The 144,179-nt window shown below is 39.8% G+C and overlaps 4 protein-coding genes across 7 annotated transcripts in view; all 4 read left to right on the top strand.

Annotated features, from left to right (window-relative positions):
• LOC116407999 (protein-glutamine gamma-glutamyltransferase E-like) overlaps positions 1–8,440 on the top strand; it is a 14,027-nt gene extending 5,587 nt beyond the window's left edge. Inside the window, exons 4-11 of the mRNA XM_031894612.1 lie at positions 1,104–1,210; positions 1,841–1,969; positions 2,058–2,229; positions 3,842–3,974; positions 4,999–5,102; positions 5,262–5,504; positions 6,729–7,049; positions 8,265–8,440. Of these exons, the coding sequence (XP_031750472.1) occupies positions 1,104–1,210; positions 1,841–1,969; positions 2,058–2,229; positions 3,842–3,974; positions 4,999–5,102; positions 5,262–5,504; positions 6,729–7,049; positions 8,265–8,440 (1,385 nt within the window). The remainder of the gene's footprint in view (positions 1–1,103; positions 1,211–1,840; positions 1,970–2,057; positions 2,230–3,841; positions 3,975–4,998; positions 5,103–5,261; positions 5,505–6,728; positions 7,050–8,264) is intronic.
• Positions 8,441–41,114: 32,674 nt separating this feature from the next.
• Positions 41,115–63,483, top strand: tgm3l.7 (transglutaminase 3 like, gene 7). Its single transcript, XM_031894849.1, has 13 exons — positions 41,115–41,214; positions 46,803–46,976; positions 47,869–48,111; positions 48,893–49,011; positions 50,918–51,046; positions 51,278–51,449; positions 53,437–53,569; positions 54,410–54,513; positions 55,090–55,332; positions 55,923–56,267; positions 60,614–60,771; positions 62,297–62,430; positions 63,054–63,483. Exons 1-13 carry the CDS (start codon positions 41,208–41,210, stop codon positions 63,202–63,204), a joined length of 2,112 nt encoding a protein of 703 aa, XP_031750709.1. The 5' UTR covers positions 41,115–41,207; the 3' UTR covers positions 63,205–63,483.
• Positions 63,484–75,445: 11,962 nt separating this feature from the next.
• tgm3l.8 (transglutaminase 3 like, gene 8) lies at positions 75,446–93,934 on the top strand. The gene is made up of 13 exons (XM_002935532.2): positions 75,446–75,521; positions 78,359–78,532; positions 79,944–80,189; positions 80,493–80,611; positions 81,367–81,495; positions 81,594–81,765; positions 83,968–84,100; positions 86,953–87,056; positions 88,373–88,618; positions 89,598–89,909; positions 90,216–90,373; positions 91,826–91,959; positions 93,645–93,934. The coding sequence occupies exons 1-13, from the start codon at positions 75,515–75,517 to the stop codon at positions 93,793–93,795; spliced, it is 2,085 nt and encodes a 694-aa protein (XP_002935578.1). The 5' UTR covers positions 75,446–75,514; the 3' UTR covers positions 93,796–93,934.
• Positions 93,935–113,219: 19,285 nt separating this feature from the next.
• tgm7 (transglutaminase 7) lies at positions 113,220–138,133 on the top strand. 4 transcript variants are annotated; one of them, XM_031894854.1, is made up of 6 exons: positions 113,235–113,323; positions 119,200–119,377; positions 120,547–120,793; positions 121,805–121,965; positions 125,333–125,466; positions 135,962–138,133. In XM_031894854.1, exons 2-6 carry the CDS (start codon positions 119,348–119,350, stop codon positions 136,110–136,112), a joined length of 723 nt encoding a protein of 240 aa, XP_031750714.1. In that variant the 5' UTR covers positions 113,235–113,323; positions 119,200–119,347; the 3' UTR covers positions 136,113–138,133. The 4 variants fall into 4 exon arrangements, with proteins under 4 accessions (XP_017944834.1, XP_031750714.1, XP_031750715.1 ...); XM_031894855.1 differs by having other exon boundaries at positions 119,200–119,399; XM_031894856.1 differs by lacking the exon at positions 119,200–119,377 and adding an exon at positions 114,449–114,472 and having other exon boundaries at positions 113,238–113,323.
• Positions 138,134–144,179: the final 6,046 nt, after the last annotated feature.

The following is a 144,179-nucleotide window of genomic DNA, read 5'->3' as shown; positions in this document are numbered from 1 at the left end:
TATTATTTAAGGACAAGGAAAGGCAAAGTCACTTGGGGGGTGCCAAAATGTTAGGCACCCCCAAGTGACTTAAATCGCCTACCTTGTACCCCGGGCTGGTGCCCCTGTTAGGAGAGAACAGCACCAGCTCGGGGTACCTGTAGCGCTTCCTCCTTCCTGAGTGAAAAAGCCAAACTTTAACAGAGAAGTCGGCTTTTCACTCTACTGCGCATGTGCCGGTCGTGGGGTCCCGGCCAAACGAAGCAGGAAGGAGGAAGCACTTGCTGCTACCCCGGGCTGGTGCTGTTTTCTCCTAACAAGGGCACCAGCCTGGGGTACGAGGTAAGCGATTAAAGTCACTTGGGGGTGCCTAACATTTTGGCACCACCAAGTGACTTTGCCTTTCCCTCTTCTTTAAGTGCTAACAGCTCCTTTAGGTCTCCTAGCCCCATTCTATTATTCAGGTAATTATTAGAAAAAATACTGGAAAATTATTATTATTATGTATTTTCTCATAATGAAATATAGTAACGTGATAGTTTCCTTGGTATGTCAACAAAAACCCCACAATGCTGTTTAGGTGGTATATCTTTACAAAGTATAAGGTTTTCCTTGTGTGTATAGTAATTTCTCTATATGTATTGTGTCTGTATTGATGTGAATACATGAAAAATGCTGATTACATACCATTATACTGGCTAAGCATTAAATTATATGGACTTATTTCCTAATGAATTGCAGTCAGTACACTGATTCCTGTACTGAAATATGAGATATTGAACCTGATGACAATTATTACTTTTGAACCATCTGCAGTGTAAATTTTTAGGCCCTCTCTCAAAAAAGTAACACATAGCAACAGATAAAATGTTTGCTTTTTAATAGTAAATGCTTCCTGATTGGCTGCTAAAGGTGACTAGCATTTGTGGAGGCTGCATCTTCCAGCAGAGCCACAATGATGCTGGAATTCTGGGGAAGAAATGGAGATTTGCATCCAAACATGTGCACATAAATTCCCATTCTTGCCAATATACAGAAAAGAGCAATGGAAATATGAAGATTTATCATTTATGTTTTCTGCTCTCCCTGTACTGTCTTTCTAATGAGCTTCTGGGCTTTTTCAGGGGATGAGGTGTACATGAGTAATGACGAAGAAAGGAGAGAATATGTCCTCAATGAAACTGGATTTATATTCCTTTCTTCTGGGAGAATAACATGGGATTATGGACAGGTATAGTGCAGTTTTGGATAAATAGATGACATAAAGATATTTTAGTGACAGCACTTTACTGGCACTATAATATCAAGGTTTAATATAAGGCATCAAATCACATGTTTGATGAAATACTGTGTCTATACCTTATTTGTAACCAATAAAATGTTTGCTTTTAAACAAAGGACCAGTAAAAGATACCTATTGATTGGTTGCTAAAGGTGACTGTCTTACTTTAGCCATGGGAAAACAGTCTGGTTTCCACCATGGCTAAAGTTAGATATGGCTGCAAATTTGACTGGCGGTTTCTTAATTGGTTTTAAGGAAAACCTGTGTTGGGTTCAGAGCCTTGGTTTCTAACTGAAATTATTGAAGGCAATATAATTAATTAGCTACATGTCTAGTACCTCATAGCAATCAGCAGAAAGTATTTACTGGTTAACTGATTGAAAACAAAAATACATTTGGTTACAATGGGATACTAGATATGGGCAAACAAGTCCTTTTTATATTACTCTGATGGTATCTGCATCTAGAGCATGAAAGAATTTAAAAACATGACAATGACAGGCATGGACCACATCATAGAAAAAACGGATGTTAAAAAATGTGTGTATTTACCCTTTTGCTCTATATTTTTTATTTAAGTTTGAGGAGGATATTCTGGACATTTGCCTTCTTTTGCTGGACAGGAGTACAGAATACAGAAGAAACCCAGTTTCAGCTGTAGCTAAAAGATATAACCCTATTTATGTGGGAAGAGTTTTGAGCGCTATGGTGAGGATTTGCTTGTTAATTCATTTTTGCAAGAATATCCAGATATGTTGGTTTCAAACATAGAATGAAACTGGGCATTTTATTTTAGGTCAACAGTAATGATGACAACGGAGTTCTAGTTGGAAACTGGACTGCAGATATGTCAGGAGGAGAAGCTCCTAGCTCCTGGAGTGGAAGTGGCACAATTCTTCGTAGATGGAGTCAAAATGGACCTGTCAAATTTGGACAGTGCTGGGTGTTTGCTGGAGTACTCTGTACAGGTCAGTGCAGTGGTTTCCAACTTCCCGCTTTTATGCACGTCTATGTGGTTCTCTATTGGCCAGGCCTTGAAATCTGTAGAAATTATTTGTGAAAGAAAAAGTAACCAAAATTTAATTGGTTCAGTGGCTCTGCGCATTCATGATTTCAAAACCTAAACTGGTTACATTAGGAAAGACATTGGCCAGGGAGGGGCATAACCCACACAAGTAAGATTTCATCAGGCATGTTAACTCAGCTACATTATTTTGGAGTCACTCTTATTTAACCTACAGCAACTGGTCACCAGCAGTAGCAGCCCAGTAACCCACTATCAGCAATTTGCACATGAATTTTAACTTAACACCAGGATTGTGAAGTGGTGTATGGTACCCTCCTTGTTGGGATATTAGGCCAAGCACTCACTCACTATGTGGTTTTACCATAGATATGAATAAACTGGAGGTCCATGCTTGCTGCTGTTATACTCCCAGCACAATCTCCACTCAATTCTTCCCACACAATTTGAAAGCCAGAATTGCATGGCTGCTGGCCCCCAACCTGATATCCCTTGTCTTTCTCCAACAGTTTAGGGACACCATAAGTCTTTGCAAGCTTTTATTATAGATTATTATATTATATTATATTATACAGTATATATTATTATATATAGAGGCAGCCTGTCATACAGATAGACTGGGCTCTGTGTACTCCCATCCCTGTCTCTCTGGGTCCCTAACTGGGTGAGTACCATCAGGACACTGACCTGGCCCTCACTCTCTCCTCGTTGGAGCCTCAACTGCTCAACTCACTACCCTAGCGCTAACTCTCACTGACTGCAGTGAGTTCAGAAGATCTTACTATCACTATCTTTTTTATTCGTTCCTACCAGACAACTACTGAATTGGTCAACCGCAGGCTCCTTGTCCTATCCCCTTTCTCATCAGCCAAAGAGGAATGCACACTAATGCACTGCTCTATATAGACTTTCAGGCTCACTTGATAACACCTGCTGGCTGGTCCTACACCTAGGTTTAACTATTCAGGGTCGGCCTAGACCTGATTCCCGCAGGGTGCTCCTCCGTGCTGCTGGTCTTCTACCATCCGACCCCCTCCCCCGAGAGCGCGTAAATTAAACTTACCTTTAGCACACGGAGGGGGTCGGACAGTGGTGGGGGCCCCTGCAGGGTAAGAAGGCTGTGGCTGGGGGCCCCTTGGTGGGTGCAGGGGTCCCCGAGGCAGTAGCCCTAGTGGGACCCCAGTCTGACCCTGTATACATTAGCAAACCAAATTCTCAAATTCAAACCAAAGTGCATAATCCATGTAAGGTCAAAATAATAATTTACTCATAAGTAATGATTTAAATATGTGAAAAAAAGTTGATATTAAGTACAGTTAGGAACACAGTTTAGCTTGAAGGTTCCCTTAACAAATGCATAGGCTAAGCTAAATGACTCCACATGGTTGACATCTACTTTAATAAAATAAATAAAATGTCTTTATCATGTACATGCTGTTTTGTCATTTTACACAGATCCTGAATAAACATTATGTGAAATGTAATTTCTTATCAAATGGAAAGTACCTTGAGGGTTGATTTATTTTCTGTATTCCTTTCTTGTTCTTACAATAAAGTACTGCGGTGCCTGGGGTTACCTGCCCGTGTGATCACTAACATTGAGTCGGCTCATGACACAAACAGAAACCTGGTGATTGAAGAGTATTATAATGAAGATGGAACGAACATCCCATCCCCTGATAGTGTGTGGTAAGAGGACTTCATAGTTAGTTAAAGAGAAAATAAAAACTTTCCTTAGCGAATGACTGATAAAATACATTAAGACTGAAAACAAGACAATTGTTAACACTGTATTTTTTGCAACTTTATACAAAGATTTCATTTTAGTAATCTTGTATTTTCTGTGTAGTTGTTAAAAAGTTATTCAAACTCCAGTACTGGTGATAGAACATCATAAAGTTTATTGGATGATCCCCTTATATATTTATAAATAGCATTCATATATTGCTTATACTACCACCCCAAAGTGGAACCCTGCATCACCCCACTTAGAATCCTGCTCCAAGTAGAAAATGTACCATTGACAGCCATCTTCTGTAAACAATTTTTCAGCCAGTTCCCTATCCATGTACAAACTGAATTACCATGGCCAACGAAGCTAAGATTAGTAGGCAAAGGTTTAGGTGGTGCTGCATCTATTGATTTGGCAAAATCCAAGTAGATTGCCTCTACAGCACTGCCAGTGACCCTGAAAGTGAAATCAAATAAAAATGCATTGCCATATGAGGCCATCTTTCTCAGGTAGGTTCTTGTAGAAATTGTGGATCTTGTAGCTGAAATATAGCTCAGAGTTTTAGATTAAACTCTTGATGCCAGTGGTTCTACACTCCTAGAAAATGCTATAACATGACCTAGGCAGTTAACTACAACTCATCATACATGAGGTCCCTTTCCCCACATTCCAAAAGATGTTCAGCTCACCTTACATTTCCAAGCTTTTTCTCCATTATTGAGGTCTTCTGCCTGAAGCATTTTTGCACATTCATTTCCCTCTTGCTTATGGTGGAATCCTTCCTTTCTTAGACTAAGATATATGCAAAGCTGGGCCAAGTACTATTTGCACCCAAGGCAAGCAAAGTCTCTTATATTATCTGCTAATATTATATTATCTGCTCTTATATTATCTACTGATATCTGCTGGTTTTGTGGAAGAAACAGCAAGTCCCATTAGAATGTTGCAATTAATTACAATATTTAATGATTCTTGTTGTAGGAATTTCCATGCTTGGAATGAAGTTTGGTTTGTTAGAAAAGATCTTGGTTCAACCTATGATGGGTGGCAGATTCTAGATGCAACCCCACAAGAATTAAGTGAAGGTAAGAAGCTGACTGCCCTGGACTCAGCACATTGAGCCCTCGTAGGTAGGAATAGTAGGGAATAGAAAGTAAATCAGAGCAAGATGCCAAAAGTATGGCAAAATAATAACCCAGGGCTGCTTCTTGTAACTTGTAAAATTTTGTTTCTTATTTTATTAGGCATCTATTGCCTTGGACCCACTTCACAAAGAGCTGTCAAACTGGGAGATGTGAACTTAAACTTTGATGGAGTATTTGTATTTTCTGAAGTAAATGCTGATAAAAAAACTTATGTCAAGTACAAAGATGGAAGGACCGTCCTTGTTCACACTGATACTACATCTGTGGGCCAAACCATTAGCACCAAAGCAGTAGGTTCTTCTTCTCGTGTGGATGTAACAAATGATTACAAACATACTGAAGGTACCGTGTTATTTAGCAAAATAATCATCTTATTTAACAAAGGCATAATCTGTTATGGAAAATATTAGTTGAACTGTTAGATATTAGGCTAATGCCCGATGAGGCGTAGGACGGATATTTTCGGCAAGTGGAAAATCGCTTGCAGAAAATTCCGCCCTACGCCTCCTACATGTGCCTGCACCTGAATTAATGAGATACGCTCGGGTGCAGGCACATGTAGCCGATATACGCATGAAAACGCAAGACTTTATTATTGCATTATTTCGCATTTTCATGCGTATTTAGGCTACATGTGCCTGCACCCGAGCGTATTCTATTCATTGGCTCTTTTCCGCTTGCCGAAAATATCTGCCCTAAGCCTCGTCTGGCATTAGCCTTAAGTTACTACATTTGTGCAGATACAGCCCCCAATATAATCAACCAGACAATTTTGAACATCTCAGGAAACAACTCCCGTAAAATCACTAGTTTTTTAAATCTTGCATCCATTTTATTAGTATACTTGTTTTTTCAGCTGTTTATAGCAGAACAAATACACATTCCCTCAAACCTTACAAAATTGCCCTCAGCCATCCCCTCTAGCTGAATAGTTTGTGAACCATTGCCATAGAGATTCTTTAAAGTAGTGACAACAATTTCCACTAGGGTGCAATATGACACTGGTTTTATTAACAGAAAAAGTAATAAATGCTTGGTTTTACTTTTAGTTCTTATCTGCTTCAGATTTTTTAAATTAATCATTTTTTCGGAACACATCCCAAGGGAAGATGTGCATCAATGATTCAAGCATTCTAATGTGATAATATTTTTAAATGTGTCTCTAATCTGTTTTTCGGTTACCTTGTTGTATTTTATTAAATAATGAGATCGGTGACCAACTTTTTTAGGACATGGTGTTAAAAGAGATCCATATACTATCCTTACATTTTAGAATTATGTATGCAATAGGGCTCATTTATGAACATTGGCCAAATTTGCACCTGGGCAGTAACCCGTAGCAACCTATAAGTCTAATCAGTGAAAAATGCTGCAAAAATGCCATGGAAAATTAGAAAAATTGGTTGCTTTTAAATATGTAGCAGATTTATTTGCTCATAGTTAAAGTATACCTTTACACTTGTCACCACAAATATTATAAATATACACATAAATATGTAAATAATGATTGCAAGAAAAGTCTAGAGAGCAACATCAATAGCTAATTCTTTTCTGTTTAACCACAAGGTTCCAGTGAGGAAAGAGAAGTATATTTTAAAGCGCAGAGACAGGTAGCAGAATCAAGCACCGGAATTACGGCTTTAAGTGCAGCATCATCAGTCAAAAAGGTAGCATATGCACCAAAATCCCAAATCATTGTCACTTTAAAGATGAGTGCACAGCCACAAGTTGGTCAAGATGTCACAGCCATGCTGAATCTGAAAAATGCCTCCTCTGGCCACAGAAAAGTCAAGGTGAATTGGACTGCTACTGTGATTGTATATAACAGAACTCCAGTGAAAGAAATACTGAAGGAATCCCAGGCTGTCTCCTTGACTGTTAATGAAGGTAAACAAATAAGTTACAGTTGAAGTATTTGGGTCTTGAAATCTTTGGAAACCATTGAAGAATCCATTTGTTTATCAGGTTGCTTTCCAGGCTTGATTTGGTTACCCATATAGGGCTCAAGAGCACTGATGCAGAAGTTCAGTCCTATAGCTAATGAAACTAAGGGCCTGTGTGCCTGGCTGGCAATCAAGGTTGGACTGTCCCATTAGTATACCAGGAAAAAGCCCAGTGGGCCTGGTCCTTTTGGTCCTGGCCCCCACTAGTGTAGCTACCTGCTGCCTATCCACCATACTTGTAGGCAGTTAGTGGAGTGGAAGTTGGTGCAGTGTGCTGCAAGGGGGATAGATCTGTGGCAGTCAGAAAGGGACCCTAGAAGTTGCCATATATGTTGCCATATATGTGCCAATGGACCACATATATGCCATGATTTGGTCCTTCATTGACTATATGTCATACTTGGTTTAATCTATATTTTAGTGAGTCATGATCAACTACCAGTAGTAAAGGGGGACGGAGTTAGTTCCAGCCATGGGCCAATCAACTGCCTTAAGAAAGTTTTCACAGATTTCAGGTATAGGATTTCTTATCCATAAACCTGATATCCATTTTAAGAAATGAAATCGAATTTTTTAAAAAAAAAATGCTTTCCTTTTTTTAACTAATAATAAACCAGTGCCTTGTACTTGATCGTAACTAAGCTGCATGACTCCATATTTGTGGCAAAACAATCCTTTTGGGTTTATTTAATGTTTAAATGTTTTTTTAAATAACCTTATGATATGGTGATACAAATGATGGATCACCTGTATTACAAATATTTTCAACCAATGTCTGAGTTTGATTTATTTCACAATTTGAGTTTTTTCTTGCGCTAAACCAACTTGAATTCAAATTATAGGTAAAGAAACTCAAATGTCTGGTATTTTTTAAGTGCAAAAAACCCAAAAACTCAAAAGTAAAAATTCGACATCTAAAAGCTTGTGAATTTTTCTAAAAGTGAATGGGAGTTGTCCTAGGCAAATTTTTAATTCGAGTTTTACTCCAACACTTTTTAGTGCTAAAACCTTCTGTATCTAGTGACCAATCAAATCCCCTAGAAATATATAGGTCTCAGACTTTGGAGTACCCCTGTTTTACTCAATATGCCATACTTATTCTTTAATAAACAATAAATGGTCATCATGCTGTCCCTGTGATAACACATTTTTATTTCAGAAAAAGCTATACCTTTGAAAATACTGTATTCACAGTATAAAGACACCATAACTACTAACAATATGATCCATATTGTGGCTGTGTGTCATGAGGAAAAAGGAGGATGTCTTTTGGTTAATAAGATTATCATCTTGAAACACCCGCCACTGGAATTAAAGGTACCGTTCATACTATAGTCAGGAAACTGTCAGTGGGGCGATTGATATGCATAATGGTAGTCTGTAAAAAGTTGCCAGTATCGCTGTAACCCTTGACTGTTAGGAAAACTTACGAAGGTAACTATGTTTTTTAAATATTTCCCAACACACACTCCTCCTTCATAGTCCCAAAAAAATCTTCTAAAAGGAGCAGGATACCTTTTTTATGAGAAAAAAGTCACAACAAAGAGGAGAGGAAGGGAATCTACCTCACGAGGAGGTAGCCCTGTTTGGCTCTTGGTTAACACGGTAAGCAAAATTTATGTTCAACATAAAGTCCTATTTAATGCACTTGTGTTGAACAAGAGGATATACTACCCCTTTAACATGCCAAACAAGATATATTGAGCAACAAAAGCTTTCTAAAACTTTGCATTGTGGGATAGTTACATAGTTTCATAGTTAAGTTGGGTTGAAAAAGGACCAACAAAGGTCAACCCTTCCAAGTGAACCCCAGCACACACACATAGACCCATACCAACCTATATAAGCTATATATACCAACATCAATATTAACTGTAGATCAGGGGTCTCAAACTCGCGGCCCACGGGCCATTTGCGGCCCTCGGTACAATATTTTGTGGCCCGCACCAACGCCTTCTCAAAAGCAATGAATGGATCGCGATTTTTATTGCGATTCAAGGGATAATGCAAGGCATGGCGGGCGGGAGCTGCTGATTGCGGCAATGACGTTATGCCATCATAACAGTTATTATGGGAAGTTATTATGCTAAGGAGCTAATTGTGCACACAGAACGTCTTCCCATAATAACTGTTATGATGGCATAACGTCATTTCCGCAATCAGCAGCTCCCGCCCGCCGTGCCTTGCATTATCCCTTGAAAGCCAATTTTTTGTGAAATCCCTTATGCGGCCCAGCCTCATCCTGACTTTGCCTCCTGCGGCCCCCAGGTAAATTGAGTTTGAGCCCCCTGCTGTAGATATTAGTATAACAATAGCCTTGGATATTATGCTTGTTCAAGAATTCATCCAAGGCATTCTTAAAGGCATTAAAGAGAAACTATACCCCCAAACAATGTTGGTCTCTATAAAAATATACTGCATAAACAAGTAAAACCCTGCTTCATCTAAATAAACCATTTTCATAAAAATATACTTTTTTAGTAGTATGTGCTATTAGGTACTCCTAAATAGAGAATTGTCATTTTAAGAATTAAGGGCCGCCTCCTGGGATCATAGGATTCACAAACAAGCCAAGGCACACACACATGCTAGGTCACATCAGCCAATTAATGTACAATGAGTTCTCCCTTTTGATTGCACACTACTTCCTGTTACAGTTAGAGCTGCATTATTTCTGGTCATGTGATCTCTGATGGAGCACGCAGCCCACCGCTAAATGGTGGATCAAGGGAAAGGATGCAAAAGGGCTATATTTACTGATATATATATTCCAGATTGGCAAGATACTTTAATAGTTTATACTATGTTAAGTGACCTTTCTGTTGGTAAAGTATTCATTCTAGGGTATAGTTTTCCTTTCTGCCATCACCACATCACTCGAAAGGGCATGCCACAAACTCACTGCCCTTACCATAAAAAAAACACCTACACTGCTTCAAATAAATGTTCCCTTCCTTTAATCTATGGGGGGGGGGGGGGGCTCTGGTGCGCTGATCGTTTTTATGGGAAAAAAGAACATGCCCTATCTGCCTATAATCCCCTCTAATGTACTTGTACAGAGTAATCATGTCCCCTCGCAAGCACCTTTTTTCCAGAAAAAAACAACCCTAACCTTGACAGTCTAACCTCATAGTTTAAATCTTCCAACCAGCTCTTCCTCCAGCTCATTAATATCCTTCTTAAGGACTGGAGCCCAAAACTGCACTGCATACTCAAGGTGAGGCCTTACCAGAGACCTGTAAAGAGGCAAGATCATGTTTTCTTCCCTTGAGTTGATGCCCTTTTTTATGCAAAGCTTTATTTTACTTTATTTGCTTTAGTAGCCACAGAATGACACTGCCTGGAATTAGACAACTTGTTATCTACTAAAACCCCTAGATCCTTCTCAGTTAAGGATCCCTCCTACCATTTAGTGTATAATTTGCATTTATGTTATTTCTACCAAAGGGCATAACTTTGCATTTTTCAACATTAAACCTCATTTTCCATTTTTCTGCCCACTTTTCCAATTTTGTCAAATTGTTTCCCTGCGATACTCCACTAACCACACTGGTTCAATTAGAAAATGTTCCATTTACCACCACTCTTTGTAATCTGTCCTTCAGCCAGTTCTCTGTCCAAGTACAAATATTATGTTCTAGGCCAATATTCCTCAATTTTATCATTAACCTTCTGTGAGGTACTGTATCAAACGCTTTAGCAAAGTCCAAGTAGATGATATGCACTGCCATCCCAGAGTTGATGGCTTACTGTTCTAAGTGTGTCCATTGGTCGCCTCACCATGTTTATCTACCATGATATTTATGTATAACTGGCCTATATTTTAGCCAGTTTATATCTGGAACTTGTGTAACTTTAGATTGTAAGATCATTCGTGCAGGGCCCTCTTTAGCTCAGCAGACTAGGGGGCATATTTATTATTACTAGAGCAATCATAACGGAAACCCTGATTGAATTAAGGAGCTTATGCTAGGTTTCCGGCAAAAATACCTCATCAGTTGAGAGTATTACCCAAGTAGGCTTTCGTAAATAATAAAAAGTTCTGCAGCTTTTAGGTGCCACACTTTTTGTTATTTATGAAAGCCTGCTTGTAACGTGGTTTTCCTTTGTGATTGCTAAAGGCTCAAGCAATCAGAAATCTGGCCCTTAGTATTAAATCACAATTGTTCTTTAAGTTAGCAGTCTTTATAAGAGGAATTCCACCCAAATACAACTTAAGCTTTTTGAAAAGTAAACATAATTTCAAGTGATTTACCCACAGACCCACTGACTCGAATGGATTCTGTTTTCAAGCTAGTGTTCTGCTGATCTGGCTGACTACTTTGAGATTCAAAGAAACATAACAGTAGTTGACTGTCCTTAGCCTGCCTTCAGCCTGCATCTTCCAAATCCCACAAATCCCTGCACACGTGATGTCAGTAAGGAAAAAAAGATCACAGTGCAATGCATTGTGGGCTATGCAGTTCCTGCATACTGTCTGTAAGCTGTGGAGAAGTTGTTACAATTTGTAACATCAATGTTTTAGTCCCTTCTCCCCTGCCAAGATTTCAAATGATGCAGAAAGATAACAACTGTTTTGCAGCTGTGTTTTAGCATATAAAATGGTATTTATTCACACTTTAAGGAGAAACAGACAACAGGGATAGGCTTTTAGGGGTTTTTGTGTTGTGTTATGTTCTTCAAGTTAGCAATCTTTATTTTTCCAGTTATATCTATTCAAGTGTATTTTTCCTAAGTTGTAAGTCACCGGTGATGATACAGTTTTGCTTTCTTTATATATGTTTAGGCCTCAGAACAAGCAACCCTAAACAAAACAGTCACTGTAGATGTTGTCCTTGACAATCCACTCCCAGAAAGTGTTACAAACTGTTTTATGGTTATAGAGGGAAGTGGCCTTCTGAAGCATCAACGGAAGATTACGTAAGTATAAAATAATTTGAACAGTAAGAATTACAGTGTTGAAATAAAGACATTTATATATAAAGCTTTCCCATCATCAGGCAGTAAAATAACTGGATAAACCAGATGGAATTACAGATGGATCCAGTAACCCATCTACAATTACAGCACATTTTATTTAGGTGTTTGGCGCACTTTGCCACATGATTTTTTTTTAAATGAATACTCTGATGTGTTTTGTGTGAACTGGAGAGAAAATTACTTGGCTACATCTGTAAATGTCTGCCTGCCAACCAGGTGCCCACGTCGGCCAGGGGGGGGATCCACTGGGGGTTTTCCCGGTATCTTAGTGGCCCAGTCTGACCCTGCTGCCAACTGAACTTACCAACCCATTTAGCTTCTCCAAAGCTACAGTAACACATAGGGAGGTTAAATATGAAAATGTGTTTTCAAATCCAGTATCATTTTTTATGCATCAAAAATTTGCAGAGTGAGGAAAAAGTTGCATCAAAAAAGGTCGCAGTCACACCAACAAAAAGCATGGTCGTGGCAAAAAATTGATTTTTTTTTGCAGTTTCAAGAATTTTGTGGCAAAAAAAAAAGGGACAGATTCACTCATCACTATAAACGAATCATTAATAGAGATGAAAAGTCATTTGAACAAGTTCTTTTTGAATATGGCAATATACATTTGTATTCAGGGAATTACCCTCATTTGAATTTTATTTGTTTTCCTATTTTTTAGATTACCAGATCTGAAAGCACATGAACAAATAAGAACCCAAGTTGAGTTGATTCCATACCGAACTGGTCCAAGAAGAATCATAATTAACTGCTCCTCTGACAAATTTTTTGATGCAAAGGCGTGCCTGCCAATTAACGTGGTTAACGCTTAGCAATAACCCATTCAGTTAAACTAATAATGTATATATTAGGTTAAATGTTCCGTTGGCATCTTCTTCCTGAGAAAATATAAAGCAGCAGTTGGAAAGACTAAAGCTGGGCCTCCAAATTTAAGTAGTAAGGGCATTAGGTTCAAAATCTTTTATTATCATATACTTTACTAATAAACTTAGAAAACTATACCCCCAGAATGAATACTTAACCAAGAGATAGTCTATTATGTGACCTATAAAAGAAGCTTGTCAAACAATATATTAAATATTTTTTAGTAAATATTGTCCTTTTATGTTTTTTCCTTTGAGCCACAATTTTGTCATGGTTGATGTGACCTAGCATGTATGTGTGCCCTTGGTTTGTTTGTGTGCACAGTGAATCATATGAGCCCAGGGGGCGGCCCATAGCACTTAAAATGCCAGTTTTATATTTAGGATTACCCAAAAGCGCATACCACTAAAAAAGTACATTTTTATGATAATGGTTTATTTAGACAAAGCAACGTTTTATATATGAGCTTGTTTATGCAATATATTTTTATAGAGACTAACATTGTTCAGGGGTATAGTTTTCCTTTAAAATTGTTCCATTTCGCTTCGCCGAAAAATTAGCGAATCTTTCAAAAGATCAGCGAAACAACAAAAAAAAAAAGATCAGCGAAACAACAAAAAAAATGTCGCCCAGGGCTATTCTTTTGTCGCCTGCGGGTATTATTTTGTCGCACGGCTATTATTTTGTCGCACGGCTATTATTTTGTCGCACGGCTAGTATTTTGTCGCCCGCGGCTATTATTTAGTTGTGCGGCTATTCTTTTGACACCCGCGACTATTCTGTTCTGACGCCGGCGACAATTTTTGGACGTACGGCAAATTTTTCTGCGGCCAATGGCGAAATGCGGAAATTCGCCGCAAATCCATGCCTGGCGAAACATTTCGCCCATCACGAATCTACAGCTAATGTAATGCATACCTGATTCACGGTCTGAGACTAGAGGAATAGTACTGGGATTTGTTTAACTCTATTCAGTAAATCTATAATTAAAGTGCAAATATTTTATATTGGCACAGACCTGTTCACAAACAATATAATATTTAGGACGTAACCACTAAGCTATGTTAATTTCACGAATCAGTATAATAGGGGGGGTTAATTAGTTCAGGATTTATGTCATGATTTCTGCAAATATGTTCATTTTTAGAATAGTTATTTAGCTAAGGGATATAACTTACAGAGGAGTTCCTTGACCATATAATGGCACAAAGGCAGAGGAGTTTTATACAGGTCATGAACTCAGAGGTAACTTCTAATAACCTTATATTTTTCAATGGGGGTACTTAATATTTTTATATTACACAAGTTTCAGTGAGTCATGTGACTCAATTATGTCACTAAGCAACGATTATAACTGATGACACTAAGCACTGTTTATAAGGGTAGAATTTACAGGATATTCATGGCTCCTGTGTATAATAAAGCATTGTCTACAGTGCAAGAAGTGTTATAAAATTATAAAAGTACTGTTTCTCAAGCTGTGTTTTTCTGCTTATTCATGATTTAACTCCATCCAACGGTGGGCAGAATCTGTTCTAAATTGGTGGTATGTATGAAGGTGCATATTTTGATTTACTCCAGAAATATATATTGTTACTTAACACCATCTCAGAGCTGACGTGCCTATTAAAAATTGGGCTGAGACAAAATTCTTGAGTGAAAGGCAGTATGAAAATCATTGTAATTTATGAAGAGGTGTGTGTTTTGACTTACTGTTCAAAACAGTTCACTTCAGTTCAGTTCACTTCTGATTAGAATCAGCGGAACAGGTTCAGACAGAGAAGACATTCTTGAGAAAAATGTTCAGCTTTACTTTTGGCTTGTTTATATTTCTAGCATTTATAGTTTTCTTTGTAACGTTTACCTTTATTCATTTCCTTACACCTGTATTATGCATTGTTGGGGGCTATATTAAAAAGGCCTTAGTACAGCATTAAATAACAGCATGTTTGGTCTGTTTTTTGTTGCCTGTGAGTAAATCCAATATGTCTTGGGGCATTGTGCATGTATGGGTAACAATCTAAATTAAGCCCTATTTCACCTTTCACTGTAGTCTGAACTTTTGTGAATCAACATTAGTAAAACAAACAGAACAGAAAGCCAGTTATGCAGGAAATCAAAAATATTGTTGTCACATTACTGTTACATTGCCAATTGTCTGTTTTAGGGTGCCATACTAAGGGGCACATCTACTAATCCACGAATCCGAATCCCAAATGGGAAAAAATCGGATTGGAAACGACTTTTTCGTCGCATTTTATTCGTATTTTGCGTGATTTTTTCATCGCCGTCACTACTTTATCGTATTTTGCGAGATTTTTTCGTATTGAGAAATTGTAAACGGAAAACGGAAAAACCAATAAGTTTTTTTTGCAACGGCGATGAAAAAGTCGCAGAAAATATACAATAAAGTCGTAACGGCGACAAAAAAATCGCTGGACATACAACAAAAGTCGCAACGAAAAAGCCGCAAAAATACCGATCATTACGAAAAAACGCGTTCAGATGCTTTCGGTCCGTTCGTGGATTAGTAGTGCCGTGGCCCCCACACACTCCACACCCAGGCACCCACCCAACCCTCCCAACCTTCCCAACCTTCACAACTCTCCCAACCTTCCCAACCCTCCCAACCTTCCCAACCTTTCCAACCCTCCCAACCTTCCCAACCTTCCCAAGCATGCATGGATTGTTTTTTTCCCGGTGCCCTGCTTGGGCCTGCAGGAGGCTCTGCTTGAAGTGAAACTGTGTCTCTGTGCTTCCAAAATTTGCCTTCAAGCCAGAGATTTAAAAATGCACCTACTTTGAGGCCACTGGGAGCAACCTCAAAGGGGGTGGTGAGCAACATGTTGCTCTTGAGTCTCTGGTTGGGGATCACTGCGCTAGACTGACTAGTTAGGAACAATGAACGAAAAAAGCAAAGAATACAAGAATGAGTAATACTGAATAGAGGAAAAAGAACGCAGTTCAGAAGGGGAAATGGAAGAGAAGTGCAGAAGAGAAGCTTGACCAAGGTAGAGAACAAAAGGAAGTGTTGAGCAGAATGGTAAAAGAGAAAAAATAGGAAAAAAAAATGTATCTGTTCTTCCTGTTTAACAAATGTGTCAGTATTGCTAATTTAAGGAAATGAAGCTTTATTGCCAGTTGTGCATAAACTAGGCGTTATACCTAAGGTTAATTGCAAGGTGAAACTGCACGACACACTACTCATGTTTTACAGTGAGGTTACAATTAGTATTTGCCTTCTGGCGCCTGAATGATGAGTTAGTCATTTGATTTGCTGCTGAATCTGAAAGTCTGGGAAAGGTAAAGGCAAAGGCTTGTCAACACAGAACCTTATATCAGATCAACAAAGAATGGCAAATCAGCAAGAGACTGGCATTTTACCTTCTGTAAAAGTTCAAACATGTTTTATGGCACCAAACATTATTTTCAATCCTCCCTATTGCTGGCACTCCTTGATGAGCACTGAAAGTCAAATCATTCACATTTCTCTCTCAAATCTCTCTTCCACCCATTCTCTTTTAGCCTTGCTTTTTCATCTATAAACTCATTTACAGTTGGTTCATAAAAAAACTTTGTCCACAATGCACCTTGCCATTCTAACTGCTTGTCAGGTGCAGCCACAGGTGGGTGGCTGGCAGGTAGGAGCCTATGTGCAGATAACTCAGAACTCCCTTAAAGGGCCAGACAGCCAAGTGAAGATGAATGAAAGAGCTTTAATGAAAAACAAAACAGAAATAAAAGTACTGTACCAGCCTGTGATAAGATATAGAGTTCGGTAACAGGCGAATCCGAAGGCAGGCAGGGGTCAGTCCAGGCAGAGTTCTAGCAAGTCCGATAATCAGGCAGGGGTCAATCCAGGCAGAGTTCTAGCAGATCCGTTAGTCAGGCAGGGGTCAGTCCAGGCAGAGTTCAAGCAATCCAGAAAGTCAGGCAGAAGTCAATATCGCAAAAACCAAACAGGAACAAGGAATCAGGAATCAGAGGTGGCAAGACCAGGCTCAGCGGGAACGATGATCGAGCACTGGGTGTAGTCTGGAGAGGGTTTATATAGTCTGGTAATTACTAAAGCAGCCACACATGTGATGACCAATATAGACAGAGAAACTAGTAGAAAGGCAGAGGGGACATTAGGGCAACCGATCCCATGTAGCTCAAAAAGTCCCCTTTGGCTCAGCAAGCATGTGCACCTAGAGTTCTGCATACAGTCCAGGATTCGAATCCCTATAGTTCCTGATACTGCTGTCCCTAGGTGCAATTCATTACACTTTCTTAATGGAAAGTTGCACTTTCTCTAGAGTAGAGAGGGATACTATTGTGGGGAGGCCATGCTGTCCCTTGTACACTTTCCCTAGAGTAGAGAGGGACACTATTGTGGGTCAGCCATTACTGCCCCTTGTACATTTTTCCTAGAGCAGAGAGGGATACTATTGTGGGGCTGCCATACTGTCCCTTGTACATTTTCCTTGGAGTAGATAGGGATACTATTGTGAGGCAACCATTACTGTCCCTTGTATACTTTCCCTATGGTAGAGAGGGATACTATTGTGGGTCAGACATTACTGTCCCTTGTACACTTTCCCCAGAATAGAGAGGGATACTATTGTGGGTCAGCGATTATTGTCCTTTGTACACTTTCTTTGTAGTAGAGAGGGATACTATTATGGTGCTGCCATTACTATCCTTTGTATACTTTTTGTAGAGTAGAGAATGATACTGTTGTGGGTCAGCCATTACTGTCCCTTGTACACTTTCTCTATAGTAGAGAGGAATACTATTGTGGTGCTGCCATTACTGTCCCTTGTATACGTTCTGTAGAGTAGAGAATGATACTGTTGTGGGTCAATCATTACTGTCCCTTGTACACTTTCCCTAGAGTAGAGAGGAATACTATTGTGGTGCTGCCATTACTGTCCCTTGTATACGTTCTGTAGAGTAGAGAATGATACTGTTGTGGGTCAGTCATTACTGTCCCTTGTACACTTTCCCTAGAGTAGAGAGGAATACTATTGTGGTGCTGCCATTACTGTCCCTTGTATACTTGTATACGTTCTGTAGAGTAGAGAATGATACTGTTGTGGGTCAGCCATTACTGTCCCTTGTACATTTTCCCTAGAGTAGAGAGGAATACTATTGTGGGTCAGCCATTACTGTCCCTTGTACACTTTCTCTATAGTAGAGAGGTATACTATTGTTGGTCAGCCATTACTGTCCCTTGTACACTTTCCCTAGAGTAGAGAGGTATACTATTGTGGGTCAGCCATTACTGTCCCTTGTACACTTTCTCTATAGTAGAGAGGAATACCATTGCAGTGCAACAAATGTGAAACTTACTGTTTGTAGGTTGATATTGGCTGTGTGTGCCCAGGCAGTTTCACTGCTTTCAGGTGCACGCACAACTAGGAGAATTTCTAAGCATATGGGGCCTTGCCCTTAGGATTCAAATCAGTTTTGGTGATGCATGTGAAGGGGCTACTGGAAGCCACTTCACCGGTGATGGATATCCCAGTCAACAGGTGGTTACAATAAGGGGCATAAGGAGAGGAGATTTCACCATCTAGTATGAGGTGCTGTGCGTTTTCGAGAAAAACTTGATCTGCATCCGACCATAACCCACAATGCTTCCAACCCAAACCCTACCCAACCAGGCTTCTACCCTCTGTTTATAGACCCACTACAAATTTGGAAGCCGCATGCCAGCAGTATAAGCATACAATTTCACAGAATGTCATACCGTATTTTTCGCCGTATAAGACGCACATTTTCTTCCCCAAAACTGGGGGGAAAATTGGTGCGTCTTATACGACAAACTAGACACACTCAAACTAGATGCAATGCACTTGTTGCGCGCACCCAGCCCCCCCCGTGGACGACCTTACGCTGCATGTAGACGCGTTGTGCGCATGACATAATGCGTGGACGTCCGTACCATGCATCCTCTTCCCCTTGCAGTGCCGATCGGAAGATGCGCTGTTAGCGGTTGTGTCTGTGTGGCGGTTCGCAGTACCGAGTGAGTGTCCCCTTGTCTGTGTGCGCAATGTGATCTGAGCCGCACTAGCTAAAAATAATCAGCAGCCTTCAGCCCATGCAAATCCCAGAGCCTCCTCCTGCTGCTGCTGCTGGGGCAGCCAGGCAATAATCACTTGCCTCATTATGTGCGAGCCCAGAGACAATTAACTTTATACAGTTGATATAAAATATTTTACTACAGTATTTGGTTCAGAATCTTTTTATTCTAGATGTTCCTCCTTTAAAATTGGGTGCGTCTTATATTCCAGAGCGTCTTATAGGGTGAAAAATACAGTAAATGCCATTGCTGAGTAGAGAGTTATAGAGAGAGAGTGGCACAACTTAGTCATCATGAAAATTCTGAATTACGAGAAAGCCTTCTCCCATAGACTCCATTATAAACAAATAATTCTAATTTTTAAAATTGATTTCCTCCATAATAATAAAACAGTACTGTACCTTGTACTTGATCCCATTTAAGATATAATGAATCCTTATTGGAGACAAAAAAATTCTGTTGGGTTTATTTAATGTTTAAATTATTTTTTCAAGTACTTAAGACTAGATTAGACCTCCATTACTTTAGATCAGTGATCCCCACCCAGTGGTTTAGGAGCAACGAGTTGCTCACCAACCCCTTGAATGTTGCTCCCAGTGGCCTCAAAGAAGGTGCTTATTTTTACATTTCTGGCTAGGAGGGAACTTTTGGTTGTAAAAAATCCAGGTGTACTGCCAAACATAGCCTCCTGTGGGCTGCCAAACAGAATAGGGATTATCAAATAACCAATCACAGCCCTTATTTGTCCACAATCTATTTCCTTCGTGTGCATGTATACACCATGAATTTTTAATCTGACAAAGACACTGTATTACCTGACAATAAAGAATGTTAGCAGTACCTTTTTTACATGGTTTCTCAAAGGCAGTAAGCCCAGTAAGAATTTTACAAAAATGTGTGTATGTGTGTAGAAGCACTGGGGCTCATTTATAAACACCAAATTGGCCAAAATTGCACCTGGGCAGCAACTCATAGCAGCCAATCAGTAATTAGCTTTTCTTCACAAGGTGCACGTAGAACAAAGAAAACAAAGATCTGATTGGTTGCCATGGCTACCTGGTGCACGTTTGCCCGGGGATTTTAAATAACCTCCACTGTCTTATGCTGCAAATTTTGTGCCTCACCTGTGTGTGTCAGTCAGCACATTGCGCCCCTGTCCAGTGCAATGCATAATAAAAACCACAGCATGGGAGCTCATAAATAAATAGTCATATTAAATTTAGACTTATTTGACTGCGATTTCATGGGCCAGGGCCCACTGGGTTTTTTCCCAATTCCCTGCTGGCCCAGTCCAACCCTGACAATGGCCTCTATTGTACATTATTATAGTATATGAACTTGGACACATACTTCCTTAATACTTTGCATAAAGTGAGGCATACAAATAGTTAGGAGGCAGAAGAAGCCAAGAAAGAAGCGGGCGGGGAGATATCAGATAGTATAGCAATTACAATGAGCAGCCTATTATTCAAGAGTATTGACACTAATGTGTTGTTCATAGAGAAACAATAATGCCTCATAAGACCAGATTCTTTTTCTGGGGTAAGTAGGCAAGATATACTCAACAGTATAAGGCAAACATTGCTTATAATGGGTCACAGAGTGGTAACCAGCTCTTGCAAAGCACTGAAACAAAAAAAAAAAAAGAGCAGCTTCTTGTGGCATATTAACAATATTTGATTTAAAATTTTTGAAAACTGTTAGATGTGGTTGTCAACCTGTTTAGGATCTTCCACTTTCTTGGATCATTGTAGTTTATTTTTATCTATGTTAATGTCTTGCTTCAACTACAATGTGCTGTCATAAATATGGCAACCAAGTGGCCAAGGTTTTAAAAAATACACATCCACCAGGTTCAACCTTTTGCTTAGATAGTTCCTTCATATCTTGTAGTTGTTCCTGAGGAATGTTAAAAAAAATCCAAGTCTGCGTTCTTCCTGATACTCTCTAAAATATATATTGTAGTATATATACCTTGTGTATATATACACAAGGTATATAGGGGGTGGGAGTGAAAAACAGAACTCTGACCATTAATTGGTTGATACGACCTAATTGGTTTGTTTGTATGCCCTTGGTTTGCTTGTGTGCGCCGTGAATTGTATGATCCCAGAGGCAGCTAGGGTCAGTTTTACAGTGGCCTCTGTTTCTTATATTCTCAGACATACTTTCATCTGGTATGGTACCTATGGATTGGAAGAAGGTTAAAGTCCTTCCTATATTTTAAAAGGGAGTAAGATCTCAGCTGTATTAAAAGGGGTATAGATTCATGGGAGGAGGGGGTTATTCTTCCCCTTTACAGAGCGCTGGTAAGGCCCCATCTAGAATATGCTGTTCAGTTTTGGTCTCCAGTGCTCAAACGGGACATTATTGAGTTAGAGAGGGTCCAGAGAAGGGCAACTAAGCTGGTAAAGGGTATGGAAAGCCTCAGTTATGAAGAAAGACTGGCCAAGTTGGGTCTGTTTACACTAGAGAAGAGGCGCTTAAGAGGTGACATGATAACTATGTATAAATATATAAAGGGATCATATAATAACCTCTCTAATGTTATATTTACCAGTAGGTCCTTCCTACTGACACAAGGGCACCCACTTCGTTTAGAAGAAGGGAGGTTCCATTTAATATTTGGAAAGGATTTTTTACTGTGAGAGCTGTGAAGTTCTGGAATTCCCCCCCCCGAATCAGTCGTACTGGCTGATACATTATATAACTTTAAGAAGGGGCTGCATGGACTCTTAACAAGTGAGGGAATACAGGGTTATGGGATATAGCTCTCAGTACAAGTGAGTGAATACAGGGGTATGGGAGATAGCTCTCAGTACAAGTGAGTGAATACAGGGGTATGGGAGATAGCTCTCAGTACAAGTGAGGGAATACAGGGGTAGGGGAGATAGCTCTCAGTACAAGTGAGGGAATACAGGGATAGGGGAGATAGCTCTCAGTACAAGTGAGGGAATACAGGGGTAGGGGAGATAGCTCTCAGTACAAGTGAGGGAATACAGGGGTAGGGGAGATAGCTCTCAGTACAAGTGAGGGAATACAGGGGTAGGGGAGATAGCTCTCAGTACAAGTGAGGGAATACAGGGATAGGGGAGATAGCTCTCAGTACAAGTGAGGGAATACAGGGGTAGGGGAGATAGCTCTCAGTACAAGTGAGGGAATACAGGGGTAGGGGAGATAGCTCTCAGTACAAGTGAGGGAATACAGGGGTATGGGAGATAGCTCTCAGTACAAGTGAGGGAATACAGGGGTATGGGAGATAACTCTTAGTACTAGTTGATCCAGGGACTGGTCCGATTGCCATCTTGGGGTCAGGAAGGAATTTTTTCCCCTCTGCGGCAAATTAGAGAGGCTTCAGATGGGGTTTTTTTGCCTTCCTCCGGATCAACTAGCAGTTAGGCAGGTTATATATAGGCATTATGGTTGAACTTGATGGACATATGTCTTTTTTCGGCCTAACTTACTACAGTATGTCACTATGTATAAAATGACCAATTCTAAGCAACTTTTCAACTATTGCTCTGTTAGGCTACAATTTTATTGTTATAGTTATTTTTTATTACTTATCTTTCAGACCCTCTCCTATTCATATTCCAGTCTCTTATTCAAACCACTCCCTCGTTGCTAAGGTAATTGGGTTATAGCTACCAGATAGCTGTTGAAATTCCAAACTGGAGAGTTGCTGAACAAAAAGTGCAGTAATTAAAAAAAAACACAAGTAAAAAAAAAATAAAGACCAAATGCAAATTGTCTCAGAATATTACTTTCTACATCATACAAAAAGTTAACTCAAATGTGAACAACCCCTTTAATTTGTGAATAGTTTTTGACTCATGAGGTGAATGGCATTCCGAAACTGGCATCTATGGGCCTTTGATGGAAAACATGCATTATTAATATTTATTTCCTTGATTCTTTGGCACAAAAGTGAACCCTTCTACTTATTTAAGGAATGTTGTAAATACTTCTAGTGCAGGTCTAACACACCCATAAGAACCTTGTGTAAATTTACAGTACAGGTGGAATTAAAGTTGTAATTAATCCCATAAGGTTCAGGGAAAACAAATAAAAAATAACTTAGGTATTCTGTCTGGCTACAGGCCTTGAACCTACATACAGTTTATCTTTTTACAATTTTCAGAGTTTCTAAATTATGAGAGTCAACTGGTGAGACAATTTGAATTAAACAGTAAAGAAGGCCCGGAAACCGGGCGCAGCGTAGGGGGTAGGGCCACATGACTGGGCAGACAGGGTGAGCGCCGATTGGGCAGCTCGGGGCACTGGATTAGCAGGGGTTAAAAGGGGGGAGCAGAAGGAGGCGCAAGCACTTGCGCGGGAAGGCAGGGAAGAAGTAGTTGGGCAGCAGCCATACAAATCCCCACCCACCCTCCCCATTTGCCAATTTGGTAAGGGGATGCGGGCACCCTGTGGGCTAGGGGTAGGCCCAGGAGGGAGTGTAATGCACCTAGCAAAGAAAACGAGACAGGCCACCCATGGTGGCGTACTAGTCACAGCTCTGGCGGGTCCCTTGCCAGTCTGCCGGGCATGTGCGTGTGGTTTGGACAATACTGGACCGTCGGGGCAACCCCTAAGGTGGGTACCCACGGTGATGTTTAATATGTGCAGTTAATTTCCCCCAGGGCTTGGTCCCTGGTGGATTGTTTCCGTTTAACAACTATGGTGTGGATATCACAACGCCACGCACACTCACTGAGCTAGGGGCAAGCGGCTAGTGAGCATTGCTGGCATTTGGAAGGGCAGACTGGCAGAGGGCTTTACCAAGGGTTACCGATTGTTACCAATTGTTGTTACCAATTGTTGTCAATTGCTGTCAATTACTATTACCAATCGTTACATTTTTGTGCCATGTTTATTAAGGATGTTTTTTCCGTTATGTAAACAATAAAGTATTGCTACATGATTGTTGTACAAATAAAAGCTGTGGCCATATCATCCAACAGAGGTGATGTCACGCGTGTTTATTTGGTACGGTTGGAGAAAGGAGCGAGCAGTGGGTCGTGCCCTTAGTCATGTATAAAAGGCTAAGGAAGAGAGAGAAAGGTATATATATATAATATCTTTTATTAAACAAGTGACTAACGTTTCGGCTGGTTATGCAGCCTTTTTCAAAGTGCAAATGTGTCAAACAAACCCCCCTGATAAACCCGTCTGTGGCGCCAAATACAGAGTGACGTCATGTGGTGGGAGTGTGAATACAAATGAGACAGTAAAATGTATTAAAAAAATAAACAAAACAAAAAAGACAACAAAAAAAGGAGTTATAAAAAATAAGTGCTGAGAAGCCAAAGAAAAACACCACGTGTGTGTGAAAGTAAGTATCCAAAAACAGAAATATGAAGAAAGTGCAGATACCACTGCAAAGCTGAACTGCAACTCCCAATGGCCGCTTAAGAGCTATGGGCGCATAATGGAGAAACTAATCGAAGTGGCAACACCTTATGAGAGGCTCGACCAGATAAAGGACGCCTTAGGAAAAAGTCACGTTCACACGAACGATGGAGAAATCAGCAAACGGGACCTATTATGCGTGTCCCCATATGGAGTGACAGTCCCCATATGGCTGCTCCTTACAGTGCTGGCTCAGACAGCTCAGACGGCTAGTTACGCGTATGGCTAAGGAATCAAGACCCGCAGCAGGGAGACCCGAACGTCAGTACAGCGTAACAAACTGTACCGTCTAGCATCGTAATTCCCTAGTACAAGCAGGTGCTGATATGCAAGGGAAAAGTATTGCAAAGAGTATAATAAACATTTTAAAAGGCAGGTGGTTATTTATTTACGAGGAGAGATACCGTGTTGTGTTAGTGTCAGTGCCCACCATTGGGGAGAACACTTAAGGCAGTACACCAACATTCAAGGCGCCCATACATCCTTCTGTGTAGAAATATAGTTTCAAATAAGCGCTTATGGGTGTGCCAATAAATCGAATTACAAGGTGGCCAATTAAAAAAACCTCAAAGGAGGTACAAAAAACCAAGCTGGTCAGTCCAGGGGAGTAACTGCCTACAGATACAGGGTATAACTGATGAACATCTTAAAAATATATTTCCCATATTTGGGAAAAATATAAGTGTTCTCATAATGAGACATGTATAGATTTGCAAACGAGGGAGTAACATTGGACCCCATACTTTTACCACTAGTTTGTAAGAAACTAGTGAACTCAAACTTGAAATAATTAAGTGTCAAGCAGTGGGTCAGTAAAGTCAGCGAAAATTTAGTAGGTGGACGGTCCTTGTCTGGGAAATCCAGCAAATATATTTTGACAACCTCAATCCCCTCAGTAGTCGGGATGTCAGTGTACAAGGAGGATATGTCCATAGTAGCCAATTGGAGACCACCAGGTAAGGGATAAAGGGCATGTAGTTAACTAACAGATCGCCCGTGTCCCTAATATAAGTGTCTGACTTCTGTACTATGGGTTGTAAAAAGTAGTCAACAAAAATAGAGAGAGGTCGCAAGAGGGAGTCACACGCACTTACAATGGTGGTGGTGTAGTTAAACTTTTGTGTATCTTACCTTTACTCCTGACAAAAAAAAACGGATTTGATCCTGTACCATTGGACGGTGTTGGAGAAAGATCGGACACTCCCCTTGATTTTCAGAACTCCTCCATGCATAGCTTACCGAAGGGGTAGGAGCTTACAAGACTTGTTAGTCAAGACTGATCCTATCCATTGCTATCAATCTGAAACACCAAATACCTGGCTTCCCTCGGCTAGACCAGGCAGCTACAGATGCCCCAACTGTACAACTTGCAGTTCACTCATCACTGGTTCCACATTCAACCACCCGCATACCGGCCGTAGAATACAGATCCAACATAGACTCACTTGCACTTCAAAATATATTGTATATTGTATAAGTGCCCCTGTGGACTTTTATTCATTGGTAAAACAATTACCACATTTAGAGACAGGATGGCAAACCACAGGTCTGCAATACGGTCGGCATTGACAACTGGTAAAGCGGATACTCCCGTGGCTGCTCATTTTTTGTCCCATAAACACTCACTGGCAAGCCTACGGTGTATGGTCATTGATTTCATCCCCTCTCCCAGTAGGGGTGGGGACCATGATAAACTTCTTCTACGCTGCGAACTTAAGTGGATGCATAAACTCAATACCATAAACCCGTATGGTTTGAATGAACTGGTCTCATACTCTCCATTTTATTTGAAATGAGGCACTGGACTTATGTGTTAGCCTTTGCTAACCGTTGCTTTGTTAGCCAGTACTTTTGTCTACTTTGTTGCCTATTTGATTCAGTTTCCCCTGATATAATGGTTTTGTTACTAAATATTTCTCATTTACATGATTTTCTTTCTTTACCTCACACTGTGCTTTGAGTCCCTGGAACATATTCTTCTTACTTCTCCCTTTGTAATCTACCCTTCTCTCTCATCTATGGAATTGGGTGCCTCATCAAACAGTTATACCCCTTGGACTACTTGTCCCAACTTTTTTGGGATTTGTTGACACCATGAAATTCTGAATCAACATATTTTTCCCTTAAAATGGTACATTTTCTCAGTTTAAAATGTTCCGTGATTTATGTTCTATTCTGAATAAAATATTAGAAGTTGGCACCTCCACATCATTGCGTTCAGTTTTTATTCACAATTTGTGTCCCAACTTTTGGAATCCGGTTTGTAAAACAGTACCTTGTACTTGATCCCAATTAAGATATAATTAATCCTTATTGGAGGCAAAACAGCCCTATTGGGTTTAAATAATTTTTTAGCAGACTTAAGGTATGGAGATCCAAACTATGGAAAGACCTCTTATCCAGAAAACCCCAGGTCCTGAGCCTTCTGGATAACAGGTCCAATCCCTGTACCCTGTACTTGATCCTAACATATAATGAATCCTTATATAGGGCAAAACAATCCAATTGGGTTTATTTAATATTTAAATGATATTAGTAGACTTATGGTATGGAGATCCAAATTCCAGAAAGACCGCTCTGGAAAACCCCAGGTCCCAAGCATTCTAGATAACAGGTTCCATACCTGTATAATAAAGTGGAAAAAAGAAAGTTGACCTTCAAGATGTACAGGATATAATTTACTAAGAGGATGCTTTAGAGGTGCCAACAGGGTCGGACTGGGCCGCCGGGACACCGGGAAAATCCTGGTGGGCCCCGGCGGCCCAGTCCGACCTTTGCCGGTGTTCCCCCTACTAACTGTTCCTCCCCTGACGAGTTCAATTTATACGCGCTCGGGCGGCCCCTGGGGGGGTTAGGGGACGCAGCTGGCTGGAGCCCCGGTGGGCCCTGCACCCCCCAGTCCGACCCTGGGTGCAAAAAAAAGTCGAAGAATGGTGAAAAATTTGCAGTGCATGCGAAAATTATCGCCCATGTCAAAAGAATTTTTGCTCGTCAAAACAATTGTCTTGCGCTAAAAAGAATTGACTCTCTCATCAAAGGTATTGCTTCTCACGTCAAAAAGAATTGACTGTCATAAAAAGAATTGTCTCGCGCCAAAAAGAATTGTCTCTGTCATCAAAATAATTGTAGCGCATCAAACATATTGTCAAATGTATTGTCTCGCAACATTTTCCCCATTTCGCAAATGTTTCGCTGTTTCGCTAATCTTTTGAAAGATTCGCAAACTTTTCAGCGAAACGGGACAGATTCGCTTATCACTATACAACACTGTTCCTGGGCAAAAGTTTGCTCATTCTTAGTGCAAAGCAATGTACCTACATGATGTGCATAGTTGGATAGCTATTAAATCCTTTGCTGAGACATGATATATAAGACTGTGAGCCTCATTTTCTGGTTTTCGGACGTAAGCTTATGAATTTCAATGGTTAAAAATATGTAGGCTACTTATACCATTAATGGGGCAAAGCTAGAAAAACTGATGGATAAATACATATTTATATGGTATATAAACCATTCTTAGCTATGACAAGCAGTAAATGACAACAAGATTTATTGTCTTAAAGAGGCAGAAGCCTGAGAAAGTGATTTGCTGTCCTTGGATGCTCTGTTTTGTAAGGGCAGCATGAGAAAATATGAATCTTGTTTTACTCCAGGTTTTCTGGCACTATGATAAAAAAACTGTCTTGGTATTCAGAGCCTACAGCAAGAAGACAGGTTCATTTTTTTCATATGAACCCTTCAGAATCATTACGTGTATCTCTTGCGGGTTGCCTGCTATGATCCTTAGCTTCACAATGACTGACTGACTCAGGGGTTTGTCTGATGTCCAAAAAAAAATATTGCAGCACCGCAGCAAGAGGAGTGATTTCATGATAATGGTGGCATTGTCATCAAGACTCAGCTACAACTAGTCTTTATAAACAGTATATACTGTATATGTATGTACGTATATTTTTATTTCAATTGCGCTATTTATGTACACAGCGCTGTACAGCAGAACAATAAACTAATAAACAAACAGGGGGTCATTACAATAATAGATCAATAAATACAAAGTACAAATAAATAAATAAATGAAAGTACAGTTGCATTAAAGCAGAGATCCCCAAGCTTTCTTATTCGTGAGCAACAGTCAAATGTAAAAAGAGAGCAACACAAGCATCATGAAAGTTAATGGAGGTGCCAAATAAGGGCTGTGATTGGCTATTAGGCAGCTTCTATGCACACTATCAGCTTATAGGAGGCTTTATTTGGTGGTAAATCTTGTTTTTATTCAACAAAAACTTGCCACCAAGTCAGGAATTAAAAAATAACTACCTGGTTTGGGGCACTGAGAGCAATATCAAAGGGGTTGGTGAGCAACATGTTGATTACGAGCCACTGGTTGGGGATTACTGCATTAAAGATTACACAGAACTAAGTAACATAGTAACATAGTAACATAGTAAGTTGGGTTGAAAAAAGACATACGTCCATCAAGTTCAACCATAATGCCTATATATAACCTGCCTAACTACTAGTTGATCCAGAGGAAGGCAAAAAAACCCATCTGAAGCCTCTCTAATTTGCCACAGAGGGGAAAAAATTCCTTCCTGACTAGAGACAAGAGGATGAAGGTCCCTGCCTCACAGAGTTTACAATCTAGATTATAAGGTCTGCAGGGCAGGGACCTCCATCTTCTTGTTTCTTTGTTACTTAGTTCTGAAGGTGACAGTGGGTGATTCTACAGTATAAGTGCCAGTTCCCAGTTCAGGTGCTATGCGAGTGCCCCAAAAGTTTGAGTTTAGTTCTGAAGAGACTGAGGGAGGATTCTCCCCAGAGGAATTTAGGGATGGTATTTTAAATGTAAGGAGCAGCAAGGCAGAAGGGTTTAGGAAACAGTTGTAGTAGTGGGGGCTCACCAAGTAGTTGTTTTGAGAGGAGTGTAGGAGTCAGCCAGGAACGGAGTGGAGGGGTCAGCCAGGAACGTACCAAGACAGAAGAAAAGAAAAAATGGCTTTGAATGTTGTGAGAAGGAGTTTGTAGGTTACTCTTTGTTTAATAGGAAGCCATGAAAAGGACTTTAGCAGGGGAAGGGCCTGAACTCTCTTGGATGAGAGGAGGAGAAATCTGGCAGCAGTATGTAATACATACTGTGGGGGGAGAGATGGGAGTTAGGGAGCCTAGTTAGTAACAGTGGCATTAATTCAGCTCAGGTAGGTCCCACCAATGCTCAGGTGCCACAAGGCTGCTGTTTTGATGTCTCCTACCATTTCCTTCTTGGAAAATCTTGAGGATTTATCCTATTCAATGCTCTAGTTAAGCAGCCCAAAATGACCACGGCTTATGTATTGCCCAGAAGGTGTAAATTAATTTTACACTGCATGGGCAGATGAACTTTCCACATTTCTCAACATTGGCTTGAGTGTCAACATTCAGCAGGATACTGAATCAAGTGGTGAAGACAATGCTGCCTTAATTTCCTTCCCATCAACTCTGGAGTTTCCAAACCTCAAGATAAATTTGTACAGCACTGCAGGATTTCCTTATTGCCTGTCGGCCATCGATGGCACTCATGTTCAGCTCACCGGACTTAAAAATTGGCAGAAACAATACCCAATAGCAAAAGGACTTACACAATGTCCAAATATGCCAGGGAGTGTGTAATTCCCTCCACTTCTTGTGAGCTCGATGCATTGCCTTTATCATAAAGTAGGACAAAAGTTGGGCACTGCCCAGTGAAGCAAAACACTAATCTCGTGACTAGGCAGTTCCATGTCTTTGCACTGGCCGGGGGTACTTTAAGCAAGAATGTTTGATCAATTCCAAATATCTCCTGCGCCACCCTGGTAATCGCATGTGTAATATAGTAGCTTCAGCAAACATACTGGCAGAGGAAATACATGGGAAAGGGCTATTTGTTTTGAAGGATATAAATGTATGTCCTAATGATGTACAATTCTCTTTGTATGGCTGCTACACATAATTGTGTGTCATAAATCTTCTATGGTATATTTTTATGAGTGCCTTAAGGAAGTTTTACACTGTTAAGTAAGGCAATTTTTGTTTTTATTATTACAAAATAATCTGCTATAATAGGGACTCAGCCTATATGGTTATAAGTGGCATGCTTGACCTGTTTTTTGTGGTTATTTTTAAGATATTTTACAGAACAGATCTGGATAATGGATCTATCATGTACTGATGTGTGCGTGTTTACAACATCAGCGTGTTAACCTAATTAAATGTATTTTAATGAATTAAATAATATATAACATAAAGACTACGTGCATATTTACTTTAAGAGTGTTTATTATGGAGGTGTCTTCAGAGCTAGTGAGGCTTTATTAGTCAGCTTGGGCTGCTAGCAAACTCCCTTCAGAATAAATATAGACCTAACACTGGAAGTCCTAAGTATCGGCAGTAATCTTCTTAGCTAGGCAGCAAGCCTATATTGTAATAAACCTGTAATGGAGGTTATGGATATTTGGTAAACCCAGGCCTGGATTTGTGGCGAGGCCAGAATGGGGGCGGCCCCCAGTAGAAATCCAGCGCTGGGTAAACCTCCACAAAAAATACACACAAATGCTATGTTGAAATGTATTTGTATTAAAATACAGTGAATTAGATATAAACATTATATTAAAGGTGAACTCCACCGAAACAAAACTTTCTGAAAAATAAATATAGATTCAAGCAACTTTGCAATATGCATCAATTAAAAAATATGCAGCCTTTTCATGATTTTTAATGTAATATGGTTTGGAACAGTTACTTAAGCCTGGCCCCCTGTTCTCCTGCTGACTACTTTGAGATGCAAATAAAATGTAGTCGGGCATAGGCACAAATCGGTTTGGGGACCACATCAATGGTCCCTGATCCGTAATAATCTAACCAGCCCAATCGAGATCTGGCTGAATTCAGGCCACATGTCCGTCTGGGTGGCCCGTCGTTGGTGCTCAAACACTGGCAGATAAGCTGCTGAATCGGTCTAAAGGACCAATATAGGCAGCTACAAATGGTCCGTGTATGGCCACCATTATGGTTGCCACCTTCCAATTTTAGGAAACCCGGGGCAGTGGCATCATGGGGGTGTGGACGATGATGTCAGGGTCAAATTTACGACTTGCAATTCGCCAATCGCCACTATCAATCTAAGAGAGCCCTGTCCGGTTTCCCTAATTTGTAAATTCGGGCAGGGAGTTTTGACCCGGACATCCCTCCTAAAAACCGAGCTGTCCGGGTCAAAACCAGGCAGGTGGAACCCTGATCACAGCCGTTTAGCGGTGATGATCAGTGCCTTTAAAATGCTCCCAGTAAATCCTGTTTTTCTCTTCTGTTGATTTATAGCACAAGCTGTGGGCTGCTGTCAGTCATCTGAGCAAAGGAATCAACTTACAATATAGATATGTTGATTTGCATTTAAGTCAGATGTACTGTATATCACGTGGCAGCCCAGAAAGCAGTGCATTGCGTAAGAGGATTAACTGATAATTAGCCCAGTAGCATCAGCCTCTTTGACAAATGTAACCTCACTTTCTGCTAATGTGCTATTGATTTCTGAGAAGCAACCCAGAGGGCACTGAGCATGAGCAGAGTCACTGACACTCAAAAGATGGATTTTTGAAGGCATGAATCATTACTAATATATTATACTTTGGGGCTGATTTACTAACCCACGAATCCGACCCGAATTGGAAAAGTTCCGACTTGAAAACGAACATTTTGCGACTTTTTCGTATATGTTTTGTGATTTTTCATTACCAATACGATTTTTGCGTAAAAACGCGAGTTTTTCGTATCCATTACGAAAGTTGCGTAAAAAGTTGCGCATTTTTCGTAGCGTTAAAACTTACGAGAAAAATGCGCAACTTTTCGCGTAAGTTTTAACGCTACGCAAAATGCACAACTTTTTACGCAACTTTCGTAATGGATAGGAAAACTCGCGTTTTTACGCAAAAATCGTATTGGTAACGAAAAATTCGTAAAGAATCCGAAAAAATCGCAAAACATACGAAAAAATCGCAAAATACCGATCATTACGAAAAAAACGCAATCGGACTCCATTCGACCCGTTCGTGGGTAAGTAAATCAGCCCATAAGTCTACAGTACAGTAGATTCAGTATATAAAATATACCAGTTCTAGCTATATTCATTAAAAGGCTTAAGTACTACTCTAACTGCTTTTGAACTGTGCAGGAAATGCATCGTTTCTGTACTGTGCATCTCACATATAATTACTGTCTTTATATTTTCCAGAAACTTGAGTTCCTAAACACCTACTTCCTCTTTGATGCTCTTGTGGTAAAACTTGTAGAGAATAGTGAGTGTGTAAGCCACAGAATTTACTGTAAGCGGCTACAGTTTCAATTGTGGTTAAGCAAAAAAGTTACATAATAATATACAGGCATGGGATGTTTAATCTGGAATGCATGGCGCCTTGGGTTTTCCAGGTAATGTTTTTTTTTTGCATAGTTTGGATTTACATATCTACTATAAAAACATTTATTTGGTTATGTAATAAAAGGCAGGAGCAGTAACCCATAGCAACAAGCATGTTGAATTCTTTGGTCACCTGTCTAAAAGCCAACATCTTATTGGTCGCTTTGAGTTACTGCTCCTGGTCTTAGTGCCTTTTATTACATGTGGGGGTTTAACCTTTTTACTATCAGCCATTTTGGTCAAAGCGGAACTTGTATTGCCAGACAGTTTTTGAACATTTTGCACTGTTTCACTTTAGGGGCTTTTCCTCAGGGGGACTTTTAGTTTACCCAGGAAAACAATATATCGTTTTTTTTCTGGACAATTTATGCTTTCAAAATATGGTAGAATTTTTGTGTAATTCCAATTCTGTAACAAGATATAGGCTTCTAAATGTCTAAAAATAAAAAAATAAAAATTCCATAATATAATCACACATACTAGAAACAAAACTTATTTTATGCACGAATATACAACTGATTTTGAAAGTACCATGTCTCCTGAATGTGCCAATACCAAATATATATAGTTTTATGGAGATTTCTCACTTGTATAGGTCACAAACTCCAAGCAGTACACTACCAAATTTCCAAAGCACTGCTTCAGAAAGCTGCATACTTTAGATTTCAAGATTCCGCTAACAGATCAGAATCCAGAATAGGCACAACTGTCTGTCTACTCCAAGCTATCAAGTCGCAATGCTTTCCTAAAGTTATTGGTTTTTATCAAAATTTGTGAAATTTTTAAAAAATTGATTCAAAGCTTTCAGTCTATAGTATCTAATCTCCTACAGGTCGTAAAGTAACCAAATAAAACACCCTAAATATGAACGCCAGGGGTCCACTGAACAGTTTGATGCCCAATATGTATAGGTTTACCCAAGTACGTGACATGTAGGGGCCCCAATGTACAACATACGACCAATGTAAGAACATACAATCTATCATATGATCTATCATTTCTGTAATTTCAACTCCAGCAAATTCAACACATTTACATCATTATATGTGGGATAAAGCTAGTAAAAAGTATGCTCACCCCAGAAAGTCATATATTTTTGGAAAGTACACATTCCCCCAAATCTAAAATGGGTACCCATGTATTTCTACTCCAAAGTATCAAGCCTCAAAAGCTTTTCTAAAGTTGCCAATTTTGATGACATTCCCAAAAATCCCCTCAAAGCTTCCATTTTGCAGCATCTTATCTCCCACATAGTGTTAGGTACCAAGATAAAACACCCTAAATGTGAACGCCAGGGGTCCACTGAACAGTTTAATGCCTAATATGTATAGGTTTACCTAAGTATGTGGCATGTAGGGGCCCCAATGGAAACCTACCCCCATATGATCTATCATTTCCTTTCATATCCTTTATGTGGGATAATGCTACAAAAAAGTACACTCACCCCAGAAGCCATATATTCCCCCAAAACTATAATGGGTACAACATTTCTTTTTACATATTAGCCATAAAGCTTTCCTAAGTTTGCCGATTTTTATGACATTTCAGAAAATCGCATAAAAATGTTGCAGCTTGCTGCATTTAACTCTCACAATTTCTTGCATGCAAAGGCAAATCACCCCAAATAGGAACACCTAAGGTCTGCTTAACAGTTTGATGCCCAATATGCATAGATATACCAAAGTCTGCGGTATGTACTGACCCCAAAATGAAAATAGCACATACGAATTTCTCGCCTGCCAACTTTTGCACACAGAGCCCCCTGACACTGTATTATGTTCCGTAATACCCCCTAACTATACAGAGACCCCCAGAAAACCATATCGTTTTGGAAAGTACACATTCTGACAAATCCAACAAGGGTAAAGAGTCCTTTCTACACCAAAGTACTAATCTGCAAAGCTTTCCTAAAGTTAGTGGTTTTTATGACATTTCAGAAAATCACCTAAAATTGTTGGAATTTGCCGCATTTATCTCACACAATTTCTTGCGTACAAAGGCAAGTCACCCCAAATAGGAACATTGAGGTCTACTGAACAGTTTGATGCCCAATATGCATAGATATACCAAAGTCTGTGGTATGTACTGACCCAAAATGAAAATAGCGCAGAAGGATTTCTCGCCTGCCAACTCAGCTTTTGCACACAGAGCCCCTGACAGCGTATTTTGTGCAGTAACCCCCCCCCCCCCAACTATACACAGACCCCCAGAAAACCATATATTTTTGGAAAGTACACATTCTGGTGAATTCAAAATAGGTAAAGTTATTTTTCTACACCAAAGTTACACATGGCAAAGCTATGCTAAAAACAGATCAGGAACACTTATACAGGGATAAAAATTCGCTGAAAATTGTGCAAATCGGCGAAACAAGAAAATAAGTCACACAACAGTGTAATTAGTGGTCAGAATATCTGATCCAATAGTCACATTGTCAAAATAAACAGTTTTTAGGGGAAATAAACTAAAAATGAGTGGTAAAATGGAAAAAAAAATACAAAAAAAAGTGTGTATACACGTGTGTAAAAGTATGTAAAAGTAGTGTGACAGTGTGTATATGAGTGTATATAAGTGTATATGAGTGTGCAAAATGAAAAAAAAAAACCCAAAAAACAAAAAAAGTGCTAAATTGTGTGCTGTATGTAGGTATAAATGTATGTATGTGTGTAAATCCAAAAAATAAAACACACTTACCTGTCCAGAAGCAGGGATCACATGGCAGTCCGTCCTGCTGTGGTCCTGGTGAGTGGGGGGGGGGGGGTGGAGGGGAAACAGGAATTGAGGAGCAAGCAGCAGACACGTTGCAATCGCGTCTGCTACTTGGGGGGTGTCACAGGGCACACATGACAGCCCCCCTGGCTTGTTGCCCAGGGGGCGTACGTCGTTGGCAGATACAGCCTTTTCCTGCAACGCCGTACGTCATTGGCAGTTAAAGGGTTAATACCCTGGGATGAATCCCATCCGGTCCTGGACCTTTGTTTACCTTTACATGTTCAAGTCTCTCTTGAATTTCCTCCTGAGTGACCCATGCGTCAGTAGCTAAATTACTAGAACTGGGCATATTACAAGGGAAGCCTTCATTATCTGGCTCCTCAGATGTATAGACAGATGAAAAATAAGAGTTCAAAACTTCTGCTTTTTCCCCGTTCTCATCAACCAACTTACCCCCCCCCCCCGTGATAATAAGGTTCCCACCCCTTCTTGCTTCATTTTTTCACTATTCACATAATTAAAAAATAATTTTGGATTCTTTTTACTCCTAGCTGCAATATCCCTTTCCATCTCTATTTTAGCTTGCCTGATAGCTTTTTTGCATGCTTTATTTGCTTCCTTGTACCTGATGAAAGTTTCCGCTGTCCCAGCTAACTTGAATGCTTTAAAAGCACATTTTTTATTACCAACCTCGACACTAACACTTTTATTCAGCCATAAAGGTTTTGCTTTGCGATGCCTCTCCTTGCTTACAAGGGGAATATACTGTTGTGTATAACTGCAAAGCAATGTTTTAAAGATGTTCCATTTTCCTTCTGTGTCTTACCCTATGAAAAGCCTTTCCCAGTTGACACATTGCAGAGATGCCCTTATACTGGCAAAGTCTGCACGTCTAAAATCAAGCCTTTTAGTTAATCCCTTATAGAGCTGTCTCTGCAGCATTATCTCAAAGGAGACCATGTTGTGATCGCGGTTCCCCAAATGCTCACCCACACAAATGTTAGAGATAAGTTCGGTATTATTAGAGATTACCAGATCCAAAATGGAGCCATTCCTAGTAGGTTCTTGAACCACCTGAAATAATAAGTTGTCATTTAGCATATTTACAAACCTACTAGCTTTTACTGACTTAGCCACCCCATTACTCCAGTCAATGTCCGGATAATTAATGTCCCCCATAATAACAACTTGACCCAGTTGTGAAGCCTCCTCCATTTGCAACAGTAGCTGGGTCTCATCCCCCTCATCTATACAGGGTGGTTTATAGCATACACCAATGATCATTTTCTTTGTGACCTTCAGCCCTACTGAAATTTCTACCTATAGAGATTCAACATTTTCATTGGTAATGTCTTTATTACATGGCTTTAAATCTGACTTTACATAAAGACATACCTCTCCACCCTTTTTAATCTCTCTGTCCCTCTTAAAAAGTGTATAACCATTTAACCTTTTTACTGCCAACAACGTATGGGATGGATTGATAGATAGATGAATAAATAGATAGATAGATGATAGATAGATAGATAGATAGATAATAGAGAGATGATAGATGATAGATAGATAGATAGATAGATAGATAGATGATAGATAGATAGATAGATAGATAGATAGACAGATTCATAATGATAAATAGATAGATAGATAGATATAGATGTATAAATAGCTAGATAGGTGATTGATAGATAGATGAATAAATAGATAGATAGATGATAGATAATAAATAGATGATAAATAGACAGACAGACAGACAGACATGTGATTGGTTGATAGATGATAGATAGATAGATAGATAGATAGATAGATGGATAGATAGACAGGTGATTGATAGATGGATAGATAGATAGATAGATAGATGGATAGATAGCTAGATAGACAGGCGATTGATTGATTGATTAATAGAAAGATAGATAATAAATAGATAATAGATGGATAAATAGCTAGAGAGACAGGTGATTGATAGATGAATAGATAGATAGATAGATAGATAGATAGATCGATTATAGATGGATAGATAGATAGATAGATGATAGATAGATAATAGATAGATGATAGACAGACAGGTGATTGGTAGATAGATAGATAGATAGATAGATAGATAAATAGATAATAGATGATAGATAGATGATAGATAGACAGACAGACATGTGATTGATTGATTGATTGACTGATAGATAGATAATAGATAGACAGTTAGATAGATCGACAGATAGGTGATTGATAGATAGAAAGACAGATAGATAGATGGATAGATGGTTAGATAGACAAGTGATTGATTGATTGATAGAAAGATAGATGATAGATAGGTAGATATATAGATAGATTCATAATGATAGATGATAAATAGATAGATAGATAGATAGATAGATAGATAGATAGATAGATGATAGATTGGTAGATAGATAGATACATACAGTGGCTTGCAAAAGTATTCAGCCCCCTTGAACTTTTCCACATTTTGTCACATTACAGCCACAAACATGAATCAATTTTATTGGAATTCCACGTGAAAGACCAATACAACGGGGTGTACACGTGAGAAGTGGAACGAAAATCATACATGATTCCAAACAGTTTTTTACAAATAAATAACTGCAAAGTGGGGTGTGCGTAATTATTCAGCCCCCTGAGTCAATACTTTGTAGAACCACCTTTTGCTGCAATTACAGCTGCCAGTCTTTTATGTCTCTACCAGCTTTGCCCATCTACAGACTGAAATCCTTGCCCATTCTTCTTTGCAAAACAGCTCCAGCTCAGTCAGATTAGATAGACAGCGTTTGTGAACAGCAGTTTTCAGATCTTGCCACAGATTCTCGATTGGATTTAGATCTGGACTTTGACTGGGCCATTCTAACACATGGATATGTTTTGTTTTAACCCATTCCATTGTTGCCCTGGCTTTATGTTTAGGGTCGTTGTCCTGCTGGAAGGTGAACCTCCGCCCCAGTCTCAAGTCTTTTGCAGACTCCAAGAGGTTTTCTTCCAAGATTGCCCTGTATTTGGCTCCATCCATCTTCCCATCAACTCTGACCAGCTTCCCTGTCCCTGCTGAAGAGAAGCACCCCCAGAGCATGATGCTGCCACCACCATATTTGACAGTGGGGATGGTGTGTTCAGAGTGATGTGCAGTGTTAGTTTTCCGCCACACATAGCGTTTTGCATTTTGGCCAAAAAGTTCCATTTTGGTCTCATCTGACCAGAGCACCTTCTTCCACATGTTTGCTGTGTCCCCCACATGGCTTGTGGCAAACTGCAAATGGAACTTCTAATGGTTTTCTGTTAACAATGGCTTTCTTCTTGCCACTCTTCCATAAAGGCCAACTTTGTGCAGTGCACGACTAATAGTTGTCCTATGGACAGATTCCCCCACCTGAGCTGTAGATCTCTGCAGCTCGTCCAGAGTCACCATGGGCCTCTTGGCTGCATTTCTGATCAGCGCTCTCCTTGTTCGGCCTGTGAGTTTAGGGGGACGGCATTGTCTTGGTAGGTTTACAGTTGTGCCATACTCCTTCCATTTCTGAATGATCGCTTGAACAGTGCTCCGTGGGATGTTCAAGGCTTTGGAAACCTTTTTGTAGCCTAAGCCTGCTTTAAATTTCTCAATAACTTTATCCCTGACCTGTCTGGTGTGTTCTTTGGACTTTGTGGTGTTGTTGCTCCCAATATTCTCTTAGACAACCTCTGAGGCCGTCACAGAGCAGCTGTATTTGTACTGACATTAGATTACACACAGGTGCACTCTATTTAGTCATTAGCACTCATCAGGCAATGTCTATGGGCAAATGACTGCACTCAGACCAAAGGGGGCTGAATAATTACGCACACCCCACTTTGCAGTTATTTATTTGTAAAAAATGTTTGGAATCATGTATGACTTTCGTTCCACTTCTCACGTGTACCCCACTTTGTATTGGTCTTTCACGTGGAATTCCAATAAAATTGAATCATGTTTGTGGCTGTAATGTGACAAAATGTGGAAGAGTTCAAGGGGGCCGAATACTTTTGCAAGCCACTGTAGATAGAAGATATACAGATAATAAATAGATAGATAGATAGTAACATAGTAACATAGTAACATAGTAAGTTGGGTTGAAAAAAGACATATGTCCATCAAGTTCAACCATAATGCCTATATATAACCTGCCTAACTACTAGTTATAGATCAGTGCTGTCCAACTTCTGTTGTACCGAGGGCCGGAATTTTTCCGACCTACGTGGTGGAGGGCCGATAATGGAAGCCAGTTTTGACTACTCCCCTTTTTGAAACCGCACCCACTTGAAACCACACCCATGTTATCACATGACCATACCCATATTAATGGTTGTAGTACAGCAAAAACCTGCCATACTCTGCCTGCCCTACCCTGCCTGTGTGTGTGCCATACTCTGCCTGCCCTACCCTGCCTGTGTGTGCCATACTCTGCCTTCACTACCCTGCCTGTGTGTGCCATACTCTGCCTGCCCTACCCTGTCTGTGTGTGCCATACTCTACCTTCCCTACCCTGCCTGTGTGTGCCATACTCTGCCTTCCCTACCCTGCCTGTGTGCCATGCTTTCACTGTGTGTGCCATTCTTGGCTGGTTTGTGCCATACTTGGCCTGTGTGTGCCATACTCTGCCTTCCCTACCCTGCTTGTGTGTGCCATACTCTGCTTGCCCTATGATGCCTGTGTGTATGGCACACACAGGCAACCTACAGTGACACAATGCTGGCACTGCTCCTACAGTCTGCACAATAACTATATATTAAAAAACTTTTTAATCGAAGTACCACCTCAGTATATGTTCTTTTTGTAGTGTGCAGGGATTATTTGTGGGTTTATACTGCTCCTGAGGTGTGAACAGGGGAACAATGGGGGTGATTACAGCCTGAGCCTGAGGTGTGAACACTACAGGGGGTGAACAATGCAGAGATTAAAAGGTGTGAACAACACAGGGGATTACATATTTAAACAATACAGCCTGATTACAGCCTGAATCTGAGGTGAGAACCATGCAGGGGGCCAGTTAATCACAGTACTGATACCATTTAGAGCTTACACAAGAGTAAGCCATCAAAGCAGCCAGACAGGTGGGGGGCCAAACAGAGGGGGGTCGCGGGCCGCATGCGGCCCGCGGGCCGCCAGTTGGACAGCACTGTTATAGATGATAGATAGATAGATAGATAGATAGATAGATAGATAGATAGATAGATAGACAGACAGATAGACAATGCATAATGATATATGATTAATAGATACATAAATAAATGATAGATAGATAGACTGACAGCTAGACTGACAGACTGATAGATTCATAGATAGATAGATAGATAGATAGATAGATAGATAGATAGATAATAGATAGATAGACGGGTGATTAATAGATAGATAGCAAAAAAGAACTCAGCGTAAATTGCCATCTCCTCATGTCCATCCTCAGAATTCTACACGCCCAACCTTGTGCAATACTTACACATTGCATTGCATAATAAAATGATTTAAAAAAATGATTAACAGAAACCTCACCCAATATCATTTGCATAATTCTTTCTTTCTCAATAAGAATGAACAAACAGCGCAGATAAAAGGTGAGGAGCACGCGACTCGGGAATTGAGTCTTAGAAATTCAGGTTGGCGCATTGAGGTGATTTTGGACTAAGACAACATGACATGTAAGTTGGATATCGATTGGTTATTCTGCTTGGGTGATTACGCATGAAGTCAAATCATTTTCCTGAGATTGTTCTTAAATGTAATATATGTCAGGAATTTAAACAGTGCCAATTGTATTACATTTTGCATTATATTACCCTGGGCTTGTCTTATAAAGTTGAAAAGTCTAGCATAACAAATAAGCCTATTAAATAATTGTATATTATCAAGCATTTATTTTGACTTAAAGGAGAACTAAGGCTAATGTATTGCATGCAAGGTAAAAAAAAACTATGCAAATGTAGATATGGAGACCCTATTGTAGATATGGAGACCCTATTGTAGATATCTAGACCCTGTTGTAGATATGGAGACCCTATTGTAGATATCTAGACCTTGTTGTAGATATGGAGACCCTATTGTAGATATCTAGACCCTTTTGTAGATATGGAGACCCTATTGTAGATATCTAGACCCTGTTGTAGATATGGAGACCCTATTGTAGATATCTAGACCCTGTTGTAGATATGGAGACCCTATTGTAGATATCTAGACCCTGTTGTAGATATGGAGACCCTATTGTAGATATCTAGACCCTGTTGTAGATATGGAGACCCTATTGTAGATATCTAGACCCTGTTGTAGATATGGAGACCCTATTGTAGATATCTAGACCCTGTTGTAGATATGGAGACCCTATTTCACCTACTTTACCATCTGGGTCGAGGTTAACTGCCTCTTCAACCCCATGCATAGTAGGTTAAACTTTGGTATCATGGGTGCCACTTCCCTTTGGCTTTTGTGTCTATTTAGACACACACATGACATCACTGGTAGCTGGGCAAATTATAAGACAGTCGTGAAAGAGAGGAAAGGGAGTAGAATACATTTTGCTGTATAGAGTTTCTGAGTGAGAAGTGTGAAGCAGCAGCAGCAGTTTATTTATCCTTGTTTAACATAGTGCCAGATCCAAACGATTCCCACCACTCTTATATTTTCTGATTATAATGTCCATAGATTAGAATGTCAGACTGTAACAGACTGTTGCAGATAAAAATATGCTGTATTTTCTCACTGAGCTTATTAATGTAATAAAACATTGCCAGTAACTAGTCACGCTTGTGTTGATAATGATTAGCAATTAAAAAAACAGGCTTGAGCAACAAAACTGTCAGTGTCTGGCATCACTTATAAAGATTCTATACATTATTGCAACAGATATTTACAGTCTTATGAGATTTCCCAAGCGCCTTGTACAAATGAATTGGCCATTATCACGAATCAGTTTAATACTGCAATACTGAAAAAGGATGTTGAAGATGCCAAGTTAAAGGGGAACTCCGGCTTCCGAATCAAAATTTGTTAAAGAGCCACACACAACACAGAAACCCATAATATACCTATCACTGTAATCTGTGCCTTAAAAAATATGAATATATATTATTTTTATATACTGAAACCCAGCTGCAAAACAGCTCTTCTCTTTCTACATCATTTGAAATCCTGGCAGGGGAAGAGGGGCTAAAACACTGATGTTACAAATTGCAACCATTTCTCCATGGCTTACAGACAGCATGTAGGGACTACATATCCAAAAATGCATTGCTCCTTTCCTTATTGACATCATGCATGCAGGAAACTGTGGGATTTGGAAGATGTACAGTAGGCTGAAGGCAGGCTGAGAGCAGTCGGCTACTGTTAGATTTCAAAGAGTCTCAAAGTAGTCAGCCAGATCAGCAGGGGAACAGGGGGGCAGGCTTAGGTTACAGTTCCAAACCATATTATTACATTAACATCATAAAAAAGCTGCATGTTTTCATATTTATGTATTTTGCAAAGTTGCTTCAAATTATGTTTACTTTTCAAAAAGCTCAATTTGTGTTTGGGTGGAGCTCCCCTTTTAATGTAGCTCTATTCAGTCTTCCAATCAAACATCAGTAACAGCAGGGCCACATTATTTACTTTATTACCACTAGATCAAGTATTGGCAAGGTAGGGGTTTCTGTTTATATGGTAGAACTGAATTATAATGAGCATTGGGAACTCTTAACTACTCATTAAATTTATCTAGCAACATAACACATCAAAGACAGTACAAATTATCATAGGTGTTCTAATTAAGAGCAAATGTGTAGAGATCATTTGAAGATATGATCTGAGTTATTTACAAAGGATAGCAGTCCAGTTATGTTACCCAGCATTCAACCCTAATACATGTTCCTTAAAAGAGAAGAAAAGGCACAGAACGCTATAATTATTCAGCAGAAAGCTTTACCATACCTGAGTAAACAACCCTAGAAGCTCCCTCTGATTAAGATAGCAGCTGCCATTTTAGTTTGGTCTTAGTAGTTTCCGTGCTGCAGATTTTGCTGTTGGTAGCGCAGATTGCACAGAGTTGGGAGGGGGAGCAAATTCTGATGGGGGGGGCGAGGAGAAGGGAGGGGGAGCGGGAGAGCAGTGCAAACTGAGCAGACTCCTGCTCGTGCCCTGAAGGCAGGAGAGCAGGAAGTCTGACACAGAAGAACATGTAAACGCAAAAGAAAAAAAGAAATCATGTGTTTCTTTTGATAAGCAATCATTACTGTGATTGCTTATGGCTGCATATACATAGACCGTACTGATAAAGCCTACTTAGTTTTGACCCTTCCTTTTCCTTTTATTAAATGGAATTTAGTCAGACAGTGACAGTACCAAATATTCTTGGTATACAAATGCAATGGTTTCTGTGTTACATGGAAAATCTAAGCTATCTAAGATAAGCATCTAGTTAAGTTGTAGGGCTATTGTATCACTCTGCAGGTACAGCCGAATCATAGATGGTTAATGCAAACCAAGCTTGTAATGGATATTTCTAGGCCTATCAGTCCTTCTAGCAGTTAATGGGCAATAACATATTGACTCCTTGGTGGGCCTGGGCATGAAGAATATGCCAGGGGAAGGGAGGCATGTCCATAAGGCAGGAGTCTTTGTGCCCCAGGACTAATGTCTTTGTTAGCCCCTACAGCTGCTTGATGCTATAAATAGAATGCTAGTTAAGGGATTAGGTGCTTTAGAAGGCTGGCACATTAAATTACAATTGTAATTTAACAAATGTTTCCTGAGGAATTCCACAAGTCAGTCAGATATAAAGCCAGATTTAATTAGAGAAAGACTTTTCTCATAGTTGAATTCATGAAAAATGTCATTGAAATCTAGGTGGACATTTGGAACTGATTGTCAAATTAAACCCGGGCAATAATATGTAGGGATGTAGCGAACCTCAAAAAAAAAGTTCGCGAACCTGTTCGCGAACTTCCGCCGAAAATTGCGAATATTCGCGAACTTTGCGAACCCCATAGACTTCAATGGGAAGGCGAACTTTAAAACCTAGAAAAGCCATTTCTGCCCAGAAAACTGATTTTAAAGTTGTTTAAAGGGTGCCACGACCTGGACAGTGGCATGCAGGAGGGGGATCAAGGGCAAAAACCTCTGAAAAATTGACACACGCCGTTTTTCGAAATGATCGGTAATTTTGCGACTTTTTCGTATTTTCCGGCGCTTTCGTAAAGTTATCGTAAGTTTTGCGACTTTTTCGGAGCTTTCGTAACGTTATCGTAAGTTTTGCGACTTTTTCGGATCATTCGTAACGTTATCGTAAGTTTTGCAACTTTTTCGGATCATTCGTAACGTTATCGTAAGTTTTGCGACTTTTTCGGAGCATTCGTAACGTTATCGTAAGTTTTGCGACTTTTTCGGATCATTCGTAACGTTATCGTAAGTTTTGCGACTTTTTCGGATCATTCGTAACGTTATCGTAAGTTTTGCGACTTTTTCGGAGCATTCGTAACATTATCGGAAGTTTTGCGACTTTTTCGGAGCATTCGTAAAGTTATCGTAATTTTTGGCACTTTTTCGGAGCATTCGTACCGTTATCGTAAGTTTTGCGATTTTTTCGGTGCCGGCGAACCCAAATTGCGAACATCACGAAAAGTCCGCGAATTTGCGGACTTGCGAACACCCGATGTTCGCTCGAATTAGTTCGCCGGCGAACAGTTCGCTACATCTCTAATAATATGAAAGAAAATACTTAAATGTATGTGTTTTTGCTACAAATAGTTAATGCCTTTCTGAAGCATCTGGATCACATAGCAAAGGTCTTTTCACTTGGAAATGGATACGAAATGTATGCATCAGGTGCATCAGTCTGCCCTAGATCTGTACAGTGATGTAGTCATTTGAAACCAGTATACAGTATGTCTGTATTTGTGCTTTAAAATAATTAATTAAGATTTAGACATTTAAATGTCTTTGGTGAGAGTATAAGTGATCTATAATTTACTAACAAAGGGTAAATAGTATGGGAGCTGGTCATAAGGAAACAACCTAAATCAGTAATCCCCAACCAGTGGCTTGCAAGCAACAAGTTGCTCCCCAACCCCTTAGATGTTACTCCCAGTGGCCTCAAAGTTGTTTATTTTTTAATTCCTGGCTTGGAGGAAAGTTTTGGTTACATTAAAAACAGGTGTACTGGCAAACAGCTGCCAGCCCATATAGGGGCTACCAAAAACCAACCACAGCCCATTTCTGGTACCCACAGGTCAATTTGTTATGCTTGTGTTTCTCCCCAGCTCTTTTTATATTTGATAGTCACTCCTGGGTAAAAAAAATGTTGGGGACCCCTGGCCTAATGAAATACAGGAAACAAAGATAAGCTGTTATTCAGCGATTGTTAATTATAAGTAGCCTGACAATTTCTATTTCTTTCTCTGAGCATGACTAAGATAATCCTGGGGTTTGTATTGTATTGTGCCTAACCTGCTAAGTAAATTGGCAGAGAAAATCTACTGTTATGGTTACATTATAAATAGAGGGCTGAATGTTGAGATCTACACTCTCTGTTTGCGTATGGCTTTCCATCAAGAGAACTGAGCCATGACCCTTAATCTGACTCCACAAACATTCCATGGTAGCATACCAGTTCTCTAGCTGCAACCCTAAGCACCCAAGACATACTTTGCCAAGTATATTGTCAGTATGAACCCTGCAGGCCTAATTGTTTGCTAACCATACTAGACTCATTTCTTCATGGTGAATGTTGACAGGTTAGGCTTTTGGAACATACCTTGTGTTAATACTCCACAAGGAACAGAAAAGGGCAAAACTTTGTCCTATATATACAGTACGTACTCACAGACACTGGTTTGAACATCGTCACCCAAAAATAAACATTTATGTATGCGCATTCCCCTTCTGGAGAAACATATATATACCTAATGGATAGGCAACTATTGCCACCTGGTGCTGTCTATGAACATTGCACATGGGATGCAACAAAGCATGCATCCAATGAAAAATGGTCCCACCATAGAAAAAGCATCTTTTTGTGTGTTGTTTGTTTAATCAAACTGCCAACCACTGGTAATCATTATCTAGGAAATGTTAACTGTGGGTCAGTCCAATTAAAAAAGGGGGCCATTGCATATCATTATACATCATTTACTTCTCTTGAGCGGATACATTTAAAATGCAAATACATGAAGCATTTAAAGCAGTTTTAAAGGTGGTCTTGTTTAGTTTATGAAGGGAAAAAAATGTCAACAAGGCAACTTTTATTTTTTTGTTTGTTTAGCCCTTGTGCTGAAAAGCATTGATCTTCAACAAAAATCCAACGCGGCTGCCCATAATACCAGTGACTATGTCTCCAAAGTCCCCATTGTGAGAAGAGGTCTGCCTATGAAGGTGACATTGGCATTCAGTCGAGCTTTACAGAGCACAGAGAGTCTGGCTTTGGTCATGGAGACAGGTAATAGATAAGTATCTTTAAGAGTAAAAGAGTATTTCCCATGGTATGTAGATTCATTCTGGCTTAAGATTTTTAAGCGTTAGACATTCTCCTACTTTCCATTTTTTCCTGTCCGGTTTTCCAGCCATGGCCATGTTGGCAGGAAGAAAGGCCAACCTTTTCCCTACCTCCTGCTAAGAAAGACAGGAAAATGAGTAGAGGGGTAGGGTATGTGAATGGGGCACCTACATGCCTTCCTGCTCTGCCAATCCTGCATACACATTATATATAGTGATGAGCGAATCTGTTCCGTTTCGCTTTGCCAAAAAAATTTGCGAATCTTTCAAAAGATCCGCGGAACGGCGGAAAATTTGTGAAAATGTAGTGTGGCAAAAAAAATTGTCGCCTGCGACTATTCTTTTGTCGCCCGCGGCTATTTTTTTGTCGCACGGCTATTATTTTGTTGCCCGCGGCTATTTTTTTGTCGCACGGCTATTATTTTGTTGCCCGCAGCTATTTTTTTGTCGCACGGCTATTATTTTGTTGCCCGCAGCTATTATTTTGTTGCACGGCTATTATTTTGTTGTGCGGCTATTATTTTGTCGTGCGGCTATTATTTTGTCGCACGGCTATTATTTTGTTGCGCGCGGCTATTATTTTGTTGCACGGCTATTATTTTGTCGTGCGGCTATTATTTTGACGCTGGCGACAATTTTTGGACATGCGGCAAATTTTTTCATCCATTTCATGAAACAATCCGCCAATGGCGAAACGCGGAAATTCGCCGCGAATCCATCCCTGGCGAAACATTTCGCCCATCACTAATTATATATTCACACATTGGGCAGTCATTGCTAATAAAAGTTAGCACAACTGGTATAGGATATAATTTCTTGACAAATCTTCTTCGTAGGTCCCTCTCCTTCAGCAAGCACAAACACAAGGATTGTAATGCCAGTATCAAGTTCTCGGCGTAATGATACCTGGAGTGCCACCCTTGAATCAAGCAGCGCTGGAACCATGACTGTTTCCATTAATATTCCTGTCAACGCTAGCATTGGACCTTACAAGATTACTGCACAAATTACAAGTGCAGGGCGCACAAGCACTAATGATGTTGGAAGATGTAGTGTCCTATTTAATGCTTGGGCATCAGGTACTGATATATAACCTTCCTGTCTCAAATCTTTCACATTTTATTACAACTGCACAAGAACCTCATCTGGTTGCCCGGTTCCCCCATGGAATCCTGGTGGAGACAGGCAGTCAGTGAGGTACCTTCTAGTCCCACTGTCTTTGCATGACCTTTAATATTTTGCTATAAAAGTATTTGCCCTATGTTTTTACATTACCTATCAGATCCCCTATGTTCCTCTATGAGGGGGCTGCCATATTTGTGCAGCAGTAGTCCGTTAGCATTAGAAGCTATAACTGACAGGCTGAGAAGGGACAGTCAAGTTGGCAAAACAGTCAGGTTTAGTTTAGGAACTTCATGTAAAAATTACTTACAAAAAATGATCAACATGACCTATAAGTAACTTACGTTTTGAAAAGTAGTTTTTTGTTGTGTCAGTAGTACTTTATGCTATGGGTAGGGATAGAAATGGGTCCCTATGCTATTTATGGTAGGTCCCTTAAATACAATGAAATTTCTTCCTAAAATAGAAAATAGTTGTTAAAGTGAGATGCACAACTTGTTATAAACCAATATTGGGGTCCCCAAGCTAATTAATAAATCAATGAATTTGGGTCCCCTGAAAAACAGCTAAATAAACACTGCACTTGGTGAAAAATCAGGTGACCCTCCTTTACAAGACACTGTTCACATAATTAACTTAATTGAAAGGAACCATAAACAGAAAAACTTTTAGAAACCTTTTGAGGGCATCTTTTGTTAAATCATTATTGTTTTCAAGTACCTTCTCAAATTTTCCCAGGTGATGAGGCATACATGAGTAACGATGCAGAAAGAAAGGAATATGTACTCAATGAAACTGGACTAGTATTCTATGGAAGTGCAGGTTTCCCATCAAGCTCAGCGTGGGACTATGGCCATGTAGGTTGAAATTGTATTACATGTTACTCTTTTTATTTGAAATGCACTCTACTGTAGTGGTCTGTTGGTCTTGAGCTCAAAATCTGATGGTAGTCCATGATTTATCCTCACAGGGCAATTGAAGCTACAGTAGACTAGGAAAACTAACTGCAGATCTGTTCATGTGGGATACAGAAATGGGACCTGTTATTCAGAATGCTCGGGACCTGGGGTTTTCCAGATAAGGGATCACCATACCTTAGGTTTACTAAAAAATCATTTAAACACTAAATAAACCCAATAGGATTGTTTTGCCTCCAATAAGGGGTAATTATATCTTAGTTGGGCTCAAGTACAGGTACTGTTTTATTATTACAGAGAAAAGGTAATCATTTAACCATTAAATAAACCCAATAGGACTGTTCTGCCCCCAATAAGGGGTAATTATATCTTAGTTGGGATCAAGTACAGGTACTGTTTTATTATTACAGAGAAAAGGTAATCATTTAACCATTAAATAAACCCAATAGGACTGTTCTGCCCCCAATAAGGGGTAATTATATCTTAGTTGGGATCAAGTACAGGTACTGTTTTATTATTACAGAGAAAAGGTAATCATTTAACCATTAAATAAACCCAATAGGACTGTTCTGCCCCCAATAAGGGGTAATTATATCTTAGTTGGGATCAAGTACAGGTACTGTTTTATTATTACAGAGAAAAGGGAATCATTTAACCATTAAATAAACCCAATAGGGCTGTTCTGCCCCCAATAAGGGGTAATTATATCTTAGTTGGGATCAAGTACAGGTACTGTTTTATTATTACAGAGAAAAGGGAATCATTTAACCATTAAATAAACCCAATAGGACTGTTCTGCCCCCAATAAGGGGTAATTATATCTTAGTTGGGATCAAGTACAGGTACTGTTTTATTATTACAGAGAAAAGGGAATCATTTAACCATTAAATAAACCCAATAGGGCTGTTCTGCCTCCAATAAGGATTAATTATATCTTAGTTGGGATCAAGTACACTGTACTTTTAAAACATGATTTTTAAAAATTGGAATTATTTACTTATAATGGAGTCTATGAGAGACGGCCTTTCTATAATTCAAAACTTTTTGGATTCCATACCCGATACCATCCATACTCAACCAGTATGCCCTAACTGCTTTTATTCCATATTTATATGGAGTTCAGGTATTACAAAGTTCATTATTCACACAGGTTTCCTAGGGTCAATTTAATAGAAGGTTAATTAATTACCAGTATGTTTTTGTAGTATGCAAGTAAACCCAAACAAATATATAGGTAAATATACAAACTCCATGCATTTAGTTCCTACTCAAAATCAGAATTATTATCTATTCTTGTATGATAAATATGTTAATACAAGTCTGCTGAGGGCTGTCCTCAAAGAGACTTTTTGGCCCTTAAGGTCCCCATACATGGGACGATAGTAGCTGCCGATATTGGTCCCTTGGACCGATTCGGCAGCTTATCAGCCCGTGTAGGGGCAGAAACGAAGGGCCTGCCCGACCAATATCTGGCCTGAAATTGGCCAGATATCGATCGGCCAGGTTAGAAAATTCAGTCGGATTGGGGACCGCATCGGCTCGTTGATGCGGTCCCCGAACCGACTGCCCCATTGCCGCCCACATAATCCAATCATTTTTACCTAAACGCTCCTCGATATCGCCCACACGTAGGTGGGGATATCGGGTGAATATCTGCTCGTGTATGGGGACCTTTAGTCCGCTCAGGAGCTCCACAGACTGCAGAACGAGAAATAATTGACCCACCATGATAAAAGTTTCATGGCATATTTTAAAACATATTTAATATATTTTTCTTTATTGGATATTGGTTTCTTTATTCCCTTGATGACTGAGTGTAAATTCTCACTGCACTTTTTTTGGACAGTTTGAAGATGGAGTAGTGGACATATGCTTCAAGTTGCTACAAGAGAGTCCAGAATACAAAGCAGACCCCGCTACACATATCTCAAAATGTAATGACCCTGTCTATATCTCAAGGATATTAAGTGCTATGGTAAGGCTCTCAATGTACCTAATGGTTCACAGTATTATAGGAGATAATTTCTTAGTATTTGTAGGGTTTTAAAAAATATTTTCTTATATCTGTACTCCTGGATTCTTGTATTTGTCTAGATCATTTAGGTAATACAAACTCAACAAGTAAAAAATAAATTCCTTAATAATTTCAAATGATTACAATTTGAGAATTTTGTCTCCATTAAATCAAAATGCTATTTTTCTGTAGGTTAATAGCCAAGATGACAGGGGTGTAATAGTGGGGAACTGGAGCGGCGATTACTCTGGCGGTGAAAACCCCAGCTCTTGGAGTGGAAGTGTTGCCCTCCTTCAAAGGTGGAGCCAAAGTGGACCTGTTAGATATGGACAGTGCTGGGTTTATGCTGGAGTACTCTGTACAAGTAAGTCATTTTTTTCCTTTACTAAACAGAACATCATATGTAATTTAAAATTAAGTCACATTCTCAGCAGTCAGTTCAAAAGCACTCCTCCTATTTATCTGAAATCTAACAAGTTGTAGCTGTGTTTAATACAAAGGGCTACTCAGTGAACTGCTGATTTCTTTTGGCTTTGCTCATTTAAACAGGAAGTAGAATTGTAACTTCTGTTTGTGCCCTGTTTAGTGGAATAAGTACCAAAAAAAAAAAAAAATTATATATATATATATATATATATATATAGTCTTGTAAAGAATCGGCACTCACCAATATCGGGGCAACGGCTGGGTGCTGACAAAAATAATGCATCAAACTCAACAGTAGAAAGCACTCACAGCTACAGCATCAATCAAGTCAGTGATTTATTTCAGCATACCATCTACGCGTTTCAATCACCTGATCACCCGATCCTGATGACGATCCTGTGGTGATTGAAACGCGTAGATGGTATGCTGAAATAAATCACTGACTTGATTGATGCTATAGCTGTGATTGCTTTCTACTGTTGAGTTTGATATACAGCAGAGCAAGTTACATAGTATTACATTCAAATGTACAACAATATTAAACATTAATCCAGAACAGAATACCCCTCACCCCTGTTTAAGAAAGTGTAACCTATGACCACACTCCAAAAAATGCTTGGCAACTGGTTTGTTAGTAATCCCATATCTGAATGCTGTACTAATAGTTGAACAGTGCCCATCCATCCGTAGCCTCAAAATCTGGTCTGTCTTCCCTACATAGGAAAAACCACTAGACAAGTAATTAAATAGATGACATGCGCGGTAGTACAAGTTATGTGATGCCTAATCGAGAGATGTTTTCCCATCTGTGGGTGTAAAAAAGTCTCCCTAGGAGTCATATATCTACAGGAAGTACAATTAGGATATTTAAAACACCCAGTTTATCACTACACAACCAAGATGAAGACTTCTTTTGGTAGCATGCAATAGGGTCACACTGAACTAAAAGGTCATGTAGATTAGCACCCCTCCTATAGCATACTAATGGAGGCTCTGGCAGCACTTTCTTAAGTTCCTGATCAGCCTTTAGAGTATTCCAGTTATTTCTTATAACCTTACTAATATGGCCTGATCTATTATTGAAGATAGTACTAAAAAAGGGTAAGTTGTGCTCAACCACTAAATTTTAAACCATTAGGCGGGGGTGCAATGAGGTTGTGACCAAAAAATACATATAGACAACAACAAAAGGTCCTCCGCACAATATATATAGGACATTAAAACATTCTGTGCATTAAGCTGCCAAGAAATGACCTCCCCTTTAAGCAAAACAGGGATTGCTTGTCCATACATTGCAGTATACTTCAAGCTGGTCAACTACGTCAAAGTCATCCTCTCTGGCCAGTCCTTCACCCACTTTTATCCAATTCATTAACAATTCTACTGCTTCAATATGCATTTAACAAAGGGACTGAGTTTTACCTGCAACTTACTTGCTTTCAAGGTTAAAACCCCCAAATGTTTGCACTTTTATAGGCTCCACTAGGATCACCTGACTGTAGCTGGGAAGGTAGGAGCTACAACATGGAGCTGGCCACTGCCCCTGTATACACTATAGCAAAAAAAGAGAGTTGTGCTCAACCACAAAGTTTGAAACCATTAGGCAGGGGTGCAAAATACATATAGACAACAACAAGAGATCCCGTGCATGAAGCTACCAAGAAATACCAGGAATACAGTATATGCACAGTATATCAGTCATAATTGAGCCATTTTTATATATATTGGTGGGAATCCATTCCCACCATATTAAGGTGTATCCATATAAATGGCCCACCCTGTATATATATATATATATATATATATATATTATACAGTTTGGTGATTTCCCTATGGGACCAAACTGTAAATTATATCCTTATAAACGGTGCATATTGAAATAAGAAGGGACACTGATGTTGATTATCTCCATTCTCATGATCTAGCACTCCGATGCCTGGGGTTAGCTGCCCGTTTGATAACAAACTTTGAGTCAGCTCATGACACCAATAACAATCTAATTATTGAGCAGTATTTGGATGCATATGGAAGAAGTATAGGATCTCCTGACAGCGTGTGGTAAGAGACCTTCTACCCATATCAGATGCATGTACCAAGGGGAGGGTTTCAAATGAAGAGATGAGCAGTTTGGAATTGTGATAAAACCCACATAACAATTTTATAGTAAGCAATATTCCCACCTTGTGAACCAACTCATCAGGTGAACCAAATCCAGGTCCACTAATCACTGTAGGGACACTAGAGTATTCTCAGAAGAAAAGAATATCAAGCAGGTGATAGCAGTAAACATGTTCTATATCAAACTGGTTTTGTAATGAATAACACTTGTGCAGACAAATAGCAGTAAATAGAACACTATTCGTTCAATCCTAATCCATATAATAATCACTCAGGCTACATCCCTACAGCTCAACAAAGCCTTGTGTTCCCAAAAAGAAAAATTGCCAGACTTGGTAAAGGTCATAGAAATCATCTGCATGGTGTGTTTCCTAATAACAATAGGTTGGGTTTGGGCACACTGCAATTACCGTACGTGTTTTTTTCCCTCATTCAAGAAAAAAAATGGCGAAAAACGCAAATAAATTGCAAATCCATTTTGTCACGTGCAACTTTTTTTGACACAACCATGCCTATTTTGACATGACTGCTCCAAATTCGGCGTGGCCACGTCCATTTTGACCTGGCCACAACTTTTCTTTTATGTGCAACAATTTTTTGACTGAGAATTTTCAGATTTTTTTCCACATCCATGTTCTTTTCTTTTTTCATAAACTTGAATATAAAAAACTTTTTCATAAACTTGAATATAAACTTATATTTGCCCCTTAGTTTTAGTATTGGACTTTAACCAATGGAAATAAACGTCATGTTTCATTGTCTCTCTCTAATTTATCTCAGGAATTTCCATGCTTGGGTTGAATGTTGGTTTAGGAGAAAAGATCTCGGTTCAACATATGATGGATGGCAGATTCTGGATGCAACCCCACAGGAACCAAGTGGAGGTAAAAAGTGAAGGGAAACTGTCATGAAAACTATATTTCTTTAAAAGGGAAATATAATAAAAATACTTTTTTTGTCTTTTAGGTATTGCCTTGTCCTTGCTTTTTTACTTTTATTATTTATGCCATATATATATATACATATATCAGTCCTTGGAGTGTCTGCACTCTGATGCCTTAAAAAGTTATATGGCGGGGTGCACAGCCAAATTAAATGTACACCAAAATTTATTGTGAACACATTGCATAGAAGTAGTCTAACATTTTGGTCCTCAACAGGACATTTTTAAAGGACCTTGAAAAAGGTCCCGTTGAGGACAGAAACGTTGAACTACTTCTGTGCAATGTGTTCACAATAAAGTTGAAATATTTTACATAGGGTGTGCCAGTCGTGAAATAATTTTGGTAATTTTGTTTTTGGGTATATATATATATATATAGTTGTAGATGTATCAAATATTAATATTTTAAATTCAATAATCTATTGGGTGCTCTACGAACAGCAATTACCCCAAACTGACATTTTGAAACAAAAAGAAACTGAGAAGTGTGTATTGAATGATTTTGCATCTGTTTCAGGCAGCTATCGCCTTGGGCCGACTTCACAAAAAGCTGTAAAACTGGGCGATGTGAACCTGCCCTTCGATGGACCATTTGTGCTTGCTGAAGTTAATGCAGATGAAATCTACTATGGCAGAAGGAACGATGGAACATTTTCCATTCTTTACACCGATACTCGAAAGGTTGGGCAATATATCTCTACCAAAGCAGTTGGAAATTTCTCCCGTCAAGATGTTACAGATCAGTACAAATTTCCAGAAGGTAAGAGGTTTATTAACCAAAAGTGAATAGTTCTTTTTACCCGGTGTCAATAAGTTGCTTTAGTTCAGTCTTGTGCGGTGATTTGTAATGGGTGAAAAATAGTTCAGGAAATTTTTGGATACTGTAGAGTCTGATCAGGTGTAGCCAGCATAGCATTTCATTTCAAGAAAATGGAATCACCTCAGATCAGAATGTAGATTTATTAAGGCACATGTTGTTCTGTGTTGTGAACAATGACGTACGACTGATGTCCATGAATATTCCGTCCTTAATTTTTAAAATATGTTCTACTACCTCCATTTGAGAAGCTCTTTCTCTTCTTCCATTTAAAAAACAGCTTGCTCTCGTATAATTAACTCATGGACTTTTAATGATCATGTACTCTATGGCCACATGTTATACAACAAATATTGAATATAACATGTGGCCAGAGATTACATAATCATGAAGACATCTAGGAATTCCATGAACAAGGTGAGTTATTAAATTTCCTAAAAAAAAAAATCACATCTGATATGAGTTTGCCAGCACTGGTCTATATTATATTAAATTTGCTGTATTTGTAAAAGTGTGTTTATATTTACTTTAAGGGTCCAAAGAAGAAAGGGATTCTCTTCATAAAGCTCAGGGATTAACGGCAAGATCAGATAGAGTCATGCTTGCCAGCAGGAGACTGAATGCAACAGCAGCACGTGTAGTAGAAGATAAGCCACCCATCCAGGAAGCACCAAAACCTGAAATCATTGGTACCTTCAAGCTGAGTGGGGAGCTGCAGGTTGGGCAAGACTTCACAGTCACTCTAAATCTAAAAAATCCAACGTCTAGCAAAAAGCAAGTGAATGCCAAATGGACTCTTACAGCAATTGTATATAACAGAACTCCAGTGAAAGAAATACTAAGTGATTCCCAGTCGGTCACATTGGCTCCTAATGAAGGTAAAGCTGCAGCAAGAAATCCAAGTATATTGGGGGTGATGTCATAACAAGTTAATTATTGCAGCCAATCAACAGATAGCATTTATTGTTCAGCTGTTCAAAAACACTGATTTAATTGTCTACTAAGACTGTAGGGTTGATTCTCTAAAGTGCGATAACGAATATTGTATGCTTTTTTGTGTCAAAATTGACGCGAAAAAAACGTGCGATTCGCTAAAGTTTTATCACATATCACGTGCATTAAATAGCGCACAACCGCATGCGCTAATTTTACCGCGTTGTGTTAATTCTCGCAAATAAATAATACTAACGCATGATTCACAAACACTTAGACGCGCTAAATATTGCATTAGTCTGTTCGAAAATTAACACCTATTGGGGCAGGCGGTAATTATAGAAAAGTACAGTTCATGAGCTTTTGGCAACACAACAGTGTGATTTATTCAAGTATGTGTTGGCCCTAGAGTGATGTAGCCTCCAGTTTGCAGGGAAATGGTCATTTTCAAAAAAAGTAGTTTTATGAACGTAATGGTGTGTATGGCTAATATGGCGTGCGCGCGAAAAGTAGCACAGGTGCGTGAATTAGCGTGCGCTACATTAATTAGCACGCTTCACAACTTAAATAATGCAAACAGCATCGCATCTAAATTAACGCAAATATCCTTTTAATGAATCGTTCGTTAAGACGCGAAAAATAAGACGCAATAAAATTTTTAATGCATGCTATAAATAGCACTCGTTTTATCGCATTTTAGTGAATCGACCCATGTGTGTGTGTGTGTGTGTATACAGGTCCTTTTCAAAAAATTAGCATATTGTGATAAAGTTCATTATTTTCTGTAATGTACTGATAAACATTAGACTTTCATATATTTTAGATTCATTACACACAACTGAAGTAGTTCAAGCCTTTTCTTGTTTTAATATTGATGATTGTGGCATACAGCTCATGAAAACCCAAAATTCCTATCTCAAAAAATTAGCATATCATGAAAAGGTTCTCTAAATGAGCTATTAACCTAATCATCTGAATCAACAAATTAACTCTAAAAACCTGCAAAAGATTCCTGAGGCTTTTAAAAACTCCCAGCCTGGTTCATTACTCAAAACCGCAATCATGGGTAAGACTGCCGACCTGACTGCTGTCCAGAAGGCCATCATTGACACCCTCAAGCAAGAGGGTAAGACACAGAAAGAAATTTCTGAACAAATAGGCTGTTCCCAGAGTGCTGTATCAAGGCACCTCAGTGGGAAGTCTGTGGGAAGGAAAAAGTGTGGCAGAAAATGCTGCACAACGAGAAGAGGTGACTGGGCCCTGAGGAAGATTGTGGAGAAGGACCGATTCCTGACCTTGGGGGACCTGCGGAAGCAGTGGACTGAGTCTGGAGTAGAAACATCCAGAGCCACCGTGTACAGGCGTGTGCAGGAAATGGGCTACAGGTGCTGCATTCCCCAGGTCAAGCCACTTTTGAACCAGAAACAGCGGCAGAAGCGCCTGACCTGGGCTACAGAGAAGCAGCACTGGACTGTTGCTCAGTGGTCCAAAGTATGTCATTCGGAAATCAAGGTGCCAGAGTCTGGAGGAAGACTGGGGAGAGGGAAATGCCAAAATGCCTGAAGTCCAGTGTCAAGTACCCACAGTCAGTGATGGTCTGGGGTGCCATGTCAGCTGCTGGTGTTGGTCCACTGTGTTTTATCAAGGGCAGGGTCAATGCAGCTAGCTATCAGGAGATTTTGGAGCACTTCATGCTTCCATCTGCTGAAAAGCTTTATGGAGATGAAGATTTCATTTTTCCACACGACCTGGCACCTGCTCACAGTGCCAAAACCACTGGTAAATGGTTTACTGACCATGGTATTACTGTGCTCAATTGGCCTGCCAACTCTCCTGACCTGAACCCCATAGAGAATCTGTGGGATATTGTGAAGAGAAAGTTGAGAGACACAAGACCCAACACTCTGGATGAGCTTAAGGCCGCTATTGAAGCATCCTGGGCCTCCATAACACCTGAGCAGTGCCACAGGCTGATTGCCTCCATGCCACGCCACATTGAAGCAGTCATTTCTGCAAAAGGATTCCCGACCAAGTATTGAGTGCATAACTGAACATAATTATTTGAAGGTTGACTTTTTTTGTATTAAAAACACTTTTTTTTTATTGGGCGGATGAAATATGCTAATTTTTTGAGATAGGAATTTTGGGTTTTCATGAGCTGTATGCCACAATCATCAATATTAAAACAAGAAAAGGCTTGAACTACTTCAGTTGTGTGTAATGAATCTAAAATATATGAAAGTCTAATGTTTATCAGTACATTACAGAAAATAATGAACTTTATCACAATATGCTAATTTTTTGAAAAGGACCTGTATATATATATATCTCAGTTTAATTATTTAAAAAATCAGTCAATTAGCAGATAGCATTTATTGTTCAGTAGTGATGAGCAAATTTTTTCTCCAGGCATGGATTCGCAGCGAATTTCCGCATTTCGCCAATTGCGAATTGTTTTGTAAAAGTTCTTTGAAAATTTGGAGCAGAAAAATTTGGCGTGTGTAAAAAAAGACACGGGCGCCAAAAAAATCGCATAACAAATGCGTTTTGCAAATTTTGTGCCGTTTCGCAAATTGTCTTGCCGTTTCACGAATTTTCTGGCTAAGACTGTAACAAAATTTGGAAAAACAATCTATCCTTTCTCCCCTTTCTATTCCATGAACCTGTGTGAGATGTGTGTGTGCTGTATACATCTTAGTTTAATTATTTTAGAAACTGGACGCAGATTTCCAACATATAAGTCTTACAGGGGTTGGGAACCTTTTTGGCTGAGAGAGCCATAAACACCACATATTTTAAAATTTAATTCCGTGAGAGCCATACAATATGTTTGGCCGTGGATGCTGCGGGGCAAGGTAGGGTGGGTCCCAAGGATGCTGGATGTGAGGCAGAGGAGGGAGTGGCCTGTGCTTAGTGGATAGAAGACGTGTTCTAAGGCTTAGAACACGTCTTCTATCCACAGAGCGCAGGCCACACCCCCTGCTATTTTTTTTATTAAAGGTTTGGCAGCGAGCCAGATGCAGCCATCAAAAGAGCCACATCTGGCTCACGAGCCATAGGTTCCCTACCCCTGATATAAGAGAATAGATCTGTTTTTCTTGATAGCGTGCGAAGGGGAATTTCTGATGCGATTGGCTGTGGTTTTTACCCATATTTCAGCATTTGTCTCCATAATTCCAGAGTAATTGAAGCTGAGCTCCAAGTTGCCTCTACTGCATTTGTGCCCAATGCGGCATAACAGATAACATTTCATTTGTGTTTTGATACACAAGTTGCTTCACTTCCTGTGCACACCTTAAAGGAGAAGGATAGGCATAATCACTGATGGGTGCCTAAATGTTAGGCACGCCCAGAAATTATAATTGTATACCTGAGACTGCCGGTACTCCTGTTTGCTGAAAACTGCACCAGCACAGGGTCCTACTGTAGGTTCCAATCTTTTTCCATTTCTTCATTCTACTATAAATAAAGTGAATCTCTGGTGGTGGGAAAGCATATGTGTTGCTTTCTTTTCCTAAGTTTCCTGCAGGAGGAAACTTTGTCTAATGTGACACTTATGCCTTTTCACCGGCGATCACTTTATCATCGATCACCCTTAGGGGCACATTTACTAATCCACTAACGTCCGAAAGCGTCCGAATGCGTTTTTTTCGTAATGATCAGTATTTGTGCGATTTTTTAGTTGCCGTCGCAATTTTTTCGTATTTTGCGCGACTTTTTCGTCATCGTTACAACTCTATCGTATATTTTCCGCGACTTTTTCGTCGCCGTCGCGAAAAATTCGGATTGGTTTTTCTGCCGTTTACAATTGCTCAATACGAAAAAATTCCGACGGCGACGAAAAAGTTGGGGAAAATACGATAAAGTCGAGATGGTGACGAAAAAGTTGCGCAAAATACGAAACAATCGCAACTGCGACGTAAAAATCGCAAAATTTTCGTTTCCAATCTGATTTTTTTACCATTCGGGATTCGGATTCGAGGATTAGTAAATGTGCCCCTTAGAGTAGTAAAAGCAAAGGTATAACTGGTTGTTTAGGGCTGCATTACTAATATACTTCCACCTATTTTGGCAAGAATGGAAGTAGCTAGAATAAGTACCAGGACATACCGTACCCAGGATCTGTCTTCTTCAATAAAGAAAATGTACTGTAATAAAAGGTTTGCTTCTACTCTAACGATGACTCAGTAGGTAGTGTTAACTGGTGACATCTTATTGGTTAATACACTGTAGGTGATATTTTTTAAAAGTTTAACTTCTTGTTTTGTTAAATATATTCTTTTGTCTGCAGAGAAAGTTATAGAGATCACAGTCCTGTATCCTCAGTACGAAAAAGCCTTAACGCCTGACAACATGATTCGAGCCAGCGCAGTGTGTGTTGAAGAAAATGGAGGAAGTTTGTTAGTTGATAAAGTTATCACCTTGAAAAATCCACCTCTCCAGATAACGGTAAAATTATACCCATTCACCACTGGCTGATTTACCATTAATGCACTTACCAACTGCCAAGCAATTTTTCAACATTTTATGCTCTTTCACTTCAGTGGCATTCCTGTGGAAAACTGAAGGAAACCCTAAGCTTTTTTTTAATCCAGTGGCTAGAGTTTCCAGTGCATAGAGAACATGGATATGCCAACAAATGGAACTTCTGTTTCATGGTACTTCAAACCTTTGTCCACCAACACATAGGACTTAAAGGAGAAGGAAAGGCTAATAAAGAGTTAATCTCAAGATGCAGGCATACCTTCAGTTGTCTCAATAGTGCCCTTAAATCTCCCCATATTTCTCCCGTTCCCGATGATCAGAAGCCAGACAGGAAGAAAAAACAGTGTAAAGAAAGTTCCCATAATGCCTCACTTTTGCACAGACACCAAGACCAAGTGAACACGCTTGGTTAGTTAGACTATGGGGGAGATTTACTAATCCACAAACGGTCCAAAGGCGTCTGAATGCGGACGTAATGATCTGTATTTTTGCGACTTTTTCGTCGCTGTCGCAACTTTTTCGTATGTCCCAAGATTTTTTTCGGCACGATGCGACTTTTTTGTATATTTTACGTGACTTTTTTGTCACCGTCGCGAAAAAATTGGATTGGTTTTTCCGCCGTTTACTATCGCTCAATGCGAAAAAATTTCGACGGCTACGAAAAAGTCGCACAAAATACGATAAAGTCACAACAGCAATGAAAAAGTCATGACAAATATGAAAAATTGCAACGACAACGAAAAATTCACAAAATTTTCGTTTCCAATACGATTTTTTCCCTTTCGGGATTCAGATTCGTGGATTAATAAATCTGCCCCTATGAGTCAACTTCCTGCTGATTTTCTCAGATCCACATATCTAAGGGGGGGGAGTGAGTTCTTAGCATTCTTGATTGAGGGAGGAGCAGCAGAAAGGAGAGAGCTGAAAGCTGCGTGTCTGTAGCACAGGAATTACAGACACAAGAAATCTTTTTTCAGAGAAGTCAGTGCAGCGTTTCTGTGAGTGCTTATGGCTGTATTTACATAGACCTTTCTGATAAAGCTTACTTAGTTTTTACCTTTCTTTCTCCTTTAAGTGCTTGGAAGGCAAAGGATTAACAATGTGGCAGATGAACATTTCAACAACTGAGTCACTTGTCCTGTAGGCAAAAACAGTTGGAGAATGGCAGCCGGGTTTAACCCCTGTCAGGTCTATGCCACAGCAACCAGCAGTCAGCATTTACTGGCTACCTGTCTAAAAGTGATTTATTGGTTGCTATGGGTCACTAGATCTTGCGCAAACTTTGTAACTTGTATTACATTGGTCCAACGAAGCTGATTTACTAGAAATGTGGCTTAACGTCACCAGTCTAGAAAATGAAAGTGGAGGAATGATTGTTTGCTACGGGTGTAGCTTAGAACATAGTTTTATGTTGAAGAGTGTTAATTTGCAAGTTTACCACAAATAATATTTATTGTTCCTAATAACACTAATTCTATTCTATACATAGGCCCCCGAACGTGTTACTTGGGGCAAAAGTGCCACTCTGGGGATCGTTTTCACAAACCCGATTTCAGAAGATATAAAAAACTGTGTGGTCACATTACAGGGCAGCGGCATCCTGAAGAAAACTCTGAAAGTCCCGTAAGTGTATAAAATAAAAGTGATGGCCTTCAGAATTTTCATTTTTAACCCTTTAAGATCAATACTTATGAATAGCATGACATTTTTAATTGAAAAAAAACTTTTTACTTTTTTTTACTTTATTTGCAAGGACTTAAGGTCTTTAGTCATAAAAATGTATATTCTATTGCTGAAGTCAATTAACCAGGTAGTGGTTAGTGATAATATTCACTCAAGGTTGTCTAAGCACACAACTTGTACAAGCGTACACAGCACACACAACAAATTGTGGAGCACACAGTACTGGAAAGTCCCACTAGGATACCAGGAAAACTCCCAGTGGGCCCAGGTGTCAGTGGTCCCTCCTGCTCACCCATCCTTTTGCCTTGTATGCCTATACCATAACCATTCCCCATTTCTATATGAAAACAAAGAGAAGAAATGGAATGATAATATTGTATGTAAGACTGTATGTAAAAAGAAGTTATTAAGAGAGTAAAGAAAAATGAGTGAAGAGAGAAGAAAAAATAGTTTGGACAGTAGGTTTTCATCTGGGCCTTTGGCATCCTTGTCTGACACTGGGTGCAAACACATAACTTTGTATGGAAATATCATAACTCCCCCTTTTTATCTTTTTATTGTAGTTTGCCAGATCTGAAAGCCAATCAGAGAATAAGAGCCGAAGCTGAAGTGACCCCATACCGAAACGGTAAAAGAGTTGTCATTGCTGGCTTCTCCTGTGACAAGTTCTCTGATGTAAAGGGTTACCAGACTGTTGATGTGATGGCAGCTTAGCATTGTCAGTACTGACAGCGACAACATTCAGTATACTTCTGTAGGACTGGAAGAACCTTTTAAAGGCAGAGAAGAACAATATATATATTCCTGCAAATAAAAGACTACTAAGAAGCAAACCAGGTTTTCTAACCTTCTCATAAGCATTCAAAATAAACTATCATACTGGTGTTCAGTTAACGTTTCCATCATAGATGAAGAAAAAAAATGTACTACAACAAAACACCCTGCAAATATGAATTATTAAATAAAAATATTCTCAAATATTCTCTATCAGGAGATGCTGTGATGGCAGATTTCATTAATGACTTTAAGATGGGCTTGGATGTCTTTTTGCACAAGCAAAATATCCAAGTTCACAGTAATCTCCAAAGATACAGTTTTTTGTGTGTATATGAGTATTTATATATGTGTGTATGTTTTAATAGGTAGGTGTGTATGTATATATAGCTTAGTATGTGTGTATATTTGTGTATGTAATTACAGTAATAGAGGCAAAGTAGGCAAGTCTTTCTTTCCTTCTGTATATCTGTGGTGCTGTGGACCACACAGAAGGCTTAAACTTGACAGACAGTTGTCTTTATTCAGTAAAAATAAAAGCAAAGAAGGTTCTGTCAGATAAAACCCTGACAGAGTAAGGACAATTTCTGGCTCTAGGAGGCACACCAGTCTTAGTTTTGAAGTCCTTTCTGAAATAAATAACATAGATTGCTGGCTTTCAAAATATAGCTAAATATCTCTAGTTTATACAGTATATCCACAATTTACCCAGCATTGCCCCAGAAAAGGGCATGTCTTTAATTTAGAGTTAAACAGTTGTCAGATCCAAGGTACATGTTTTGTTGTGTTCATATGGACCCTTTAGAATGCCAACATATGATTGGTTTGTTAGATTGGCAAGCAGTAAGCAGACAACCACTGATTTGTATACAACACCAGTCAATGACCTCCTCCAGGATGAGAGGACAGTACCTGACATGCTTTATTGCATTCCATGTCCAAGTGAATACATGGAATCATGAAGTAACGCTACAGACTGGGATCCGAGTGTGAATGGCCATTGCATGGAGGGGGCCTAATAAGTTTTTGCACAGTTGTAGTTGTTGACCTCCATCTACATGAAAGGATGATACCTGAGAAGTTTGGTTGCATACTGTCAAACAATGTCCAAATGAATAAATATCAAATCCACAAACAAACTTACAAACAACAAAGGTACACAGGAATACCATCTTGGTAAACATTGGTAAACAATGGCAAAAGTTATAGAAATTAAGGGGGGGGGGGGGTCCCCCAGATTGATTGCAGAAAACTAAGTAAAAAGCAAAAGGTATAGAATTCTACAGTATTGATCCCAGAAATATTACCTGTGCCACATGCTATTTAGGGAGGCAGAAGTAGGTTAGATAGATTGGTGCTTTGGATTTTAAAAGGACTGGGCTGATTTTTCTTTTAGCTACAGTCACCCCAGGGATAAGTTGAACCCCAATGATCATGGGCAGTGAGTAATTCTGTGGAAGGTAGGCTAGATGAGTATCTGGTCATGCAATCTGGGAAAATGGGGTGTGGCAAGATTGACCAAAGAAATAAGTAATAGTGTGAGTTTTCCCTTTAAGTTCTCCATTGTGGAAGATGTAAGCTTCAGGGGAGATCTTGCTAAACAGAGAATGATTTCTCTGTTTAACCCTTTTACTGCCAGCTGTTTTGGTCAAAGCGGAACTTGTATTGCCAGACAGTTTTTCAACTTTTGCACTGTTTCACTTTAAGGGCCTTTCCTCGGGGGGACTTTTAGTTTACCCAGGAAAACAATATATTGTTTTTTTCAGAACAACCTAAGCTTTCAAAATATGGTAGAATTTTTGTGTAATTCCAATTCTGTAACAAGATATAGGCTTCTAAATGTCTAAAAATGCAAAAAAAAATCAAATTTTCCATAATATAAACACACATACTAGAAACAAAAATTATTTTATGCACGAATATACAACTTATTTGGAAAGTCCCATGTCTCCTGAACGTGCCAATACCAAATATATATAGTTTTATGGAGATTTCTCACTTGTATAGGTTAAAAACTCCCAGCAGTACAGTACCAAATTTCCAAAGCACTGCTCCAGAATGCTGCATACTTTAGATTTCAAGGACAAAATTTCCACTAACAGAAGGTTTATCCCAGAAAATTGTACATTTTTGGAAAGAACAGATTCTGGGGAATACAGAATAGGCACAACTGTCTGTCTACTCCAAACTATCAAGTCGCAATGCTTTCCTAAAGTTATTAGTTTTTATCAAAATTTGTGATTTTTTTAAAAAATTGCTTCAAGCTTCCAGTCTATAGTATCTTATATCCTACAGGTCATAACGTAACCAAATAAAACACCCTAAATATGAATGCCAGGGGTCCACTGAACAGTTTGATGCCCAATATGTATAGGTTTAGCTAAGTATGTGGCATGTAGGGGCCCCAATGTGAACATACCCCCATATGATCAATCATTTCTGTTATTTCAGCTCCAGCAAAATCAACACATTTACATCATTTATGTGGGATAAAACTAGTAAAAAGTACGCTCACCCCAGAAAGTCATATATTTTTGGAAAGTACACATTCCCCCAAATCTAAAATGGGTACCCATGTCTTTCTACTCCAAAGTACCAAGCCGCACAGCTTTTCTAAATTTAGCAATTTTGATGACATTTCCAAAAATCCCCTCAAAGCTTCCACTTCGCAGCATCTTATCTCCCACATAGTGTTAGGTACCAAGATAAAACACCCTAAATATGAATGCCAGGGGTCCACTGAACAGTTTGATGCCCAATATATATAGGTTTACCTAAGTATGTGGCATGTAGAGGCCCCAATGTGAACATACCCCCATATGATCAATCATTTCTGTTATTTCAGCTCCAGCAAAATCAACACATTTACATCATTTATGTGGGATAAAACTTGTAAAAAGTATGCTCACCCCAGAAAGTCATATATTTTTGCAAAGTACACATTTCCCCTGAATCTAAAATGGGTACCCATGTCTTTCTACTCCAAAGTACCAAGCCACACAGCTTTTCTAAAGTTAGCAATTTTTATGACATTTCCAAGAATCCCCTCAAAGCTTCCATTTCGCAGCATCTTATCTCCTACATAGTGTTAGGTACCAAGATAAAACACCCTAAATTTGAACGCCAGGGGTCCACTGAACAGTTTGATGCCCAATATGTATAGGTTTATCTAAGTATGTGGCATGTAGGGGCCCCAATGAGAACATACCCCCATATGATGTATCATTTCAGCTCCTGCAAAATCAACACATTTACATCCTTTATGTGGGATAATGCTACAAAAAAAGTACACTCACCCCAGAAAGCAATATATTTTTGGAAAGTACACATCCCCCCGAATCTATAATGGGTAAACATTTCTTTTTGCTCCAAAGTACCAAGCTGTAAAGCTTTCCTAAGTTTGCAGATTTATATGACATTTAGAAAATCGCATAAAAATGTTGCAATTTGCCGTATTTATCTCTCACAATTTCTTGATAAAGATCAGATAAAGGCAAATCACCCCAAATAGGAACACCAATGGTCTACTGAACAGTTTGATGCCCAATATGCATAGATATACCAAAGTCTGCGGTATGTACTGACCCCAAAATGAAAATAGCGCATAAGGATTTCTCGCCTGCCAGCTCAGCTTTTGCACACAGAGCCCCCTGTCAGTGTATTATGTGCCGAAATTTCCCCTAACTATACAGAGACCCCCAGAAAACCATATATTTTTGGAAAGTACACATTCTGACAAATCCAACAAGGGTAAAGAGTCCTTTCTACACCAAAGTACCAATCTGCAAAGCTTTCCTAAAGTTATTGGTTTTTATGACATTTCAGAAAATCGCCTAAAAATGTTGCAATTTGCCGCATTTATCTCACACAATTTCTTGCGTACAAAGGCAAATCACCCCAAATAGGAACACCTAAGGTCTACTGAACAGTTTGATGCCCAATATGCATAGATATACCAAAGTCTGCGGTATGTACTGACCCCAAAATGAAAATATCGCATATGAATTTCTCGCCTGCCAACTCAGCTTTGCACACAGAGTCCCCTGTCAGTGTATTATGTGCCGAAACTTCCCCTAACTATACAGAGACCCCCACAAAACCATATATTTTTGGAAAGTACACATTCTGACAAATCCAACGAGGGTAAAGAGTCCTTTCTACACCAAAGTACCAATCTGCAAAGCTTTCCTAAAGTTATTGGTTTTTATGACATTTCAGAAAATCGCCTAAAAATGTTGCAATTTGCCGCATTTATCTCACACAATTTCTTGCGTACAAAGGCAAATCACCCCAAATAGGAACACCTGGGGGCTGATTTACTAACCCACGAACGGGTCGAAATGAGTCCGATTGCGTTTTTTTTGTAAAGATCGGTATTTTGCGATTTTTTTGTATTTTTTGCGATTTTTTCGGCGTCTTTACGAATTTTTCGTTACCAATACGATTTTTGCGTAAAAACGCGAGTTTTTCGTAGCCATTACGAAAGTTGCATAAAATCTTGCGATTTTTCGTTGCGTTAGAACTTGCGCAAAAAGTTGCGCTTTTTTCGTAGCGTTAAAACTTACGCGAAACTTCGCACCTTTTAAGTTTTAACGCTACGAAAAAGGCGCAACTTTTCGCGTAAGTTTTAACGCTACGGAAAAATCGCAAGATTTTACGCAACTTTCGTAAAGGCTACGAAAAACTCGCGTTTTTACGCAAAAATCGTATTGGTAACGAAAAATTCGTAAAGACGCCGAAAAAATCGCAAAACATACGAAAAAGTCGCAAAATGTTCGTTTTCAAGTCGGAACTTTTCCAATTCGGGTCGGATTCGTGGGTTAGTAAATCAGCCCCCTAAGGTCTACTGAACAGTTTGATGCCCAATATGCATAGATATACCAAAGTCTGCGGTATGTACTGACCCCAAAATGAAAATATCGCATATGAATTTCTCGCCTGCCAACTCAGCTTTTGCACACAGAGTCCCCTGTCAGTGTATTATGTGCCGAAACTTCCCCTAACTATACAGAGACCCCCACAAAACCATATATTTTTGGAAAGTACACATTCTGACAAATCCAACAAGGGTAAAGAGTCCTTTCTACACCAAAGTACCAATCTGCAAAGCTTTCCTAAAGTTATTGGTTTTTATGACATTTCAGAAAATCGCCTAAAAATGTTGCAATTTGCCGCATTTATCTCACACAATTTCTTGCGTACAAAGGCAAATCACCCCAAATAGGAACACCTAAGGTCTACTGAACAGTTTGATGCCCAATATGCATAGATATACCAAAGTCTGCGGTAGGTACTGACCCCAAAATGAAAATATCGCATATGAATTTCTCGCCTGCCAACTCAGCTTTTGCACACAGAGTCCCCTGTCAGTGTATTATGTGCCGAAACTTCCCCTAACTATACAGAGACCCCCACAAAACCATATATTTTTGGAAAGTACACATTCTGACAAATCCAACAAGGGTAAAGAGTCCTTTCTACACCAAAGTACCAATCTGCAAAGCTTTCCTAAAGTTATTGAGAGGAGCCCTTAAATGCCAACGACGTATGGGACACGTCATTGGCATTTAAGCCCTTTTACTGCCACGACGTATGCCATACGTCGTTGGCAGTAAAAGAGTTAAAGGACCTTGCATTCTGGTTTAGGAACCGATAATGTACTGGAATGAACAGGCAGACTAGGTGATCCATTTTAATTGTCCAGCTCACATATTGGAGCTCACTTTCCATGGGAAGGCTGTCCTGTGGAGAGGTATTTAATTGCAGTGAAAATGTTAGGAAGGTCTCTCAGAGCAGGGCACAAAGCAGGTAGGTTACCTCTCTGTGTTTGGAACTCCCAGTGGGGCTAAGGGTGCTGCCCACCACTGCACGGAGCAGAGGGAACCTGTGACAAAGTAAATGAAAGACTAAGAGTCCCTAAGGAACTGAGAGGAAATTGCCCAAGAAGTACAGTGAGCACAGGGGTGCCCCCAACCATTTGGTGTTTTCTTACTGTTAGTCCACAAGGGGCCCAGTGTAATAAGAGAACTCATCAAATGTGTTAAGGTAGCTCACAGAGGGCAGGATTTATTTTTATGATTTATGTTTTGTATGCTGAGCTAGATAAACTGCCTCAAAGTGAAGAAAGTGTTTGTTGTAGATCCCGCAAGTTTATAGCGGGGGTGAAATCTGTATGGGGTTATCAGTAATGACAAAACGTACCAAGAGCTGTATATACACAAGTTACCAGCTGGTATCAGTTTTAAATTTGAATGCAAGAAGCTCGGCTGGTAAAATGGAAGAGCTGTAGCCATTGGTATTCCTGAAATACAGCTGAGTGAGCCACACAGCTGGGTTGTAAATAAAGAAGGCTATTCCTTGTTTTAGACGAAACAAAAAAGTAGGAGGATTATCTCTAAATGTTACACAGGATTTAAAACCCAGTATGAAGAAAAAAGTTATGATGAAAAATGAGAGGTCCAGTGCCACCATTGGAAAACTTTTTTTCTTAGTTTTGTACTTCAGTACCCTACAATTCAAATGATGCTCCTCTTGGCATATTTCTATCTTTTCCCTTTAGAAAGCCGTATGGGAGAAAGATATTTTTGTTGCTACCTACCTCTACAATTTTCCTTCACAGGGTAAAGATACACAGGCAACAAGTAAAACTTTAAATAATACTGTATTTCTTCCCTGAAAGAACTCATATAAAACTGATCAGTTGAAAGTTCCTCAATTCCTGTATGGAACATTCTAATGACTTGTTATATCTGGAATGTGCCTACCCACACCCTATCATTTACATGGATCTGCTGCTTTGCATTGAAAGGGTGTGCACTGTTATTTGCCTATTTGGTGATTATAGAGTCAACAAACCAGAAACTTGGCTGTTGCATTACACCATATGATATGAGGTTGAATTTAAGCCAAAGATAGCATATACTTTTAATAAAATAAATGTATAGACAATATTTAAAAGTCTGTTTTTGACAGTTTTAATTTGGGTGCCATGTCTGCTCCAATAACATTCCACCTATAAATATTCTATTTTAATTTTTAGTGGGGTGCCACAGGGTTCTGTTTGGTTCCACTATTAATTTGCTCATTATCAATGTTCCATTCTTCACCTTTGCACCTCCGTAATTACCCCCCTTCGAAACAAGCACAATTTTCCATTTCAGATTACATTTTCAATAATAATTTTCAATCTCCATTCACTTTTCCATGCTCTTATGCAGGACTTTAAAATGACCAAATTTCCACCTCCACCATTCCTAAGTTTGTTTTTTTTCTTCCATATGGTATTCATGGCAAATGCATACTATGAACAGAATTATTTTCACCAAATACCTGTAAATTCAATACATTCACTGCACTGGTGGTGCAAGCCTTCCGTAGGACCATCGGCAGACAAAGTTGTAACAGAACTGCATAGACACTGTATATATACAGTTGGGGAGCTTACCTCATTCTTTGTGACCACCTTTGATCAATGTTTCGGGGGGATGCACCATCCATTTGTCGGAATCATCAGACGTTGGTGGGGTGACATCATTGTGCAAGCGTGTGACATAATCACATCATGCGCAGTTCCGGGGGGAGGGGGGTGGCGTGATGTGAGAGCTCATTGCCCCCACTGAGTATTGACAAGTGGCGGGGGCAATGACATAGGAGCACGGACTAGGGGTAGGCAGAAGAGGCTGCTGCCTGGCACCCCCCAATCATTGAGCCCTAGACAGCTGCCTCTTCTGCCTACCCCTAGTTCCGGCCCTGCTGGAATATGACTCTGATATGACTACTTTCATCCTTGGTCCTGAGGCAGGCTCTTACACTAACGTCCTGCCTTGAGTCCCTTAAAACATATTGGTGTTTCATACCATCTTGCTTCCACTGTTTTTTATCTGCAGTGAGGAATACATTGCAGGAAGCCAATAGTCCCAACTTGCTTATAATGTAAGAACATTATGAACAAGGTCAGTTGCAAACAAAAGGATGGACTCCTCCAGATCAGCTAAACGTCTAATAAAGATCCTCTGAATCACTTGTTTGTTTATGTCATGAAGAAGTTTTTTTTAAGAGCAATAATGTTTGTGTATGTGCTAAAAATGGCTGCAAATGGCAACACCCTCTGTCTCTTTAATCCTGGAATTCAGGTTAATTAGTGGAACTGTAGTTATAAATGTTATGGGTGTTCTGTCCTTGGGGACAGAGTATAAGAGAAAAAAGGTGAGCGAGTGTGGGTGATAAATGGCACTGCAAGAGAATCGCATTTATGAAGGTTTGTGTAGGTGTGAAAATAAAGAACATTCATTAAATAGCATTCTATTATAAGACATAGTATCAGTGAAAGTTTGCTTGATAAGGTGTCCTAATTATTACATAATAACAAAAGTTTATCCTTTGTATGTCCTATTTCACCCACTGCTATGCCCATATCTGTTTGCAATAGTATATCAACATTTTGAGAAGTTAAATAGATGTATACTCTTTAACATGGCCATCTTAAGTTGAAGTTGGACAATGTATGATTGAGGTGTGCCCACAATCATAATAACTGTCCCAAGTTGTAGCAGCAACAACAGTAGAATTCTTGTTGCCATTTATGTTAAGGATCTTTACCTGTTAACCTTCATGGTTCTCTGTATAGCAGTGATCCCCAACCAGTGGCTCAGGGGCAACATGTTGCTCACCAACCCCTTGGATGTTGCTCTCAGTGCCCCCAAACCAGGGAGTTATTTTTGAATTCCTGACTTGAGGGCAAGTTTTGGTTGAATAAAAACACGATTTACTGCCAAATAAAGCCCCCTGTAAGCTGATAGTGTGCATAGAGGCTACCTAATAGCCAATCTTAGCCCTTATTTGGCACCTCCATGAACTTTTATGGTGCTTGTGTTGCTCTCCAAGTCTTTTTACAATTGACTGTGGCTCACGAGTAAGAAAGGTTGGGGATCCCTGCTGTATAGCATTGGTACACTGCTTATACAATATTTGGCTCTGGCAGTCTTTTGATAAATAGGGTTCATTTCTACAACTTTCATGATCACAATATCATCATAAGCCCACAGAACACTAAACATGCACACACAGGTGTCAACCTAACATTTTGGTATATTTGTGCTAGCTCACAGAATTTTTAGGGAAATATATTTAATATACTTGTTTTATGCAAAATATCTGTCATATCATATTTGGGTATGTGTAGAATTTGTAAGGGTACCCATTTCTTTAAGTACCTATGGCACCTATTTATAAAGTGCTCAGAAACTATTTTAGATTTTCCAAATGTGGCTAGTTATACAGCTTGGGCTTTGAGCAAAACATTTCAATTTGTCATTTTATTCAGTTTTATAAGACCAACAAGCATAATTTGTATATGGCATTTCCTGATATGTAATGTATTGCTTGCCTGATGTAACATCAAACCACCAGCTCCTAAATGGTTACCCATTACTTTTTGTACCCCATTTGTGGAAAGGCCACAGCTTTATTACAATATTATTAACACAACATAAACATTTATAGATATAATCTTTATAGATAAATATAAACATTTACAATATAAGTCGCCTAGGTGGGAAGATGCTAGTGGGCAGCCTAACCCCACCCAACCCCTTGGAGAGTCCCAATAAAACAGTAACCACTTGCAGCAATCTTATCACAAGGCTCTGGACCTTCCTTGGCAAGCATTCCTCCATAAAGCTGGAAGGGTTAAGCAGGCTGATTCACACACACAGAACTGGTTCTTGCAGGAAAAATGTAATGCTGGATCTTATACAATCTCTTTGATTGTACTATTCAGATGGTACAATAATAAATCACTTTATACAAGAAAGATACTTCAGACAATTGTATCCACTTGATGACGTGATGTTACAAAGGCATAGAACTGGCAACACTCTGAAGTAGTACTCAATTATAGGGGAATTAGTCTCCAGCATTAGAAGGATGCTTACATTGGTGCTTTACTCTATAAATCTCCCAGTCTCTAAACTGGTGGCCTTCCTGGTCCACTTGAAGCCTTTGGTTGCTCTACAAACAAGCCTGATCCTCTCATTCCTAGAGCAACTTATCACAAATCTTTCTTCAAACTTACCACTTCTACTGAGAGCTACCTAAACCTCAGACCCTTCACCACTGACTACCCCCTCCAAAAAGTGGGGTCCAAAGAGGCCAAGCACACAGTGATTAGGAAAACCTGACACCCCTGGCCAAGAACTACCAGGGAAACATTTTGGCCTGGAGCCCTCCCAGCTATAAAACATGTCCTGCCCATGGCTGTCTGAAGGATAGTGGGGCTAAACCTTTACCCTACTACAAATGTATGATCACATCCATATTGCTTTCCCATAATGATTGTGCCCGAACATACAGCATTTTTAAAAATTACCCTCATCCTATAGACGAATAACATATAGGGGCCGTTTCACTAAAGGTCGATTAAATGAGCGCTATTTATAGCATGCGTTACAAATTTTATCGCTTCTTATTTTTTGCAATCTAACGCACAATTCACTAAAAGGACAGGTGTCAAAATTTAGACACGATGTTATTTGCATTATTTAACTCACGATGAGCGTTTTTCTTTTCCGCTGAGTGCGTTATTTCCCGCTGCGCGCGATATATTTTGCCGTTTGCTACATTAGCGCACGTAACCATTACTTTTGAAAAACTACTTTTCTGAAAATGACCATTTCCCTGCAAACTGGAGGCTGCATCACTCTAGGGCCAACACATACTTGAAAAAATCCCACTGTAAACATGTTGTGTTGCCAAAAGCTCACGAACCACAATTTTCTTTAAGTACCGCCTGCCCCAAGTAGGTGTTAATTTTCGCACAGACTAATGCGATATTAAGGGGCTGATTTACTAACCCACGAATCCGACCCGAATTGGAAAAGTTCCGACTTGAAAACGAACATTTTGCGACTTTTTCGTATTTTTTGCGATTTTTTCGGCGTCTTTACGAATTTTTCGTTACCAATATGATTTTTTGTGTAAAAACGCGAGTTTTTCGTAGCCATTACGAAAGTTGCGTAAAATCGCCCGATTTTTCCGTAGCGTTAAAACTTAAGCGAAAAGTTGCGCCTTTTTCGTAGCGTTAAAACTTAAAAGGTGCGAAGTTTCGCGTAAGTTTTAACACTACGAAAAAAGCGCAACTTTTTGCGCAAGTTTTAACGCTACAAAAAATCGCCAGATTTTACGCAACTTTCGTAATGGCTACGAAAAATTCGCGTTTTTACGCAAAAATCGTATTGGTAACGAAAAATTCGTAAAGACGCCGAAAAAATCGCAAAATACCGATCATTACGAAAAAAACGCAATCGGACTCATTTCGACCCGTTCGTGGGTTAGTAAATGTGCCCCTTAGCGTATTTAACGCTTCATATGTGTTTGTGAATCATGTGTTAGTATTATATCTATGCGAGAATTAACGCAATGCGAGGTAAATATTGCATGCAATTTTTTTTGCGCATGCAATATGCGTTGTAACGCATGCGAAATGACTTTGATGAATTGGTACTTATTTATTGCGTGCTTTTTAACACAAAAAAGCATGGGATAATCGTTATCGCACTTTAGTGAATCGGCCCCATAGTATCTAATTTTACAATAGTCTTAAAAGGATAATTACCTTTTAAATTAAGCTTTATTGGAGCTCCCCTTAGAGCTCCCAATTCCATGTTTGTGCTACAAATGAGCATTGGGCATATCCTAATACTTTGCCCATAATCTCAGTAGAATGTGTGTAGCCAATCACAGCTCTACCTACACACATTTATCAAAATGTTGGATTAGAGCTCACTGCAGAAATATTGACCACCTTTCTATTCATTCCTATGGGATTTTTAGTAGCATACTTATCAATGGGTGAAAGTTGGAGTTCATTATTTGATAAATACAGTTCTAAAAATCCTATAGGAATTAACAGAAAGTGGGTGAGTTTTTCTGTGATGGGCTTCAATCTCATATTTTGATAAATCTGCCCCATAATGTAAACAATGTTAGTAAGCAAAAGTGATCCTCATGATTGTAAGTCCCCAGACAGGCTCTGCTAATTTTATGCTTCTACTCAGCCACACACCCAACATTGAGTAATCTTAATGTATCTGTAATGCATAGGAAAATTATTTTTTTGAAATTGTTAAAATAAACCACACCCAGTGCAATTTACATATTTTAGGCCCAGTGCTTGGGGACTGCCCAACAATTAAAGTATAAAGGATAAAGGAGGAACCCCAAGATCAATTGTTCCTATAGTAAATCTGACAACATGTCTGGTAAGTAATGAAGAGCTAATATACTTTGTTTTTATATTCTGGTATGCTTTGGTATCAGTTCCTTATAAAGTCTTTAAAATTGTGCTTTCTTTTTCAATTTGGTTACATTTTAACAGATTAATGATGGGACTAGCTTAATGATATTGTGGCCTAAGAGTGTTGGGTGAACTTTATTGGGAATTTAGACTATAAGTTCCATTGGGAGACAGGACTGATGTGAATGATAGCAAACGATAGCAAAAGACTAGAGTCTTTTGAAAGATGAGATTAGCAGAATGTCTTTCCCCATGTTATACATTACAGACCTGTGCAGGAAATGTCATTTATGAAGGTTAAATATGACAGTAATATGTTTCATTAGACTCTGTCCTTACAAACCAAGCCAACAACTATACTTGGACTATTCCCTATCAATGCCAATACATATTTGTAGCAAAGCCATCCACAGTTTTTTAACCAACTGCTATACAGAAGTTAATTTATTGATGCTTTTGATGAAAAGGGTGTTGTATTACAGATGTATCAGTTAAACTTTCCTCTCCGGAACATAGCTATCGCACCTCTAAGTAAGCTCTTAGCTGCACACTGTATTAATCCCATACCCACTGCTTAATATTTCTCTTATTTATTTTATGAGCATTCATAGTACAACTAAGTATTTAAGTAAACTTTAAATAAACCAAAAAGGATTGTCTTGCCTCAAAACTGAAAGTGTGAAAAGTGTGAAAATCAAGTGATAGTTGTTTAGGCATGCTACAAACACATTTCGTATTATCTATAGCAAAATTTTTTACCAGGCATGGATATGCGGCTAATTTCTGTGTTTCACCATTGGTGGATTTATTAGCGGAAAAGGGCACAAAAATTTGCCACGGAAAAAATTGGCTGTGCGAAAAAAGTTGTGTGACAAAACAAATTGTTGCTCACGTCAAAAGTTGCATTTCGTGAATTTTTTCACAGTTTCGTGAATTTTTCAGCAAATCGAAACAGGACAGATTCGCTAATTTTCTATAATGGGAGGCATTTTTAGACAATTCGAGTATTTGTCTTTTCTTAGATTTTTTTTTCTGAGGGTAAAAAGGGCTACAAAATACAGGTAGCTGTATAGGATCTGTTTAAAGTTTTAAAATATGATTTCCTTTTCCTCTGTAATAATAAAACAGTACCTTGTACTAAGATATAATTGATCCTTATTGGAGGCGAAACAATCCTATTTATTTAATGTTGCAATGATTTTTTTAAAGCATGGAGATCCAAATTATGGAAAGACCCCTTATCCAGAATACCCCAGGTCCCGACCATCCTAGATAACAGGTCCCTTACCTGTACCACATCTGTTATTTCCCTTGTTGGAAACCGTTTATCCTGACTTTTGATCATCTAAAGTGATGAGCGAATCTGTCCTGTTTTGCTTCGGCGGGAAAAATTCACAAAACTACCCCGAAATTTGTGAAACGCAGGTGTTGCATGGCCAGTTTGTTGTATGGAATTATTCTTGACGTGACTGAGCCCATTTTGACACAGCTGCTCCCAATTTGCCACAAACGCAACCATTTTTGATGCAACTGCACCCAATTTGACACGACTGCGACATTTTTTGACTCACGCCGAATTTTTTTGCGACAAATTTTCGTGAAAGTTTTGCAAAACAATTCGCCAATGATGAAATTAGCTGCAAATCCATGCCTGGTGAAAAAATGTGCTCATCACTAAATTATCTATAACACCAATACCACAGTAACAGCATTCTACACATACACACTGAAGTATTGGGCTATGCCCTCTTCTGCCTTTTTTTAAGGATATAACACAATAATTGTGTTGGAATTTGGTTTGTGGCCACCCAACCTGGAAACCAATGGCAGGTTAGGCAAGGCTACATTAGCAAAATGCGCCTGTAGTACCTTCATAGAAACTAGCGGGCAGGTTAGGCAAGGCTACAATTGCAAAATGCACCCGTAGTACCTTCATAGAAACTAGTGGGGAAAAGCACAAATAAAATAACTACATGTTTAAAGGGGTTTTTCACGTTTGAGTTAACTTTTAGTATGATGTAGAGAGTAATATTCTGAGACAATTTGAAATTTGTCTTCATTTTTTTATTTGCTTTTTTTTAATTATTTTACTTTTTGGTCAGGAGCTCTCCAGTTTGGAATTTCAGCAGCTATGTGGTTGCTAGGGTCCTTATTACTTTAGTGACCAGGGAGTGGTTTGAATAAAAGACTGATATATGAATAGAAGAGGGCTTGAATAGAAATATAAGGAATAAAAAGTAACAATTACAATAACATTGTAGCCTCACAGAGCTTTTGGCTTCTGGGGTCAGTGACCCCCATTTGAAAGCTGAAAACAATCAGAAAAGGAAGGCAAATAGTTTAAAAACTATAACAAATAAATAATAGAATTGGCCAGTCTATAAAATACTAAGGGGCCCATTTACTAACCATTGATTTTGGTTTTTAAAGTCAACTTTTTCGAATTGTTGTGGCGACTTTTCCTTGGGACTTCTATTGGTAAATATTATACATTTTGGAAAACTAGTTTATTTGAAAGTAAAAAAAATTAGAAATGATGGAGTTTTAGTAAATCTTCATCTTAAAGTTACATAAAGGTGGACAACCCCTTTAATGTTTCCATTAAACAAACACATGGGAAATTTAAAAAAATGACAATATAATGTCCCTTTGCAATATTTACTGAATGTAAACCACTGTATGCCAGATATTTAAAAATTTAGGCTAATGATGATAATAAGAACTACTGTACATAAATGTTAGTTTTGTAAGACATTTTCTTCCTTCTTGATGCTATATTTTTGAATGTTCTCTTCTTTTCAGCCCTTCAGCTGAAAAGTATAAATCTTCAGAAAGCAACCAATGTTGCTAATCACCACACCAGTGGTTTCGACTCCACAGTCTTTGCATTGAGAAGAGGACAGCCCATCACAGTCAATTTGAATTTCAACAGGGTTTTCTATACTGGAGAGAGTGTGGCTATAGATGTGGAAACAGGTAATGGTAACCAGTTTACACTCATGATTTGTCTTTAGAGATGTTGGCTTTTTTACTTGCACTCCATAACTGTGAGCTGGACCATTTTAAAGGGTTTGAAATACAGTATAGCTTTTAAAGCTGAGGTGTGTTGGTCTTAGTAATACTGTTTTTACATTCTCTGGTACATTCTTTGCTTGGAGTAGGGTTCTTAGTAGGGTCCTACAGGGTTCTGTATTGAGTCAAATAATTTATTATTATTTATTGGGAAAGGGTATTGTAAATTGTATTTTTGTGTTTGTTTTTGTGCTGGGGACTTACCTAAGGAAGTACCTAGGGGTACTTGTGTCTAGTAAATCCAGTGTTGTCCTGTACTAAAAGAGGTATGGATTTACAGAAGGAGAGGGTTCTTACTATTTACAAAGCACTAGTAAGGCGCCATCTGCAATATGCCGTGTAGTTTTGGTCTCTGGTGCTTAAGGAGAACTAAACCCTAAAAATAAATATGGCTAGAAATGCCACATTTTATATACTAAACGGACTGCACTAGCCAAAAGTATCAGCATCTCTACAGTAGTAATAATACAGGTCTTTACAGTTGTCACAGGAGCTCCTCATCTTGGATTCTATTAGAACTGTCCGGGACAGCGCACATGCTCAGTGTGCTCTGAGCAGCTGTTGAGAACCTGAGCTTAGGGGTCATTGCAAATTATCAAGCAGAAAATGAGGTTTAACTGTCATATAAACTGATGCTACAGGTCTGATTATTATATTCTGATGCTAATTGCACTGGTTTCAGAGCTGACGTGTTATGTTTGTCCAAATGAATAACTAATCAGCCTTATACTGTTACATTATATTCTATATATACAGTATATTGTGCATCAGTCCCTAAGCTCAGGTAAATGACAGCACCAAAGAGCAAGTGCAGGGAATCAGCAGAAAAGAAGCTACTGGGGCATCTTTGGAGGCACAGATCTTCCCTGCTAAAGGGCTGGGGTTGCCTTGGGCTGGTACAAAAGCCTAAAACATAATGTACAACATTTCTAGCCTACTTAGTTAGGATTTAGTTCTCCTTTAAAAAGGAAATTCATAAAACAGAGAAGTCTCAGTTATGAGAAAAGGTATGGAAGGTCTCAGTTATGAGGAAAGGGTATGGAAGGTCTCAGTTATGAGGAAAGGGTATGGAAGGTGTCAGTTATGAGGAAAGGGTATGGAAGGTCTCAGTTATGAGGAAAGGTTGTCCAAGTTGGGGGTGTTTATATGCAACATTGCTTGATGCTGGCAGTGCTGCACATAAGAGGAAACACACATGGGCATCCCCTTATAATTGGCATCATGATCCAAGATGCAAGGGGACATATCTTAATAACAGATAAATCTATAAATGGCTACAGAAGACACTTTGCTCACTGGTAACTTATGCTTGCAGGTCCATCTCCTTCAGTACCCAAGAACACTAAAGCTGTAATGCCCGTCTCTAAATATGCGAACCCACAAACCTGGAGTGCATCCAGTGGTCAAAGCACTGGGGCAACCATGCCTGTTATAATAAATATTCCAGTAAATGCTATACCAGGCCGTTACAAGATGACTGCACACCTTGCCAGGTCTGGCCGTACAACAGCTTCTTACAGACTTCCGGAATTTTTTGTTCTCTTTAATCCTTGGAATCAGGGTATGTGTTATTATTTATCTGCTGAAAATCATAACTTTTAGATGAAGAATACATAAGACTTAAGACATAATACCCTTTGATCATCAAATGTGAAGAACCTGTCGAAAGGTAATATCATAAAGGGCATTGAGTTTTTCCAGGTCTAGTACCCCATAGCAACTGATCAGATGTTTGTTTTCAAACATCTGACAAACGAGTCCTACCTGGTTACTGTGATTATCAAACCAGTAGCAAATGTTGCTGCTTTAGAAAATGCTTGGGCTTCATTAAACTGTGCACATAATGGATATTTTCATTTCTCAGATGACCAGGTATACATGAGTAATGAAGCAGAAAGGAATGAGTATGTTCTCAATGAATACGGAGTGATTTTCAGGGGGAATGCAAATAATATATCACGGCTAGCATGGGACTACGCCCAGGTATTATATTTTATTTTTCGTAACCGTTACAATTTGCTTGTAAATTGGCGCGACCTTTTCGTATTGAGCGCTCGTAAACGGCGGGCAAAACTTTCAGACTTAGCATGATTTTGGAAGCCTCCCATAGGACTCAATGGCACTCTGCAGCTCCAACCTGGCCCAAGGAAAGTCTCCCATAGGGCTCAATGGCACTCTGCAGCTCCAACCCGGCCCAAGGAAAGCCTCCTATAGGGCTCAATGGCACTCTGCAGCTCCAACCCGGCCCAAGGAAAGTCTCCCATAGGGCTCAATGGCACTCTGCAGCTCCAACCCGGCCCAAGGAAAGTCTCCCATAGGGCTCAATGGCACTCTGCAGCTCCAACCCGGCCCAAGGAAAGTCTCCCATAGGGCTCAATGGCACTCTGCAGCTCCAACCTGGCCCAAGGAAAGTCACGATACTGAAGCTTAAATGAATCCGAAACTTTAGTACTCGGCGCGATAGCTACGAAAAAGTCGCGACAATTCGCGCAAGTCGTAGCGCTGCGAAAAAGTCGCGACAATTTACGAAAAAATCGCAAAATACCGATCATTACGAAAAAAATGCATTCGGGCGCCTTCGTACTGTTCGTGGATAAGTAAATCAGCCCCATAGAGAAGAGGGTACCTCTTGCTAACATCACCCACACACATTCTCAATAACCAAATTTGCTAAACTTCTCTCTCATTGATACCCCTTAATTTGTTTGAAACCATTTCTCTATTTATTTCTGTTTCAGTTTGAAGGGGATATGTTGGACATTTGCTTTCTCATGCTAGACAGCTGTCTAGAGCACAAAACAGACCCCATCACAGATATCTCCAATAGATATGATCCTATTTATGTGGGACGAGTATTAAGCGCTATAGTGAGTAGATACATGTTCATTTATTTTCTTTTAATGTATGCAAATTGCCCAAACTAAGGGAACAAATACAGAATTTACTGAAAAAATGTTTTCTTTAGGTTAACATTAATGACGATAATGGTGTCTTATATGGAAGATGGGATAACGACTATTCAGATGGTGTATCTCCAACCTCATGGAGTGGAAGTGCAAGAATACTCCGTAGCTGGCGTGACAACGGACCAGTAAAATATGGACAATGTTGGGTATTTGCAGGAGTGCTCTGTACAGGTTTGTAATTTAATTAAAATGTTTTTTTTTCATATTTTATAATGGAAAGAGCCAGGTCCTTCCCACAAAAGAACCAGATAGAAAATACTCAATAATCACCTTTGTTTTCTGAAAGCCTGGAGTGATTCCGTTATTATATGTAGCCATAGTTATTCCCATGTTCTCAGCACAATTCAGGAATATTTTAGGGCACTATTCTAAAAATATAAACCCTGCAAAGTTATATTTATTCCTAGAAAAATACTACACTTTTTTCTTTAAAATGTTTTTGTATTTATGAAAGCTATGAACATTTTCCCTGACGTTCTCAAGCTTTTCCTGACATTCTGAAAACCTTTGATGACTTTCCCCAGAAATGAAAAGATTTTTCACATTGCGAGAAATTTATCACGATAGTTACATTTATGGGAAATTCCTATAACAGTGCTAGGGTACAATGATAAATGTGTCCTGACAACTGTCCTCCTTCTTACGCACAAAGAAGCCTACCTGCTATGGTTTATGGTTGAGATTCAACAGGGGACATACTGTATATACTCGAGTATAAGCCTAGTTTTTCAGCACCGAAAATGTGCTGAAAAAGTCACCCTCGGCTTATTCTCGAGTCGGGCGCCATGGGTCCCTCTAGACTAGCACCCTCTCTCCTTTGTGTGCAAATTAGGCCACCCGCAACCAGACCCTCCAATGCCCTGGCCTAGGCTCCCACTAGCAATACTTATTTCCCCTTACATCCTTCCGGGACTGGGTCTGCTGCCAGTTTGCCAATGTGCAATGAGCGTGGGGTAGTACTCATATTGTTTTTGTTGACCCTCTTCTCCGCTTACAGAGCTAGTTTACTGTTTTTCTTTGAAATAAATATTGAAAAACATATACCCCACTGATGCCTCAATTAATGTAATTTTATTGGTATTTATTTGATTATTAAAACTTAGCAGTAGCTGCTGCATTTCCCACCCTAGGCTTATAATCGAGTCAATAAGTTTTTCCAGTTTTCTTAGGTAAAATTAGGTACCTCGCCTTATATTCGGATCGGCTTATACTCGAGTATATACGGTAAATAAAAATCATAAACAGGAAGAAAGAAAATACATAAATAATAACTAAAACTTCTGTTTCGCAATGTCATATTCTCCGTTTACATTTAAACACATACTCCAGTTTTGTATTAAATATTGTTTTACTAGCATATTCAGTTGTCTGCATCATTTTAGCTACTTACTAAGTTACTTTGACCTGGATAGTGACTCTTCTAATGTCTCGAAGGACTGAGTATACAGGACAAAGTTTCCTAATTCTATTCTAAAGGGACAGAATGGGACAAGTGTTTATGTAAGCAAGAAGAAGAGGTAATAGCCACCAAAAATAGTTAATCAAAGGGGATCTCCGGCTTCCGAACCAAAATTTGTTAAAGAGCCCCACACAACACAGAAACCACTAATATACTTATCACTGTAATAAATACCATTTTTATATGCTAAATTAAAGTGGAAAAACAATTCTTCTCTTTCTGCATGATTTTAAATCCTGGCGCGGAGGAGGGACTAAAACATTGATGTCACAAATTGTAACAACTTCTCCACAGCTTACAGACAGCATGGACGAACTACATAACCCACAATGCATTGCGCGGTGATGTTCTTTTCCATCACATGTGCAGGGAATTGTGGGATTTGGAGGATGCAGGCTGATAACAGTCGACTACTGTTACATTTTGAGTCAGTAGTCAGTAAGATCAGCAGGGGAACAGGGGGCCAGGCTTAGGTAACTGTTCCAAACCATATTATTACATTAAAATTCATGAATGAAAAGGCTGCATGTTTTTAATTGATGTACATAGCAAAGTTGCTTGAAATTATTTTAACTTTTCAAACAGTTTCAAAGTTGTGTTTGGGTGGATTTTCCCTTTAAACAATACAGGGCCCAACTTATAATCACTAGCTGCAGTGCTAGGCACAGAAATGCACAGGTCCCACCCATAAGCTAAGCCATTTCTCAGAGTTCAAGTTTTGTACTTTTTCCACAAACTAACCCCGAGTCTTTGGGGAGATGATGATCCAGTCCTGGAAGTTTTTAAAGTCTAATTCCTTTTCATTTCAACAAAGTGGCCTGAGTGGTTTATTATGTCCATAATGGCATGCCTGACCTCTTTGTTTTATGTTTATAAATATTATCTTTCTCCTTCCAATGTCTTTTGCAATTTAGTACTACGATGCCTGGGGATACCTGCCCGTGTAATTTCTAATTTTGAGTCAGCTCATGATGGCAATAGCAACTTGCTGATTGAGGAATATTTTGATGAAAAGGGAACCCAACTAGGATCCCCTGACAGTGTATGGTAAGCAAACAACTTTCTAACTCTGCCTTTAGGCTGATGCCACACGAGGCGTAGGGCTGATATTTTCGGCAAGCGGAAAAACGTTTGGCGAAAATTCAGCCCTACGCCTGCTACTTGTTCCTGCACCCAAGCGTATTCCATTCATTCGGGTGCAGGCACAAGTAGCAGGCGTAGGGCTGAATTTTCGCCAAGCATTTTTCCGCTTGCTGAAAATATCAGCCCTATGCCTCATGTGGCATCAGCCTTAATTAAAGATATTAATATTCAAAGCAGCTGGAGAGAATGTGCTGAAATCTCTGTATCAGGTGTAGAATTGTAACAGTTCAACCAAAACATTAAGCCTACTAAGAGACACCAGATGTAGGGTTGCATAGAGATGGAAAGTTGAACTTGTTAGCGTAACAAAACAGAATATACTGTATGTAGAAAGACCAGAACATAATACTTTGAGGAAAAAAAAGCTTCAGAAATGTTATTAAACAAGAGGATCATTCTTAAACAACCAAATGCAAATGGAATCTTCAGTAAAATAGCTTTACTTACAGCCTCAGTACTTTACTCAAACTCAACATTTAACATTATTAAACTCGCCATTTAACATTGTGAGCTGAATAACGCCTCTTCTTCTTAATTAAAGCTGCTGTGACACTAAGGTTGCCATCTTTTGTAAAAACCAGACAAAATAGGCAGGGTGATATAGCAGATAAGTGGGGAGCTCAACCCTCTGTTAGTACACCCATATGGGTGTCAGGTGCAAATACTGCATGAGCCCCACCTTGTATGAAGATCAATATACAATAGCAAAAAAATCCAGTAGCACACTGAGCCGTGCAAAATGTGTTTATTTTCCTAAGTACACACAAACAAAGCAACGTTTTGGGCCCCTTCGGGCCCTTTCTCAAGCTTATAGTGCACCAATTAGTGTTCAGGTTTTAAAGGTTGCGAAGAGTAGGTGGAGAATAAAATGCCCTCCCCTTCCCTAGTAATGTCATGATCAAGTTAATTCGTATGTACATTTGCTCCACATATGTGAGTCATAGCCATGAAGGTTCTCATGTGTGAAGTGTTAGCATAATGTAGAATTTGATCACTCATACCTGAGAGTATCCAATGTTGATCCAGTTAGTGACCTTAAAGTAAAAAGTATATTGAAAAATTATAACAGACATAAAAATACACACCAATATATGTATCAAGATAACTCGATTAAAGATAAACATGGCAGGCGTATACTCTCTGTTTAGACCTCGGGGCCAAATTGTATCCAATTTATTGATCCAAAACATCTCTCTGTGCTTTAATTGTAAAAGTGTATCACCCCCTCTCCTGGGAATTTCAACTGTGTCTATCACTTGAAATTTGAGCTGGCTCACGGAATGGTCGGCCTGATGAAAATGGGCTGGAACTGGTAAAGCTGTAAGTCTCCTGCGTATTGTGGACTTGTGTTTAGAAATGCGGTCCCTCACTTTCTGTATAGTTTCACCAACATATAGCAAGCCACAAGGGCATTTCAATAGGTATATTACATAAGAAGATTCACAGGTAAAATATTGTTTTATCTCATATTTTTTTATAAATGAATTGCACTGAGTGCAGTGTAAACAAGGGTATGTTCCAAATCTGGGTTTGCTTAAAAACCGCTGTGTAACCCTCTTATGGGAGCCCCCAATATCTGCCTTAACAAGGTGATCCCGCAAATTCTTATCCCTCTTATAAGCGATAAGCAGTGGGCTTTGAAAAGGTGATACACATGGTAGGCAAAATTGTAACAAATGCCAATGTTGGTGAATAATCCTGGACACGTCTGACCCTTGTAAATTGTGTAGAGGGTAAAATAGGCAGGGTGGTGTCATCAGGGGGCAGGGAGGTGATGTTGGAGAGTAGGTCTGTAATGTGGGGTGGGCATTGGGTAACTTTGAAATACAGACAAGAAATACTGAACTACACAGCTTCAAGAAAAACCAGGCTGTCAGGTTCAAAATCCGACCATATAGGATGCTCTAAATATGTAACTACATTTTTCATGAATGAAAGTGGTCAATTGTGAAAGTCTGACCAAACCCAGCAGAAAGGAGGTGGGTCAGAAACTGACCAAATCGCAGACTACAACTGCCAACAATGCAGGAAAATATGGTTTCCTAGATTAATGTTTATATTTCCTGCTGCCCTAGGATAATTTTTTTTCATGTATAAAATGAGACAAAAAAACACATTACACATTAAACAAATCTGTACGTGCAGGCATGAAAGCAAAGTTTGAACTATTTTGGTTTTACTGCACACCCATCAATGAATTGGACTTTGTTACTCATTTGTCAACCCAATCAATTACTCTACATGACCCAACCACCAGCCAATGACCAATGGCTGCCTTATCAGTATAAGTGCTGAGCTTTGTGTTTTTTGTGCTCGCTAGGGGAGATTTTAATTTACCCAAGATTGTTGTCTTTTTTTAGGGCAAACTAAACCATCTAAATCTGGCTGATTTTTGTGTAATTCCAATTCTGTAACATCAAGAAAATATGTAATATTTTCATATATCAACATTTTATTACAATGTAATGCTCAGTCTTTTCTCCTGCTTTGGTCTACAGAGGCAATCTATTCTAAGGTATTGTGTTTTGTTTAGAGGAGACTAATAAGAAAGCTAAAATGGCCCCAGAGTTTTTGCAGCAGTACAGAAGGTATAGGGCTGTATTTAAATCTTTTTTTATTAATAATTATTTAATAATTACTAATATTCATTAAAATGGAAAAAAATAGCCTTTAAAATTGCATAGCTCCAACACTGTAAAATTTTTTAGCACTAGTGACTATCACTATATACTATATATATCACTATATCTTTACAGGAACTTTCATTGTTGGAATGAAGCTTGGTTTACTCGAGGTGATCTTGGAGACAATTATGGCGGATGGCAGATTTTGGATTCAACCCCACAAGAACCAAGTGGAGGTAAGGATTCTGGGCAAGTGAAGACTTTGTAGCATAATCATTCTTAAAGGACAAGAAAAGATTTAATTATTGATAGCCACCAATTTGTTGCTAACCTCAGTGAGGTGATCCTCTTTGCTGAAAGACACACTGGCCTGGGATACTATTGCATTAAATGCTGCATCACAGTATTTTTTCATATCCAGGGATCCTTTGCAACTGCCCTGGGCAGCGTTCATTCACAGTAGATTAAAAGTTCAGATTTTAGTCTCTAAATAACAATTTCATTTTCTGCACATCCACACCAACCAGGGCAGCCACAAGGCATCCCAGTTAACACAAAGCTTTGGGATGGGGAACATATGCTGAGAACTATGTTTGACATGTAGAGAGTGACATGTATTAAAACTGACATACCTGTAATTCACAGAGGTTTAATTTCAGGGGATAAACTCAATATGACCAGGCCCGGATTTGTGGCGAGGCCACAAAGGCCTGGGTCGAGGGCGGCACAAACATAGGGGCGGCATGCCGCCCCGCCGCAGGCAAATTTTAAAATTTTACTTCCATACAGAGCAATGGGGACCTCTCCCCACTGCTCCGTATTGGAGTTTTAACTTTGGTGCATGCACGTTCGCGTGGCGGGGGGGGGGGGGGGGGCGCCGAATGGGGGTTGCCTCGGGGCGCCCCCAGTAGAAATCCGGCACTGAATATGACCATCAATAGGTTGTGGGATCTCATTAAGATGATTGTCATATAAAAGACATCTTTTTTTCATACTTGCTGTGTTTTTCTTGAAGATGTTTTGTTAGTCATCCGACTGGCCAGTTGTATCACTAGCGTCTTTAAGAAAACCAGAGCAAGTCTAGTTGATTTTACTTATTACAACACATATTACAAAGCCAGTCAGATGACAAGCGAAACGTCTTCAAGAAAAACACAGCAAGTCCAGTTGATTTGACTTAATAAAACATGACCATGACTTGGATGAATGAGAACCTTCATAGGCATACAACACAAAAGATCTTTTTATCACAAAAGCAGGAAACCCATTACAAAGTCATTGCTGTATCCCACATACAAAAGTTGATTGGCAGGAGAGAGACAGTCAGATTAAGATAATGTCATTGATTATAGGTTTGGTTAGAAAAGAGCAACTCATGACTGTAACAAGATATGTTTTAGACTGTTGAGTGAAGTTAGATAATATACTCATATACTCAGGATATAGTGTTTGAAGATAATAACATGCATCATCAAGCTTTGTCCTGTTTGATTAAAATTGTTGTGCTTTGGTTTTTTTTTTTTTTTGTTTTATTTTAATCTTTTTATATTAGGCATCTATTGCCTTGGACCTACCTCCCTAAAAGCTGTCAAACAGGGAGATGTGACTCTTGATTATGATACAACCTTTGTATTTGGTGAAGTTAATTCAGACAGAAAGAGATTTATCAAGTACAGTGATGGAAGACCTCTTCAAAATGTTTACACTGATACTGCATCTGTTGGACAATTCATCAGCACCAAGGCAGTGGGTTCTAATAACCGTCAAGATGTAACAAATGGTTACAAAGACCCTGAAGGTGAGATCCACTATTTTCTGCCGGAGACTAATTTTATTTCGGAGAAGGTATAACCATACATTGCCTATGTTTGAGCCCCATTTGTGCACCAACAATTTAATTCCAATACCTGATGACTTGTCTTTCCACTTTAAATGCTAGTCCTTCCTGATTTACAGGTAAACTGTTCTTGCTATATATACAGTTTTTGAATGTAATATTGTGTGTACTCCAAGCTGAGTCTCCTGCAGGCTAGCAGTCCACATGGGGCTTCCAAATAGCCAATCATAGTCTTTATTTGGCATCCCAAAAGAACCATACAAGCCATGCGGCTCACCAACAATTTTTACATCTAAGTGTGGCTCACTAGTAAAAAAAGGTTGGGGATCCCTGATCTGAAGCTTCTCCTACGCAGACAAATACTGATCAATCTCCTTTCTTGACCAAACTGATCATTTGACCATGTCTGTGGGCCAAAGCAAATGTCTTTGCCCTTCCAATGAACTTGGTGGAAAATACAACTGGTCAAGGACTTTGTCAGGCGGTGTTTAAAGTCTGAAATACACTGACCAAGAATCCCTTATGATCCAGATATTAGCTCATTCAGCTGGCCTGAAAGGGTAAATAAACACTAACTTCAGCTTTCAGAAATGTATTTTATTGTACACAGACATACCTAATTCTATAGCTTCAAATGAAATCATGAATCAGTTTCCCACCCCACCCCCCTTGGGCTCAAAGTAAAATGCAACCCCTCTGGGATTTGAGGTCCCTCTGCTTTTCAGAAAATCCATGTCCTACCCACTATGGAAAGCTGAGGGATTTATTTAGACCTCACTCAGTAATAATTTTCTTATTCTAAGCAACCAAAATAGTATGGATATTGGCCAAAAGAATGACAAATTACAATAACAAAATTAGTATCCAAACTAGTATAAATATTCCAACAAGAATAGGCAACACTCTGTTACTGAATTCATTTTTTTCCTTTTACCATAAGGTTCTGGCAAAGAAAGAGAGACTTTTAATAAAGCACGGACTACATTGCTAAGCTTGGGAATTGCTACAATGGCTGCCAGATCGGTGCAAGAAGAACCAAAAGGGCCAAAACCTGAAATTACTGGCAGCTTCAAGCTGAGTGGACAACCACAGATCGGTGATGATGTAGTAGTCATCTTCAATATAAAAAACCCTACCTCTGCCAGGAAAAACATAAAACTCAAGTTTACTGTTACAGCAATCGTATATAACAGAGCAGTGTCAAAAGAAATCCTTACTAATAACCAACCAGTCACCTTGGCTGCTAATAAAGGTATTTTGTGTGCATTTATCCTACATTGCTTGTTTTGATTGTATTGCTAACAAATGAGTTCCTTGCTTGCATTACATTAGTAATGTCCAAAGTAAGCATAGACAGAATGTTGGTGCTCTAGATATTGGAATACTATAGCAATCAGTGTTCCCCTGCAATTTCAGGAATGGTTGAAAATGCAGTTCTAGCACACCTAGGATGGCAGAGGTTGTCCCTCCTTGATTTAATATTCTGCTACAGATTTAGTGGTTAAAATGTGTCATTCAGCATTGCTTAATGTTACCTTTCATTTTTTTGAAACTTCAGAGGAATCTGTAAACCTCACTGTAGAATACTCTAAGTATCAGGGTGCTCTCACCCCTGACAATATGATCCAGGTTGTGGCTGTGTGTGAAGAAGAAAATGGAGCTGCTTTGCTAACTGATACAGTTATCACCTTGAAGAACCCTCCCATGCAGTTAAAGGTATCTATTGTAATATGTCCTGAAATAAATAAATATGCATATAAACCTCAGCAGTCTGGGTTCACGGCTGCATATTAATACAATCAATCTCTGAGTATAATACAATGCTCCTAACAATTCATTTAGGCTATCATCAATGAGGGGACATAGGAGAAGTCCTACCTGGACCGGTGGCCTAGACTGCTGCAAAAGGGATGGTCTTGCTGAGAAATTGATGGGGTTTGGGACAATCAGAGCAGTGTTTGGGGCTAAAAAAGGTGCATAGGGCCCCATGATTTATAAAGGTAACTATGGTGAAGGCTTTTTGCAGAGAAACAGTACAGTGGGCTATGATTTCTGTCAAAAATCTGCCCAAAGATTCCAGTACATGGTTAGATTCAGACCCTTACCCTAATATGCCAATTCTTTAGCCTTCTATCTTCAGAGGCACCAAACTACCACCTTTACTACCAAAATCTCCAGCAACCTCCTATATCTTTGTGCGTATAGAGGCACCAAACTACCTCCTTTACTACCAAAATCTCCAGCAACCTCCTATATCTTTGTGCGTATAGAGGCACCAAACTACCTCCTTTACTACCAAAATCTCCAGCAACCTCCTATATCTTTGAGCATATAGAGGCACCAAACTACCTCCTTTACTACCAAAATCTCCAGCAACCTCCTATATCTTTGTGCATATAGAGGCACCAAACTACCTCCTTTACTACCAAAATCTCCAGCAACCTCCTATATCTTTGTGCATACAGAGACAGTTGTAAACATGTTTGATGCCAACCCAACTTTCCTCTTGGGCATCCCGTAAAAAAAAAACACTTACAGCAACACTGTTTTCAACACAGTTTTCTTTTGTAGAGTGAGTAAAAATGTACAGATGGTCAGGATTAAAGATATTTGCCCAATGTCTAGTAAATTCTAGCTACCAATCCCTTTTAAAAGAGCATACCAGTTTATTGACTGCTGTGAGTTTCTTGAACTTGTATAGAAATTGCACTTCATATTATTCCATTTATTAATTTATGTTTTCCCTAAGGGACTTTATGCTATTAAATAAGCAGCTTTAAAAAGCAAAGGAGTGTCCCAACCAATATGCTGTTAGTTCAATTCAGTGCCGGAACAAGATACTGTGGCCCTTTAGGCAAGCTGCCTTTTAAGGTTATACTCTGCACACCAATGACATTGTCTCAACCCTTTCTCATTCCCCTTGTGCATTTCTCTCCCCCATTCTCCCTTTTTTGTCTAAGTCATTCTTTAACACCATGAAAGCCATTGAAAGTGTTTATCAACATGGGAAAGTTGTTTAGAATTGAGCATTTCATTATGTTTTGGTGGTGTTCCCTACTAAAATTAGTAATAACATATTCCTCTCATTTTAATTTAATGCATTATTTAAACTTGAAAGCCATGCATAAAATAGTATTTTTTTTTTTTTTTTCCTTTTATTGTGTATAGGTTCCTGATAAAGCAGCTGTAAATAAAGCATTGTCTGTTGAAGTGATTTTCCAAAACACAATTGGTGACAGGCTTAAAAACTGTCTAATAACTTTAGAAGGCAGCGGTCTAATTAAAGACGAAGTTAAAGTTCCGTAAGTAGATGTAGTTACGTGCTTCAAAAACCCTACGTCAATCTACAAAACTGGCTTAATAGTAATGTGGTAGATGTTTATGTACAGAACAAGTAGGGTATTTACAAAGTAGGATATCTGAAAGGCAGCTGGGGCCTTAGAGGACTGTCAGCTAGTACAGACATCAGGCAGCTGAAACCTCAGTAACTGGGATAAGGCACTTTTTAGGGTACTTTTAAGTACAGGTATGGGACCTGTTATCCAGAATTCTTGGGACCTGGAGTTTTCCAGATAAGGGATCTTTCTGTAATTTAGATCTCCACAATTTAAGTCTGCTAAAATAATTTAAATATTGAATAAACCCAATAGTATTGTTTAAATTATTTTTAAAAATTAGGATTATTTGCTTATAATGGAGTCTATGGGAGATGGCCTTTCCGTAATTTGGAACTTTATGGATTATGGGTTTTCGGATAAGGGATCCCATACCTGTACTAGAAATACCAACATGTTATGGCCTGTGGGACTTTTTGTACCATTAAAGGAGAACTAAAGCCTAAAACAGAATATGGCTAGTTACTGTCCCATCCCTAGAAGTACTTCAGGCCTTATGCACAGCAGCATTATCTTCTTATCAGGCTACAGGTTGAGTGCCAGTTGCACTGCACATGCTCACTGTTCTCTGGGTTTGCTGTCAAAGAGCAAAGATTAGGGGTCGTTGACAATGAAACATTTAAAGCCAGCATGTATCTTTTATAGAAGCTGATGCTACAGGATTTCTTATTTTTCTGTTCTGGTTCAATGCAATGCTCTGGTTTCTATGCTACTATGTCACTGGAAGCTGTATTCATTGCAGATAATTAATATGATATATCCTTGTACCAAAAATGTTATTTTGTACATATAAAGTATATATTGTGTCTGTCCCTAAGCTTGGCAGCCCAGATCAGGCGCAGAATCAGCAAAAAGAAGTGCTATTGAGGGTATCTTTAGAGGACACTGATCTTCCCCGCTAAAGGGTTCTGGTGGCCTTGGGCTGAAGCCCTAAACATAAAAGGGGTCATTAATTCATGCCCCTGCCAAAAGTGCAGTAGCCTTGAGGAGTGCAAATATTCACCCCATAGTGTTCATTTTAAAAGTCTTTGCAGCAGGGCCATATCTGCAGTGGTAAAGGCAGGTGCAATGCAGCCTTATATTTACCACTTGCCATAGGGCAGATAGAAGGGGTCTTTCTATTTAATTTTGGTTGCTTTAGATTTTTTAGATTTAGATTTCTATTGCTTTAGATTGCTTGGCTGCATAATGCTTTTAATATAACTGACATGTTGAGATGTTTGTGATATAATCATCCATGTTTAGAGTAGCAGTCAACAATACAGTTGTGGGAAACATCAGCCTTAGGGGCAGGATAAAGGAATGGTAGGCATTGAGCTCAGGAGGAAATATCTTCCTCGGGCCTATAACACATGTAACATTTGCATTGCTCGCCAAATGTAGACCTTCATGGGATTGATGGCTCTTCCCAAAAGCACCACAAAGTATCTTCATATTCATACCAGGTAGTCAAGCAGTTATAATGCATAATTAACTCTCTAAGCTAAAAAAAGATGGTTCAGCAGTATAGTAACAAAACAAGCAGATGACATTCAATGGGCTATTTATTAAAAACATAATGATGGTTTCTAAAGTTCTTCTTCCATTTATAGAGTGCCAGATCTGAAACCCAGTGAAAAATACTCAACTAAAGTTGTCATCACTCCATATAAATCTGGTGAAAGAAACCTCTCGGCTAACTTGTCCGCTGACAAGCTGTCTGATGTGAAGGCTAACCTTACTGTTAAAGTGGATGCTGCTTAGAAATGACTGGGGCAACTGCATTGGAGGAAAAGAGAACAGCTCTGTGTTGGAATTATGATTTTGTTAGAAGAACAGAAAACTCTCCGTTCCTATTTTCCTAAGCTTAAACATCTTGAATAAATATTATTAGTACAGGCAAGAGCATTCAACTTTCTCTGCTAAGAAGCAACCAAAGCACAAATTACTTTATACATTATGTGTGGAAGCTGTTGATCAATGCTATCAATTCTATTAAGCAAAGATATCACTTTTTCTGCCAGTGTCCTGGATTTATACAGCAGGCTTGGGTTTGGGCATAAGTTGGAGTATTGAGATGTGTCAAAATGCCCCTAAAATGGAGAAAAAAGGTTGACATCTCTGTTATATGCCAAAAAATTCTTCCTCTAGCATTAACTAGTAATAAAATATTTACTTTAAAGGGCTTACCAGTAAATGCAACTAGTTGATATGTACTATAAGTACTGGATCAAGCCAAGAACCTGATATTATATGGGCCTATCACGGTTGTAAAGACACCACCAATCAATGTATTATTAACCATTATTCAGGTATTGCTTTATGATTCTTAATCTTGAATGAGTACCAACTGAAGAATTGCTTAGAATTGTTCCATACAGAATACAGAAAGTTAATATATGGATGAACTTCCCCTGTAATAGCATTTGAAAAATTAATTCAAGCTGCGGTCTTTGGCTTTTCAAGTGCTTTTTACCTATTGCTATTTAGGTGCTTTTTAATATTTTTTGCCATTAGGATGAGCCCCTCAATAGTTACAGAGCCAGTTGCATCCCCAGGTAACAGTGGGTCAGGTACCCAAGATACAAAAAGAAGAAAAGAAGGAAACTATCATCAGTACTAGAGATCTGACCAAAACAGGCAGAATTAAATATATAAAAATAGATAATGGTCATGGGCATATGGCAATGGGATATAAACATTATAAAAGCCAAAGTCAGGAACCAAAAGGACAACAAAAGGAACAAAGATCACCAAGTTAATTCATGGTGAGCCCTACAAAAGAGAAAGGAATATTAGACAAAGTAGATCACTAACTAAGGTCACAATACCAGTGTCAGAAAAAGTGCTCCACTGGTCTTTTTGAGGATTTAATACCTTATTTATTTGGATGCAGTACGTATATGTAAAGCACCAACATATTCCATGGTGTTGTGCAGATGCCACAACATGTAAATGTTAGAAGGCTTTAGCTATACACTGCCAAAATAATCTTTCAAATACAGTCTTTACAGTTATAATGGTAAATGTTGAGTGTTAACTCTGAATTAGAGTGTAGCTGTATATTACACCATCTCCCACTCCAGATAGGGACTAACAGAACTATCTCATTTTTCCAGGAGACAATGAAGGACACAGTGAATAATTTATCCTGCCTTGTTTCTATTATACATGGAAACTGTAATTATCCTGATATTTTCTGGGGTGTGTGTTCTGGGGTATTAAACATGGAATTGACACTGGGGTACTATAAAGGAATCTGAACCAAATTTCTATTTCAACATCTTTCTATTAGATTGTAGCAACACACTAAAATGCCATAATTTCATTAGTCCAACAAGTGCCTCCTTCTCAGAGAAAACAATACCAACTTTGCCAGTCTTTCTTCATAGTTTAATTCTAGTATTTAACCATCTGTTTAGTTGCATGTCTTCGCACTCTTCCCAGTTCAATAATATCTTTCTTAAGAATTGGAGCTCAAAACTGCACTGCATATGGAAGGAGATATTATGTTTTCATCCCTCAAGTTATCGTCCCTTTTTATGCAGTTTAGCTGCTGAATAATGGTGACTAGAGTTGCACACTGTGTTATCCAAAAGACAGTAACATCCTGCATGGAACTTTGCACAATTTAGTGCCACCAGCAAAAGTAGAGACAGCACTTAAACTGCCCACACACAAGATTGATAATAAACAAATTGCAAAAGGCAAAGGGCCAAGGACAGACCTCAAACATTTCTCTACTAACAACAGTTGTCCACTAAGAAAATCTTTCATTTACCACCACTCTGTGTAATCTATCCTTCAGCCAGTTCAAAAATGTTAAGCACCCCCCAGTGGTTGCAATCACTTTTCCTGATATCAGTGCTCCTGATATCATCGGCCCCATGATCGTGAAGAAAGAAGACAGAAGGATCACTCAATCGCAGGTACCCCAGGCCTGTGCAGTTTTCTGCTAACAGACGCATTGGTCCAGGGTACCAGGTAAGTGATTCCAATCCTCCTCCCAGTGAAATAGACTTTACGTGTGCTTTAAATAAAAGGAGAAGGAAAGGTACAATCACTGAGGGGTGGCAAAATGTTAGGCACACCCAATGAAATAGGTCACTAAGTTCTTCCTCAGGCTGGGAGAGAACCGCACCACCTGTGGTAAAAACTGTGCCGGCATCTCCTTATGTTACTTTCTTATTACTTGGCGCTTGGTGTTCTGTGCATGCGCAGTAGAGTAAATATTGACAGGAATAATCTACTGCACACACACCAACAGGAATTCGCACGGAGGATGCTCAGGATGCAGGTAGAATGGTAAGTAAAATGGTGGCGTGGCACACAGTTTTAGGGTAAAAACTTAGTGATCTAATTCACTGGGTGGTGCCTATCCTTTTGGTAAATAGACTTTACATGTCCTTAAATCAGTAACCATCTGGGTTGTAATGTATCAAATGCTTTATCAAAACCTAATTAGATCACATCCACTGCCACCTTAATACCAATATTTCTGCTTACCTCCTCACAGAAGGCAATTAAATTTGCCTGTCAAGATCTGTTATATATTCTTATATAATAGTGATGGCTATATCTTTAATTTAGATTGCCCTAAATAGACCAAAACATTCAGCTGTCAAGAGTGTACTTGCCAAATACTTTACAGCCCCTCCTATTCTTAATACAAAATTTAGAATAGATTCGCCAGTGTTGTGCAATTTTAGGGCACAATTAAGGATAGCTGAGTCAGTAAAAACTCTTATACGTAATCATTACATTGAAACTACTTGCTGCTTATTGTTTGCTGGCAGGAGTAAATCCTGAAAATCCAGAATCGACATAGCAGCTTAAGTTATACAATACTAGAGGTAATTTACTTTTATCTTGGACAAAAGCAGAAGAGCACTAAGGGGCACAAAGGCATGCTTTAGAGGAGGCACATCTATTTGCCTCTCCTGCCTTCCCCTAACTGCTTCATAATGACTGAAAGGTCCATCTGCACTTAGGGCAGTGTTCTTTGCAGGCATAGATATGCCAACATAGAGAAGTTTTACTCCAATTTGCCATATCTTGAGTATGCACTGACAGGAATGGGAATAGCCTGTCAGTGCTCACAAGTGGCAGATTTTGATCATAAATTGAGCATGGATCTTCACATAAAAAATAACCTTGTGTGCGGATTGGTCGCTTTATAAAGCTATCTCTGTCCCTATTAAGAAGTCTTTGTAAAATGTGCTTAAAGATTTGCCTATGAGTACCCTTGATAAAGAACTTTTCTTTATATATACTTGTGCCTTGAGATATTTAAAGGAACAGTAACACCAAAAAATGTATATATTTCAAAGAAATTAAACTATTACTGCTGCCCTGCACTGGTAAAAGTTTTGTTTGCTTTTTGTTTGCTTCAGAAACATTAGTTTATATAAACCCTGGTGTGTAGCCATGGGGGCATCCATTCAAAAGAAGAAAAGGGACAGATTATATAGCAGCTAACAGATAAACCCTGTAGAATACAATGGTGTCTTATCTGTTATCTGCTATGTAACCTGTGCCTTTTCTCCTTTTTTCCAGCTTGAATGGCTGCCCCCATGGCTACACAGCAGCTTATTTATATAAACTATAGTAGTGTTCCTGAAGCAAACAGCCCAGTTTTACCAGTGCAGGGCCACGGTACATTATATTTCAATTACTATATAACACTTTCATTTTTTGGTGTTACTGTTCCTTTAAGGCATCAGCTCTGGCTAAGGGCTATGGTAAAAGGCAGGTTAGATGGATGATACAACTTTGGGCTTGTAAGGGTTTTCTTTGGAGGATATGCACCAACTATTTCTACTCTCTGTTCCCTTCTGAACCAAGTGGTTTGAAACACAGAAATTCTAAAAAAAATCAGCAAAAATCGGTAATTTCCCATCCAGATATCAGTGCTTTACCTTCAATGGCAAGCTCCACAGATGTACAAAAAAACACAAATGGAAAAGTAATTGCTGTTCTTTTCGTATGGTAATTGGAGGCAAGTCAACAGAATTAATATATGACTCATCTTTTATCATTATAGACTGTGAACGTAACATTAAATTACAGACCATTTACGAATCCAGTTTTATGATTCGCTGATTGCCTTTATTTGATATTGCAAGCAATGCTATTTATTTCGACAGGAGCTTGGTAATTTTATGGTGTATATGGTGTACACCTGTCACCACCCAGTAAATGGTTAAAATTGTCTCCTATACACTCTCTGCTAGGATGCATACAGAAGGGTTAATATAATATGTTTTGTGCTGATTTATTTATATTTCATGTTCCAGTAACTTGATAGCAGCATGGGACAAGAAATTCCCTTACAGTGGAAGTTTCTGTTTGGATAGGTTCAGTGGCTAACTGAGCAGATTGGGCTCCACCGAGGATTAAGGAGAGGTCAGGGCCACAGTGACAGCATCAGTTTATCTGCAAGGCCTGTGATGACCTCCAGTATATTCACCCCCAAGTCTTCATTTAACATGTTCCTACGTGATATTGGTGTTGGCAAAGTAGAAATTAGGCCTTAATCTTAAAGTCTCGATCTAAAGTCTCCTACGTGACATTGGTATTGGTATTGGTAAGGAGCAAATCTGGCCTTCATCCAGAAAAGTAATGAAACATTTGCTACACCCAGCTACTAAGACATTGTGTACTTATAAATCATTCTAGATAGTTGGTCTCATTTATTAAGGGCTAGGTGCTTGTGCAGGAGTGCTTGGGGTGGTAAACAGAGCCCTTGCAGTTCTTTGCAGTAGTGGGTTCTGGGTACTTTGTACCATATATAAATCCACTACAAGGTGCTGGGTGTAGCTCTAACATGACCAACCTCTACATTAGGGGAGCTGTTAGTCAAGCTGTATGAAATGATTAATGTGATAAAAAATTATGGATAATTTGATGTGTAATAAATAGTGTATTTATAAAGCTGTGTTTACAAGTGACATTATGGAATCATCACTATCCCAGAAATCCATTCTAGTTGCAACAATTACCATGGTGTGTATGCATGTTTGTATGTATAACTTTATTTATAAAGCGCCACAAGGGTACGCAGCGCTGTACAATCTTACAAAATACAAAATTATACACAAGGAGGACAAGTGTTATAATAAATAAATACAATAAATATACAGTATATAAACGCACAGGGAATAAGTGCCTTATGGTATTAGACACAGTAGGAAGGAGGTCCCTGCCCCATAGAGCTTGCAAAGGTTTAAGACGAGAGAGCGCAGTGTGTGTGGATGGTGTAAAAAGACGGAGGCTCTGAGAGGAGCCAAGGAGACGACCAGGAATGTGCAGGGAGACCAGTGAAGAAATGTAGTGAGGAGCAGAGGAGTGAAGGGCTTTGAATGTTAGCAGAAGGATTTTGTATGCTATCCTTTGCTTAACAGGCAGCCATGCTAGTGAGCTTAAGTGAGGCTGAACAGGTTCCCTCTTTGGAGAGAGCAGGAGGATCCTGGCAGCAGAGTTTAAAATTGATTGCAGGGGAGAGAGGTGGGAGTCCGGGAGGCTGGTTAGTAGGAGATTGCAGTAATATAAGCGGGAAAGGATAAGGGCATGGATTAGTGTTTTAGCTGTTACTTGTGAAAGAAAGGGGGGTATCTTGGCAATATTGCGAAGGAAAAAACGGCAGGTTTTGGCAGTGTTATTAATATGGTTAGAGAAGGAGAGGGACTGGTCAAAGATAACATCAAGGCAGCGTGCATAATTAACAGGGTTGATGGTCTTGCCATCAATAGTGAAATGGAGATAGCCAGGAGGCAGTTAGCAATCTTGGTTTGAACATCAGAGTTTAGTGCAGGGGTGACTAAATATATCTGGATGTCATCTGCATACAAGTGATATTTAAGTCCAAAAGAAGAAATAAGGTCTCCTAGAGAGAGAGTGTACAGGGAGAACAGCAAAGGACCCTGAGAGCCCTGAGTCACCCCCACACTAAGCTGAACCCGGGTAGAGGATTTACAGCAAGAGCAACAGAGAATGAGCGGTTAGAGAGATAAGAAGAAAACCAGGAGGCAGCCTGATCCTGGATACCCAGAGAACAGAGAATTTTCATAAGGACAGAATGGTCAACAGCATCCAATGCATAGTAAAATTTCAGGAGAACTGAGTAGCATCCCTTGGCCCCAGCCTGCATAGGGTCCAGCAGATTATGGGTGCAGAGGAAGTTAGTGACACGAGAAAAGACAAGACGTTCCAGGAGTTTAGAGGCTAGGGGTAGGAGAGAGCCGGGACGGTAGTTAGATAGGCAGATGACAAAGGCTTATTTGAATAGAGAGGGAAAAGAATCCAAAAATAATTTAATATTTTCAATTGAGTATCAAGAGATCAACCACCAAGAACCCCCCCCCCCCAGAAGTCAACACGATATTATGTCACTGGCTTCATATACATCATGAACTCATAATTCCCAGAATTACTAATCAGAAATAAAAGTGAGTTGATTATTATGTTGTGCTGAAAAACCCACTGACTGTTCTACCACTTCAGCTGATTCTTCTTCTTCTTAGCGCCCCCCATTTTCTAAACTACTCCTACGGTTTTAGGGGTACAACACCCAAACTCTCGACACTTTTTCACCCTATAGCGGAGCAGGATGCTCGTGCTTTTCTAAGAGATCCCACCCCCCCGTCTTTTTGTGGCGCCGCTCCGAACACCCTAATTTTCCCATTGACTTTGACAGGGAAGATTTTCAAACTGCTGCCACTCTTACAGCTTTGAAGCTACACCCCCCCAAACTTGAATAACATAATCATGGGTTCAACCCGAAATTAAACAGTGACATTTGTTGGATGACCCAAAGTGGGAGGGGCCAACAACAGATAATTATTATACGTTCTACTTTGTAAAATTATGTTTCAGATTTTCAGTGTTCAGGTAATAGATCATGGAGGTCTTCAATATCTGTTGGTTTTCTGCCATTGGTTCTTTTAACTGTCACTCTGAGGTCTTAACCAATTAAATGTATTCTTCAGGCACCTGTTGGTGAGTCTTGTGACAGAGGCAGTTGTGGCAGTTGGTCTGGTGAGTGGCACTTGAGGTGCAGACAGTTGTGGCAGTTGGTCTGGTGAGTGGCACTTGAGGTGCAGGCAGTTGTGGCAGTTGGTCTGGTGAGTGGCACTTGAGGTGCAGGCAGTTGTGGCAGTTGGGCTGGAGAGTGGCACTTGAGGTGCAGGCAGTTGTGGCAGTTGGTCTGGTGATTGGCAAATCATACGGCGTACGTCGTTGGCAGATACAACCTTTTCCTGCAATGACGTACGCCGTACGTCGTTGGCAGTTAAAGGGTTAAGATTTTCAGTTGGCCAGCTGTAGGGAGCTGCCTGATTAGGCTGCAGGTGAGCAGCCAATAAAAGGGCTGTGGAATTACACAGAGAGAGAGAGGGAGTTGGAACCTTGACTGAGTGGAGGTCACTCTCAGAGCAGGGCACAGGGCCGGAACTCCCAGAGGAGCTGGGGGTGCCACCTGCCACTGCAGGGAGCAGAGGGAGTTCTGACCAAACAGATGAGTGCTGAGAGGAGTCAGCAAGGCTTAATGTGAAGGCTGAGTGTTCCAGAGTGTGGAACTAACCCTGGAAGGTGAGAACCCTGAAGAAGGGACAAATCACAACCCTAAATTTTTTATCAACTGTCTTATGTTTCTGTTAAGAAGAATATGCCCAAATAAACCTGTGTTTTGCCTGAAGACTTGGTGTCCCTGTCTCAATGCTCCAGATCCTCTGCATGCCTGCCTGCCTACCATTGCTAATTCCCCCAAAATTACGTGTACAGGCAGTCAGCATGTCACAATATATATATATATATATATAAATAACATAGGATTATCAGTTACATCAAAATAAAGGGAATCATAACTAACAGTTAAATGTAAATAACAATGAATGTGTCAGGGACTGAGGACTGTAGCTGAGGGCTCCCGGTATGTTTGACCCCCCCCCCCCCCCATGAGTACACTAAGGAGGGGCAAGGTGCGCAGATGCTGTACACAGAGGGAGTGCCAGGAAAGAAATGAAGTGCTGCTGTCACATCTCAACTCAGCACAAATTGGAAATGTAGATATTTCAGATCATGCCCCAGTGTGTGCTGTACTAAAATGAACCTCACCCATACCACGTTCCTTTCATTGACATTGTCCAGCATACCTATATACTAGTGAGGACCAAACCTTTTTAAAGAACAAATGGACAAACTATGTAGATGACAACTTAGCGCATTGGGATAACCCACAGCTCCTTTGGGCAGCAGCAAAACCTGAGAGGTCAGAATATATCTTATTTAATCTGTCAGAAAAAAGCATTTCATGAAAAATATAAGACCCTTCAAGCTAATCTTACTAAATACTATACAAAATTTAAACAAACAGCATCAGCAGAGGATAAAATAAAATACACGGAAGCAAAAAAAAAGTCCAACACTTTATTCAAAGAAAAAGCATATATATCATATTATCATACCACAAATACATTTCTAGATGGGGTAACTAATCTGGAATACTATTGGCTCATTTAGCGAAAAAAACAAACAGGCCAAAATTTTATACAAAAACGTAAAACTTCGGAGGGTTGGACAGGCACAAGGCACATTACAGAGTTGATGGCTTCCTACTTTAAAGTGATACTGACAGCAAAAAAGTACTTTTAAAAAATATGATTCTACATCCAAACATACCTGTAAGTCACGCTGACCTTTTTTCCTGAAAGTTCTGTTTTTCTAAGTAAATCCTATTAAAGATGTTGGACCCGACACGCACAGAGAATTAGCAGACACCGTCAGTCTTTCAGAGTTGAGGTCCAATTCCAACCCCAATACAAGCTTGGAGAACTGTTACTTCAGCTTTACTCTGATTGATGGTGTCTGCTAATTCTCTGTGCATGTAATGTGGAGGTGGAGAGGCCTTTTGAAGCAGACAACAGACAGCAAGAGCAAATTTTATTTCTCTGTGTGCCTAACAGAAGGGAGAAAGAGAGCTCCCTAAATCAGGCAATGTGATTGGTTGATTTTTTTTTCCCTTTATTTATTTTTGATGGAGGCGTTTACATGGCAGTGCAGAAGAGAGCAACATGGCTGCCTTGTGGAGCAGTAGTTGATCTGCTCCTAAATGTAATGTGACCAAACTGGAAATTTTTTAAATAACAGTTTAGCAGCTTTTAACAAACAGAATGCCAGGTGTAAAAAAAACAGTTTAATAGGTGTCAGTATCGCTTTAAGCAATTTTATGAAGACCCTTAGGATGGCCCATTAGACACATTTTCAAACTTACACCCCAAGATAGGGAGAAATCCTAGATAATACACCCAACGCCATTTAAACTCACATAAGGAGCAGTGGGGAGAGGTTCCCGTTGCTCCGTATGTGACCATGATTACTTTGCGGCTTCCCAAATTTGTGCCGCCCTAGGCCCACACTCACAACATTATATAGTGCAATTCTGCAAGGCTCCCCCCTATGGCAGGAAGCAAATGTAGCCCGGATCATCCTTTTCCTCAAAGAAGGTTGAGATCCAACAGACCTATTTCACTGTTGAATCAGGATGTTAAAATGAATTTTAATTAATTATTAACAAAAATTATGGCCAACCGATTACAGAATATTCTCCCACATATACAAACCGAAAACCAAGGAAATCCAGTTCAAGCCATGCAGAAATCATAGCGACTTTATACCACAGCAACCTAGAAGAAAAGAGAAAAAATGGTACATTATTAAATTTGGAGGCAGACAAACCCTTTGATAGAATCTCATATGCACATATAAAACACCTCTTAAAATTCCAACACTTTGGCATACACATGTTAAACATATTTAAAAATCAACACCGACAATTTCCGAAACTGCTATATCCTTTACAAAGGTTACCTTACCGTATTTAGCACATTCATATGGCAAAACAGAAGACCCAGAATTGGGCGATTTAAGCTACAACAACCCAAAATATTGGGAGGAGTAAACCTCCCAAACATCCAGGAATACAATGAGGCAGCACTTCTCAGATATGCAGGTGACTGGATACAATCTAGAAATCTATACACAACTATAAGCCTAGATTAACAATTAACAAATGGCCTCACACTTAATTCCCTTCTTCATGCCCCAATAACAACTATCCCCCCAGACCTACAGGTGAATTCATTATTCATAGACACATACCGAGCCTGGCATTCAGTAAAGCATACATTACACTTCCCTCCATACTTATCACCATATGTAACATGGATGGGAAATACCGACTTTCCAATAGGACTACGACACCCAATCCTTCAACAGTGGAGCTTACAGGGCCTTTACAAAATACAAGATATTCCAAATAAAGATAATATCCCACTAACCCCGGCAGAAATAACAAAAAATTCCCATTCACCTCATCACCTGCAACTACAGATATATAATTTGGCTACACACTCCTTAAAAGGACAACAAATAGGTATTCAACCACACAGCCCTTAGATCAGGCTTGATGCATCAATCCTCGCAAGGCACACCGCTGAGCCATTCAATACAATCCAAATATAGAGGAGAGCACCATAAAGCAGAATTCTGCTAAAATGCTATTTATTTCAGACCAAAAAACACAACATGTTTCAGGCAGTGTGACGCCCTTTATCAAGTATGTGGCACATACTACTAAAAAAGTATATTTTTATGAGAATGTTTTTTTTAGATGAAGCAGGGTTTTACATATGAGCTGGTTTATGTGATATATTTTCATAGAGAACTACATTATTGGTTGGTATAGTTTTTCTTTAACATTCAGGAAGAGGAAGCAATGTGCCAGCATACATAAGGGAACCAGTGGGGCACTAACTGATGAACAGTTTTACTAAATGCTTATGAAATAACTCTTAAAAGTTTAGGGGGGGGGCATAAAATAATTTGGCTGAGGGAACAGAAACTTCCAGTTATTATTATTATGTTAAAGCTAAAATGTATGTTTTTGTGTTTTTTTAATTTAGCTACAACTGTAAAGTTTTTTCTTACTAACTAAGCCAGTACATTACAGGCTCACTGCATGCTGCATTACCATCATCTACCACAGACAGGCAGTAAGTAACTAGAAATTTACAAGCTCCTTTTTTTAATGTGTTTTTCATGTGTTTTTCCTTTACTGTTTTACATTTCCTGCTAACAAATGTACTTTATGAATGCCTATTATTCAATTTTTTGTTATATATAGAAAATGGAAATTTAAAATAATTCTCAGTGACATTTTTTGCAGTTACATAAGTCTAACAGGGAAACAGAGATTTGAAAAGTCATGTAAAAAATATCAGGCGATGGAACTCTCTTTTACTCAGACTTATTTAAGCTTTTGTGAATAGAAAAATGAATAAACAAATAAATTAGAACACGTTTAGTAAAATAAAAAAGAAGGGTTTCTGTATTTTCCAGGGTGGAACCAACCCATGAGTCACAGCTCTCGCCCGTCGGCTCAAGCCAAAATAAGTAATAGAAGGAGACATTATGTCAATGTAGCTGAGTGAGGTTCTTAGGAATCATTTGGATTCATTTGAGCTGTAATTAAATATTGATCAGCATATGATTATTTGTATGGGTCATAAACAGAAGATTCATTTATTATTGTGCCATGCTTTTTTCATGGTTGCGTATTTTATAATTGCATCTTTCTAGCTATTTAAACATTAGCTGATTGGGTACAACACAAGCCTTGTGCAGATATAGCCGGGTGGAAAATTATGGATAAAACACCTGAAAAGAAAGGGAGTCACAAGACAGGGATATCCATGTTACAATTCCTTCTGTTTCCCATCCTGCTTCGCCTTGCCCCCCACTGCCTTAAGAACTCCCCTCCTTGTTAGTGGCCAGAGACTGCCACTCATGACAAGCCCACCCGTGCACCAATTGCCTCCATAGAACTACATATCCCACAATGCCGCCCGTGGATGGAGGTGAGTCCGTGCACGCAGGTTAAGGAACTCTTCTGAAGCATGTACAGTATCTGGCATAGGCAGTTTTGGCACAGGTGCTTGGCCGCCGTGTATAGTGACGAGTCGCTGTGCTGATCTGCCAGCCACATAATCTGCAGGCAGTTCTTTACCTGCATTGTCCGGACCAGGAAGCGTGAGCATTCTTCTTGATCTGACGATGAACGCGCTCGCACGGAGGTGAGTGCGTGTGCATTACATCGTCAGATCAAGAGTCGGCAGGAGAGTGAACAGAGTGCACGGTGTCCGTGTGCGACATGCTGTGCGACGTACAAGGTGGCAGATATGTACCAGCTTACGGCTCTGTTTGAAGAATGCTCCCGCTTCCTGGTCCGGACAATGCAGGTAAAGAACTTGCTGCAGATTATGTGGCTGGCAGATCAGCACAGCGACTCGTCACTATACACGGTGGCCAAGCACCTGTGCCAGATACATGATACAGAAGCGTTCCTTAACCTTGCGCGCACGGACTCGCCTCCATCGCCTCGTTCGAGCGCGTTACGTGCAGGACAGACACAAGTGAAGGTAGGTAGGGGGGAGGTATACTCGAGTATAAGCCGAGGGTTACTTTTTGAGCACATTTTTAGTGCTGAAAAACTCGGCTTATACTCAAGTATATACGGTAGATTTATTATTATTGGAGAGCAGCAGAATATAAATGTAAACTGTTTTTTTAAAAAAACTCAAAGAATAAACATAGTAACATACATAGTAACATAGTAAGTTGGGTTGAAAAAAGACATACGTCCATCACATTCAACCATAATGCCTATATATAACCTGCCTAACTACTAGTTGATCCAGAGGAAGGCAAAAAACCCCATCTGAAGCCTCTCTAATTTGCCGCAGAGGGGAAAAAATTCCTGCATGGGATCAGGGATCTCGTGAAGGTGAGGTGTTGATTGGAGGTATGAGGTGTTATTAAACCTTCCAAGGAGAGGTGCCAAAACATTGTATGTGGCAGACAATAGATGTTGCACCCCCCGCGCACATGTTGCTTCCTCCTCTATTCAAACTCGGTTTTTCTGAGACTGGATGATTGTCAAAACGTCTTCAAGAAAAACACAGAAATTCCAGTTGATTTTACTTATTACTCTACAGATATACCATGATCTGGATAATTGAGAACCTTCACAGACATATTGCAACTCATTTTGGGGAGAAAACCCTCAAACTTGTTTGGGAATATGAGAAAACAGCAAAAAAGCTGGAAGACTATGGATCTATTGTCTGCCACTTATACTGCTGTTTTGGCACCTCTCCCTGGAAAGTTTAATAACACCTCAAAGCTCCAATCATGCTAATAGAATTAACACCTCACCTTCATGAGATCCCTGATCCCATACTGGTTATGATAAATAGATTATGCTGATAGGAGCAACATTCCAGGAAGATCTTTGTACAAGTCATTCTGAATTGAGAATGGCAGTTGCATGACTGGTGAAAAAAAACACAGCAAGTCCAGTTGATTTGAGCAAGTTGCTTTTGCTTTTCTTTTATTTCTGCGTGGTTTTTGATCTACTCAACAACTTTTTTCTTCATAGCAAAAGGGAAAATGCCCTCCCCTGCACTCACTCACTACCAATATACATAGGAACTTCTTTCCTCCAGCCCAGAGGGGAAAAAATTCCTTCCTGACTCCAAGATGGCAATCAGACCAGTCCCTGGATCAACTTGTACTAAGAGCTATCTCCCATAACCCTGTAACATATAGGCAAATTATCTCCAATTATCACCATCTATATCATGTTGAAATAATTTCAGGGTCATCCACCTCTGTAGGCCATGGGCCCTTTAACCCAAGTTGCACTCGGCAAACACAAAACAATTGTGATGCACACTTCCATCTACACAGTTTACATCAACAGTCCGGATGCCAAGAGGCCTGTCATTGATTATGTTCTCTGCCAGCAAACATAGTAAAGTAGCAATGAAAATGTTAGAGGACACGTTTCACAAGAATAATGAAACATAAAAAAATCGTTATACATTGACATTCTTCCCCCTACTACTGTACAGGATATGAGATAGGTATCTGAAATGTCAATAACTTTATTGTACATGTATTAAAATCTGTCTGCCAAATAAAAGCTGAACACAATATTGCTAACAGCCCTACATTTAAGCAGCTAAAATGATGCTGCACGTCATACAGTAGCATTACATAAACTGCCTTAACAGCTCATTGTTATTTTTATACTGTGTGCCTTAACTATCTGACATGATGTGCTATGCTACGCCTTGCTGTTATGTGGTAGTGCACATGCTATTATTATAAAGACTCTATTAATTTAGACAATTGGGACAATAAAGTGAGAGAGAGATAGAAAAAGGATACAGAAAAAGAGAAATGTGCTTAAAGGAGAATGCAAGTCAAAATGTAAAAAGCATACTGCCTAATAGTCCTCCTATTGTTTAGTAAATACCCCACACTTTTGGCTCACATAATCAAATATTTACTCAGTCACACTTACTTCACATTTTCTAGAACAGGCAGCCATTTCTAAAAAGGTATTCTCCCTTCCTTTCCCTCCTTGCTTCATACTGCACATGTGTTTCATTCCCTCCCCCCCTCTCCCCTCTGCCAGATCCGCTTCTGATTGGCTGGTGGGCATGTGTAGCTCAGAACAGGAGACAGGATCAAGTTACACACATGCTCAGAGAATAGGAAGGCTGCCACTGGCACCTACAGGAAGGGGAGAGAGATTTCAGTGGTGTCACTGTAGGCTTCACACTGCTGTAGGCTGCCAGCACCATATCTCAGAGAAGCAAGCAGGGATCTGGGAATTTAGATATGCAGTAAGTACGTTAAAAGAATGCCTTTTAGACTTCCTTTAATTTATATTAACCTTTCATGGTCCTTTAATATATCTAATTATGTTGGTTTGAAAACAACAAACTGTTCTTTGACTTCAGATTATTCTTCCGCTTCTGAATCTTCTTTTTATTTGTAGTAATAAGTCAAATCAACTGGACTTGCTGTGTTTTTTCGACAGTCATCCAATTGGCTTTCTCAATTCAGAATGACTTCCTGGAATTAATACCCTGGAATGTTGCTCCAATCAGCTTAATTTCTTTATCATAACCAGCATGGGATCAGGGATCTTGTGAAGGTGAGGTGTTGATTGGAGGTATGAGGTGTTATTAAACCTTCCAGGGAGAGGTGCCAAAACATTGTATGTGGCAGACAATAGATGTTGCACCCCCCGCGCACACGTTGCTTCCTCCTCTATTCAAACTCGGTTTTTCTGAGACTGGATGATTGTCAAAACGTCTTCAAGAAAAACACAGAAATTCCAGTTGATTTTACTTATTACTCTACAGATATACCATGATCTGGATAATTGAGAACCTTGACAGACATATTGCAACTCATTTTGGGGAGAAAACCCTCAAACTTGTATGGGAATATGAGAAAACAGCAAAAAAGCTGGCAGACTATGGATCTATTGTCTGCCACTTAAGGTCCCCATACACGGTAAGATCCACTCGCTTGGCGAGATCGCCAAGCGAGCGGATCTTCCCCCGATATCCCCACCTACGGATGGGCGATATCGGGAGCTTGAAGTTAAAAAAAAAAAAAATATCCGATCGTTTGGCCCCGGGGCCAAACGACCGGATTATGTAGGTGGCAATGGGGCAGTCGGTTCGGGGACCGCATCAACGAGCCGATGCGGCCCCCGATCCGACTGAATCTTTTAACCTGGCCGATCGATATCTGGCCAATTTCAGGCCAGATATCTGTCGGCCAGCCCGCTCGTTTCTGCCCCTACACGGGCTGATAGAAGCTGCCGATATTGGCCTTTATACTGCTGTTTTGGCACCTCTCCCTGGAAAGTTTAATAACACCTCAAAGCTCCAATCATGCTAATACAATTAACACCTCACCTTCATGAGATCCCTGATCCCATTCTGGTTATGATAAACAGATTATGCTGATAGGAGCAACATTCCAGGAAGATCTTTGTACAAGTCATTCTGAATTGAGAATGGCAGTTGCATGACTGGTGAAAAAAAACACAGGAAGTTCAGTTGATTTGACTTATTACTACAGATATACCATGACCTGGATGAATGAGAATCTTCACAAATAAAATCTTTTCCTTTTTCTTATTATTCTTAGCAACGCCATTTTCTAAACGCTATTTCTCCTACAGTTTTAGGGGTACAACCAGACTCTTCACACTTCTTTGTCCTATAGCGGAGCAGGTTGCTTTTGCTTTTCTAAGCGATCCCGCCCCCCGTCTTTTTTTGGCACCACTCCGAACACCCCAATTTTTCCATCGACTGGAAGATTTTTAAACTGCTGCCACTCTTACAGCTTTGAAGCTACACTCCCCAACCTTGAATAACATAATCATGGGATCACCCCAAATAAAACAGCGACGATGTTGGATGACCTAAAGTGGGAGGAGCAAACAACAGCCAATCAGTTTTCACCATTTGACTTTAATTGGGAAATTTAAACTGCTGCCAATCTTACAGCTTTGAGGCTACATTCACCAATCTTGAATCACATAGTTATGGAGTCAACCTGAATGAAAATATATTTGCTGGATGTCCCAAAGTGGGTGGAGCTACGAGCAGCCAATCATATTTTACCTTTTGACTTTCAGTGGAGGAAATTTAACCTGCTGCCATTCTCACAGTAATAACACCAGGGTCCCCAAACTTTGCAGAGTTAGGCACCAGGTAACTGTGAATCAAGGTTAGAAAAAGTGGGTGTAGTCACCAACAGCCAATCAAATTGTACCTATTGACTTTCAATGGGGAAATTCAACCTGCTGCCATTCTCACAGTATTAAGACCAGGGTCCCCAAACTCTTTACAGTTGGTCTCTAGGGGACTTCAGTTTTAGGTTTGAAAAAGTGGGTGGAACCACCAAATGTAAATTTCACTTGTAGACTTTTATTGGTTTAAATTTTAACTGCGGCCATTCTTTGAATATTAATACTAAGGTCCCCAGATTTAGTCACCAGGTAACTGCGGTTTATAGTTAGAAAAATTGGGTGAAGCCACCAACATCAGATTTTACCTGTTGACTTTCAAAGGGCAAATTTAACCTTCTGCCATTCTCACAGTATTAATACCAGGGTCCGCAAACTCTTCACAGTTGGTCACTAAGGAACTGCATTTTTAGGTTTGAAAAAGCAGCCAATCAGATTTCATCTATTGAATTTTTATTTGGTTTAAATGTAAAATTCTGCCATTCTTATACTATTTACACCAGGGTCCCCAAACTTTTTAGAATTAGTCACTAGATAACAATAATTTAAGGTTTGAAAAAAGTGGGTAGAGCCACAGACAGCCAATCAGATTTATTTCATTGATTTTAATCAAATTTAGTGCTGCCAATGTCACACATTTAACGCCAATGTCTCCAAACTTTTCCCAGTTGGCAACTGGGGGACTAAGGTTAAAGGTTAGAAATAGTTGGTAGAGCCACCAACAGCCAATCAGATTTCACAAATTTAATTGGTTTATATTTATAATGCTGCCTTTCTCACACTATTTATGCCAGGGTTCCAAAACTTTGCACATTTTTTTTATTGATTTCAGTGGGGAAATTTTTACTGCTGCCATTCTCACACATTTGATGCTAGTAAAGAAAATCCAGTAGCACACCAAAATTGTGATGTGATGTGAAGTGTGAGGTGTTTATTTAGTCCCTGGACCCTTTACATTTAATGCCAGTGTCCACAAACATTTCACAGTTTGTCACTGGGGGACTATTAGTTTCCACCCAATTCATTTTCATTGGTGTATATTTAAACTGATGCCATTATTTGACTATTAATTCCAGGGTTGTTAAACTTTGCAAAGTTAGTCACTGGGTAATCGCGGTTCAAAGTTAGAAAAAGTAGGCGGAGCCACCAACAGCCTTTCACATATTTACTTTCAATGGGGAAATGTAAAATGCTGGGTTGGACCACAATCAGATTTTATCCATTAAATGTCATTGGTTTAAATTTAAAATGCTGTAATTCTCACACTTTTTAATGCTAGGGTGCCCACATTTTGCAGTTTGTCACTGGTTAGAAAAAAGAGTCACACCCACCATCCACCAATCACAATTCACCAATTGACTTTATTGGTTTAAATTAAAAGTGCTGCAGTTCTTTAACTATTCCTAGGGTCCTTAAACTTTGCAGAGTTAAGGTGGCCATACGAGTAAAGATCCGCTCGCCTGGTGTGCTACGGGTGGGCAATATCGTTGGGAATTGACTGGAATAGGTGCAGGCGGTTTAGGGACCTTATCAACGAGCCAATGCGGTCCCCGATCCGACTGCATTTTTTAACCTGCCCGATCGATATCTGCCTGATTTCAGGTTCCAGGTTAGAAACAGGGGGCAGAGCCACCAACTGCCAATCAGATGTCACTCATTGACTTTCAGTGGGGAACTTTAAATTGCTGCCATTCAGACACTATTAAAACCAGGGTTCACAAACTTTGCACATTGGTTTTTACTATATAACTGTGGTCCATGGTTAGAAAAACTTGGTGGAGCCAACAACAGCCAATAAGATTTCATTCAGTGACTTCACATTTTTTAAACCAACATGAAGTTTGTTCCCAAACTTCCCTTTCTAGTTATACATGAAGCCTTACAACACTTTCTATAATTTGTTTAAGGGACTTGGGGAGCTTACAACAGGTTTAAAGGGGTCTGATCAATCAATTAAAGCTTTCCCACCTGATTACAGATGCAAGAGAATTCTCCAGTAAGAATGCTGCTACTAGAAGCCATACTGCTGTTTAGTTTTGCGAATCTTTAAAATAAAAAAAAAAAACTTGTGGAATTTTAACGAACTTTTCACATACATTCCGAAATGTTCTATAAGTTAGAAAAAATAAAAAATTATCTCAAAATTGTTTAGTAAATGGGCCCCCTAATGTACTGTTGGGACAGTCTAATGTAGATTTCTTTACAGGGAAAGTCAGTCTGAGAATGGTTTCTCTAAATCTGGATAAGGAGAATGCCTGCTTTCACTATCACAATGTCAATGTACAACCACACAACCTGTGGTACATGTGGATTTTTATATACATCCTTCCTTACTTTAAAGTAGTTATGTGGAGTTTTATATGCAGTACAAAGCTAATAATTAGAATCAAATAATAAATATGAAATAGTGATTTAGAGTTTGAATTATTTGGTACTGACTCTGGCTGAGACACGTGTGACTCATTTCTTTTTGCATGTGTGGTTTTTTTTCCAAGAGCAATTTCCAGATACAGAAAGGCGTTTCCAAAAAAAGTAAAACATACAAAGTCAGAACTGTTCAGGGTGCACAGAATTAAGTCTTTGATTCACTAGTGGTGGGTGTACGGCAGCAGAAAGGTGAGTGTTCCATTTCCAAGTTGAAAAGATATGGCTTGAATAACATATTATGCTGTAGGACAGAGCTGAATAACTAGGTAGTTGGGTGACATTTAATTTAGAACAATGGGCCCTGACCTGAATATATTTCCCACTGAGCTTTAAACAAACTGGTTTAACCTTCCAGCTGGAATGTGCATCAGCCCAGAAGGATGTTTTTTAGGGGATTCAATGTTTAAGAACCAGGGATAGGTCTACAGATGACCATAGGGTAGTTGTTGAGACACAGGATGACAACTACAGATTCAAAGAAAGGTTTTAGTATATCAGTGGCAAAAAATATTTATACATTTTGCTTTTCCAGAAGAACACAGGTTTTTTTATTTTTATGAGGAGTGGATGGTTAAAGAGACGCAGATTGGCAGTAGCAGGTGTAAAGGAAAGCTAATGTTAAAATAGCACTTGCTGTGGGATAGAGTATATATTTATACATATAAAATCTGCATCATATTTCAAAATAATACTATGGAATTTACAATATCAATGAGGTCTTACATCAGTTCTGTTTTGTATATGTTTCATGAACAGCATTGTATTTGTTGGCACAGCTCTCAGTTAAATAAATATGTGCCTTCTGTCTTGTCTTTTCTCTGACTCAGTCCATACCTGCTATGAACATGGGCCGGTTCTTTACCTGTCTTATCTTGCATTTGCCTTCCATTCTGTTTTCTCTTTCTTTTCAGTAAGCCCTTTATTATCCACCCCCTTTTTAACAATTATAGTATTGTCCTACTCCATTTCTTTTAAAATCTACCCACATTGTTTATCACTTTTCAGTAAGAATAATTCCCAGCCAAATCTAGTGGATCCAGCGTTCTTCCCCTTTTAACAGTTTTCCCTTATTTTATCCCATTTTATTCTACCCCTTACCTCAGCTTGTTTTACCTAGTTAGATTTACTTTGCTTTCTTTTGTTTTTTCTCTCTTTTGGTTTCAGTCATGTGCCTCTGTTTAATCACAGCCAAACCACAGCTTCGCTTTCTCATTTGTTTATCCGTACTTGTTCTTGTGGTTCTGATGGTTCTCTCTCTTTCCCTTAACCCATTCTTATTTGTTGTTTCCTTCCTTCCTTTGTGCTGTACACAAGTGGCTTCAAGAAGTATTTAAGCAGGTATGTTTGCCTCCAACATATCGATTTAGGTTATCTCATGAGCAAGTGGTCAAATCAGCAGAGTTGCAAACAAGCTAGCAGGTACAAGGCTCCAACATATTACACACATTATTTATATGTAAGGATTCTGTCATCCACATGCAGCATATTAAAATGATTATGAGAACTGAAGGATAATAATGTAAAGTCATGTTGTTTTCCATATTCTACTTATATAAATCAGGTGCAACATCATATGTCAAGTTCTATTTTAGGGAAATGTATGTATGTATATATTTATAAAGCGCTACTTATATACGCAGCGCTGTACAGTAGAATACATTAATACAAACAGGGGGTTATTAAGATAATAATAAATAAATACAAAGTATAACAATAAATACAAATAAATACAAGATACAGTTGCAATAAGTTAAGAGTCAAAGGAACAAGAGGATGAAGGTCCCTGCCCCGTAGAGCTTACAATCTATATGGGAGGGTTACTTACAGACACAAATAGGCAAATATAAGTGCTGTAGGTCACAGTGGGTGACACTACAATATAAGTGCTGATTCCCAGATCAGGTGCTGGGCGAGTGCTCCAAAAGGTAGTCTTTAAGTTTAGTTTAAAAAGACTGAGGGAGGATTCTCTCCGGAGGAAATCAGGGAGGGCATTCCAAATTTAAGGGGCAGCAAGGCAGAAAGGTTTAAGGCGGGAAACAGCAGTAGTATTGGGGTGGAACGAAGAGTCGGCCAGGAACGTACGGAGACACAAGAGAAGAGATGTAGTGAGGAACAGAGGAATGGAGGGCTTTGAAGGTTAAGAGAAGGAGTTTGTAAGATATTCTTTGTTTAATATGAAGCCACGATAAGGACTTTAGCAGGGGAAGGGCCTAAACTCTCCTGGATGAGAGGAGAATTCTGGCAGCAGTATTTAATACAGACTGTAGGGGGGAGAGATGGGAGTTAGGGAGGCCGGTTAATAGCAGGTTACAGTAGTCAAGTCGGGATAGGATGAGAGCCTGCATGAGCAGCCTAGCTGTTACAGTAGGCTAGGAGTCAAAGATCACCCCCAAACAACACGCCGAATCGACAGGGTTGATGAGGGTGCCATCAATAGAGATTGTAAAGGGGGGGGGGGTAGGACCAGGCTTAGGCGGAAAGATCATTAGCTCAGTTTTTGTTAGGTTCAGTTTGAGGTGGGGTTGGTTCATCCAATTGGAGATAGCTAGGACGCAATTAGAAATTTGAATCTAAGTTTCAACTGTTAATGAAGGGGTTGAAAAATAAGTTTCGATATCATCGGCATACAGATGATATTTAAAGCCAGATGAACGGGTAAGATCTCCCAAAGACAGCAGGAGGGAGAACAACAACGGCCCAAGTACAGAGCCTTGGGGTACCCCCACATTAAGAGAAACTGGAGATGAGGTTTTGTTAGCATAAGAGGTAAGAAGAAATCCAGGATGCAGCCTGACTACGGAGACCAATCGGATGCAGAATTTGCATCAGGAGGGAGTGGTTGACCATATCAAACGCAGCCGATAGATCGAGGAGGATTAGTATAGAAAAGTGACCTTTGGCTTTGGCAACATAAAGATCATTTGTAACTCTGCACAACGCCATCTCAGTATAGTGCACAGGCCGAAAACCAGATTGCAGTGGGTCCAATAAATTATGGGTGTTAAGAAATTTAGCAATACGGGAGAAGACAATATGCTCTAAGATTTTGGAGGCAAGCGGTAGAAGCGAGACAGGACGGTAGTTAAAGAGACAGGACGGGTGTTTAAAGGGCAAGGAAAGGCTAAGTCACTTGGGGGTGCCAAAATGTTAGGCACCCCCAAGTGACTTTAATCACTTACCTTGTACCCCTGGCTGGAGCCCCTGTTAGGAGAAAACAGCACCAGCCCGGGGTACCTGTAGGGAGCGCTTTCTCCTTCCTGCTTTGTTTTGCTGTCAAATTCCTGGGACCGGCACATGCACATTAGAGTGAAAAGCTGACTTCTTTGTTAAAGTTCGGCTTTTTCGCTCTACTTCGCATGTGCGCGCGAGCAAAGCAGGAAGCCGGGGTAAAAGGTAGGCCATTTAAGTTACTTGGGGGTGCCTACCATTTTGGCACCCCCAAGTGACTTAGCCTTTCCTTGTCCTTTAAACATCCGTCCTGTCTCTGTAACTACTGTCCTGTCTCGCTTCTACCGCTTGGGGCTGACTTTGCCTTTCCTTCTCCTTTAAGCAGAGAAGAAGGCATAGGGTCAAGAGAGCAAGTGGTGAGCGGAGTGGACAATAGAAGCCGGGAGACTACTTAGGAGACAGTTACGGGACCAAAAGAACTAACACATGCAGAAGGGGGCTGAGGAAGGAGGAGCTGGTTTGTATTAGTAGAGGGGGGATCCGATTGTGGATAGACTCCACTTTGTTCTTGAAGAAATTAGCAAAGTCCTGGGGAGAGTGCATAAAGTGAGGTAATGGAGTCTGTGAGGGACGCAGAAGGTTATTCAATATAGAAAACAGGCGTGGCAGGTTGGATTTATTATTGTTTATAAGGGTATTGTAGTATTCATGTTTAGCCTTCGACAAGGCTGAGTTGAGGCAGGCCAATAGGAATTTATAATGGATAAAGTCGGCTTGCGTACAGGATTTCCTCTACATACGTTCCGCAGACCTCACACAGGAGCGTAAGAATTTGGTGTGTACGTTCAGCCAGGGGCGTGGGTTTTGAGCCCAAATACGTTTAGGCTGCAGGGGTGCAAATGAGTCAATAGTGGAGGCTAGTATGCTGTTGTACTCGCTAACCAGAGTATCAGGGTCATACATCTCGTTAAAGGAGGAGAGACTGGACCTGAAAGAGTGAGCTAAGGCCGGGAGGCCTACGTCACGTGTATTTCGAATTAATACAGTGGGGAAAGGAGCAGGTTGGGAAGAAGAGCATAACCAGGTGATGGTCAGAGAAGGGGACAGATTTCTAGTAAAGACTAAATCCAGAAAGTGGCCATCCTTATGATTAGGAGTGTTTGTCCACTGCTGGAATTCAAAGGAGGAGGTTAGGCGGAGAAATGGGTTCCTAGTGTATCTATAGATTTTATGAAGCAGTCCTTCAAGTTGGGTCTACTTGTATAGTACTAAAGTTCCTTCTAAGTACTAGTGGAGGTTAACAAACATCACTACAGTCTCTAAGTTTGCACTCTCTGATCTAAACATATGTGGCTCCAAGAGAGACCCCTTCTACTGTGGAGCTGTTTAAGGGTGTGACTCTCTATCCTATTTCTCTCTTTTTGCAACATGTGACTCTAACTTGGAACTATTTTCCATGTTTTTGGCCTATTTACAAAACACACAAAAAAATATCTATTCATTTACAGTTATGGTTTTAACAGCCTCATAAGAAAACACCAGCCTCCAAAGCCTCAGGCAGTATCAGCCTTAAATTGAGGAATATTTTTATGTTATGCTTGTTGTAGAAGCAAACTTACTTGTATGCCCCATGCCCCAGTTATCATGCAAACTTTATTAGGGAAAAAGCTCCTGGTCAAATATCCCAATGGAGTACCTAGCACATGCTATAATTTATCATATAATTTTCTTTACATACTCCAGATGGAATCGAACAGTTAGAGGAGCACAGGAAGCAACCCCCTACAGATCACAACCTACTCTTCCAATGCATTGAGCTCAAGTAGGTCCTCTTAAGCCAGACATCATCCCCACTTAATTAAATTGTCAAAGATGCCAATATTCCTAGCTGTTGGGTGGTTTCATGGTACATTAGTGGTAAATGTGCTCTTATCAACATTATATATATAATCTGCATCTTGTTATCATACTGAATCACATAGGATGTGGGAACTTTGAAACCACCTCCACGTTGAAGGTGGCTCCTGGGTTCGACAGCAACTTGCACAAAAGGCAGGAAAGAATCAGTGAAGCTTGGCACAAATGTGTGGAAGTGCAAGGAACATCTTTGACCACACTTTTAATGTCATCAGTACTCCCAATATTTGGGCTAACAATCACACTTGCAGTTGTAAATTACACATTTTATCACATGGTTCCTAAAATGTTTTTGCATAGTGTCCAAGCTAGACACTATGGACTCTTAAAGGAGAATGCAAGTCAAAATCACAAAATACCGATCATTACGAAAAAAACGCATTCGGACGCTTTTCGGACGTTCATGGATTAGTAAATGTGCCCCTTTGAAATGATCTTGATTATAAGTAATACATTATTATTAACTTATTATAGTTAGTAGTCTGTCCCATTTCGCTCTGCCGAAAAATGCGTGAAACGCAAAAAAATTTGCAAAACACACTTGTCATGCATTTTTTTGTCGTACACGTCTTTTTTGTTGCGCGTGCCTTTTTTTGCCGCACCATCGTCTATTTTTTATATGACCGTGCTTTTTTGACGCGCACACAAGTTTAGCAAAACAATTCGCCAATGACAACTTTGCACCAACAAATGACTTATCAAAGACGCCCTGTTTTACCACAAAACAACACAACTATAAAAATGTTAGGTAGAAGGCAGGAAATCATGTAATAAAGCTACTTTATTTTTTTGCAATGCTTTATCTCAAACATGGAAAAACATTCACACCTAAATTGAGTTAAGTGGAAAATCTGCTCCAGATCCCTATTCTGGCCCTCTAACAATGGTTGGATCTCAGAAATGTAAAAATATTTTTCACGCTTAACAATGGCATAACTAGGAAATGAGTCGATAATTGGATTCTTTGTTATTAAAACAAGGATCATCAAAGCTTCAATGAGGGAGGGAAAGCCAAACCTCGGGATAATCAAGATGTTCTGTGAATAAAATCACACACTAGAGTTTCAAGTCAAACTGGGTGTGCTCCTTCTGATAAAAAGATACCCGGAACTTGCTCCATTTAGTAATATGTTGACTGAGCAGGCATCACTGAACAAGGTGAGGATTTTACAAAGCAAAGGTATGATTTTCCTTTATTGAAGGAAGCTGTGACTTGTTGAAGAACAATTTTTTATGTCTCAGCTTGCACATGACAATGTCCTAAACTGTGAATATATAGTTGGGATTTGATAGATAACAAGCCCAGTTTCTTGGGTGAAACCAATGTACTGGATTTTTAGATGAGGACTAGAACCATTGATTTGTATGTCAAAAGGCAATAATTCCATCATTATCATTAATTTTTAAGAAACAGAGAAAATATGTCATAAGCTGCTACCCTGGACTGTACCTACCCTAGCTGTGTTTGTGTAAGTGATAGAGTATCTTCTTATGGTGGATAGTTTCAAAGAAAACTTTAACTTTGAATTTGGCTTTTTTAAATTAGAAGATTTTTTTTTGAAGACCCTCACAGTGAATGAATGGTGTGCTGTGCCAAAGTGTTTGTTGCACAATATGTAGCACCAGTGTCGGACTGGCCCACCAGGATACCAGGAAAACTCCCGGTGGGCCCAGGTGTCAGTGGGCCCTCCTGCTCCTGACCATTTGGCCAGGAGAAATAGATGGAAGAATAGATGCTAGCATGTAAATAAAAGAGACTAGGAGAATAAAGAGGTTGGGTGAGGAAAGGAGGAAATATAGTTTGGAGAGTGGGCCTATGGTCTAAGGTTTTCTGGTGGGTCGCTGGGGTCCTAGTCTGACACTGTGTAGCACATTATGATGAGTGGAAACCCTGTACTTACTGCCTGCTTGGGAATATTGCACCTACATGTGCTCACATCTGTGCTCAGTGAATAGGGCCAAATACACACCAGGAAGACACACGTATTTCAAATTCATGCCACCTTTTACATGGCGGGCACAAATCCCATGCAAATGTATGCTGTAAAAAAATGGGGTAGGGGGCACCAGGATGGACTCCTACACAGTTCTCCTCTCCCGCCCCTCATGAATACAGTGAATGCAGGCAAACGTTTATTCATGGAGGTAGACACATGTCTCTGCCTTTTAAATTCGAGAGCTGGGACATGTGGAATTCATTATTCGGGAGGGCAGGTTGAAAATGAAAAAAAAAAAAAAAAGAAAGAAATAGTGGACGTGGATTGTGCCAGTTTTTTCACTTTGAACATTGCTTTTGTGTCAGAATAAGTTTGTCTTTTTTTCTCCAGACAGTTAAATTAGCCATGTCAAGCTCCTTTCCACTTTCTACTGCCACCTATATATCTGGGGCATTTAAGGTCACTGGTGAACGAGTTGTGGGCAAAGATGTGACAGTTACGTTGACCATTACCAATCTAACTTGTAACAGCAAGTCCATAAAGGTGAACATCACTGCTTTCTCAATCCTTTATACCAACAAGGAAATGCACCAACTCCTGAATGAAACCCGGACACTTTGCTTGAAAGGCAAGGAAGGTATGGCATGTGACATGTCTATCACTTTAAGATTTATATATATATTTCATTTGCAGAATTTCCTTAAAACGATTCTGAACTACTCTAGGGAAATATGATCTTTCAAGCTCAGAGATATGATTAGATATACAGTATAAAAAATATATGCTATATGAAACTATTGTTCGATCAAACTGCTGTAGGTCCGAGAATATTACATTAAATGTCAACCATATTGGCCTTGCTGCTTGATTCCCAGGTATTTCTACATAAGAGAACAAAAATTTCATAAACTGCCTCATCCATTGTTTGATCCACACTAAAACAGCCAGGCCTCAGTTTTACATCTTCTATTTGAGTTGAGAATAATGCAAGGAGACTTTAAACATGGCAGAATTTCTCAGGCACGTCATTTTCCAGTTCAAGCAGGGGGGGGCTTATTAACATACAAAATGAGCAGATAAAAATGGCTATTCGCCATATAATTTTTGGTGGGATTTGTCCCATGCTGCTTGTCTATGAATTTTATTTCCTAAGAAATGCCAAAAAGCACCTGGACAGAGAGTAATGTGAAGGACACTTGATACTCCCATGTGAAAGTTTTGTGCACATAAGATCATACTACTTGGATTTTCCCCAGTCAGGACCCATTAGCCCAAGGTATAATAAAAAAAGTCTGTGGTTTTGGAAGTTAGGCTACATTTGCTGTGATGATTCCCAGTGACTATTATACATGGTATGATTCATATGAATTTTGGCTTCCTAGGCAAATGATCAGAATATATGGAGAGCCCAAGCATTCTTTTTCCAGTGCTGTCAGAATGAGTTCCAGTCTGTTATGGGTCCCCCTGCTTTAGGCCAATCTGCTGCCTAATAGGATGCTGGATCAAGAGTCTACAGTCAAACTATGATAACTTTCAGGGGAAAATAATGCTTAAAATAATGAGCACATAGTTCCAGTTTATGGAACACATTTACAGTATATGGACAATATGCTAATTCTCTCATTTTATCATTATTATTTCTCTTTAGAAAAGGAGGTTCCACTGACAATAAAATATGAGCAGTACGAGGATCTCTTGACTGCAGATAATATGATTGAGGTCCACGCTGTTTGCTCTTCTGAAAAAACCAATGAGAAATTAGTTGTGGAAACAAATATTGCACTGGAGAATCCGAAATTTGAAATACAGGTATGTCTTGAGATAATAACATCAGCTTGTAGGTGCCTATTTAGTGTCCACAGGACACTTTCTGTTTAGATGAGGGGGATGGGAGCAATATTGGAATGGCCCACCAGGATACCAGAAAAACTGCCGATTGGCCCAGGTGTCATTGGGCCCTCCTGCTCCTCACCATTTTGCTTATTTCATGGTCATTCCCTGTTTGAGGGAACAAAGAGGAGAAATAGATGGAAGAATAGATGCTAGCATGTAAATAAAAGAGACTAGGAGAATAAAGAGGTTGGTCGAGGAAAGGAGGCAAAATAGTTTGGAGAGTGAGCCTATGGTCTAAGGTTTTCTGGTGGGCCCCTGGGGTCCCAGTCCACTGGACCGGAGTACGTATCCTATGCGATTGGTGTATGCTTAGACTGAGCTGCATATATTCAAGTCACCAGTGGGAAGTGGCAGGCTGAGGTCAGCCCTGACAATAACCAAATGCCCCTCCTTCTGCTTTAATTGGTCTGACTGTCTGAGGCTAGTTGTTGCTATGGGTTCCAAGACTAGGGCAAACTTTGCCTTTTTTTTGTAGATGAACTTAATTGTCCCTTTCACGCTTGCTTGGCACAGTCATACTGAGTCTGACGAAAATAAATGAAGGTGTTTTACATAACAGCTTAGGTGACATTCTTGTTGGAAATAATAACATGCTTTATTAGGGCCAGTGCATTCCTGCCGTATGATATAGTATAATTAGAGAAAAGTGCTGTAAGAAAATCTAGGGAGTTGTCCTTGTGCTATGGAGAGTTTACTGGCCTATTTGGCTGACCTTACCAATCATATTTTTTATTTCCCTTCTGACTTAGGGGGTTATACTACCACCAAAGAGCTATGTATATTGATAGGCAAGATTGTAGCCATGGCACCTGAGGAAAGGCTAAAACTGTAAGCTAAGATAGTAAAGTAGAAAAAGATACCAACAAATTGTCCTGTCTGGCCTCCTTCTTATAGTAGGGGCACATTATAACCAGAATAATGCATTTTAGGAATGTGTGACCATTACATAACTACTGCTGTACTAGCTAAAACTCAGCTTCAACCCTTCCACCATACTCACTCATTACAGAAGGGAGCCTGTCTGAAAATAAAACCCTGCAGACATTTAGTGGTGTTATGCTATCAGTACTTTACACATTTAGGGGCTATTTATCATGCAATCTAAAATAGAGATGGGAAGGGGTGGGACCCTTATTATCATAGAGGGGTCAGTTGGTTGATGAGAACAGGATAAAAGCACAATTTTTTTTATTTTTCATCTGTCTATACAACTGAGGAGCCAGCTAATGAAGGCTTTTAATAGACCCAATTCTAGTATTATAACTACTGATGCATGGGTCACTTAGAAGGAAATTCAAAAGAGACTTGAACATGTAAAGGTAAACAGAGGTCCAGAACTGGATGCTAATCATCCCAGGGTATTAAATGAGCTGAGCGCTGTGATTTCCAAACTTCTTCACTTAATTTTTCAAGATTCATTGAGGTCTGGCATGGTGCCGAGGGAAAAGGGATCCCATTCTCAGCCTGAAAACTATAGGCCTGTTAGTCTGACATCAGTAGTAGGAATGCTTTTGGAAGGGGTAATAAGGGATAGGGTACTTAAGTTTGTGCCAGCATGGTTTTATGCGTAACACATCCCAACCAAACCCAACAAACAGGAACCCATATCTATTTTGATGTGAGGGTTGGCTAGCAAGCATTGCCCAGTCTCCCTCCATCTGGAAAACACTGTACTTTTCGGTTGATGGGGTATTAGAAGTATACAGTGAAATCGTACAATATCTGATATATATATGTCAAACTGTCAGGCCCACAAATTTGGGTAATAATAACGCAAGAACACCACCTAGACTTTGTTCTTCAGATATCAGAAGAGATTTAATTTTACATCGATGGGGAGACAATGTACAAATGAAATATTGTGCATAAAACCTCCAAGTTGTTTACATTCTATCATGCCTTTTTATACCCTTCAGTGGGGGATTTCCAAAGGCCCCCACTGCCCCCATATCTTGTCCAATCAGAGTCCAATATTCCTCTGTTATCTATCCATCATTCGTGAAGCTTCTCCTCACGTTTGACCATCCGTGATATCAGAAGATTCTGGACTTTCCAAAACAACATGTGACATCTGGGGCCCTTCGATAGCGTGGGGTGACGATATATGATTCAGCATGTAGCAGTTAATCATTCCTTATCTGTAAACAACTTACATAAAATGATCAAAACAACTTATATTAAATGACTAAACATTTGCTGTAATTTCTTGCTAGTTTTAGGCCTTAAATTTACTAGTAGGCCTAAAGCCTAAACATCTATGGTTAAACCTGTCCTCACAAAGCTTAAAGGAAAACTATACCCCTAGAATAAATACATATACTATTAAAAAAATCGTACCAAACCCGAGTATATATATCAGCTGTATATCTCAGTAAATAGTGTCCGTTTACATCTTTTTCCTTAAGCCACCATTTAGTGATGGTCTGTGTGCTCCCTCAGAGGACACCTGACAGGAAATAATGCAGCTCTAACTGTAACAGCTTCCTAATGTGGGAGTAAAGACAGAACTAATTTAATTAAGTTAAATTAATTGATTGGCTGTTGTGACCTAACATGTATCCCAGGCGGCGGCCCCTTAGTACTTTAAATAGCAGTTTTCTATTTATGATTACCCAATGGCATACTGCTTAAAATGTATATTTTTATGTAAATGTTAGATGAAGCAGGGTTTTATGCTCTTTTATGCAATATATTTTTATACATAACTACATTGTTCAGGGGTATCACTTTCCTTTATCTACATGCTTAGAGAATTCCCGATAAGCAGTTGGCATGGAATTCACAAAGCAGGTAGTAACCTACAGCAACACTGAAGTTTGGTTAGTCTTATTGCTTCAGTCTTATTCCTGATTGCTTGCTACTGGGTACCATTTTGGATTAAAAGTATACAGTTTTGTGACTTCCCTACTTAGACTTATAAAACATTTAAACACCCAAGTTTTGGGTCTTCAGGCCCGGGTCATACTGGGCCAGCCGGACACTAGGAAAAGACCCGCCGACCCACACATGATCCCTGCCTTCTCTGCCCCACCGCTGCCCCCCCCTAAAATCGAGTCAAGAGTAAGTATAAGTTGCGTGGGTGTGGCGGGAGGGGCTGTGTGAGCAGGTGGGGGGCAGGGGCCCTAGAGGGGTGTGGAGGCCCCTGGAGTAGCAGCTCCAGTGGGCCTCGCAAACCCAAGTCCAGCCCTGCTTCAGGCCTTTCTGGCAGTATTCATTTGTACAATTTTTTTTAACCCAAGCACATTTTATTTGTAAGTAATACTGTTTCTTGTTGTTGTTCCAGCTTGTGGGTAAGGCCATAATAAACAAGTCAACAACAGTACAGATCATTTTCAAAAACCCTCTGAACAAAGATCTTACTGACATTGTGGTCATTGTGGAAGGCAGCGGATTGATTAAGGAACCAATCACAATACAGTAAGGTTTCTTCATAATCCATTGTAATTTTCTGTCTACTTTATTCTATATTGCCATGGATATGGGCAACCACCAGAAATGTAATTAATGGCTTTAAGTTTGCTACTTGTCTAGTAACCAATAGCAATGAATGAGCAGGTAGCATTTAATGCTTGTTTGATGGCTTACTTGACATTACCTATGCTTGGGCAAATAGGCATCCTCCATCATTTAACGAGTTAGGTATAGCCGATGATACAAACTTAAGCAAAGTTTTTCTTTTTTCTCTTTTTTGTATCTGAATAGTGTCACTCCAGCACAATCATTTAGCAGGATCAATAAAACTATTATCATGTAAAGTTCAAATAAGGATTATGGGAGACTTTCCAGTGATCCAGTCCTCTCTGTGGCTTCTTTACAACAGATAATTGTGGCACATACCTTTCTCCTATCCCATCCCTGACACAGACTTCTGTCCCTAACACTGTCATTGCCAAAATGACCATCACACTTCCTATCCACCTTTTTATTTTTAAACAACTTTATTACTTCCCTGGTTTCCCTTAGGATCCACTGCTACCTACTGACTGAACTGATTACTTCACTGGTTACTAGGGTTGCCACCTCTGTTGGCTTTGTGTTCCGGGCAAGGGCCAGGTGGTGACGTTACAGGGCAGGCAGTGAGTGACGCCCAGGGCCGCCATCAGAAATCACAGGGCCCCTCACAATAACGTTTTCTGGGCCCCCCCTCCTCCCACACCTCCAATGGCCCCTCCCCCAGTGACCCCTCCCATCAATACAAAGGACATAAAACTTTGGTAGCCAGGGCCCCCCTAAAACATTGGTGTCCAGGAGTTATGTTTTGCATTGGTGCCAGGGCAGGTACCCACTAAATCATTGCTAGCCAGCCCAGGGCCCCCTAAAACTTTGGTAGCCAGGGCCCCCCTAAACAGGCCCCCCCCAAAGCATCCTCCAGCTTCCCCCAGGCCCCCCCCCCCCAAAGCATCCTCCAGCTTCCCCCAAGGCCCCCCACCCAAAGCATTCTCTAGCTTCCCCCAGGGCCCCCAACTCAAAGCATCCTCCAGCTTCCCCCAGGGCCCCCCACCCAAAGCATCCTCCAGCTTCTCCCAGGGCCCCCCACCCAAAGCATCCTCCAGCTTCCCCCAGGGCCCCCCCCAAAGCATCCTCCATCTTCCCCCAGGGCCCCCCCAAAGCATTCTTAAGCTTCCCCCAGGGCCCCCAACTCAAAGCATCCTCCAGCTTCCCCCAGGGCCCCCCCCAAAGCATCCTCCAGCTTCCCCCAGGGCCCCCCACCATAGCATCCTCCAGCTTCCCCCAGGGCCCCACCCAAAGCATCCTCCAGCTTCCCCCAGGGCCCCCCCAAAGCATTCTCCAGCTTCCCCCAGGGCCCCCCCAAAGCATCCTCCATCTTCCCCCAGGGCCCCCCCAAAGCATTCTCAAGCTTCCCCCAGGGCCCCCAACTCAAAGCATCCTCCAGCTTCCCCCAGGGCCCCCCCCCAAAGCATCCTCCAGCTTCCCCCAGGGCCCCCCGCCATGGCATCCTCCAGCTTCCCCCAGGGCCCCACCCAAAGCATCCTCCAGCTTTCCCCAGGGCCCCCCCAAAGCATTCTCCAGCTTCCCCCAGGGCCCCCAAGCATCTGCCAGATCCCACCTTCCCTCCCCCCAGCTGCCTGCTGCCTCCTGCTGTGGTGTCCTCCGCTATGTGCCGCGGCTCCCAGCTACTTCTGCGCTTTTATAAGGTTGCGCCCCGTGCGTGTGACGTCACCGGAGCCGGAGGAAGTAGGGCCCGGACTTGATTAAAGGGGGCCCGAGCTAAGAAAACTTTAGCACGGCCGGGCCCCCTTTAAAGCTAAAAACATCGGGGCCCGGGACGATTGTCCCCCCTGTGCCCCCCTGATGGCGGCCCTTGTGACGCCACAGGGGCTTCGCCGATCACGGCATCAATCTCAGTGAGCCCTGCCCAGTTTTCCTAATTTGGAAAACCCGGCAGGATGTTTTGACCCGGACAGCCCTTTTCGAAAACTGGTTTATCCAGGTCAAAACCAGACAGGTGGCAACCCTTAGGATCCACTGCCACCTACTAGCCAAACTGATTACTTTACTGGTTACCCTTAAGATCCACTGCCACCTAGTGGCTAAACTGATAATGCTTCATTTTAAGCATTAACCATTAACACACCAACAATTTACCTGTTTACAAGTGTGAGATTAGATTACTGAAAATCAGTTAAGTTTATGGGCACAACACATTAAGGGAACCCTGGAAGTAAAGAGTAAAAAAAAAGGCAAATCTAAGGGGACCCCTTAATGCTCAAACTTCTTATGTCTTTGTAAATGACTCCTGAAATGTTCCTTGTTATAAATGTGAATACTCTTGGTTGGCAGTCGCTGCCAGGGGACTGAAAATGGGTCAACCAGTCATGGGCAGCTGCCAACCTGCTGTGCAAGCTTGCCTTTTTCAATAGCCTTACAGGGAGTGTAAATATCCTACAGGGTTCCTAGTAAAACTTTAGAGCTTTGGCCCTCCTTTAAAGTAAAATAAAGCTTCACATCATCTCATGGCTAAGTTCTACAAGCTGAGAGCAATCTGGTGGAGCTCCAAAAATAGTACCAAAAAAATGCCACCACATACATATGTTTTAGTATGATTTTATTTCCAAGTATTTGAAATTGCACTCAGCTAACCTCTTGTAAGTTACAAAGTGCAGATCCATATTGTAGTAACCTGTGCCTGTGTGGACATTTTGGTTAAGGGCATTTTTACTGTCATTGCCATTAGTCTATGATTCATTATCCAGTTCCTGTTTCCCACTTCCTGTCTATGCTGAGAGCCAGTATGGGGCAGGCCTACCTATCTGCTATGTTATAATAAATGTACCAGAAGTCACTGCGCTGGTCTGAATCAGGGTCGGACTGGGCCGCCGGGACACGGGGAAAAATCCCGGTGGGCCCCAGCAGCCCAGTCCGACCTTTGCCGGCGCTCCCCCTACTGACTGTTCCTCCCCGACGCGTTCAATTTATACGCGCTCGGGGAGGACGTCAGGCGGGGGCCCTGCGGGGGGGTTAGGGGGGCCCCTGGGGGGGGTTAGGGGACGCAGCTGGGGCACCTGCAGGGCCCCTGGGGCGGGAGCCCTGGTGGGCCCTGCACCCCCCCAGTCCGACCCTGGTCTGACTGTTTTCACCTGTACTAACAAAGCAGTATCATTTAACTGCTATCCAAGTAGTGTATCACAGTGGCAACAAGAATTTGTATTAATGGAATCAATACAGATGGGTAACCTGCTACAATGTCTGCCATAGGGATAGTCCCAGAATTTACAAAATCTGCTGAAGAATTTGATTCTTATTTGGAAAGGTTTGAGAGATGGCTGTTTAATAAAACAAATATTATACTTTCTACACTAACAGCAAAAACCCACAGTCTCCTTAAAACTCTAGTTTCCCCTGCATAAACGAGCAATTACAGAGATATTCTCACAGCATTATAATCCCCAGCCTATCATCATTGCTGAACACTTTAGATTTTGCAGACTATATTCTGGATTTAAAGCTACTATGTGTCTCTTGTGCATTTAGTATATTCCTGGATCAGGCTTTGAGAGGTAACTTTGTATGTGCCTACATGATGAGTTCTACCTGCTAATTGAAAAGAATCTAACTTTCAAGTCTGCTTGTAACATTGCCTTGGCTATAGAGTTAACCAGACATGACTCAGCAATTAAAAGAGCAAAACAGTTGTTCACTTACAGATATTTCTAACATACCTGCAACGTCTTAATCCACTCCGCCAAATGCACCACAGTCACCTACACTGTCAGTCGCAGGTGAGCAAGCATTTCAAGCAAAAATGGCTAAAACCTGCTACTACTGTGGGGGCACACATCAGCAACAGAACTGCAGATAAAAATGAGAATCCTGTAGAAATTATGGGAAGTTATTTCACATTGCTCGTGTCTGCAGAAGCAATATGCACAGGTCCAGGGTGCAATATGTGACTAGTTGTAACAGCCAGGAAAGTGACAGCACAGCCTTGTATACAGTCAATACCACGCATGGGGGAGATGAGGGCATAGAAATTAAACTGGAAATTGATGGGCATCCAGCAAACATGCTTCTGGATACAAGTGCATCCATATCACAAATTGAGAGACTGTTTACGAGGACTGTTTAAGTAAAATTGCATTGCAGGACTCACCTATACATCTCACTTCTTACACAGGAGAGAAGCTGTGCTTGGAGAGATCCTAGTGCCAGTTACATATGAAGGTCAGCCATTTACATTGCCCTAAGTGGTGGTTGCGGGTGACAGGCCCACACTTTTGGGTAAAAATTGGTTGAAACATATAAAGCTGAATTGGGCAAAAATATTCACTATCAAACAAACTCCAGCTGCCTTTCAAAAAGACCTGGAACACATAAGCATAACTTTCTCTTTAAAAAAAAAGATTTGGCACAATAAAGGGGCTGAAAGCAAATATCAAAGTGAATTCAGATGTAACACCAATTTTTCATAAGCAGCATCCCTTGCCATATGCCCTTAAGAACCTGTGGAGAAGGACCTAGAAAGAATGGAGGATCATGATATTGTGTGAAGTGTCTAATATAGTAGTTGGTCTGCCCCAATTGTAGTGGTTACCAAAAAGGACAAAACTATAGACTTTGTAGTGACTACAAGCTCACTGTCAATCACTGTGCAGAACCAAAACCCTACCCACTACCAAATGCAGAAGACTTGTTTGCTACACTTGCTGGAGGCATATACTTTAGTAAAACTGATTTGTCAAATCAACAGCTAGAATTGGATGCAAATTCAAAGCCATATCTTACCATCAATACACACAAGGGTTTGTTCTAATACCAGCGCTTACCCTTTCCAGTATCAACAGAATCAGCAATCTTTTAGCATGCCATGGATCAGATTCTCCAAGGAATTAGAACTGTTAGATAAGGTGCTATCAAAATTAAAAGCATCTGGGGTGCGAGTAAAATTATATCTCACCAGGGCCGATTCACTAAAGTGCGTTAAAACATGCGCTATTTATAGCATGCGGTAAAATTTTTAGCGCGTCTAATTTTTCGCGACTTTACGCACGATTCACTAAAAGCATACTTGCGTTATTTTAGTCGTGAAGACTATTTTCGTGCGGTATTTGACGGTACATGCGCTAATAAACGCCCCTCGTATAAATAGTAGCCGCATATAAATAGTAACCGCATATAAATAGTAGCCGCATATAAATAGTAGCCGTATATAAATAGTCGCCGCATATAAATAGTAGCCGCATATAAATAGTTGCCGCATATAAATAGTAGCCACATATAAATAGTAGCATATAAATAGTAGCCACATATAAATAGTAGCATATAAATAGTCGCCGCATATATATAGTAGCCACATATAAATAGTAGCATATAAATAGTCGCCACATATAAATAGTAGCCACATATAAATAGTAGCCACATATAAATAGTAGCATATAAATAGTAGCCACATATAAATAGTAGCATATAAATAGTCGCCGCATATAAATAGTAGCCACATATAAATAGTAGCCACATATAAATAGTAGCATATAAATAGTAGCATATAAATAGTCGCCGCATATATATAGTAGCCACATATAAATAGTAGCCACATATAAATAGTCGCCGCATATAAATAGTAGCCACATATAAATAGTAGCCACATATAAATAGTAGCCACATATATATAGTAGCCACATATAAATAGTAGCATATAAATAGTCGCCGCATATAAATAGTAGCCGCATATAAATAGTAGCCGCATATAAATAGTAGCCTCATATAAATAGTAGCCACATATAAATAGTCGCCGCATATAAATAGTAGCCGCATATAAATAGTAGCATATAAATAGTCGCCACATATAAATAGAAGCCGCATATAAATAGTTGTGCGAATAAACCCACGCCATGTTAGCCATACACGCCAATACTTGCGGAAAATTACTGTACTGAAAATGACCATTTCCCTGCAAACTGGAGGCTGCATCACTCTAGGGCCAACACAGACTTGAATAAATCACACTGCAAAGTCCTTATTGTGTTGCCAAAAGTTCATGAACTGTACTTTTCTATAATTACCGCCTGGCCCAAGTAGGTGTTAATTTTCGCATAGACTAATGCGATATTTAGCGCGTCTAAGTGTTTGTGAATCATGCGTTAGTGTTATTTCAGCGCCATAGGCGGATTTTCCATAAGGCTAGGGGAGGCTAGGCCTCCCCAAACCTGCTTGGCACATTAAAAAAAAAAAAAAACCTTACTCCGTTTCTGCACTGTCCTGGAAATCTGTTCCTGCAAGCCCATTTTGCTGTGCTCTGGATCTTTCTTCTTGTGGATTCTCCAATCAGAGCACAGCTTTCTTGACAGACAGTAAAATTGACCAATCAGAGCACAGATGCACACAGGGATCGGGAGATTTTGCAAACTGGAAGCAGTGCAGAAATGAAGACTGAAAAGAAGAATCTGCAGGCTGTAAACTTTACTTAAGAACCAACTCTCAACTTTTGCTGCAGTTTTCATCCCACAGGTACTATACACAGGTACTATACACAGGCACTATACACAGGTACTATACAGTTCTAAAGAATCACTAGCTGACATTAAATTGTTTTTTGCCTGACCTGACATCTATAATAATTTATAATCTATCCCCTACCCTAACAGATGGAGGGTAAGTTAACTCTTTCCCTCTGAAAAAGCTCATTGTGTGTTTGTATATTTGTTGTTGTTTTTTGCACTTACTATTTTTTTTTTTTTTGTCATTGTTTTGTTCATTTATAGTTACAGTGGGGTGATACACAATGTTGTGTATCAGTGCCAGTGTTATAGTGCCAGGGCCTGAATATCTGCCATCAGTACCCACTGTTTCACTGTATATAATGTGCTGGTTTTGTAAATACGGACTGCGTCTCACTGTATATAATGGGGAGTCAGTACCCACTGCCTTTCTTGCTATAAAACTAACATAAACACATCTAAAGGGGTGGTTCACTTTTAAGTTAACCTTTAGTATGTTATAAAATGGCCTATTCCTAACAACTTTGCAATTGGTCTTCCTAATTAATTTTTTTGAATAATTTGCCTTTCTCTTCTGCCTCTATACAGATTTCAAATGGGGGCCAAAAAATATTGCTCTGTGAGGCTACAATTTTATTATTATTATAATTTTTTATTACTTATTTTTCCAAGTAGGCCCCTTAACTATTCATATTCCCATCTCTTGTTTAAACCACTACCTGGTTGCTAGGGTAAATAAGACCCTAGCAACCAGATAGCTGCTGAAATACCAAGGAGAGCTGCTGAACAAAAAGCAAAATAACTAAAAAACCATTAAAAATAAAAGTGAATTCGAATGCAAACTACCCCTTTAAGCTAACTGATCACAAACACAAATGTTTGCAGATCCCCTCACAGAAGTGCGCGTATGAATACTTTTACATCCTAAACATTTTAGGGTAAAAAAAAAAGCACCTCCACCCCCACTTTTGTACAGTATCCCTGGGAGTCAGTGGGAACGGCAAGAGGTAGTTGGGAGGTTAACTTTTTATGCCAGCAGCAAATCCACTAAGTCTCACATTAGCTGTAGGTCACATTTAGCCTCCCCAAACAAAAAAGTCACCCTCCGCCTATGTTCAGCGCGCAAATTAAAGCATGTGTTTGCGTGCAAATTAATGCATGCGATGTGCGACAACGCACACGGTAATACTGTAGTGAATTGCGCATTAATTTTCGCGTCTATTTTAATGCACTTTAGTGAATAAGCCCTACCCCCTCCAAGAGTCTGGGGAATACTTAGGATACCATATAAATGCACAAGGTCTTCGCCAAACAGAAACCAAGTTAACTGTCATTGTTAATGCACCCTCACTTTCAAATGTGTCTGAGCTGCACTCTTTCCTAGGACTGCTAAATTACTGTAGACGGTTTCTTCCTAAAATTTCCCCACATTGCTGCAACCCTTACATGAACTTTTGCAGAAATATACCAAATGGATGTGGTCATCTGAGTGTGAAAAAGCATTTTTGACCCTAGTAAGCCTCTAAGATTAGCATGTCATGCCTCACCATATAAAGTTGAAGTCGTTTTACCCGTTATCCAGAATTCTCGGGACCAAGGGTATTCCGAATAAGGGGTCTTTCTATAATTTGGATCTTTATACCTTAAGTCTACTAAAAAATCAATAAAACATTAATTAAACCCAATAGGATTATTTTGTATCCAGTAAGGATTATTTATATCTTAGTTGGGATCAAATACAAAGCACTCGTATAATTTTTGTATTAAAAAAATTCATAAATATCTTTATGGAAGGAAAGCTTCATTGGTCACTGACCACAAACCACTTTTGCTAATTCAGGGCCCAAAATCTGCCATCCTAACATTGGCAGCACTTCTAATGCAACGCTGAGCACTACTCCTATTGGCATATGACTATGATGTTTTATATATATGTTCCCAGAATCATGGGAATGCAAATGCTTTGTCACAGCTTTCATACCCAAATACAGTACAACAGACGTCCATGATAAAGATGTCATTTTTCATGTTTCATTTGTAGAGGAATTACCTATTTCCTGTAAAGATATTGCAGCTGGGACGAGTCATGATCCTCTTATGGCCAAAGTGTGGGATTATACTTCCAAAGGTTGGCCCAACTACAGCTTAATGCTTAAAATATATTTTGAAAAGAGAGATGAGCTTTCCTTAGATCAAGATTGCCTACTTTGGGGGATACGGTTTGTCATACCCCCAAGATGCCAGAAGAGGCTCTCGCTTGAACTCAATGAGGACCATCCAGGTGTAAACAGGATGAAAGCACAAGCTTGTAGCTACCTATGGTGGCCAGGTCTGGATCAGGATATAGAAATGTTTGTAAGTCAGTGTGCTGCTTGTGTTTCTGTACAAAATCAGCCAGTCACTTCTCCACTTCACCCATGGACATAGGCTACATAACCATGGGAAAGAATCCATGTAAACTATGCTGAAATAAACCAGCAAACATACCTAGTGGGTACAAACAGCTATTCCAAGTGGTTGGAGGTGCTACCCACTAACATGCACACAAGCGAGAAAACTATTGCTTTGTTGCATAATTTGTTTGCATTGGTTGGGAGTTGGTTTCTGATAATGGACCCCAATTCACATCTCAGGAATTCCAGTGCTTTCTGAAACAAAATGGTATCAGGCACAAATTAACCCCACCTTATCACCCAACTTCAAATGGTGCTGCTGTATGGGCTGTTTAAACATTCAGGAAAGCTTGGATGAAAGAGTCAGTTGCCAGTGAGTCAGCTAGCACTACAGCAGAGCAGAGACTGTGCCACTTTCTGTTTAATTATCAGAATACCCCATATTCTGTAACTGAAAGGACCCCAGCAGAAGGCAAGAGGCAACTCCGTAAAAGATTGGATTTGCTTAAAGGAACAGTAACACCAAAAAATGAAAGAGCTTTAAAGTAATAAAAATATAATGCACTGTTGCCCTGCACTGGTAAAACTGGTGTGTTTGCTACAGTAACACTACTATAATTTATATAATAAGCTGCTGTATAGCCATGGGGGCAGCCATTCAAGCTGGAAAAAAGGAGAAAAGGCACAGGTTACATAGCAGATAACAGATAAAACACTATTGTATTCTACAGAACTTATCTGTTATCTGCTATGTAACCTGTGCCTTTTCTCCTTTGAATGGCTGCCCCCATGGCTACACAGCAGCTTATTTATATAAATTATAGTAGACTTTCTGAAGTAAACACACAACTTTTACCAGGGCAGCAACACATTATATTTGAGTTACTTTTATACACTTTCATTTTTTGGTGTTACTGTTCCTTTAAACCATCTTTAGCTGATACAGTGGAGAAGCACCAGAAGCAACAAGTAAGAGCACATAATAATTCCACACAAAGAAACAAAGACTTTTACCCCTGTCATAAAGTGTTGGCTAGTAATTTTCGCTATTCAGGGTGTCTCTGGTCTTCTGGGACCATTTGTCACAGATGGGGTCCCCTGACTTATGAATTGCAAATTAGTAACCGCCATATACATGTTCATGTGGATCATCTGTTTCCAGATAAGAGTGTGCCGTCCATACCTCCTAATTATTCTACTATTGATTTTCAAGTACCTGTAGCACCCACCCAGGAATTTCCAGGAGGAAAAGGGAGGAATGTAGTAATCCCTGCTTGTGTGCCCATTTTGGGCATTCATACTGTTTTGCCATTTGTCTATGATTCATTACCTAGTTTCTGTTTCCCACTTCCTGTCTATGCTGAGAGCCAGTATGGGGTCTGGCCAGTTTTTCGTGCCTTGTTATAATACATGAACCAGAAGTTACTGTTTTGGTCTGACTGTTATCACCTGTACTAACAAAGCAGAATCATTTAGCCCAATGCTATCCAAGTTGTTTATCACACATATAAAAGCAATATTGTTTCCTGCTAAGTTAATGTTTGCTTCCCCTTCATCTCTTAGGGGTGGCAGTGTTGAAGCAAAGGACAGCATCACAATCCCTGTAACGTTCACACCCTACAAAGAGGGAGAAAAATACGTGCTCGCTGATTTCACCTGTAACAAGTTCAAGAACATCAAAGGTCACTTACAGATCAACGTGCAGGCAGAATAACAATATTGTTATAACCACATGCCAACAGCAGTTGTATACTGACAGTGGTTAAACAAATTAGCCTACTGTTTGCTTTTATTCTTGCATCCATGGCTTACTTTTATCCAGAAATATACACAGATGAACAGATTGGATGGTCCTGAAACTCAAGCAAGGGCGTCCAACCTGCAGTGATTGGATGGGTGTTGGTGCAAACTGTCATCATGTGGTCCATGTCTTCCTGCCCACATTAATGACCCCTATATCATCTTCCCATAGCTCTTAGTCCCTACATATATAGACAGTGAGTTAGCCGACTACTTTATTCTTCTCATTCTATGGTGACAGATCTAATTGCTGACACCATAACAACCAATAAGTAGGTGGCATTTACTGGTCAGCTAATGAATACTAACTGAAGGCAGAATCTGATTGGCTGCTGTGGGTTAGTAGCAGGCAAACTTCAGACTTAATTACACAAACAGTGAATGTGGAAGAATGTGGAACACTTACCATTGTTGCCAGGAGAAGAACTGAAGCCCAACATTTCAATGTACACATAACTTTCAGGGGTCTCTGACTATCACTGTACAAATAAGGATAGTGGTTGGCTGGAATAGCTGTTAGTTTTCTGATTACTCAGTTGAATGCATGAACATCATTTCTCATACAGGTTTGTTTCCCATGTTCCCAATGGTTTGAATGACAAGTTCCTGGCACCAGTGCTCCATCACTTACCACAATGCTTTTTGTTATTTCTCCTTCTGCCCATTCCTGACACCAGTCATTCATCACTTGCCATACTAACAGTTATTTCCCCTGCTATTGATTCTTTTCTCTAGTGCTTCATCATTTCCATATGAACAGTTTTTATCCTTGCTTGTGTTAATCCCCTACACCAGTGGTCCATCACTTGCCATACTAACAGTTATTTCCCCTGCTATTGATTCTTTACTCTAGTGCTTCATCACTTTCCATATGAACAGCTTTTACCCTTGCTTGTGTTATTCCTGACCCCAGTGTTCCATTAGTTGCAATACTAATACAGTTATTTCACGTCCTGCACATTCCTGGCACCAGTGCTCCACCACTTGCCATAATAACAGTAGCCCACTCCTGTAGCATCCATGCAATCAGCTGCTACAGTATCTTAACAACGCCAATGGTCTACACCAGCGATCTCCAACCAGTGGCTTGTGAGCAACATGTTGCTTACCATCCCCTTTTATGTTGCTCCCAGTGGCCTCAAAGTAGGTGCCTATTTTTTTAAATTCTGGTTTGAAGGCAAGTTTTGGAAGTAGAGAGACACAGTTTTACTCCAAGCACAGTCTCCTGCAGGCCATATAGGTCTACCAAATGGTCAATTACTGCTCTTATTTGGCATCCCTAAAGAACTTTTTCATGCTTGCAAGGCTCATCAACTCTTTATAAATCTAGTGTGGCTCACGAGTAAAAAAGGTTGGGCATCCCTGGTCTATACAACCCAACTACCACAGATAGATTTCACTGTCTGCTTGTTCCTCTAGTGAAAAGGCTCTGTAGCTTTTCTACACTAACACTGCTGTGGGTAGGCCCGGATATTTGGAGAGTAATTTTGCTCATACGGAGCAATGGGGACCGAACACGCAGAAACTTTAGCGCATCCTCTCCTCTCTGCTCTGTATGCGACCGAAGCGGTGCACATTTGTGGGGGAGGGGGGCCACCATGAGGTGGGCGGGCGGCATTCTTGTGGTCCAAACAGGCAATCCCCACTGAATCAATTACAGCAACTGCTTTGACCCTGGGAAAACAGAACTAGTGGAATGGAGTCTGTCATACTTGGCTGGTTGGACAAAAGTTCAGGATAACACGAAAAAACATATTTTGTGCTGGTATATAACATTCTGTATGTTGAAAGAAACTTTATGTAGACATAAGCACAGATACGTGAAGTTGTTTTTTTATTGTTTTTTAACTGTGTTACATGTAGCATATAAAGCACAACATGACTAAAGAGTTACATCTCTACTAATGCACCAATAAACTTTGCATGTGAAAATAACACACTGGTACTTATTCTTTATTTTGACAATTGGGGTTATGTAATAGTTTGTAAAATGTAGACACTAAGTTTGGCCAGGAGCAGTTATCTATAGCAACAAACAAGACTTTCGCTTTTTAACAGGTGACCAGTGAATGCTTCTTGCTGATTGGTTGCTATGGGTTACTACTCCTGGGCAAACGTAGTGCCTTTTATTACATATAGTGGTTTATGTTTAACCACTGAACTAACTAAACCTAGACAAGGTAGGGGGGAGGACCAAATAGAGTTGGGAAAGATGGGCTAAGAGCAAACCAGTATAGAAAATAAGTGTCCTACTATGGCATGAGACAAAGAATTTACAGTAATAAGAATTATGCTGGTTAGGTTGGTTAGGGGAATATTTATTATGATTGAAGGGTTGGGTAAAAAGATGTTTTGGATGTTTTCTGAAAAAAAGATGATTGCAGATTTAAAACTAGAAAGGGAAGTTTCAGAACAAACTTCATGTTGGGGAAGTCACTGAATGAAATCGATTGGCTGTTGTTGGCTCCACCCAGTTTTTCTAACCTTGGATCACAATTATATAGTAAAAAGACCCTGGTTTTAATAGTGTCTGAATGGCAAAAATTTAAATTCCCCCACTGAAAGTCAATGAGTGACATCTGATTGGCGGTTGGTGGTTACCCAGTGACTAACTCAAAGTTTAGGGACCATAGGAAAGTTAAAGAATGGCAGTAGTTTAAACCAATAAAAGTCAATAGGTGAATTGTGATTGGTGGTTGTGCCCACTTTTTCTAACCTTGAGTCAAGTCACTCAGTGACAAAGTTTGGGCACCCTGGCATAAATAGTGTGAGGATGACAGCATTTTATATTTAAGCCAATGAAATTCAATGGATAAAATCTGATTGGCTGTTAGTGGCCCAATCCACTTTTCCTATTTTTGAACTGTAGTCCCCCAGTGACCAACTCTGCAAAGTTTGGGGACTCAGGTGTAAAAATTGTGGGACTGACAGAATTTTACATTTCAGCATTGAAAGTAAATAGGTGAAATGTGATTGGCTGTTGGTGGCTCTGCCCACTTTTTCTAACCCTGAATAAATAGTTAGCCAGTGACTGACTGTGCAAAGTTTTGGAACCCTGGCATAAATAGTGTGAGAAAGGCAGCATTTTAAATTTAAACCAAAAAAAAATCAATAGGTGAAGTCTGATTGGCTGTTGGTGGCTCCTCCCACTTTTTAAAACCTAAAAAATGCAGTCCCCTGGTGACCCTGGTGTTAATACTGTGAGAATGGCAGCAGGTTGAATTTCCCAATTGAAAGTCAATAGGTAAAATCTGATTGGCTGTTGGTAACTCAGTGACTGACTGTGCAAAATTTGGGAAACCTGTCATCAAACCGATAAAATTAAATATGTGAAATCTGATTGGCTGTTTGTGGCCCCACCCACTTTTTCTAACCTTGAACCGCAGTTACCTGGTGCCTAACTCTGCAAAGCTATTATGGCATTATTACTGTGAGAATGGCAGCAGGTTGAATTTCCCCCCTTGAAAGTCACTAGGTAAAATCTGATTGGCTGTTCACAGCTCCGCCAACTTTTGGGAATCCAACAATCATCATATTTTCATTCAGGCTGACCCCATGACAATGCGACATCGCCAAGCGAGCAGATCTAAAGGTGTATGGGGACCTTAAATCTGCCCCTCGGAGTTAGTGTATTTTAACTCCCTTAATTGTACTTCAGTTTTCTTACTTATATTCCAGACCAGAAGAAGACCTTTCCCAGATTTGCTTACACTTCATTGTTCTCTAGCTACCACAAACAATATAAATAAGTAAAGTATGGGACTGCGTGTTTCAGGACCTTTTGAAGGAGTCAGGGATACTGTGCCTCTGTGCCTTACCTGCAATACACTACAATATTATTAACCAGTGATCCCCAACCAGTGGCTCACTAGCAACCAAATGTCTTCAAAGCAGGTTCTTATTTTTAAATTACTAGCTTGAAAGCAAGCTTTTGTTGCAATAAAAAAAACTGTACGGACAAATACAGCCTCCTGTAGGCTGCCAGTCCGCACAGAGGATACCAAGAGGCCATATTTGGCATCCCAGGACATTTTTGCATGCGTGTGTGTTGACATTTGATTGTGGCTCATGGGTAAAAAAGGTTGAGGATTCCTGCTATTAACAGTAATGACTTAACATACAAGATGTGCATGTAAAGTGCTATATGTTGTAAATGTAATGCTGCTTCTAATGTCCATTTGGTGCTCTCTATAATTTATTATAGCAATATAGTAACTATGTTACGACTGCTGGTTGATCCAGAGGAAGGAGAAAAAAAATCCCATTTAAAACCTCTCCAATATTCCTCACAGGGTGGGGAGGGGGGTTAATCCTTCCTGACCTTGATATGGCAATCGGGCCAGTCCTAAAAAGTAATCCAACACCCTTATTGAAGCTTTCTAATGTGTCTGCCAGTACGATTTCCTCAGGGAGAGATTTCCACAACTTTACTGATCTCACTTTTTGGAATATTATGAATATTTATTATGAACGCCCTGGTGTCTTCTGGATGAACCTTCTGGTGAATAAAGCATCAGAAAGTTTATTATATGATTCCCTTATATATTTTTACATAGTCCTCAGTGAAAAGAAACACCACATTTCTTTCCCTTAATTCTGTATACATGATCTTCTGTGTCAGACTTTTTGCTCTCAGAAAAATCCTTCAGGGCACGGCATGAGTCTGCTAAGTTTTCTCCTCTCTCCCCCTCCCTTATCATCCTCTCCCTCCCATCTCTGCTGTGTAATCTGATTTTAGAACTGTTCCAGGTGGAGTGTGCAGGCAGGGAAGTGAAGTCAGGGAATTTAGGCCAAGCTAAAATGGAGTGGTTCAGTCGCCCGCCATAGATCTCTGCTGTTGCAGGCGACAAACCGATCTGAAAAGGCTTTCCACTGGCAACAATAGGAGTTGCCGGTGGAAAGCCCTTTGCATTGATTAATTTTCCGAAGTCGCGTGACGGAGGAAACTTCAAGGAGGAAACTTCAAGCGACGTTGGATTATCGAAAAGAGATGTAAAGGGCTTTCCACCAGTGACTCCTATTGTTGCCAGTGGAAAGCATTTTCAGAGTAGTTCATCAGATGCGATAGTAGAGATCTATCGCAGGTGAATGAACCGCTCCATGGGTTCTTAACGTTAAGCGCCTCTTCTCCAGTCTAAGCAATCCCAACTTAGCCAGCTTTTTTCCCTAACTGAGACCTTCCATTTCTTTTATCAGCTTAGTTGCTCTTTTTTGGACGCTCTCTATTTCATTAATATCCTTTTTAAGCCATGGAGACCCATAACTGCAGGCTAGACATGTGCCTTGACTGCCTACCCCTAGTTCCAGCCCTGACACCTAGGGGCACATTTACTAATCCACAAATCCGAATTGGAAAAATTCGGATTGGAAACGAACATTTTGCGACTTTTTCATATTTTTTGCGATTTTTTCCGTCGCCGTTACGACTTTTTCGTAAATTGTCGCGACTTTTTCGTAGCCTTTACGACTTGTGCAAATTGTCGCGACTTTTTCGTAGCCGTTACGATTTGCTCGTATATTGTCGTGAGTTGTTCGTATTGAACGCTCGTAAACGTCTGGCAAAACTTTCAGACTTTGCATGATTTTGGAAGCCTCCCATAGGACTCAATGGCACTCTGCAGCTCCAACCTGGCCCAAGGAAAGTCACGATACTGAAGCTTGACTGAATCCGTACTTGGCGCGACGGCTACGAAAAAGTCACGACAATTTACAAAAAAGTCGTAACGGCTACGAAAAAGTCGCAACAATTTACAAAAAAATCGCAAAATACCGATCATTACGAAAAAACACATTCGGTCGCTTTTCGGACATTCGTGGATTAGTAAATGTGCCCTCTAGTGTTGAACTTCAATATTTTTAGGTTACTGCCATAGTTTAGGCACATCCACAGTGATTAAATTCATGCTAAGCACTGAGCAACTCAAATATTTCCTGAATGGCAATTTTAGGGACACAAACCTGTCTGTTTTATCTATTAAGTACTGTATGAATACAAGATCATGTTAAAACATGGCGACAGAGAAAATAAAACCAGCAAACGTGCCTGCCTAACCAATTACATGTACCTGCAATGGTAATTTTCATCTGTGACATAAGATTAAATAGTAAAGTGATTATCATCTTATTCTGATTCATTCTTGTTCTTTTAGATCTTTGCTTTGCGTAGGATCCCATATAAACACAGCCAGGACAGGCTAGTATATACAGTTACAGTCTTGCACATGTTGGCGGTTGCACAATAAGCAAATAGGTGTGTTGCATTTCAAGCACAAATTAAAAATCACAACATGGTACATTTTGGTAGCAGATCTTTTATCTAGGTCATGTTTGTTTTAACAGCAAAAAATACATAACACTCAGCAGAAAAAATAAATTTATGCTGGCAAAGTACTTTGATGGCAAAACCCTTTATTGCATGTTTCAAAAACATTGTATTTATGCTTCCTGTACTCCGTGGCATTCATCTCCTCTTCTTGGCAGCCACCCGAAATGATTCAGCTGTAGGCGTCAGCCAAATCGCCCGCAGACAGCCACGCAGCACTGTAGGATTGGTTCTTTAGCAGCGGATATAGTGTTTTATAAGCCCTCAGAAGATTTGCTTTAGGTTTTCAAATAATATTTTGGTACCAACACATCAATTAAGGAGCATGATATTCCTGGGCCAGATTTACAGTTGGAGGCAATCACAGAAACAGCTCTGCATTTAGTAGTTTAGGCAAATAAATATTTCTTTTTCCTACCAGAAAGTTTTTTATATTAAATGGGAACTCCACCCAAAACAAGCTTTTTGAAAAAAAAAACATAATTTCAAGCAGCTTTGCAATATACATCAGTTTTAAAAAATATGCAGCCTTTTCATGATTTTTAATGTAATAATATGGTTTGGAACAGTTCCCTAACCCTGGCCCCTGTTCCCCTGCTGATCTGGCTGACTACTTTCTAACTCAAATGAAATGTAACAGTAGTCGACTGCCTTCAGCCTGCCTTCAGCCTACATCTTCCAAATCCGACAGTTCCCTACACACATGATGTCAATAAGGAAAGGAACATGAAAGAACAATACATTGTGGGCTATCTAGTTCCTGCATGCTGTCTGTAAGCTGTGGAACAATTTGTAACATCAATGTTTTAGTCCCTCCTCCCCTGCTAGGACTTCGAAAGATGCAGAAAGAGAAGAACTCTTTTGTATCTGGATTTCAGCATATAAAAATGGTATTTAGTGATACTTTATGAAGGAACAGATTACAGTGAGAGGTATATTAGGGGTTTCTGTGCTGTGTGGGGCTCTTTAACAAATTGTGGTTCGGAAGCCAGAGTTCCCCAATAATATTTGTTGTTTGGACTGCTAATTGGTATATGGACCTACAAGGATTGGAGCAGAGCTTGGCTTTATCATTAAACAGAATCTAAAATATGACACATTAGAAAAAAACAATAACACGTTGCTTAATGAAAGAAAATATAGTTCTAAGAAATGTTTCAAATTGCACTCATTACAAATGTTTCATAATTGAAAAGTTATTTGTAAATGTTGATACTAATGAGAACAGTATGTGTAGGTCCCTTGCTATTCTGCGCACTGCCGGTGCTGACCATTGAAATGGTGACCAACTGTTTTCAACATTCATGAAGGAGCAATTCACTGCAGAAGAACTTGCTTCTGCTAAATTGTTTCAAGCATCAGAACCAGCAGTGCAATAAAGGACAGGCTAATACCGCATTAAGTTGCTAATTACACTTACAAATAACTTTAAAACCAATAATTTTTTTAATGAATGTATATTTGAAAGCTGCTTGTTGTTTCAAATGCAAGTTTATATTTTTGGGGTGTTTATACCCTCTTTAAAGGAACAGTTACACCAAAAAATAAAAGAGCTTTAAAGTAATACAAATATAATGCACTGTTGCCCTGCACTACAGTAAACCTACTATAATTTATATAATAAGATGCTGTGTAGCCATGGGGGCAGCCATTCAAGCT

This window comes from Xenopus tropicalis, chromosome 10 (genome assembly GCF_000004195.4).
Source record: "Xenopus tropicalis strain Nigerian chromosome 10, UCB_Xtro_10.0, whole genome shotgun sequence".
Lineage (NCBI taxonomy): Eukaryota > Metazoa > Chordata > Amphibia > Anura > Pipidae > Xenopus > Xenopus tropicalis.
This window is presented reverse-complemented; position numbering and strand designations above follow the sequence as displayed.

Coding starts and splice junctions, on each gene's coding strand:
- tgm3l.8 (XM_002935532.2), top strand. Junction 80,190..80,492: donor CTTTAATCCTTGGAATCAGG/GTATGTGTTATT, acceptor TTCATTTCTCAG/ATGACCAGGTATACATGAGT. Junction 89,910..90,215: donor CACCTTGGCTGCTAATAAAG/GTATTTTGTGTG, acceptor TTGAAACTTCAG/AGGAATCTGTAAACCTCACT.
- tgm3l.7 (XM_031894849.1), top strand. Junction 51,047..51,277: donor CAAGGATATTAAGTGCTATG/GTAAGGCTCTCA, acceptor ATTTTTCTGTAG/GTTAATAGCCAAGATGACAG. Junction 62,431..63,053: donor AAGAAAACTCTGAAAGTCCC/GTAAGTGTATAA, acceptor TTTTTATTGTAG/TTTGCCAGATCTGAAAGCCA.
- tgm7 (XM_031894854.1), top strand. CDS start 119,348: ATGTTGACTGAGCAGGCATCACTGAACAAG. Junction 120,794..121,804: donor TTGCTTGAAAGGCAAGGAAG/GTATGGCATGTG, acceptor ATTTCTCTTTAG/AAAAGGAGGTTCCACTGACA. Junction 125,467..135,961: donor AAGGAACCAATCACAATACA/GTAAGGTTTCTT, acceptor TTCATCTCTTAG/GGGTGGCAGTGTTGAAGCAA.